The sequence below is a fragment of the Filicampus tigris genome, chromosome 5 (genome assembly GCF_054856515.1).
Source record: "Filicampus tigris isolate MCC_2025a chromosome 5, RoL_Ftig_1.0, whole genome shotgun sequence".
Taxonomy (NCBI): Eukaryota; Metazoa; Chordata; class Actinopteri; order Syngnathiformes; family Syngnathidae; genus Filicampus; species Filicampus tigris.
The window spans coordinates 4,777,975-4,899,870 of NC_141221.1; the positions used below are offsets into that span (position 1 = coordinate 4,777,975).

At 40.9% G+C, this 121,896-nt stretch overlaps 5 protein-coding genes and 2 long non-coding RNA genes across 12 annotated transcripts in view; 3 read left to right on the forward strand and 4 right to left on the reverse strand.

Moving 5' to 3' along the window:
- LOC147147019 (melanopsin-A-like) overlaps positions 1 to 9,984 on the reverse strand; it is a 14,755-nt gene extending 4,771 nt beyond the window's left edge. Inside the window, exons 1-6 of the mRNA XM_086030542.1 lie at positions 9,602 to 9,984; positions 3,951 to 4,084; positions 3,665 to 3,868; positions 2,250 to 2,421; positions 1,739 to 1,900; positions 375 to 482 (exon numbers count right to left, since the gene is read on the reverse strand). Of these exons, the coding sequence (XP_085886668.1) occupies positions 375 to 482; positions 1,739 to 1,900; positions 2,250 to 2,421; positions 3,665 to 3,868; positions 3,951 to 4,084; positions 9,602 to 9,771 (950 nt within the window). The 5' untranslated portion in view covers positions 9,772 to 9,984. The remainder of the gene's footprint in view (positions 1 to 374; positions 483 to 1,738; positions 1,901 to 2,249; positions 2,422 to 3,664; positions 3,869 to 3,950; positions 4,085 to 9,601) is intronic.
- Positions 1,287 to 10,010, forward strand: LOC147147020 (uncharacterized). Its single transcript, XR_015086802.1, has 3 exons — positions 1,287 to 1,369; positions 1,730 to 1,919; positions 3,646 to 10,010. It is a non-coding gene; the product is annotated as an uncharacterized LOC147147020 (long non-coding RNA).
- A 7,355-nt stretch (positions 10,011 to 17,365) lies between these two features.
- LOC147147021 (uncharacterized) lies at positions 17,366 to 34,690 on the forward strand. 3 transcript variants are annotated; one of them, XR_015086861.1, is made up of 6 exons: positions 17,366 to 17,501; positions 22,424 to 22,561; positions 24,738 to 24,886; positions 26,407 to 26,576; positions 29,071 to 29,144; positions 33,975 to 34,690. It is a non-coding gene; the product is annotated as an uncharacterized LOC147147021 (long non-coding RNA). The 3 variants fall into 3 exon arrangements; XR_015086862.1 differs by lacking the exon at positions 33,975 to 34,690 and adding an exon at positions 29,691 to 30,482; XR_015086860.1 differs by lacking the exons at positions 29,071 to 29,144; positions 33,975 to 34,690 and adding an exon at positions 26,795 to 29,064.
- egflam (EGF-like, fibronectin type III and laminin G domains) lies at positions 19,244 to 46,587 on the reverse strand. Its single transcript, XM_086031161.1, has 25 exons — positions 46,264 to 46,587; positions 42,516 to 42,625; positions 38,777 to 38,863; positions 38,494 to 38,520; positions 38,133 to 38,250; positions 37,907 to 38,042; positions 35,623 to 35,789; positions 32,139 to 32,251; positions 31,810 to 32,051; positions 31,106 to 31,296; positions 29,854 to 29,954; positions 29,668 to 29,768; positions 28,298 to 28,442; positions 27,055 to 27,244; positions 26,832 to 26,957; positions 26,351 to 26,594; positions 24,802 to 24,913; positions 24,563 to 24,679; positions 23,447 to 23,627; positions 22,648 to 22,671; positions 22,397 to 22,475; positions 22,119 to 22,262; positions 21,950 to 22,033; positions 21,345 to 21,448; positions 19,244 to 21,256 (listed from the first exon to the last, which is right to left on the reverse strand). The coding sequence occupies exons 1-25, from the start codon at positions 46,382 to 46,384 to the stop codon at positions 21,105 to 21,107; spliced, it is 3,216 nt and encodes a 1,071-aa protein (XP_085887287.1). The 5' UTR covers positions 46,385 to 46,587; the 3' UTR covers positions 19,244 to 21,104.
- A 3,759-nt stretch (positions 46,588 to 50,346) lies between these two features.
- On the forward strand, positions 50,347 to 52,166 carry LOC147147023 (glial cell line-derived neurotrophic factor-like). Its single transcript, XM_086031483.1, has 2 exons — positions 50,347 to 50,530; positions 51,649 to 52,166. The coding sequence occupies exons 1-2, from the start codon at positions 50,347 to 50,349 to the stop codon at positions 52,164 to 52,166; spliced, it is 702 nt and encodes a 233-aa protein (XP_085887609.1).
- Positions 52,167 to 66,119: 13,953 nt separating this feature from the next.
- Positions 66,120 to 75,906, reverse strand: ndc80 (NDC80 kinetochore complex component). Of its 2 annotated transcripts, none has more exons than XM_086030799.1 (17): positions 75,886 to 75,906; positions 74,627 to 74,722; positions 73,790 to 73,873; positions 72,807 to 72,933; positions 72,054 to 72,220; positions 71,551 to 71,653; positions 71,364 to 71,453; positions 69,717 to 69,810; positions 69,455 to 69,555; positions 69,166 to 69,310; positions 68,381 to 68,586; positions 68,079 to 68,225; positions 67,909 to 67,998; positions 67,708 to 67,800; positions 67,501 to 67,631; positions 66,365 to 66,467; positions 66,120 to 66,274 (listed from the first exon to the last, which is right to left on the reverse strand). In XM_086030799.1, exons 2-17 carry the CDS (start codon positions 74,713 to 74,715, stop codon positions 66,137 to 66,139), a joined length of 1,908 nt encoding a protein of 635 aa, XP_085886925.1. In that variant the 5' UTR covers positions 74,716 to 74,722; positions 75,886 to 75,906; the 3' UTR covers positions 66,120 to 66,136. The 2 variants fall into 2 exon arrangements, with proteins under 2 accessions (XP_085886925.1, XP_085886924.1); XM_086030798.1 differs by lacking the exon at positions 75,886 to 75,906 and adding an exon at positions 75,689 to 75,796.
- Positions 75,907 to 77,042: 1,136 nt separating this feature from the next.
- Positions 77,043 to 120,340, reverse strand: nipbla (NIPBL cohesin loading factor a). Of its 3 annotated transcripts, XM_086030595.1 has the most exons (48): positions 119,956 to 120,340; positions 111,014 to 111,087; positions 110,256 to 110,407; positions 109,993 to 110,158; positions 109,019 to 109,119; positions 108,817 to 108,928; positions 106,264 to 106,427; positions 104,699 to 104,847; positions 103,395 to 103,485; positions 103,065 to 103,286; positions 102,763 to 102,993; positions 101,922 to 102,652; positions 100,659 to 100,872; positions 100,398 to 100,568; positions 98,609 to 98,782; positions 98,355 to 98,516; positions 98,166 to 98,269; positions 97,992 to 98,078; positions 97,225 to 97,456; positions 96,945 to 97,096; positions 95,629 to 95,709; positions 95,443 to 95,543; positions 95,234 to 95,363; positions 95,079 to 95,161; positions 93,442 to 93,574; positions 92,566 to 92,709; positions 92,413 to 92,499; positions 91,501 to 91,721; positions 91,306 to 91,408; positions 90,557 to 90,655; positions 90,315 to 90,461; positions 89,208 to 89,342; positions 88,969 to 89,121; positions 88,777 to 88,885; positions 88,137 to 88,267; positions 87,911 to 88,051; positions 86,437 to 86,530; positions 86,195 to 86,349; positions 85,091 to 85,181; positions 84,204 to 84,377; positions 83,929 to 84,119; positions 83,731 to 83,838; positions 82,998 to 83,198; positions 82,769 to 82,915; positions 81,889 to 82,247; positions 81,629 to 81,803; positions 80,912 to 81,109; positions 77,043 to 78,358 (listed from the first exon to the last, which is right to left on the reverse strand). In XM_086030595.1, the coding sequence occupies exons 3-48, from the start codon at positions 110,317 to 110,319 to the stop codon at positions 77,996 to 77,998; spliced, it is 7,581 nt and encodes a 2,526-aa protein (XP_085886721.1). In that variant the 5' UTR covers positions 110,320 to 110,407; positions 111,014 to 111,087; positions 119,956 to 120,340; the 3' UTR covers positions 77,043 to 77,995. The 3 variants fall into 3 exon arrangements, with proteins under 3 accessions (XP_085886721.1, XP_085886722.1, XP_085886720.1); XM_086030596.1 differs by having other exon boundaries at positions 92,413 to 92,709; positions 102,477 to 102,652; XM_086030594.1 differs by having other exon boundaries at positions 92,413 to 92,709.
- Between the last annotated feature and the right edge of the window lie 1,556 nt (positions 120,341 to 121,896).

The window sequence follows — 121,896 nt, forward strand, 5'->3', positions numbered from 1 at the left end:
TTATTATTTACATAACTCAACGGTGTGTACTGAACAAACAGTGTATTATTCTAGTTTATCATGTTGTTGAATGCCTTGGTGCACGATAAAAATCGGAACATCTGAGACGGTAAGGATTTGATAAACAGCCTGAATTATTTTATGGTATGTTTGGTTAAGTTAGTTATTTGTTTATTTTCTGAGAGGCACTTGCTGCCAACGCGTATCTATTCTGTCATGTGTTTGATCATTCATTCAAGTCCTCACGGGTTGTTTTGTATAAGGAATAAAGCCCTTGTTTTACAGCACCCGGTGATGAATTGAGGAACATTTCTGTTAGAGAGGAGGCTGCTGTTTGAGGATTTACGGTAGCAAGCTGTGGTTGCACTGATTACCTGTATTTATTATGAATGATGGCATAGATGAAAGGGTTGTAGATAGTGGAGGCTTTTGCTATGATAGCAGGAACAGCCTTGGAGTATGGCGACAAGATGTTGGCATGCCTGGATAAAACAGAGTGATAAAATCAGATGAACTCATATACAGTATTTTCCATTGTAAATAATGCAAACGGTTACATTTATTCATACCGGCTAAATGTATTTTTATTAGGAGAGCGTGAAAAAAAATGAGCCCAACGGCTCAAAGTTACACTGATCTCTAGATGTTTTGTTACATAATCAAGGGGTCATGCGCGTTGAGGGATTATCTGAAAATGTGGTTTAAGTCAATCTGTCCGTGTTGGTGACTTCGCATTTGAATGAGAACCTAGAAAACAGATATAAAGTAATACATTCATCTATTGCTCACAATTTCACCTTCTGTGCTTATATGAGCAAAGGTTGTTTGAGCAGATAGAAACACTTGGAACAATTTCGCCATCTGCTCTGTTCGTAAATCGTCCTGGGAATGCTTGGCCCCGGTATTGCATAACATTTTCTGCGTCATTTTGCAGATTCCCGAAAAATTAAATTCCTCTGAGTTAAATTGCTGCAAAAACATGGTACCATGAAACCACATTTTGTAACTTTGATCCAAAACTGAACTGTCAGTCCTCATAGAGTAGTTATGATAACGATTAAAAAGTATGTACAGTGGATATAAAAAGTCTAAACACCCCCAGTTCAATACCAGGTTTTGGTGGTGAAAGTGAGACCAAGAGAAATCATTCCAAAACTTCTCAACCATTAACCAGACCTTTAACCTGTATGACTCAATTGAAAAGTGTCCAGTTTTATGTAATGTCACTCTTTTCCCCATATTTCCTCTATTTAATATTGGCTGTCTTCACTGTGTTCCATGGTGTATTTAATGACTTGGAGATATCCTTCCCTGATACCTTTGAGCAATGAGATGGCCCTGATGCTGCGCAAACTCTCTTTGGACCAAGGTTTGTTCAATAAGATTCAACTAAAAATGTTAGAAAAAGCATACACAAACATCTGAACTTGATTTGGGATTAATTTGGGGCCCTTTCAATGTTGACAGGTGTGTGATGACTCCCGTGTAACATGAGTTTGAATGTGACTGGTTATTGTGAACGGAGCCACATCCACAGTTACACGAGAGTGTGCTCACTTGTGCAACTCAGTTATTTTTACTTCCTCTTTTGAAAGGGTTTTTTTTGCTCACACTTTTCATGGGGCACTATTGAGTCCGTTTTGGGACTGTTTTAGGACCTCTAACACACCTGTGATTTAATGTGTGAACAAAGTAGTTTATTACCAATTTGTCTTGATGTATTTTAAAGCAGTCTTACCCAGCCCACGAAATGAGCGTGACGCAGGCGTACGGTGACCAGGAGAGGACATAAACCACAATGACCACAAAGGCGATCTTGGCCAGCTTCCATTCGCTCCTGATGGATTTCTGATGGATTAATGTGGATTTCCTCACCTGGGTGCCCAGTTTCTCTACCTCCCTGAAGACAAGAACATTAGGTCATTGTCTAATATTTTAAATTGAACTGGTTGCATGACCGTGCTCGTAACTCAAATTACTCAAATCCCAAATCAACTTTCCTCAAAGAAATGAATGGAAATTCTTTTAATCCGTTCCAGATGCCACAAAAACACAAACGTACTTTTAAAAACAAGTATTTTTTAAATTAAAATTAATTAATTATTAAATAATATTATAATTAAATAAAATCATATTAAAAAGTAATTTTAATATTATAAATAAAATAATAAGCAAAATATCAACTTCATTTACCACTCACAAGTCAAGGTACCGGTATACCCCCAAATTTTGGAGGGGTTCTTGCTCACCTGCTGGTCTTCCTGACAGCCAGAAACATGAAGAGGTAGCAGTAGAAGATGATGAGCAGCGGAATGAAGAAGACAAAGCAGCACAGCATCATGGTGTAGCTCCTATTGGCTGCCGTGTACGTGACGTAATCCCAAGTGCATGATGTCATCAGGCCCTCGGGGATGTAAGAGCCTTCACAAAGTAAAATTCAAATTAAGGATGTATCTGTGAGGACTAAGAAAACACCTCACAAAGCCTTTCGAAACTACTGTGTATCAATGGATACACTCCTGCTTGCCAAATGGTGAATCCAAAGTGCTTGCCAAATAGTGAGCAAAAGGTTTATCGTTAAATAATAGTCGTATTGGCCATTATGAACCGTGATCTGTGCTTGCCAAATAGTGACATCTCTGCTAAAGTTCCACTCTTTCCCAACACACCAGCAGCTTATGCTTGTCAAATAGAAAGCAAACAGCAAATCTTACATAATATCCAGCCATCCATTATCCGAACCGCTTATTCTCACAAGGGTCGCGGGCGTGTTGGAGCCTATCCCAGTTGTCTTCGGGCAGTAGGCGGGGCACACCCTGAACTGGTTGCCAGCCAATCGCAGGGCACACAGAGGGAAACAAACATTCACACTCACAGTCACACCTAGGGACAATTTTAGGGTGTTATCATGCATGTTTTTGAAATGTGGGAGGAAACCGGAGTACCCGAAGAAAACCCACACAGGCACGGGGAGAACATGCAAACTCCACACTGGAAGGCCGGGGCCGGACTTACATAATATTGCTTATTATATTTACTAGTGTGCTGGCCAAATAGTAAGCCTCCAGCTAATGTTACATCATTTTGCTTGTTCTAATTAGTAGTGTGTGCTTGCCAAATAGTGAGGACCAAAGCGACTGGTACAGCCTTGTGGCTTGTGCTGCTGGTAAACAATAGCTTGTGCCTGCCAAACAGTGCACCCACAACTGAAGTTACATTATTTTGCTTGTTATAAATAGTGGGTTGCGCTCGCCAAATAGTGAGCTCACAGCTTGTGTTTTGTTCTTTTGCCGGTTAAACGATAGCTCTTGCTGGCCAAATAGTCTGCCCACAGCTAAAGTTACATCATTTTCCCGGCTATAAATAGTAGCATCTGCTTGCCAAATAGTGAGCTCAAACAATGTATGGAAACCAATGATGATACCGGCAAGAGATAAATGTGCTTTATCTTTGCCAAAGCATGAGCTCATAGACGTTGAAACATCCATTCGAAAAAAAGCGTAGCTTGTGGTTGCCAAATACTGCACCCACTCCTAGTGCAACATCCTTTTGTACGCTGTAAACTATAGGCTGCGTTTTCCAAATAGTGAGCCAAAGCAAAATTGTATTTATCTACTTTATATTGATATCTGGTGTTTGTGCCAGGCGGCGATAGGGGACTCACTCCATCCAACGAGAGGAGCCAGACTCCAGGCCAGTGAGTAGAGCCAGACGGAGATGATGGCCAGCGTGGTTCTTCTCTTGGAGCTCCAGTGGATGGTCTGCAGCGGTTTGGTGATCACCAAGTAGCGGTCGATGGAGATGGCCAGCAGGTTTATCATGGAGGCGATGCCGAACAAGGCGCCGCAGAACGCATACATCTTACAACCTGTGTGGCCGATGCAGACGTTTAATACTTTGCACGTTGGATTGGAAGTATGTATTATGTAGGATGAAATATAAGGAATTACCCATCTCTCCAAACACCCATTCCTTGTAGAGGCAGTTGATGAAGAAGATTGGTGACTGCGTGAAGGCCATGAGAAAGTCGCTGACTGCCAAGTTCATGATGAAGTAGTTGGGCAGGCTGCGAAGCCTTTTGTTGCTACACACAAACACATACAAGATGTTCTGAAAGTACAATTCATTCGAAATGAACGTGACCAAAAACCCATCAGGGCGAGTTTTTTTTGTAATCGGCAGTAGGCACTCTGACGAGAACAAGGCAGTCAATGGTGAAAATGTGTATATTGGTTACATCCAAAGCAACACAAAACCTGAAAAAGCCACAGAAGCAGCGACCCGAGTTCTGCTAACCGCCAGTTAAGTGACATTTAAGCCCCGGTTTATATTGAGGGAAAGAACCTAACGTTAGCTGTGGGCTCACTATTTTGTAAGTACAAGCTATTGTTCATAATGAGACATAGCTATTTGCTCTTAGCTGAAAATTTGTCAAACAAGGGGTACTTTTTAAAAGGGTAAAAGGACAACAACACCACTTGCACTCTTCTCATTGAAAGGCTTTCCCTGCTAGAGGGACATGTCCGTCAGCTAGAGCATATATCCTTTATAATCGGCAAAAGGATGTAACATTAGTTGTGGGCTCACTGTTTTGGAAGGCACAAGCTACTCTTCATAATAGACAAAAAAAAAACATTACCTTAGCTGGGAGCTCACTACTGTATTTGAAAAACACTGGCCACTATTTAAAACAGCAAAACGATAGAACATTTTTGTGGGTTCACTATTTGGCTTGCACTGGCTACTGTTTAAAACAGGCAAAATGAGGTAATATTCTTGGTGGGCTCACTGCAACTGCAGGCCCACTTTGTTGAAAACACAATACATTGCTTCTTGATGAACATTGCTGCTAGTAGAGCTGGCGCGTGAAATGCACACTAATCTAATGTCAGTCCAGCGGAAGCCAAGACAAACAGCATACACCGTCATGTAAACACAAGAGATGCATTCACCTGATGGTCACGGGTCAGTTTCGGCAATCACACTGTAGCCACATGCACCGTAAACTTCAGTGCTTGTAAAATAGTGAGCTAATGCTCAGTCATTTCTACCTATTATAAACATTATTAGACCGCACAACTAATGTTAATACCACCTATCTCCATTGCGAACAGTAGCCTGTGCTTGCCAAAAACCGAGCCCACAGCTAATGCACTATTACGTTATTTTGATCACTGTAAACAGTAGATTGTGCTCTCCAAGAGTGAGCCCACACCAATGGTCTACATCTGGCTTGTCCAAACTTTTTCCACCGAGGGCTGCATAGAGAAAAAAAGAAGGATGTAAGGACCGAACTGGACTGCTTATCCTCACGAGGTTCGTGGGCGTGCTGTAGCCTATCCCAGCTGTCTTTGGGCAGTAGACGGCGTACGCCCTGAACTGGTTGCTAGTCATTTGCAGGGCACACATACTGTAGACAAACAACTATTTATAATCACACCTAGGGACAATTAACCTTACCATGTAATTCTTCATCTTCAAAAATGGTAAAAATTATCTTCTGAGTCAGGGGTCCACAACCAAAGGGCAGCGAACAGGTACCAGGCCTCAGGCCACGTTGAACCAGGCCGCGGCGGGCCGCACAAATGAAATAAAAAAAAAAAAAAAATACTTCCGGTTTATCTATTATCCGAGGCTGAAAAACATTTTATTTTTATTATTTTAAAAGTGACCGGTTTCTCTCTGCTACATCCATCTATGACTGACTCTTAACGCATGTCAAGCTGTCTCCGTCGCATAACGCTAATATTAATCGCGCAAGCTAGCTAATGAGTAAAATTAACAGACGTATTTGGAAAGTTTCAGGGCTTTGTTACAGCTCTAGCTGTTATGAAATGCGCTATATAAATAAAATTGTGTTGTATTGTATTCTATAAATAGTAGCAAGTGGTTGCGGTGAGCCCACAGTTCCTTATTAAAGAAATATAACTCCTCATGCCTGTTATAAATAGTCACTTGTGCTTGCCAAATGGTGATGTTACAACTCAATATTAACTAATGATATTTCCTATTCTCCATTATAAACAGTAACATGACTTTCCAAATAGTGACAGCCAGCGATCATTAAACGTGTCCTATTTCCTATTACTGTATAAACCAGGCAAGCCTAAAGTCCGAAATAAAAAAAAACACTGTGTCTGCCTAATTGGCCAATAGACTGTGGCTCTTTTTAAGGAATTCAATTTCAAGTGGACCTGCAAAATACGACAAGGTCACTGGGCTTGAAAACCGTGAAAAACTATGGTCGGCCGACACATTTTCACCTCATCGAATTTGGCCCTCTTTGCAAACAGTTTGGACACACTTAGAACAAACAGTAAGTAATGCCAGATAAAGAATGCACCCACAACTGAAACTGTATATAATCCAAATCACATGCTTGTGCTTGCCAAATAGTGATCCGACAACTCATGTTTACCTCCTTCTGTTCATTTTAAAAAGTAACTTGTGTTTGACAAATTGTGAGCTCACAGCAAATGGTTGGTCATTTTGTACATTGTAAACATTAGCTTGTGCATGTCAAATAGTGAGCACACAGCTGATGTTAGGTCCTTTTATGCGTTATAAACAATAGCTTGTGCTCACCAAATAATGAGCCACCCCAAATGTTGCATCCTTTTGTGTATTTGGTAGTGTGTGTTAGTACTGTTTTGTCAATACTAATTTCACAAGACATTTTCCGTAATTTTAACTTGAGCTCAAAGATAGCAACATGTTTTTGCGCTTTGAAGACAGGAGGGAAAAAGCGAGTGTTAAGATCAAAATTGGATTAGCGTTATTCCGGGTTAGGTGTTGCTTGTTCTGATGGCCAGCGGTACAATTTGGATTATAATCTGAAGATCGAGTGAGCCAGAGCTGGGTGGTACCACTTTTGAGTGATGGTGACCCAAATGTCAGATTTAGTCAGATCTGTCCGCAAAAGTGCTTGCCAAATAGTGAGAGCACCACTGATGTTAAATCGTATTGCGCATCTCATGTATGTTTGCTAAATAATGAGGTCATAGCTAATGTTTTAATTGCCCATTATACAGTAGTTTGTTCTTGCCAAATGGAGACGGCACTGCAAATGTTAACTAAGGTAACAAACGCCTGCTGTAATATGCCTCAAAAGTAAAAAATCTCAAATCTTATCTCGCAATTCAAAGCAAAAAAAATACAAATAAAAAATCGGTCAAGCTACAGCTCCTACCTCGAAAAACGTGTACAGTACATTAGGTCATTCTTAAATTGAGGTACCACTGCATTTATTTTCATTCGAAGGCACGTAACTTATGTGTACACTTGTGTAAGAGTTAAGGTGCTAAAATGTTACTTCAAATATATGTCTATCTAAGTGAAGTAATGGAAATTGAACCACAATCATGTCAAAGCCAAAAATCAAGCATAGCTGCGCCTGGAATATTGTTGGAGGCACAGTGATGCTTCGGATAACGGACTCATCAACACATTATACAAAGTTACCAGCATAGACGCGACAGCTTAGGTAAGAGAGAGCGTATTATTTAGGTCACGTAAATCAATGCAATCGTCTAAAGAGAGCACATTTTTCACACCGTGGCCGTGGTCATGCATTTTTCAATGTGTGTGTGCATGTGTGCATTGCATTATTCAATTCATCCAAACAGCGCACAGGACCATGTTGCACTTCAACCAAAGACAATACATTGGCCAGTTGGGAAACTGTCAAATGTATGTGCATATTGTATGTGTGTGTGTGTGTGTCTGATTAGGTTTTAACGCAAATGATCAACAAGACACAACGGCAACGCCTTTTAATCTATCCGTTGTGATGGGGAGATGAAGTATGAAAGCCCCTGACGAGACCATCCCCTTTAACACGTACACACACATACATAGACACAAACACACGTACACGCACGCGTGCGAGAGTGCGTGCGCGCACACCCATTCCCCTTCTGACCCATTTCCTCTTCCAGGAACCTGTTCACATCAGTAGGAACAGGAAATAAGAGGACATTATGCAACCCAATTTTTTTTTTTTTTTTTTTTTTTGTGGAAACATTAAGTGATTCTGTAATGAACGGGAAAATATGAAAGCATATTTTATTCCCCCGCTGAATTAGCATTTCACGACTTTATTTGTTCATATATGGAAAAAAGTAGAATTCTCTTCGATATTGAATGGGGGCGGGGATACTTTTAGAGATATGTGATTTTTATTTGACAGTGACACTTTGTACAGTCAGATCCAAATATGATACATTAGGATACAGGTGGTATTTTTTGCGGATATAGTCTATATTACATGTCTAGTCATTCATTCAAAAACATATTGATAGTAGCAAATGATACAAGGTCTAGCATTAAGCCTTTGAGAGTAGCAGCCCTGTAAGGCCAAAATGAGCCACGTTGTGGTGGTCCGCTCAAAAATGGTATCATTAATATATATTATTATTAACGGTATTCTAAGTTTCAGTGTTATTTCAAATGTAGTGTCTTCATACTGTTTTATTCAACACTTATAGATGGAAATAGGTACATTACGTCTGTGTAGTTGCATGTAACAAAGCAATCATGTGTTGATTTTGTCATATTATTTATTACATTTCTACATCCGGTTGGGTCAGTGTCAGTGTAAGGTACGTGGTGGCCTGAGAGAGTGCCAAACTGGAGCAGGGCCATCAGGACACCAATAATGTCGGACCCCGTGATGCGATTTGCTACCTTACGATATGGTATGCCATGATATGATACGATAGGAAACGATACAACACAATACGGTTACAATAGGATATGATACAGTAAGATAATATACGGAATAATTCAAGACAACAAAATACGATTGAGATAAGAACCGATAAAATGAGACTAGATGGGCTGTAGTACGATACGCTGCGATGCAATACGCTGTGACGCGAAGAGATGCGAAGCGTTACAATAAGCGTCTAATAATAAAATAAGCTTTGATAAAATGGGGCTATGAGTGGTATATGATGTGATGCAATGTGATAGGACAAGCTCCATCACAATTCGACATAGAAATAGAAAACTTTTGTGAAATTAGATTTGATGGAGTAAAATGAGATGAGGAGTGATCCGAATGCGACTAAACTGGACGACTGCAAACATATTACAGACAGCGAATCCCACCCGCGCAGCTGGCGACTGACCCTTGCACACATAACCAAATCTCAACAATGGAAAAACTGTCAGCCCCAAAGGAAAAAGTGGCTTGCCCTTACTGCTGTAGCTAGATTATAGTAACACAAAGAGAGGAAAATGGATGGGCGGGGGAAAAAAATGAAGAAAGTGGGCATGTCTGAGAGGCTTTTGGCAATGATCGTTCCATTCATTGACGGCACTTGTGCATTTTGCCAACAGAGAACATCTTTAGCGTTTTGGCTCCAGGTACATTTGAAATGACAAATACTCAAAAACATATCGACTGGTCTGATATATTGCACAGTTTTGAACCCCATACATGTAAAAGGCCAGTATTGCCATATCTGATCAAACCGTATATCATATTACATGCATCACTATTGCATGGAAACCCAAAGATATATGTTGCGTTCTCATGGCTGTTGCTGCCTCATCACTATCGGAAACCAGCTTCAATTATGTCCGTCACCTTGCTCACCTGTAGAACGCAAACATGACCAGCGCGTTGCCCGCGACGCCCAGCGTGCCGATCACCAGGACGAACGCGGCCACCACGTAGTGCGCGTGGTCGGGCACGTCCGCCTTGTTGAAGAAGTTGCTCTGGCTGTGGGCTCTCTCGGGCTCCATGCTCTCAGTGGACCGCGTCATGGTCAGCAAGGGGAATACCCACTTCCCGCGCTCTGGCCTCCATGATCGGATGCTCCTCTCTCGCCGCTGCTTGAGAGGAAAGTTGCAAGTCCACAAGTGGCCCAAAGAGGAGAAAATGTCCTCAGTTTGGAAACGTCTTCACATGAGAACTGTTGATGACCTCCTCCGGCGTGCCTTCACACCAGCTGTGCGCCGCTCTCTGTCATCCTCTCTCCTCCCATCACCACTCGCTCTCTCTCTCTCTCTCTCTCTCTCTCTCTCTCTCTCTCTCTCTCTCTCTCTGTCCTGCCGTCATGTCACCAGGCCCGGCCCTGAGCCTTACCACCACCCCTACTCCTCTTTCCCTGGCAGATGCTTACGTAACAGGCATCATGATTACTATCAACAAGACGCTGAGCATCAAGTCATCATCGCGGGCCGAGTGCCTTGCGGCCGGAAACCGACACGCGTGCAAAGAGCACCCGTGGAGTCAGGCGACTAATTGGTCGCGCCCCAATTATTCATCTCGACTTCTGCGCAAGGCGCGCACACTCTCTGGCTTTAGCTTGTCGTGCACTTGCGAGTAGGCTGCGCTTGGCCTTTTCACCCTCCGTGCAGCTGTTACGACTCATTGGAGTGATGCTTCTGTAAACTTTGCTGCGGAGACTACAGTGCAGCGGGGTAGCACAAAATGTGTCGACTAAGCGGCGGTTTTCTTCGGCGGGAAACGACAGCTGCATTGTAGGTGTGGAAAAAAAAAAAAAAAAAAAAGGATCTTCAAGTCAAATCAAATTTATTTGCGTAGCCCTCATAAAAGAATGTCAAACGCACAGTTGACAATAGTAACGACATGCCAACCAGTCATGCATAGATATATATTTTTTTTCCTTTTATTCGGCAAATATAATGGCGTATCAATTATTCATGAGGGTCCACTGTAATTGATATCAAGGAGGTGTGTTGAAGTGATACATTTGGACTTTTTCAGAACAGATGTAGATTCTGGTGGCACATAGTTCAGCACGTAGTAGCCAAAGTTTAGCTTGGGTTGTGTGCAGAAGTTACGGATAGTTTTGGCCATGTGTATGTTTTTGCTCTGCTAAATGGCTGTTAAAAAGTGACTCACAGCATATCACAGCAATGCCGAAAAACAATCACATTTCGGCTGACATTGCAGTAATCTGATTGGACGCTCATTAAACGTTTTGCTGGTAATTCCGGAACATCGATGTTGCGATGCTTGAAAAATGTCCCATCATTATCTTATTTTTTTTATCGCTTTTTGCATAAAAACGAAGAATGGGTATTGCGTATATTGCCCCCCTCTGTTCTAAAAGGTACTTTGGAGGCTATCAGAGGGGGACATGCAGTTGTTTGAAGAATTGCCACATTGGCAGCTCATTGCTTTTTATGGTGCTGGGAACACCGATAAAGAGAGATGAAGTGGGGGGGGGGGTGCGGGGGAGGGAGGTGAAAAAATGCGGAGCTTAAACATAAAGTCAACCAGTGTGGGCAGGGATAGCCTTAATCTGAACATTGTGCATGCATGTGGTCCCACTGCAATAAAAACATGACATCACTCCCTACACGGCTATGTCATGTGTATGTGCACACATGCTAACGTGAACGCGTACTTCATCAGTCAACACATGGCAGATGTGACCATGGATTATTTCTCCGTTGACCACTACTATTTACCTTTACATCGCAAATATGTCATGTACAATACGCTTTATCAAAAGATTAGTGTTCAGAGAATATGTGCCAAAAGTTGCGAGATAATAACATTTATATCAGCAGACTTTTGATGGGCCAATAAACCATATTTGGTAAGCGGACAATAAATCACTGAAAACAACACTCCAGCAAATGTGCAAAGAAAAATATCATAATGCATGTGACAATTAAGATGAATGTATCATGGCATTGTAGTCTTTATGATCATACCTTAAATCAAATATTAAAGATGACAAGAAATCGTGAAATAACAAAATGAGAAGGTAGCTGATAACAATTCAAGATAACATTTTAAAAGCTCACAAGCATTAAAAAACAAATTCAAAAGGTGGCACTCTTAAAACAACGAAAGTCAGATGAGAGTTCATATAAAAAGTCATCATCTTATTCGAACAAACCCGTTCCTGTAATAACAAAGCTTTATTTTGTGAGAGTAAAGAAGTTATACCCTACAAGAATACGTTTTTATTCTTTAGAGGAAAAACAGCTGTTACCTTGTGAGAAGAGTCAAACATTTTCAACAAAGCAATTATGATGCACCGACTTTTTGTATTAATGTGGTCAAAATTGAGTGAGTAGACTTGAAGATAGCAACATTGAAAGACGTATTCAAGTGTCTCCACGTAGAAAAAAGCAATTCCTCACATGACTGTTGCCGAATACGACCCGTGACCCTGTCCTGGATCCATCTTGCGTGGCCACGCTCATGTGGTTGCCAATGACATTTTGTCAACGGAAAAAAAAAAAAGTGGCCAGTGGTGTCAACTTGACGGTGTGGACAATGGACGTCGGCGTTTCACACGTCACTGAGTCAATTACCACGCGCGAGCAGCTGATCTCGGCTGGTGTGAATGTCCAGTTCAGGCATTACAATACGCAGCGCTGGCCTTTTGTGCCACAGTGTCAGGAGACTAATTACTATCGAGCGCCGGGAGCGGGACAACCAGCCTGCAGTTAATCGATACAGTGACCTGTCAGACAAGTGAGACACTGTATCGCTAAAGTCAAATGGCGTAAAGCTACAATGAACTATTCTGGGGCTTTGTTGGAATTTCTTTATGCGTCTTACACTGTACAATCGTTCCCTAGCCTGTTATGCGAATCGCCTAGTCGGCACGACCGATGCACGGTGTGGTTTTTCCACCGGCTTATGTGGCGCTTTTAATTGATCCCTGCGAAGTGGCCACCCAAACACACAAATAACAAGCTTGTCACCATTATTCAAGTTCATGTGGACTTCAGTTCTGGGTTCGATACCATCATCCCGGAACTGATTTCCTCCAAGCTTCTCCGGCTCAGTGTGTCTAGCGCCACCTGCCAATGGATCCACAGCTTCCTAACAAGAAGCTTGTCGACAACAGGTGTTCCTCAAGGGTGCGTCCTCTCTCCGCTGCTCTTCTCCCTCTACACCAGGGGTGCCCACACTTTTTCAGCCTGAGAGCTACTTATGACATGACCGATTCAAAATGATCTACCACCTACTAAAAATGCACATTATTTATAAATATATTGAGAATTATTTTTATATGTACCGTATATGCTGGTGTACCTTGCATGACTGCATTACAGCCAGGGACCTATTTTAATCGTTTCGATCCTAAATATACCTCAATCTATAGCAGTGTTTTTCAAACTGTGTGCCGCGGCACACTGGTGTGAGATATTGTCAGGTGTGCCGTGGGAAATGATCGAATTTGTGTGCCCGTCCGGTCTAGCACCTGGCAGCGTAATCATGTCTTTACTACATTGCAGCACTCGTCCATACCAGCAGGTGGCAGCAGCAGCAGGTACCGAATTGTCTTTGTTTAGAGACAAGCGAATTAGTGACGCATGTTTATCCAAAGAGGGCCATGTTTCACGCTGAGTAAGTATCAATATGAAACATTATAAAATACTTTTTTCTTTGTGCTTATTGAATTCCTATTCAAGACGTTATAATATAACGTCATTCTTCAATGTTAAAAAATGCTTATATAAACAATGTAACACTTATATTGTTAAAATTTTTTCAATGAAATAAATGTGCCTTGACTCAAAAAAGTTTGAAAAACACTGATCCCCAAACACTTAAGAGGAAGTCAACGCAAACATTTTTTTTCAAGAATATGTTCTATGCAAGCCCACTAGTTGAAACAGGGCATTCTGATGAATATTGCGTTTGTGGAATAAGTGTTAATCCACTCGTTTTTAGTCATCTCCGGGGGCGGCCATTTTGTCTAATGTCGACTGAAAATGACATCACAACTGTTCACAACGACCAATCACGGCTCAGATTCGGAAAACAGGTCAGCCGTGATTGGTTGTTGTACCAATTTTCTATACCACTTATCCTTATCTGGGCTACAGGGTTCACATAAAATGGTATGTTTAATTTCTATAATCAGAATGCATTCTTCTTATGATTCCGCCCACCCCCCCTCCCCCAAAGGATTACAACCATTCATTTAAAAAGACATTTTATTTTTAAGGGAAGAAGTACAACTATATTAAAAGAAGATTCATAAGACTGCGTATTTGTTTTTCTTATAAAAATGTGCTTATTTCCTTTACTTACATCTTAGAATATGCCAAATCGCGAGTCCATAGCCTTTAAGAAATGAATACGTGATTATTGATTAATACATACAGTGTAAAGCAGGAATTGTATTCATATTAGCATCTGCTTCCCGTTCAATAGTTCTATGGTGCACCACAGAAAAGCAGGAAAACCAATAGGAAAGCGAAACATTTTTCATTCCTTTCAAGAACTCTCACGATACATCCTGACATGTGGTCAAGTCAAAGAGGAAATGCTGTAATATAGAGTATGGAGCTTTAGGGCTCAACGGGCAATGTAAAGAGTCGTAAGCCTCTTTCAGACTGTGTGTGTGCGCGTGTGTGGGTGTGGGTGTGGGTGTGCGCATGTGTGTGCGCATGTATTATCCAAGCCAGGGGGAATGTAGGTTATAGATGAAACGTTTTGTAAAATGCAGGTCAAAGCAAACGCTTCCATAAATGGAATGAATTTCAGTCAATTTCAGACCCATCTTTCATGACCCCTTCCCATCACTCACAGTGTTTCCCAAGCATTAGTGTGATAAGGCTCCCCCATTTTAAATTACAAATATCTTCCTGCACAACACCAAACAAATGTATGAATAATAAAATAACGATGATACTGAATAACTGAAAACAAGCTGAATGGAAAAAAGGTGGTTGGATACACAGGTTTATTGGATCCTCTGACCTCTAATGGAAGAGGATTTAATTCTTCTGCCTCTCACTATCGTCCGCATAGATATTATAAAAATATTTTTGGATCAAGGAAGTGAAATTTTCTCAGGGAATTTTTGACTATTTATCACGGGACATTAGAGTTATATTGACGGGATTACCATGACATGTTTTGTTTTTGTTTTTTTTTAAACGAGATTTAAAGTGGAAAGATATTTTTTTCAAGAATATGTTCCCAGCAGGCCCATTAGTTGAAACACAGCATTCTGATTAATATTGAGTTTGTGGAATATGAGTCAAGCGGCAAACTCCACCCCTTTTTAGCCATCTCAGGGGGCGGCCATTTTGTCATTTCTGTTGACTGAAAATGACATCACAACTACCCAGGGCTCAGGTAATGACCAATCACAGCTCACCTGTTTTCTAAAGCTGAGCCGTGATTGGTCCTACCTGAGCCCTGGGTAGTTGTGATGTCATTTTCAGTCGACAGAAGTGAGAAAATGGCCGCCCCAGAGGGGCTAAAAACAGGTGGATTAACTCATATTCCACAAACGCAATATTTATCTGAATGCTTTGTTTCAACTAGTGGGCTTGCATAGAACATATTCTTGAAAAAAATATGTTTGGGTTGACTTCCTCTTTTAAGGGCACTGGTCACAACATTAGGCACAACTGCACCTTCAAAATCAGCCAGTTCAAAATTTCTCACATTTTCATTTAGGTGATTTTGGTTGTTGTATTTGGCTGACCTGTTTTCTGAATCTAAGCCGGGATTGGTCGTTGTGAGCGGTTGTGATGTCATTTTCAGAAGACAGAAGACAAAATGGTCACCCCCAGAGATGGCTAAAAACGAGTGTATTAACACTTTTTGCACAAACGCAATATTTATCAGAATGTCCTCTTTCAACTAGTGGGCTTGTATAGCACACATTCTTGAAAAAAATATGTTTGCGTTGACTTCCCTTGTAAAGAGAAGATATGTGCAGTATGCAGTATCTGACAAGAGTTAGTACACCCCTCACATTTTTTAAACTTTATTATATCGTTTCATCAGACTACAATGACAAAAAAAAACAACATTTTTCTAGAATGTTAATTGGTTGGAAAACAGCTTGTGGAACTTAATTTACTGCCCCGTCACACTAACTCAACACATAAATAAAGTTGCTTAGCCTTGCCTTACCATAAAATATATTTAAAAAGTAGAATCATTGCAAAAAAAAAAAAAAAAAAAAGAGAGAGCTTGATCGCAGAAGTTTCCTTCCTGCCAGTAGGAATAACAAAGATCCTCAGTGAAGCCCAAACCCAACTAAATATATCACACACTGATGGCACAGCCCTCTGTTTGATTTTTTTTCTGATCCCAAATGCTTTGCACTGGTTATTTGGTTCTTGGTTGAAAAAAAAAAAATTGAGGGAGTACATCAATGAAAAAAGGTGGAGGACCACTGGGTTAGGGGCTACGTTTGGACATTGTCTTAGGGTTAGACGAGTCATTCATTGGCTTTTCATTTTTACATAGTACCTCATCTAAGAATGATTTGGCCCGTATGTCCATATTGCCCGTGGGGGCACCGTCAGGGTTGCCCCGAACTGACAACAAGAAGAAGAAGAGCAGGCAAAACAGACATCCATGTCCATCAGAGAAAAACAAACACAAAATGAGTTTGCCTTTACTTCTAATGCTCTGCTGAGTCACAGCAGCGGAACATTTGCATTCGTTCCAAAGTGAATTTTGATGGTCACATGATATTGTTTAAGACTTTTTAGAAAATAAAGAAGTTGCCCCCCCAGCTAATTAATCGTGTGGTTTGTCATACCTTTTATGCTCTGATAACAGTTGCGCTCTAAAAAGCTTCTTAGAGGATCTCATGATGTGAGGGGGACTAAAATGTCATGTATTAATTTATGTCAAATGATCTGAATATTTTATTTATTCAAAGAAAATGATTTATATATATTGATGATGCAAAAAGTATTTCTTTGTATATATGTGTTAATGTATGATTTTTTGGGTGAAATTTTGTGGACTAGAAAATATTACAATTTTACTGTATTTCTCTGAATGTACACCACTCTCAGATTTTTTGTAATTTGTGTTCATTGCAGTGATTTGACATTTTAAAAAATATACAGTACAGTAAAACTCTTGAAGTAACACAGCACTTACTGCAAAATAGCATTCCCTCAGAAAGGTTACGCTAATCACAATCCTTACACTGTGTCCCAAATCTCTTCTGCAAATGAGGAACTGTTTCTTGGAAGTTCACTGTGACCTCTAATCTTTTGTGCAAAGGATTAGTCTCAGCCTTTTTTTTTTCTTTTTTTTTTTTTTATGTTTGCACATTGTGTTGTTGTGTGTCCTAAAATAAACAAATCTATTGTGTGTATTAGGTTAGCCAATGAGACAAACGGCAAGTATATTGGAGGATGTTAACGTACTGAGCCACTGCAGAATATTGTGGGAATAACACAATTTTGTATTTAATCCCCCAAAATAAACGGTTTATATTTTCAATGCATATGTAGTTGTTTGTAAAAAATATTAGTTATGTTGAAATAATACACTTTTTAAAAATTATTATCATTGTGATCATTTTAATAATACGCAGGTGACTCTATATCACTCTCTCCATATAGAGTGCATTTATATACGTGTAGCACTTGGACACTGGACCGATGTTCTGAAATTCCTTCCTACCCGTCGAGCCGTCCTGCCAATGCCCAGTGCGCTTGAGCAAACATGCTCACAATGCCGATAAGTGTTTTCGCAGGAATTTCATTACGTTTGGTTAAAAGCGGTGAGTACTTACTATTTTTGTTTATATTCAGTCTTATTTGACTTTTTCATCGCCTCAAAATACTTTTGTGTTTTCCGTCTTAGCTTTTAAGCATTGTGGGTTTTATTGTAGTAGCCTTTGAGCATAGTGATGGTCTGTCGACCACATTCATCATGTACACCACACTCAATTTTTTCATTCAATTGTCAGGATGTCCTACCTGCTTGCGCCTCCTTTTCAGTATTTTCTTCAGGGATTGTTAAAGTTCTACCTGTATACATTTATATTATTCGCCCGGTTCAACATTTTCGCAGGACACTGGAGCTAGTTACCTTAGCTTAGCTACGGCTAGCTGGTCCAACAGAACACAGATGGATTTAAAACTTTACCAAAACCGGTAAACAGCCGGTGTATGCCGATAGATCCTGGAGGTTAAAATAAGTTATATAAAGTTATTGAAAAGAAAAACCATTCTGTAGGTTTACGCAGTTGCGCGTCGGCCACATATGCACACGCCGATATGTTTTTAAAAAATGTGAATTTGAGGCTTGGTAAAGTGTTTTAGACAATGCGGTGTAGCTATAGCGCTATTTAACTGCACTCCATTTACCTTTATGATCAAAACAGACTTGAGAGAGGGCAAGACATGATATGTGTGTGCAACATGGAGGTTTTGGATTGACCTATTTATAAATGCTGAGTGTGCGCGCGCGCAAGTGTGATGTAATATAATCAAACAAAACTCAATAGAATATTCCACTGGGCGGCACAGAGCGTTTGCAAGGTCAAGCGAGGCGTAAAGCGGGGATGCCAGGGCATGGGAGCCCATTGTTCGGATGCTAATGAGCTGCTAATTAGCTGCTAACGTCACAAGGAGCTCTAAATTAGACATACTTTTACATTAGCACACTCTGAAAGGGACAGACAATGTCTTGAATTCATTTGAAAATCACCACTAAGGCAGAATGCTAAAGGCTTCAATTGAAAATGAAAAATACAAAAAGTGACCGCAGTTCAGATAGCCTCAGTTGGATTTTCTATCAAAGTTAAGCTGGACTGTTTTATTGTTTTTGTATTTTACAGCGCTTGACTTGATCTTCGTCTTCTTTAACTGATTATGTCCATCAATGGGTGTTACATCTTCACCACTGGATATTGAAGCCACTTCACTCTGACATCACCGATATCGAAAAGAAATAGAAAAGGCGCAATAAAGGGAGGCCTGTGCAGACCTTTAAGTGTTTCTGTAAATTCCTCCCTTTAAATAGCCTCCAACAAAACATCTGTGAAGGACCAATTGCTGTTTTCCCGACCACCTCAATAACAAAAGGGGCCCTATTTTTGACCCGGCACGGCACACAATCTGGTCGGAGGTGAGTTAGACTGGGTGTTGTTAATTTCACAGAACTGCGCAAGTAGGCGTCGGAGGTGAGTTAGACTGGGTGTTGTTAATTTCACAGAACTGCGCGAGTAGGCTTTTTTTTTTTTTTTTTAAATGGGCAGTTTGCGCCGCTACGGGCGTGAACACGGTCGACTCCATTCACCGACAAACAAAGCAGCTCTTCTCATTCCCTTGAAATGTGGCGTACTCACATCTCACGTGGCGACATCAAATTTCTGAACAGAAATGGACTCAGCGATCCATTCGTGACCAGAGAAATGTCTTTGCCCTTGTTGAGGTGCCTATCGCCGTGAGCAGTGTGATGAACCTTCATGGCTGATTACGCTCAAACCTACAAGCCAACGTTAGCCAATACTGCTAGTTTACTTTATCAGTTTGAAGTTTTATTTCATTGGAATGTACAATCAGTTGAAAATCAATATGTGGTGATAAACGTACCCGTTGAACAGAATTGTTGCAAATTTTTAAAACCTCGAGAGGGCACGTGTTTTTCACGGATCATTTTACTCGTGCGCTACTGTCAGGTCATTCTGGCACTTGTACCCAATGTGACAAAAAGCGATTTCTTTTTAAAATTGTAAATTCCCCTTTAATTAAAAATTTTAAATGACAATTACAATTCAATGAAATTAAAAAACAAACAAACTGTGAGCTGCTACCACTTTTGGAAAAAAAAAAGACTTTAAAATGAACACGTTGTGAAAAGCGAAAATGACATGTAAAAAAAATACTAGGATTGTACTCCACATATCTGCTGACATGTTTTTTGTCATTACAAAATAATAGAAAACAACAAAATTGGCTCGTTTTGTCAGCATATCGACTGTACTAGCATCATTTTATCAATCTTGATTTGAAATTCAAGTAGAAATACGAATAAGATTATTCATATGTCTCATTTCAGTCTCTCTGTTTCGACGTGACATACTTATTAAAATAAAATAAAATGGCCAACGGTGATTGCTGACATTTGCTTTATTTTGCTGAAAACCGAAGCTGCTGCGTGTTTATTCGCTGTTGACTCACGACTGTCAATCTGTCGAGCTTCACCTCGCGTGACCCAACTAGCACATTTGGTGCCACTGGAAAAGGGCCTGGGATGCTAACACAAACGCAACAGACCCAAAGATCAGAGAAAGATCCAGTCCGTTCCTGTTCCTGCTGACCATCGGTTCCAGGGGCAGGGATTTTGTCATTCCAGCAGCTTTGTGGCCGTGCCAGATAAATGACATTTTTTAAATTGGCCCGTGGGACAGTTAGGATTGAACCCTAATACGATTCGACCAGCAAATGACTGAGAACAGGAACGGGAACTTGACTTATTCTGTGGATTTACGGTACAAAATCTGATCACTGGATTCAATTTGCTTTCCGTTCCTGATTGTGTTGCTATTCCAGACTTACTGTTCCTGTTCCTGCCTACTCGGTCCAGGGGCACAGCCTGGCCCTGACAAATTCATGCTAATTTTCTCTCGATGGCCGATTCCGGGTTCCGATTTGTGCCCTTTCAACAAGAAGCTACCGTGAGCAGGAGCAAGAACTTGAGCCATTCTGTTGATCTCTGACATATCCTGCGCTAGATTGATACAATTTGATTTCTGTTTTATAGGGATTGCGTGTCTGGTCTGACTTCGTTCCTGTCAATTTTCTGTCCAGCGGAGCACCAGTCCTTTTTTTTTTTTTTTTTTTTTAATTATTGGGCTTTGGGGCAGAGTTACAACCACGCCCTATGAATCCTTCTTAGCAACAACAAGCATTCAAGAGCAGGAAGAGGAACCGGAGAGCATATCTACATAGGAAAACAGCACTAAAAACACATAAATTCCACTACGCGCTCCACTTTGGCCGACTATTGCTTTGTCTACACGAGCACGAGGAGAAGACAAAATAATGGCTTGAAAAGTGAGAGAAGGTCCCTAAAGGCCCGACCAAATCCCCTACAAAGAACTTGATCACCGCTAGCAGCTCTAGGTCAGGCCGCCGAAAAAACAGACACATAATGCTTGATCCCGCGGATCAGTCGCTCATTCCAGCAATCAAACAAGGATTTGCATTAGAAAAAATAGAAATGTGCTTGGAACCACCCCAAGGAAAAAAAAAAAGTCCTTGCAAAGACCCAAATTAGCTGTAAGCATTTTTGCTCTTCTTTTTCCGCCGCTAACCACAATGGTTTCGGGTTTTTGGAGACGGAAAGAGTTCGGAAACAGTTGCCGGAGCGAGTCCTAGTTGGAGCACGTGTTGATGTTCTTGCCGTCAGCGGCGTCTTCCACCAGCGCCACGTGGTAGTCGGTGGACAGCGTGAAATGCGACACGCAGCCGAGCAGGCCGCCCACGTACTGCCGGTTGGTGTGCAAGGCGATCTCCTTCATGCCTCCTAACACACACACGCACGCACGCATGCGCAGAGCAACAACGTCATTCCGATCGTTCATATCAGGATGGCGATATGAGAAGTAACTTACCGACATATAAGGGCCCGTTGATGTTGAGCTGTCTCATCTTGCCCGGCGACCGACCCGTTTTGGCACCGTAGTCGTCCACGGTCAGCTTCCCGGACTGACCGTCCCTAAACGCGCAGAACAGCTGGTCAATTAGGTTATCATTTTAGGAAGATTCAATAGTACTAATGAATTTATAAAAAAAATAAAGATAATAAATAAAAACATTTTTCCAAGAATATGAAGTCATAATTAAAACAACAATAAAGTCATAATCTAATGAAAATAAAGTTCAAATTTTACAAGAATGTTGCATCCAAATTTGTACTAAAATAAAAGTCAAAATTTTATGGGAATAAAGTCATTATTGACCACGATATAGGTGTAATTTATGATAATAAATCATTATTATTGTTGAAAGAGAAATTCCAAAATCAAAACTTTACAAGAATATGAAGTATGAGGATAAAAACGTAATTTGATAAGCATATACTTGTAATTTTATGAGAAGTACAAAGGAAACAGAATACTCAGTCAAAATTAAAGTCAAGCAAGTCATAATATCAGGTTCCTAATAATAATAATAATAATAAGGTCTTCAAATGTCTTTGTTTGCGTTGCTATTTCACCTGACAGCTTTGACTCTGTGCCACTTTCCATCAGTGAAGGTTCCGTTGACGACAATGTTGGCCGCACCGCTGCCCAGGTTATAACTACAGCAGAACAATGACGGCACGTTGACATTCGCGTCGAGTAGGAAAGGGGTCAAACTAAATGGGTTGGCCCTGTTCCCGCGACCTGAAGATCAGCGCGCCGTCCCGCAGGCCCACCGACAGGAAGTCGCTGTTGGCTCTCATGGGCGTGTCTCCCCGCCACAGCAGCAGGCCGTCCCCGGCGCTGCTCTTGAAGCGCATGAACACGTTGTTCCTCGAACCTGACACCCTTTGACGCAAACAACACGCTTTCTTTACTTTTGCTCATTTGGGCAAAAACGTTAGGTCAGGATATTGGGAAACGACAACAATCAAAGCAATCATAACGTTTTTCATAACATTTTGTGTCCTCTTCATCCCGACCTTTTGAGAATGTCCCTGTTGTCGTAGGTGAGGTAACTGCGACCCATGAACTGTGGGATCTCGATGGCTTCCGTCACGGCTGCGACAGGACAAGGAGGGAAAACGGGCTTACTTGCCACGACCAAGCGTGCGCGGCGGCGGCGGCAACATGTGACGCGTCACAAGGTACATTATTGCCATGTGTGTTGATGGAAATAATGCAGGATGTGCTCATTCAAGAAGCAGAGCATTACAAGTGCAGAATGACTTACTGTTCAAGCAGTAGTTTCCACACTCTGCATGAAAAAAAAAAAAAAAAAAAAAACGGAAGTCATAGACAGGTTTAAAGAATTCATATGTGTACTACGTGATGTCATATTGAGTTTCACAATAAGAGCGGGAAAAAAAATTTAATCCAGGACAGGAGGACGAAAGATCATATGGTTCAAGGCCTATGAAACCAGTGATGCATTCATGGCCGTGCAAAACGGATGGGCAAAGGGCGTAATCTCCCCGCCCAGACCCCCACCCTGCATAAAGCCCATCATTCAGCAGATATTCAGAGAGAGATAGAGAGAGATAGAGAGAGATAGAGAGAGAGAGAGAGAGAGAGAGAGAGAGAGAGAGAGAGAGAATATACAAAAATACAAAGAAAGAAATTATATAATTTCCAATGAAAAATTAAATAAAAAAGACAAAATAATTGAAAAATAATCCCATTCTGAATGTTTGCCGTTAACGTTATACATTAATGGCTACACTCAATTAAATATGAATTGAATAAAAAAACAAAACAAAGGGATATTATAAAATGAAATAAAATGTGGAAAAATACAGAAAATTTTAAATGGAAGAAATTTAAAGAATACATATATATATATATATGAATTGTAACATATGTATAAATGTAATCCCTGTCACGTGGTTGAAATCAGTACAGGAAGTGCGGCATTCAAGTAAATTAGCATGACCATTCGATTCAAGCATTCCACTTGAAAAAGGACAAGAACGAAGCAAATCTGATTGGTCATATAATGAAGGGAACAAAAAGAAAGCGTGCAGCCAACGGACCTTTCTGGCAGTGTCTGCCATCGTACCCGAGGGGGCAGTCACACTCGTAGGCGTCCCACTTGGGCCTGCAGCTGCCGCCGTTGGCGCAAGGGCTTTGCACGCACGGGTGCTCCGAGTTGGCCACGTTGACGCCGCCCGCCGAGCCGCTGGCGATGGCGATGGTGCGATCGTTCAGGACCAGCTAGGTGGGCACAATGGGTTTTTTCTAGTCGGCAATTTTTTTCCGCAGTCAATTTCTTGAACTGATTCTTAGGGTTAACAACTACTTTTATTTGCTTTGTGGCATTGTTAAGAATGTTTCAAATCGTATGCATTGCAAACTTTCTTCGCCGTTTAAGCTCTGAGAGTGTTTTGTTGCTTTTGCGCTCTAACAATAACGGTGTGCTTTTAGTTTTTTTTTTTTTGTTTTTTTACACTTTTTGGCATTATTGAAAATGTTAAAATGAGAAACAAGAGAGCCTGCTTTTGCCATTAAACTGGAAGCTGAGTTATACTACTTTAAATTATTCAGTGTTTAATTTACTTACTTCATTTAAGTTATATCACTTAACTTCATTTTACTCTTATTGCATTATTAACTATTTTATAAATGAAAAGTAATGCGACTTTCAGTTAAGACGGAGTGTTTCATTATTTTCTATTTCCTGATATTCGGAGGTTAACTTGTTTTCACACTAATCCGGATTTATTAAGATTAAAAATTAGATGCACTAAAAATCCTTTTGTTTGAATATTAACAGTGTTTTTGAAAGTAGTTAATTCCTTTTTAAACTTTTATGACATCATTAAATAAAAAAAATAAAAAAACAGTCAATGCGAACTGCCTTTACCATTTAAGTCAAGATGGCATATTTGATTGTTTTTAAGGGCTAAAATCTCTGCTTTTTGATTTGTTAAATTATTTAGATTTGTTTTTTGCACATTTATAACGTTATAAAAATATTAAAAAGGAGCTACAACAGGACCTGCCTTTGCCATTAAAGTTGCAACAGAGTGTTTCATTGTTTTGAACTTATTTGTGGCGGTTAACCTAGCTAAGAATGAGTGTTTCATTAGTTTTTCGAGAAGCACACAGCGTGTATGTGGAGATTGCACATTGGAAATTCAGTATGATACCTTTTGAATCGTTCCTGTGAAGGGCCTCCTGACGCCCGCCGTTCTCTTGGTTTTGTCATACTGTGCTACACCGCCGATGTAAAGTGCTGAGCTGCAGTTGATTTGCGTGAAAGCTCCCTGCGTACACATCCAAAGCATACGTATAATGTATGTTTGTTGTTTTTTTTCTACTCAGCAATAAATTGACGGAATCATACAGAGGAGTTTGTCTGCCCCCTTGTGGTCAAACTTGCAAGTACCTCAGCAAATCCTTCCACTGCCTTCTGGCTGTCCACTTGCAGGATTCCACTTTTCGCCGTGCGGGACACCCTCAACTCGTGCCAGGTGTCCATATCAATCTGCTCTTCACTCCTGAAGCATCATTTTATTATTATTATCATTGGAATGTCAGTGCCTTACAAAAAAAAAAAGCATCAGTCAGTGGATGTTGGGAAGTCAACCCAAACATATTTTTTTTCAAGAATATGTTCTTTGCACGGCAAGTAGTTGAAACAAAAGCATTCTAATAAATATTGTGTTTGTGGAATAAGAGTTAATCCACCTGTTTTTAGACATCTCTGGTAGTGGCCATTGTCACTATGTCGACTGAAAATGACATCATACTTGCTCACGGCTCAGGTAACGACCAATCACAGCTCACCTGTTTTCTGAAGCTGAGCCATGATTGGTCATTATCCCTGAGCAACTTCGATTTCATCGTCAGTCGACAGAAGTGACAAAATGGCCGCCCCTGAGATGGCTAAAAACGGGTGGGTTTTGCTGCTTAATTCATATTTCACAAATGCAATATTAATCAGAATGCTGTGTTTCAACTAGTAGGCCTGCATAGAATATATTCTTGAAAAAAACATGCTTAGGTTGACGTCCTTCTTTAATAAGGTGTCTTTCCATAAACTGCCACCGTGGCCAAGCCTTTTATGACGCATGTTCATTAAAATGCACAGCTATTCAAAGGTTATTTTCATCTACATTCATGAGTCTTGATGGCAAAGATGCGCATCAGTCAGGACAGTGGACGCTATTGTGTGTAGCGAGCACAACGTGTAACCGCTTTGACCACTAGATGGCAGTGTATGGTATGACAACCGAGCGGCCGCTGTAGTGACTGATGCCCAAGTATGACATCACATCAAGACTCAATTCATACAATACAATACAATACAATTTTATTTATATAGCGCATTTCATGTAGAATAAAACATCAATTGAAGCAACCGATATCACAATTGATATCAATACAAGCACATGTGAAGAAACTACTTTTGAGTAGATTTCCACTGTTCTGACCATTGCGCATGAAGGGGTTTTCCCACTAGGTGGCAGTGTATGGATGACAAAGTGGCTTTCACTGATGCTACTGAAGTTAACCCAAACATATTTTTTTCAAGAATATGTTCCCAGCAGGCCCACTAGTTGAAACACAGCATTATGATTAATTTTGCGTTTGTGGAATATAAGTTAAGCAGCTAAATGCACTTGTTTTTAGCCATCTCTGGGGGCGGCCATTTTGTCTTCTGTCGACTAAAAATGACATCACAACTGCTCACAACGACCAATCACGGCTGACCTGTTTTCTGAAAGGGAGCCGTGATTGATCGTTGGGAGCAGTTGTGATGTCATTTTCAGAAGACAAAATGGCCGCCCAGAGATGGCGAAAAACGAGTGCATAAACACTTTTTCCACAAACGCATTATTTAGCAGAATGCCCTGTTTCAACTAGTGGGCTTGCATAGAACACAATTCTTGAAAAAAAAAAAAAGTTTGCGTTGACTTCCTCTCTAAGGATACCTTAAAACAGCCCCTCCAGAGCCACAGTCGAATCTGAACTCCACGTATCCGTCCAGCAGGTTAATGGCCAGGAAGTCGCCGCTGCCGTCGTCGTCGCTGTACAGCAGCGTGCCATCGGGCGCCGAAGGCCGGAAGGTCATCTCGAACTCCATGAAGGACAAATAGCTCTGGGAGGGCTGAGGCCACGGCACCACGGCGTAAGACAACATTGTCTCGTTGAAGAGCGGTGAGGACAGAGAGAAGCCTGGGGGGGGGAGCGTTGTGGAGGGCCTTTATGTTGAAATCCGTTTTTTTACGCCATTATGATCAGCAAAAAAAGCAGATTGATCAACTAAGTTCATCAACCTTTTGAGGCTTCAAACATAAAGATCTCAAATTTGAATTCCGTGAGAAGATTTAACACCAAGTGGGACAGAATCGTGACCGGTTCTGTGTGTGTGACAGAATGAATGGAGAGAGAAAGAAAGAAGACCGGTCTCACTGTCTTGGCACAGTGCTCCCCTGAAGCCGAGCGGACAGAGGCAGATGAAGCCGTCGGCTCGGTTGGCAAAGCACACGCCGCCGTTAGCGCATCCCGCCACGTCGCACACGCTGTCGCTGCACTCACCTGCAAGCACACGCACAAAGCAGCGGCAATGTCGGACGACCTGGGATGCTGCGGCGCTTACGTCCACCGTGTAATATACGCCACGCAGTCCGCCCACCTACGTCGGCGCCGCTCAGAGCTCTGCCCAGCGGCCACGGTCTGACGTCGGTGGCCTTGCCGTTGAGACTCAAGCTTTGGATGCAGCCCACGAAGCCTCCGCCGGCGCCCGTCGCCCTCGCCAGCCCGTAGGTGCTCGGAGCTCCACCGACGTACAGCGGCGAGCGGAACGTGATCTTGGTGTACTGGCCCTGAACGGCAAAACGAACTTTGCACTCGTTTCTTTTCCACAGGACATACCGTATTTTCCGGATTATGCCGCGACTTTTTTCCTAGGTTTTGAGTCATGCGGTTTATAGTCCTATTCTGTGGACTTTTCTTCCACCGCTTGGGGCGCTCTAACCGGAATGACAGTACAATTCAATATAATACATTTCCCATTAACTGGAAGTGAGTGCAGGTGGAGGAGTTCAACAGGCGAGGGCGCTATGCGCTCGGTTATTGCATTAGGTGCTGTAATTCTTTGATTTTATGTTTTCCGAGAGGTCCCTGAAGTGCACACGAATGTGATTGGCTCATGTCACTTCAGTTGTTTCGATGTCAAATGCTATTGTTGATTTAGTAGTTGGCAGCACATCGTGTTTTAGATTGACTGACTTTATTAACATAAAACAAGACAGGTGCATATGTAGAATGTATTAGAACAGTGGATGGTGGAGTCTGGTGGACATTAGCTGACAAACTGGAGCGGCAGCCGGCAGCGAAATCACGATAAGTATTGTTTATTTTCTCTTGGTTCTGTTCCGTTTTAATCAGCAACGTTGCTGCAGTCTTAAAAGGCACTCTTAGAAAAAAATCTGCTCAGGTACATACATGTACGTTTACAGTTCATAATCGTTCTGTAAATACAATAAATATAAAGGTTTTCAACATAGATAGGTGCAGCTTATATAAGTTTTTTTCCCAAATTTTCTAAAAAAAAAATAGAGTGGGTGCGGCTTATATATCTTATAGCCCGGAAAATACGGTAATATATTTGCACAAAGTTCCGTTTTTTTAGGTTTAGCGATCAATGCTTTAAAGCCACTTAATTACAGTTTTTTAATGTCATGGTAAATGGAGGCGTCTATTTGATAGCGTTTATTTGTGTGACGTGGATAACACGCTCGGAGACTAATTGGGACACGGCACTAATTCCATTGATAACGAGAGCCACTATTTTGTGTAAAATTGCTATGCAGTCTTCGGCTGCTTCGTTAGAAACGCCTGCAGCCTTTGAACACGATCGGACTCGGCTTTGTTACCGGGGATCGACCAGATATGGGCGTGTCATTGTCCAGTCGTAACCAGCCGCTCGTGCCGTCCCTGAAGACGGCGACCGTGTGCCACTGTCCAACTACCACGCGGCTCTCGCTGACAATCTGTGCGGCGCCTGTTCCGCAGTTAAACCTGCAATTACAAAATTGTTGCTTTTGATTAGCAAAACAACAAATTGATATATTAAACAATTAATAGTAATAATAATGCATCAACAACAAGTGACTTATTAGTCTGTGATAAGAATGTGATAAGGTTGTAATAAAAGACCTAGCCAGTTTTCACACCGGATGCCCTTCCTGATGCAACCTATTTATTTATATACGGGATTGCTGGGTATTGGTGAACTGATTGGGACTCCAACAAGTGCCATCTGTGTGAAAGGCATCAGCATACACCACGATACTAATAGTGCCAAAGTGTAATGATAGATATAGCCTCTAAATTCATAAAGAACAAAGTAAACCAGTAGCGCTAAAGATTTTAATCAAAACAATGAATGATGCCTCGTAATGTGTAATAACAGTATAATAACAGTGTAATTGCGATACAAGATGTAGACTTTAAAATTCCCTCAGTTGTAAAAGTGATAGTCGAAGTAGTAGTAGTAGTTGTTCTTCTTGTAGCGGTAATAGTAGTACAGGGATTCCTTGAGGTTATGATTGCCCAGATGAATGAGTTTTTCGAGATAGGAGCCATAATTTGATCAATATCTTCCGCTGCGTTGTGAGCTAAAGTTTTACTTATGAATCCGTTTCAGCCATTCGGACACTAGATGGCACCAGTGGACTTCACAACATCTGGCCGCCGCCAGTTGACAAAGTCAAAGTACAGGTAACTTTGCACACTTTCCATTTTTTGTGCAGGTATTTTGCCAAATTTCTTTATTCTAACTTCCAACTTCTCCCATGGAGAGAGTTTAAAACCGGATGTGCTCCGTACGCAGGGGCGGAGCTATGGGTGACTGACGGACTGCCCACCCAGTGAGATTCATGAAAAAAAAAAAAGAAATAATTTTTTAAATTTGCACTTTGTTGTGTTTTTATTTTATTGAATATTTAGAATGGCATAATTGTGGTTGTCTACGGAAGATCTGAACGTCATATTCAGTTTGTCATTTTACACCCTGATTTTTCCAGGCCCACCCATTAGCCACGTTCTGGCTCCGCCCCTGCTCGTACCTGTTTGTTTTTTGTTAGAACTCCGGCTGCAGCATTTTGAAGACGTTTGTTACGAACGCACACAACGAAACTCTAAAAAGTAACCGTGGCCACTGATGGCAGAACTCGAGAAGCGTCCCGGCTGGTCCAGCCACGTCGATTATTGACCACGTCGATGTGTTGGTGTGCGTCATCACCTGTAATGTAGCTTGCCTTCCAGCAGGGCCAAAGAGGTGAAGTCTCCGCGGCCGTGTTCGTTCTCACCGCAGTACAACAGCAAGCCATCCTCGGCGTCCGCCTGTGCCGCTCGCAAACGCAATTACTATAATCACGGTTGTCATGGGGATAAGCAGAAATGGCTTCCATAAAGCGTTCAGCCTCACCTTGAACTCCACTGATATGTGAAAGGTCTGGTAGGAGTTCTTCAGAGGTTCAAAGGTCATGTGCGAGTAGCCATAGAACCTGGGAAACTTGACGGACACCTCTGAAAAGGAACAACAAAGATAACTCAACGCTATTATGTTGTCCATTGAGTTTTATTGGACAGCATTAGATTGTGCAGGTGTGCCCAATGAAATGGCCAAATGCATTGAATGAATTGTTTGTATTGGCAAAAGAAATGCATGCCGGAACCATGTGCAAAAATTCTCTTACGCCAAGCGGCATCAATGTTGCAGTCGTAGCAACACTAACCGTGAGGACTTTTCAGTTTTAATACATTTTTGATGATTTTTCAACATTTTAATTATTTAAAAAAAAAAAAATCATGTTTCTATTTGTATTAATTTTTTAAAATGGCTTTACCCAAACTCTTTGCATTCTATTCACTTTAATAGATTTTTAGATATAATTTTTTTTGCCATTTTAAAACGTTTTAATTCATCTTAATATCTTGTTTTTATTTTATTTTATTTTACTTTATTAATACATTGGTGTCTTTAAATACAAGTTGTATTTCCGTGACCATGCTTGTAAACACTTGCATCTCAAATAATCTTTCCCCGTTGAAATGAATGCAAAAGCCATTCATTCAAAAAAAAACACCAACAAACATTTCTGTCATTTGTTTTTAATTAAAAAAAATAGCACTCTACAGTCAACCCTCAGACATATTTATTTGTCTTTTCACAGTCCAGACATTACATTTTTTCATATTTTGTTCACATTTTTTCAAACGTTAGGGTAAAAGAGGGTCTGAAAATGTCTGGTACTGAACGAGTTGAAACATAGTCACAAGTAAGCTGCAATAATGTCAGTTTTTTTTTTTCAGAGGATAAAGAATATATGCGTGTCGGTATTTTTACATGCGCATGTTGCATGTGATGCTATCGCTTGTGTTAAAGTAGACGTTTTAAGGTTTACAATTATTGCATATCAATGCTAATTCATTAGCATTCATTAACTATGACGTCTATCATTGTGTGCTAGCATTGAGCTAACAGACTTTCTCAAGACAATCTTACGTGTGTTTTTTTTAAACACTATGTGGAATTTGCTTCATTTTATTGCATTTTATGTATGGTAAGTATTTTACTTTTTCATGTTTTTCAACGGTCATTTTTCAGTTCATTTGTTCCATTAGAAATGTCTTCAGGAAAAAAGTTGACTTTATTTATCATTCGTGACTAATTTTACCTTGAGAACAAGTGTCGCCGGCACGTCCGAGGTTACAGTGGCATCTCGATCCTCCTCTCTCCAAGTCTGCGAGGCAAAAGCTGTCGGGGGGGCACACGGTGTCGTCGCAGGTCAGTTGGTACACCCGAGGGACGTCGCCCTTCCACGGTGACATGGTGGTGGCGGCGGCCGTGGGCGCAGGCGTAGCCGTGCTGGAGAGGATCAGTGAGGGACACTTTGACATTTGGATCATTGAAGTTGTTAAAGGGGATGTCAACGCAAACATTTTTTTTTTCAAGAATATGTTCTATGCAAGGCCACTTGTTGAAACAAGGCATTCTGATAAATATTGCGTTTGTGGAATAAATGTTAATCCACTGGTTTTAGCCATCTCCGGGGGCGGCCATTTTGTCTTCTGTCGAATGAAAATGACACCACAGCCGCTCACTACGACCAATCACGGCTCAGATTCAGAAAACAGGTCAGCCGTGATTGGTCGTTGTGAGCAGTTGTGATGTCATTTTCAGTCGACAGAAGACAAAATGGCCGCCCCCTGAGATGGCTAAAAACGGGTGGATTTTGCTGCTTAATTTATATTCCACAAACACAAAATTAATCAGAATGCCGTGTTTCAACTAGTAGGCCTGCTGGGAACATATTCTTGAAAAAAAAAAACATATGTTTGGGTTGACTTGCGCTTTAAACAAAACTTTTGAAGCAGGTACCTGGTCGTGGTGGTTGTGACCTGCCGCTCTGAGCTGGTGGGGAAAATCAGATCTGAGAAGTCTGGGAAAAAGCCTGACGTAGTGGTGGCGGTGGAGGTGGAGAAAGAGGCCGACGGTAATGAAGTGGCGTTGGGCGGCGCCATGGTGTTCATGCGGTAAACAACATTCGGACTCGATGGCCCAGAGCGAGAGCGAAGCTGCGACTTGCTGCTGTCTTGACCGATACCGGGGAACGGCTTCATCTGAGAACCATGTGAAAGTTAAAAAAAAAAAAAAAAAAAATCAACACAAAATAATCTTTCTAATTTGATGAAATATGGGTGACTTACTTCCTCAATAAAAATATCATAGTCGGAGTCATCCATGTCAAAACCGTCATCATCCTTGATCTGCGTATCTGTGAAGTAACGCCCGTAATCGGCGCTGCCCACGTCCGAGGCTCCTGTTGGCAGAGTCGGTCGGGGTTGATGCACTGCTGATAAATTACTTTGGCACAAACCAATCAATGATTATGCACACATCACATATTAATACCAGTGACACACAGATGAAGCACCACCTAACAATGTTGCAGATCAACCAGTGGTGCGCCACTGGTGTATAATTCATGTAGCTAGCAAAGATGTATCAAGAATGTAACAGTGATCTGCCAACGATGTAGCAAAACCGGTCGTGTAGAAATAATAATTATGTACCGGTAGCGTACCAAAGATGGTCCGGTTTAGATAGCAGAGGTGTAACCATGATCGGCGGATCCTGAGCCAGAGATTTAGCCGTACATGTGATCACATACTGCGTGAATGTCTTTCAACTTGGTGAAACAGCATGTGGCTCAGTCTTATGCACTCTGTAGCGTGTCCGCGATACTGAAGCAGCTTATGTTGAGTATAAGGGGGTTAAGGTATCGTAGGGATGGAACGATAATGGCAATATCGCGATATCAAAATTGCCACGATATCTTCAGCGTCAATCGTCATGTTAGAATATTAAAAGCTCCGTCAAAAAACATTACGGTTCGCTAGCTTCCGCTGAACTCAACATTGTGAACTACGTAGACAAGATACTTTGTGCCGCTCAGCCAATACGGAAACATGACAATAAAGGGACTGGCCAAGCCTATTTCTTTGTGACTGCTATTATTATTATTACAAAACACAACGCTGTGCTTTTTTTCCAATATCATGAAAATTGTTTTTTTTTTTTTTTTTTTACAATATTATGATTTTTTATACAGTATTGTTTTTTTTATATCGCCAACCTCCCCAAAATACAGTGATAATTATCGTATTGTATGGTTCACATCGTGATAATATCATATTGTGACGTTTGGATCGTTATATTATCGTGTATTGCATTCCTCTCGTCTACTCAATGCAATTTCTTCTCTTTAAAGCGGAAGTCAACCCAAACATATTTTTTTCAAGAATATGTTCCCAATAGGCCCACTAGTTGAAACACGGCATTCTGATAAATATTACATTTGTGGAATAAGTGTTAATCTACTCGTTTTTAGCCATCTCCGGGGACGGCCATTTTGTCTTCTGTCGACTGAAAATGACATCACAATTACTCACAACGACCAATCACGGCTGACCTGTTTTCTGAATCTGAGCCGTGATTGGTCGTTGTGAGCAGTTGTGATGTCGTTTTCAGTCGACAGAAGACAAAATGGCAGAGATGGCTAAAAGATACTTTATCATTAATTGTGAGTACATTCAGCATAAGCAAGTGGCAATGAGTTAAGCACATAAACAAAAAAAATCACTGGCATTCTGAGTATGCCGATGTAGATATTGTCGAGAGAATGAGCTTCTAAAGTGCTTCCTGAAAACAAAACATTTGCAGGGAAATGCTTTCAACGATAAGAAAATGTGCTACAAGTGTTCGGAATCCGCACGGACTGTTCCTTCAAAATGCTAATTAGCACAGCCCAGTAACATTAAATCCTGCATACTGAGCACTGGAACAGGGGGGAGGGGGTCCCCCGGAAAACTAATCTGCTGTTGTGTAACCAACCAAACACACGCACACACAGCCACACCAACGCACGCACGGGGTTGTGTGAAGGGGAGCCTCGAGAAAAGTATGTCAGTGCGTCAGGCCCACCCTTGTCGCCCATTCAAGAAGCAACACATTGTGTGTGTGTGTGTGTGTGTGTGTGACAGGCAGAGAAGAGGGTCTGGCATGGCGTCCTTAATCCCATCTGATGAGACTTGATCGTAACCCGCTTTGGTCCCCCGCTGAGAGACCACGCTCGGCCACTGCACAGCTTCTGGACGTTTGTCTGGTCGCCCATCCCTAACTGCTGTTTTTTTTTGTTGTTTTTCAGGAACTTTTTTTTGTTACTGATGTCATTCTATTACGGTGGTACCTTGAATTTGGAGTGCCCAAATTTGCTAATTTTTGACAGACAGTTGAAGAAGAGAGGCGTGGATGAACCCCGCACTCCACCCCCCCCCCCCCCCCAGTGGATGTCAGGACCTCCCAACCCCGTCGGCCCCACCCTTTGCCCCCCCCCCCTGTTTGGAATGCCGGTCTTGATGGTGGTGCTTGGAGAGAAAAGTCTCTTTTCAAGTGATACTTGGTGTAAAAAGTTTGAGAAGCAGCTGCGTCACACTCAAGAGGTTCAAATTTAAATCGGCGCATTGTGCTCGCGTGGGATATCCGGGTACCCTCGCTTGGACTTGTTAGGTTCACTTGAAGACCCTAAATTGTCCAGAGGTTGTGAATGTGAGTGTGAACGCTTTTTTGTCATGATCTGCCAAAAATGGGCGTCTAAAAAGACCAGCGGGCATCGCCTAACCGCCACCGAGTTCCTGTCTACATATTTATTCGTTTAATCGACCCAAGTGGTCCCGGCCCATCCGACGTCGTTGGGTTAAAAATAATACAATTTTGGGTCAAAAAACAGCCCAGTTTTTTGTACAAAACAATGCAAGAAAGTGGGTCAATTTGGGTCAAAATGACCCACTTTCTTGCATTGTTTTTGCTGTTGCTTTTTGCAGAAAACAACCCAGAAAGTTGGGTCAAATTGACCCAAGTAGTGGATCGGTCCTTTTTTGACCCAAAATTGTATTTTTAACCCAACTGTTTTTAGAGCGCAGTCCAAACAGAGTAAAATGTACACTTTGAAGAGAATAATATTCAGAGTAAATTTGACACAGAAAAACATTTGGAGAGTTATTAACCATTCAAGTTTTTTCACTCAGAAATTTGTTTCGTAAATTTTACAAGGAGACCTTTTGAGCTTTTGAGTAGTTCATTTTTTTAAAAAGTCACACAAGGGTTGAGGAATATACCAACAAACTTCAGGTTGGAGAGACGGCCACCCTCCCACCTGAGCCAACGCGCTCCTAATGTGACTTTTATGAATCACTGAATACTTGTACCTCCAAAAGGAGACAGGATTTGTGTTGGGGGGGTGGGAGGGGGTCTCCTCTTGGAGACACCAATATTTTTGTAACTCACAGTAGGTGCGACATGGCTCATGTGATAGAGTGGCCATTTCCTAACGTGGTTTCTATGTACACCATGTGTGAGTCTCACATCCGTGTTTTAATATCAATCAGTCCCGCCTAACCACCCCCCCCAGCCCACTCCCGCCCCTTCTTCTGTTCACACACACGTGCACAAAAGACACACACGTTAATAAACTAAATGACATTTTTTCATCTGTTCAGGTAACGCAGTGACCTACTAACACACTTCTTGCTGCTCGTATGGTGGTGACGGGCGAATGCTAGCTACAATCATTGCCATCGTGTTGTCGGGTAATTAATTAGTGGGTGAAAGTTGGGGGGAAAGGCATCTTACCCAGGGTGCGCACGGGGTTGTTGACGTGGCTTGGCGGGCTTGCCCCGTGCACGTTGACGGCTCGGATGACAAACTGGTATTCGGTCTCGGGTATGAGGCCCTTCAGCACCATGGAGTTGCTCTCGACGGGCTCGCGGATATACGTCCACTCCGTGTCCATTTCCGGCCTGCACAGGACAAGAGTCAAACAAATAAGCTTCAAAATGTCAACGAAAAGCCCTCCCAAGCCATGTTTTTCATAGTGATTGTTATTTTTCTTGGCATTTTTTTTTTTTTGTCTACTTCTACAAGAGTAAGCGAATTAGGGTCCACTTTTACACAGTTGACACTTGGCGGCCGATCTCATAAGATTCCATATAAAAATTGTTCAGGGAAAGGGGACCGGTATGAGAGGTCGTTAGGGACCATTTTTATTTTTATTTTTTTTTTGCTCATAAACACTCCTAAAATGCCGTCATACACAACACCGCACCACACTCACACGCACGACTGAAATGCTTGTGGGCATAGAACAACTGCAACTGTCAAATCAAAGCAGCGCTTTGTTTTGAACATAAGAAAACAAACGGAACGCCACACGCGCAAGCGCTTGCCAACAGAGACAACACCAGAGACGGAGCAGAGGGACATAGCTTAGATAGAGGGAGAAAACCAGTCACTATCTATTCGCTGCAGATGGGGGCGGACAAACTGGGCTTGACAATGTCCAGATATTTGGAGCGGAATACCGTCATTTTGACGTACAAAGGCATATGTCCTCCAATTTTATTTCTGTGTGCCTGTCAGGTGCAAGCCTCCGCGTGGCGTTGATGCGACCTGATGTCGTCAGCTTGCGGTCATGTGCGTGCGTGCGTGCGTGCGTGCGTCTCGTTTGCGACGAAACAACATGGATCCCGATCAGTTGTCTGTCTTTGTCAAGTAAAGGGCAACAGCCGCCTTTTATGCTTTTTATATCCGTTGCCACATCTTGGTGCGGTGGAGTCACAGCGGGGTGGTAAGGGAAGTATGTTTCAAACACGAGCTGCCTTCTTGTCATCATCGTCTCCGAGCGAACCGTCAAGGGACTTTGGCGGAAAATGATGTCTGATTGTAACTTGTCGCGTCTAGACATAAAAAGCGGCTTTGTCTCAAACTCGAGAAAGCTTCTATTCTATTGTGTTCACACAATGAACGAGCTTTGTCCCGTTGCCGCGCAAAAAGACATCCACGGCTCCAAATGCAGAGTATAGCACCGCGTAAAAAGTCTTACTATACTATATACGCTACTGTAGGAAAAACGCAGACATTTCTACTTTGGGGAGAAATTGCACAGAGCCGATGCACGGAATGCAGTAGACGGTCTTCCAACTAACACAAATGACTGTCACCGCTTTGAAAAGTTATGTATGGTGCCGTTTTATCAGCATTAATAGCGTTTGAATATTTTATATTCACCTCCATGCTTTGCACACATTCTGTCCTGGGTTTTAACTTATTATTAATTCTAAGAAGAAAAAAAAAAAAAATCACAACACACTTGAAGGTCATAAAAAAATGATGATAAAATTGTCACATATTTAAATTCAAAGTACACTTAGAAATAAATGTAACATTTAAAAACTGTTAACATTAATATCATTTCAAAATCGATATCGGCACAGTTATTTTCATCATAAGTAGGGATGTAACGGTTCACTCAAGCCATGATTCGATTCTATTTTGGATTGGAGTGAATTTTTTTTTTTTAAAATGTCACAAAATGAATGACCCATTTTAAAACCAAATTATGTTTTTATTTTAACATCTGCATTTTGTACTTGATACAAACAGTACATTTTTGTGATAATTTTGCCCGTATAACTACCGGTATATTTTTTCATCAGTGTTTTGTTAGCGCCACAACTAAACATGAAAATAAATAAACGTACAATAGATTTGACTGTTATAATTACTACTCCTTTTGTGATCAAAATTTCAATATCGATTATTTGATTTTTTTATATCAATGCATATTTTAAGCAGTTTAAATCAATGTTCGATTCGAATCGATACATCCCTAATCATAAGCAATAAGAAATACATAAATTGCCAATTAAAAAGGTTGTTTATGATTCAAAAATATACATACAAACAATAATAATAATAATAAAAGGTAGTATGTAAACAAAAAGTAACCAGAGGGATACAACAAGAGAATCAAATGAATCACAATAGAATTTAAATACATGATATAAATACGTATGAATGAAATTGTATTTAAACCAACACGTATAACGATGTATGTAAATGATCAACGATGGCTCACCTGATGTAAGCAACCAGAAAGTGGAGGACAGGCGCGCTGCCCTCACTCTCCCCTTGCTGCCACGACAACGCCAATTCTGTGTCGGATATCGCCACGACGATGGGCTCGGTCGGGGGTGTGGGCGGCATGCACGTATCTGATGGCAGACGACCAATACAATAAACCGTTATAGCATCACAAACAAACGGTGTCGTCTTGTTTTTTTTGTTTTTTTTCCCCCCCTCACCATGCGAGGCTGTGCCGACGTCCCGGGGCATACTGGGTCGACCCTCGCCTGCCCAACCGTAGGCACCGACGCTCACTCGGTACTTGGTGTTGACCTTTAGGTTACCTATATCCACATCCTTCATGGTGGACAAAGCAAGTCTCAAACAAGATGAGCGATTGACAACAACAGTGGGCTAACTCCATTTTTGTCACTTTTAACCAAGATATTAAATACCCCAATTTTGATTGCAGCCATAAAACTTTACATGACTCTGCTATGAAATGACAAAAATGGAATTAGCCCCACCCACTGGAGTTCCTGGTGGCTCAAATACACTGAAAAATGTGTCACACGCACACTAAAGGAAAAGTATACTTACAAAGTTTGCCTGTCCATCAAATTGGCCCTTTGGGTAAAAAAAAAACAACACAAGATATCAATGAGTGCTTTTTGTCAACAGTCCAATTCAAATCCGCTGTTTTGTGGGGTTGGGCTGGATTGTGCCCCTTCTACAACGGGGTATCACATCGTGCTTCTTTTCGTGCTTAGAGTGTTTGTTCATGTGCAGTTATCACATCAGTGGTGGCCAAATAGGTGAAGAACACTGGCATCAAGCGCCATGTCGCCAACAACACTGTAGCTCTGTTTACTATTGGACTCACCGTAGTCAGCATATCCAAACTAAGAGGGACTTCCATTACGGAGGCCGTACCCTGGGGGCGGCCATTTTTCATCTCCGTGTAGAAAACCTGAAATGCACATTTTGAAGGACACTGTCTAAAAACCAGATCCGAGGCTTAAATCAATGTGGGAACAGTCTTAAAGAGATAAAACCGGGTTTTGTTTGCGTAATCGGCAATAAGATCGTACATAAGCATGAACGGAGACTATGATCTGATTTTAAAGAGATAGAAATCTCTAATCACATTAAATTGGATTTCCCAGATTGCTGTCAAATGTGCCATCAGGATCAGATCCAGGTTCAACTCCACAGTTTTTTTTTCTCACAGATGCTGAAATTGATTATTAACAGTATTGTGAATGATATGACACAATTAATACACGGACGCTTAGAAAGCCTATTAAACATATACATCATTGTAATCATCCGCTCTACATAAGTAAAGCGACCATACAAACTCACACCAGTCAAATCATAACTTCCTTGGCAGAGGTAGCACAGACGCTAAGTTCATCTGTGAGTTGTTTGGAAGCTAAGTGCAGCTCGCTGACTAATCCTCTTAGAGCGAACATATGGCCAGAGCACACACTGACTGATTCACACTTTGTTAATGGGTGACGGCAATTAGGAAGGACGCAGGGAAGGTCAACAGGGTGAGCCGCAATTAGTGTACACAAACAAATACTCTGTATTACAGGCACAATAAGTAATTAATTGACCGTTAAGAATTGTGCCGATTGTGCGGAACTGATTGTGGATTAATCGTATCTTAAGTATTGTTCTGCTCTTGACAAAAATCAGTCAACAGTATTTTGCTGAATGCGCACCGTGCCTTTCCATTATTTCAAAGCAAATTCGCTAAAAAGAGTGCAAAGAGTTTTGTACAAAACCCGAATCAATTTTGAGGGAATCTGTGTCAAGCGTATGAGATGAAAAAGTGATCTTAGAAAAATGTTAGTGATAAAAAGTTCTATATTTCTGAGGGGAAAAAAAGCTATTTTTGAGAGAAAAAAAATGCTATTTTTGAGAAAAAAAAATCCTCATTACCTGATAAGATTTCTTTGATAAGAAAAATGTTCATATTTTTCAGACTTTTTTTCAGGGAGAAGTAATTTATTCTTTAGTCAAAATGATAATCGTGCGAGGGAAAACTTTTTCTTATTTCAGAGAAACAAAAAAAGTTCCATGTTTGAGAAAAAGAAGTATTATTTTTGAGAAAGTAATTGTCTTGTGAGACAAAGTAAACTTTGTCAGCAATAAACAAGTTTTACATTTCTGAGAATAATTTTGAGTTGTGCGAGAAATATATTTCGAAAAAAGTCATGCGTTTTCAAAAAAATAAAAGGAAAAAGTCATTTTATATTTCTAATAAAAAGTTCATCATATCTGGAGGAAGTTGAACATTTTACACAAAATGTTATGCTTTGATTTTAAAAAAAAATGGGAAAAAAAAGTCACATTCTCATGTGGATGGTGACTTTTAACATCTTCACCAATTCTTAAAATGCCAGTGATTCAAATTTTCATTTGACTTTACTTTTCTTATAGTTTGTGGCGTACTCGAGATGCGCATCGCAGGCTCAGCACACTGCACACGTGACGCTCCTCTAACAATCACGAGTCTCCTTGTTGGCCTGTCCATTTCCCAAGCAGATTGGGGAGTAAAAATCAGTCTTAACACCCGCTCGCCCATACCACAGGATAATCAATCAGGATATTTTTTGGGGGACATGCGAAAAGTGGGCTACCTTTAATTGCAAGGAGGGAAATGCTCAGATTCGGCCCCATTCTTGATATGCGCGTGCGTCGCGCTTAAGCCGCTGTACTCGCATTACTTCTCAATGTACATTATACAATGCAACACAATACAATTTTATTTATATAGCGCATTTCGGCTGTTTCTTTCTTTTTCAGGACGTTCCAAATTGCTCTATTGGCTATGTCCTACATTTGTGCAATAGCTCTGACGGATTTTCCCTCTTCCCTCAGCTCCATAACGGTTTGCTTTTCGCCCATCGACACGTCCCGAGTCTTGATGATTGCTGAACAGCAAATGTAGTTTTCTCAGATGAAACTCAAAGCCCAAAAAAAAAAACAGGCACTCTCTAATGTTTACACAATCAATCTAAAAGGCAACACCTGAGCAACTAGAAACACCCATCAGACACATCTTCCAAAACTTTTGCTCACTTGAAAGGTTGATGGGTTCAAACAAAAGGTGCTCTGCCCTGCGTTGTTGAGCACATCTAAATGTAAATACCATGAAAGACAAGCTGGAATTTTTTGCTGCAACTTTTGTCTCATATTCATCTTTTGATCTGAAACCCAAATGTCTTCAGTGTACGACAAAAATAAAGGAATTGACCTGGCTGGTCCAATACTTTCAGAGGGTACATTTGCACAGCAGCAACAACATATTGGCTAGAGCGTGTGAAATCTTAAAGGCACGCGTGAATGGCCTGTGGAGAGAAAATGGACATCGGCGCAGGAAAGTGTCCATTTGATTTGTGGCTTTTTCCATTACTTTCCGCTCCTGACATCTTTCTAGTAGAGCAGCGGCCAAAGAAAACAGAGAGAGCAAGTGAGTGATTGATAAATAGAGTGGCGACCACACATAATTTTACGCCACTCTTTCATCAAGCGTGTGGCAACTAGTGTGAGAGGCGGCAGTCTATGTCTCGGCACTCCATCTTGTCAACAGCACAAACGCACGGGCTCAAATTCCAGTCAGAGAAAGGAAAAGCTTACTAGCGGCGGCTTGCTAGCATCAGAAGCTAACGTAGCAGTCTACGTCTCCATCCAGAGCTTTTTGTCGGACGTTGCTAGCGGACGCCACGCCAATGCTAACACGCAGAGTTAATCGTTTGACGCCGACTGAAACGAGGTCCCGTGAGGCACCAATTTACTGCGTTACGCAGGCGTTACGCCTCCCGGCATGAAGAGCTCAGCCATCAGCGGGCTATTTTATGCGATTTTATAAAAGCGTGGCGCTCAAAGGGGGGTTCCATCCAATTTGCGAACATAGTTGAACGCCTCCAGGCCACAGTGCCGCTGTGGAGTCCATTTGACAGGCACTTTAAAAGCCACGGCTGGCTCGCATTGACAGACCACACATTAGAAAGGAATGGAAACTGTCCGTCATCTCTTGAAATGAATGCAAGGAATGCTTTTTTCGTTGTTATTCTCTTGATTTTTAAAGGGAATCTCATCAATGTATATCAACTTGTTTTTGGTGCGCAAAAATTAAACAGAAAGGCAGTTGAAATGAATTATCTACATTGTGAAGTATGATACTTAAACGGAAGTTTGTGGAATGTGAATCCCGCAGAAAAATCCACCCATTTTTATCCATATTAGGGGGCGGCCATTTTGCCACTTGATGTCGACCGAAAATGACATCACAGATACTCGGGGCTCAGATAACCACCAATCGTGGCTCGGCTTACAAATGTCACATGACCAAACTCAGAAAACAGGTGAGTCGTCATCAGCGCGTTGAACATATTATTGTAAACAAGAGTTTTGACTTGACTTCTCCTTTAAAAATATATGTCGAATCTATTCAATAATAACGTATTTATATATTTCATGTACTTTTGAATGATTAAATGGTATTTGTATTTACTAGAATTTGGTAACGTCACCATGGAAGGGCACAAGTGGTGTTGACCATCGAACGGGAACTAGTATAAGAAAAACAAATAGAAAGGAGTGACGACCTTGTATCCGGTGATGGTGCTGACATGTCGCCGCGGCATCTTCCATCGCACGCTGATGGCGCTGCAGTTGACACTGTCCAACTGGATGTCCAACGGAGGACTCAGACGATCTGGAATGGACCAAACAGGCAAGGGCGTCAGAATGGGAACCGAATCAGGAAGTGGAAACCCAACCGAAATAGAACCGTACAAAAGTTGACTCCCAGACAAACAACATCAGTGGAGGGGAACGACGGTCTCCTCTATTGACTTTGGTAAGGAGGCACAATTTATCCAAGATGATTTGCCTTTTTTTTTCTATGTATCCTCAAATTTAACAACAATTATTCAGTTCAAAGTTGTTTACGCTCACTTTCATCCATTTATGCTTGGCGGCCATGTTGAGCAGGTGCTATTTCCGGTTCCTGATACTACCTGTTTTTGCCCGGACCAAATAGGTACTCAGACAATTTTGCTTTCGGTGTTATTTCTGTCTGACTTCCTGTTCCCGCCTTTTCGCTCTGTCCTATGTCTGGAATTTTGGGGCAGTGCTTCAAGTTGCCAGGAAAGCAGCGTTGTGAGTGTGACACTTTTTTATTGGACAAATAATTGTGTCCCCTTGAATATTACTTCAAGCAGTCCTGTTTTTTTTGGGGGGTGGCATATACGAAAAACACACCAAACAGTATGTACGGTATGTTGGGCGAACTCCATCCAACAATTCACTCGTTCATTCACCATCCCGCAGTTATCTTTGCTTCCTAACTATCATTCATCCAGCCATCATCAAATAATTCACCCAATCCATTCAACAATTACCACCTCGCTATCCTCCATCCTTCCATCAATTCATCCATTCTACATGAATCCATGATTCATTTAACACTCCAGCAATTTATTCATCGACCATCATCCGTCCATCCATGGTCCATCCTCCATCCATCCATTCATCCATCCATCATGAAGCCAGCATCAATTCATTCATCCATCCATCCATTCACGCATCCATTCATTGATCATCAATTCATCCAGCCATCTATCATCCATCCATCCATCCATTCATTCATTCATTCATCCAAGCAGTCATCTTCCTTCCATCCGTCCATGCGTTCACTGGTTGGTAGGTAGCACATGCCACAGAGTGACTCATGCCGCTCGCTCGGCTGTTAGTGAGGAGATCAGTGGTGGGCTGGTGAGGCCTTAAAAGCACCGGGATGCCATTTTAACGAGCGTGCGTGGTGTGGCGCAGCCTTGATATCTCAAAGAGGCAAATGTCAGCATCGGGACAAAGACTCGAGTCGGGAATCAATAAAAAGGTTGAAAATGGTTCCAGCCCAAATACTGCAAAAAATATTGTCTTTTGTTCAAAGCGACAATGTCACCTGCCACTAGGGCGGTGTATTTGCCTGCTTTCAAGGGACTGCGATCAAATGTGGGATGTACAAAATTTGACAATTGACATTTGACTGTGGTTGACGCCTTCTTATACTTGAAAGACAGAAAAAAAAAAAAAAAAAAAAAAAAAAGAAAGGTGTACCAGCGCTCAGGAGCGGATTGTGGTACACCTTAGAGGAACTTACAGTGCTTCATTTCTTTTGACACTTTTATGACAACAAAATCAGAGGGCGACCACAACGGAAATCACAATGGATTATGTCCAACCTCAGACATTCCAATGTTGTGCCCGAAGGCCGGTGCTATTGCTAATGCTAACATTTACGTGATTGATGTGGACTGACACATCACTCCCCCCCCCCCACCCCCATGTCAAAGACCACCACACAAGTCCAAATGTCAGCAGGCGTGGACTGCGTGGCGACAAACAGACGCGACAGTGTGTCGTGTGTGTGTGTGCGTGCGCGCGTGTGTGTGTGTTGCCCGAGGGATCGAACGAATGAGATGTGATGCGAGGGGAACGCGGCGAGGATGGAGTGGGCGGCCCTACGACACGAGGAAGACGTCTCGGTGATAAGAAAACAAAGAAAGCGGGTGATGTTTGTCTCCGGGGACACGTTGTTGATAAGGATTTAGTACACATGATTTTGGCGCCGGTAGGACAAAACATTAGGTACATCGGATGGGAGCTCAATATAAGAGCTGTAACACAAAAATGTTTGTTTGTGTCTCGGATGCAGATGGCGTAGGCATCTACTGGGAGGGCAAACATTTTGTGAGTACAAAACAATGTTAGCGGAAACTAGCAATGAACCACTTTTCGGTAACAAGGGAAAGTGTCATTCAAAACTCAATCGGCTGTTATTACGGACCACATGTAAGATGTAAGACCATCTTTAATCGTGCGCAGGGCACTCGCGTACAACATGTGGTAAGAGAGACGCTTTACGGGCTGCTGTTTTGGTTAGCAAGCTGCAACAGAGTTCAAATGGCCTCAGTTAGGGTTAGAGGGCCGTTATGACTGTGAAATCGTGTACGGTATGATCGCCTTATATCATCTCATCTACACAACATTTATGGATCACTTGTTTGGAAATCAAAAGCCAGTAAATATGTTTGTTCAACTATTTTTCAATTCATTTTAAAGGGGAAGTGGAGGTGATGAAAATACTTGCAATTAAATGCAATCTCAGTGTTGTTAACAATGAAGAAAATTTGCAAGAAACATTGATTTGCCTTCGCGGGCCATATAAAATGCAATTGTGGGCCGGATCCGGCCCCCGCGCCTTGAATTTGGCACCTCTGTCCTACGCGGTAAACAACTTTCACGCCCACTAACTACAACCTGACACAATTACATTTACGGGTTTTTTTTTTTTCTTGATGGCATTTATTTGTGGATGATGCAGGTTTCTAGTTCGTCCTTTGATTTCAAATGGACAAAATTCCAACATGTAGCGGGAGTGACCTATAAGTGCCATGCCTAGAGGAGGTGTGTGGTCTCTACTGAATGTCATTCATGTCAGGAGATCTCATTGGCTCGTTCAGGTGTACCTTTGACCGGGTGAGGGTGGTACATTTTGGTTTCAAAGGGATGTGGGCAAAATCATCAGATAGATAGCTAGACAATCAATCGACCAATCAATCAACATAGATTTTTGCAACACATAGAGATAAATAGATGAAGACAGACAGAAAGATACCATGCAACATTTGCACACGCATGGACAAAAACATGTTTTGCGCACACACACAAACACATACGCAAGCAAAAGGATGCATTTGCACACACTCAAATACTTTGCACACACACGCGCGCACAAATATTTTAAATGAAAGAATTTCACGCAAAAGCCCTATTTCACACTTAACATTTCTAGATGAAATTTTTGCGCTGATTACTAGACTGCCTTCGTTTTTTTTTTCGGTAGCACATTGGGTTTTCATAATAACAACAATAATATGTAATATACATAGTAATACATTTGGGAATATTTGGGAATTAAGGGTTAGGGTTACAATTTTTCCCTGAAACGTCGTAGCTATGAATTACAATATCAAATCTGTATGGCAGAAGCTTCTATAGTTCAAACAAAAAATGAAAATATCTCAAAAACGTGATGTACCAAAGAAAATGTAAAGCCATTTTCAATCAGCATTATTAGGAACACGTCGCTGATTAAAACGTGTTGTTCACTAGTGTAATGAACACAAGACATCACTTAATAAAATGAATAAAACATGACGACACAGGACCCATTTTAGGCCCGGGACCCCCAGTTTGTTTGAAGTCTTGATTGGGCGTCCAATTAAATGAAAGAGGAGGTTTTAGCTAGTACGACCATAGCGTCCTATCCGTACGCATTTGACTGACCAGCTCTCCTGGCACTGGACCTCCTGGCGGCGGTGCTGCGGGTGGCCAAGCAGCAGATCGCAAAGAGGACAAAGTGCAGTAAGAACGAGGTCCGTGTCCGTGTGCAGCTGCGGCTCGCCATCGCTCCACTCGCTCTCAAATGCTCATCGCACAAGCGGCCCAAAGCGCCACCGCTCCACACGGGACAAAATACTACGAAGAAATCGACAAAAGTTACGCAGGCGCTAGTGGAGATGATGCGGCGTCCCAATGGACGACGAGGAGAGCTGATGAGATTAGGGTCCGAAAGATCAGATCGGGTTAGGCACGTCACTGCGCGCGCGCAAAGGGACAGACGGTGTTTCGGTGACGGGTGGGGGGTGGGGGGTCGATGGGGGGGACACACCTCCGTGCGTAATGCGCGCGATCGACGGGAGATGGGTGGGAATGCCGGACGCGCGCGCGCGCGCACGTGTTGTGTCTTTCTTTCTTTCTTTCTTTCTTTCTTTCTTTCTTTCTCCCTTTATTTGTGTGTGTTGGGTGGTTCCTGCGTGTGCGTCCCCGACAGCACCTGACAACCCAGGAGCGCTTGCAGCAACGTGGAGCCATTTAGGAGCTAAGAGGATAATGAGCGTCTAATCCGCACACCGCAAACCACGCACGCACGCACGCAGATGGAAGCCACACGCGTCTTGGCCCACACAAGCACTACACTACACTCTAAAAACAGTTGGGTTAAAAATAACACAATTTAGGGTAAAAAAAAAATCGACCGATACACAAATTGGGTCAATTTGACCCACTTTCTTGCATTGTTTTGTACAGAACTACCAATTTTTGGCCCAAGTTGTGGATTGGTCCATTTTTGACCCAAAATTGTGTTATTTTTAAACGGACTGTTTCAGAGTGCACCCTGTAGCCTACAGTCAATACTCACTAGCCCCCAAAATACTCATTAAAATAACCAAAGAAAAAATTCGTAGGTTCGTACTGCGCACTTTGGACTGACACTATAAGTCAATCACTTTTCAAGCCAAATAAACAAGTATATAAATTAAATTAATCACCAAGTCGACCAATACAAAAACAAACAACATAAATTAGTCTTATTATGAAATTATTTCAATAAATATTTTTATACTACAGAAGGAAAAATATTGATAAAATAATTCACAAAACATGCCATTTTAAATGTTTTGATTCAAATTATCAACATACTTGAATACATTCATAATACAGAAGTAGGTAAATATAACAACAACTATTTAATATAGATATTAAATACAAAATAATACGACGGTTTGTTTTTTTTACAGCCAGTGCAATTCTTTACTTTCAAATATAAGGTGGGCGAGACATAAGAACAGTAAACAGCGCCCACTGGTGGCATTATTTGCTTCTGCAATGAGTTTAATTCCGGTCATTTCGTTTTAAATTAAAATCCTGAAATCTACTCTATTTTATGAATCGTTTATTTCAAATTGCAGCACAGTATATGATATTTTATTATTATATACATCACTATTTTTCTACTTTGACAAAAATCCGCTTTACAGCAAGTAATGATATCAAACAGCAACAATTTTTTTTAAATTTTTTTTATTGGGCTATGTGAAACATTTGTATACCCTATTTGTTCTCATTCAAATGACAAATGACAAAAACTCTACTTGTCTGTTATTAATTGAGGATGTGGCATCACATCGTTGTGGAAAATGAGCCCGTGATTACTCCTTAAGAGGCCCACCTGTTGGCTGCACAAAGGGGAAAATGTAGTCATTCACCTGATGAGCCTCCATGGAGTCTTCTCACAAAAAAACGCGGACGGCACAAACGCGATTCATCAAGACGTGCTACATTTAGCATCAGATGGCTTTCATAAATCACACTAAAATGATGCTGAAGATTTGCATTACGCTTGACTTTGGAGAAACAATATATGAATGATCACGGGGGGAAATAAAACCAAAAATCTTGTACGTTCTGGACTTAATATGTCACTTCTATTACTATATGTCTGTCTATACCACAGCCAACAGCTGCATGCAGTTAGACTTGATTTAAGCTAAATAAACAACTTTTAATCAGCCCTGCAGGAAGGAAACAAGCTTTTTCCAATAGAAAATAATCCCAAGTGTAGTCCTTTGTTTTAGACCATGCTAAAACACTTACGTGATAGATTAAAGCAAGAAAAAAAAAAAAAAGAAAGAAAAGGATCACTGTCAAATAAAAGTCAGATAAAGACAAGGTATCCTCCCGGAGACGCGTTTTGTCCATTGATCGACATATGCTGATTACGTACTTTTCTACGGAAATCGTCCGATCACGATCGGTGGCCGATCGATTGGAACGCCGCTATCACCCGTCCCATTTAAATAAAAAAAGACATCTTTTTAAGAGTGGACGTAACGATAATTGACTGGTTGCGCAAGTGTGCACACCCTGTTATAAATGGATGCGGCTTTGTTCGGAATGAACCAAACACATTCAAACACATGACATTTAAAGTGCTTCTGGTTAAGATCAAATAAAGTTCAAATGTTCTAGTAGGCTTTTGCTGACTTTTCTTTTTAGCGGAAGCCTGAAGGTTTTGTGCTAACAACTGACTGGCATTTCTGGAAAACGCCACAGGAAATTAAAGTCTAGAATCATGCTACCAAGCTGTATTTGCACCGCCGCAATTAATGACTACAAGCCCCTTACCACTAAAGTACTATACAATATAATGAACAAAAATGTGTGCAATATTGTCTGATAAAAAAAATTAAAAAATCTGTGCAATACCTGAATGTAAATATTTGATCTACTACCATATCATAATATCTCCTAAATGTGAATAATAAGGCATTCTGTAAATACAGTAAGTGTGTCTTTTTAATAATCGTGTACTAACATTTTTTTAACTCAATGATGCAAATTGTGAGATGCAGAACTCATTTTCATGCACCAGTTCTAGCTGAAAAAAAAACTAGGGTGAGCAAGATGCTGCCACCACAGTGCTTGACTGCTATAAAGAAGTGCTCTTTATAGGTAATGACCACAGATTGTGCCAAACATACCTTTACCAAATTTCGGCCAAAAAGTTCAACTTTGGTTTCATTGGACTATAACACTTTTTTTTTTCCTCACATGGGTTTGGGAGATTTCAAGTATGTTTTTGTAAAATGTATCCGGGCTTGGATGTTTTTTTTTTAGAAAGAGATGGCTTCCTTGTTGCCTACAGTCCGGACGGGAGGAAGATGGTAGATTGTTGTCCCATTGAGTAAAGCAGCCAGCACTTGCCTGAAATTCCTGCAGCTCCTTTCATGTTGCCTCTTTGGAGCCTCCCTGACCACCACTCATCCGTTTATCAGTTTTGGATGGACATCCCCTTCTTGATATTATCGCTTTTGTTCCATATTTTCTCTACTGCATACAATACACACAAACACAAACGCACAGACAACAGTTCGAAGTAGGCCCGCGGTAGGTGAGCACTTTAAGGATGAACACCACAAGTGTTGTTGTGTTTGTCTTTTTTTTTTTTTTTTTTTCTTTCAATACCACTACAGAAAAATGCGTATAAAAAGTCCCGTATATGCTCACATGTAAGCTCACTCCTTTGTTGCAAAATGAACTACGGGCTGGCAAGTACTGATCGCTTAATGTGGATGACAAAATACTGAGTCTAAACATGTTGTATCGGATATCATATTGATGTGAAGCTGCATATTTCTGATGAGGACGTATCAAATGTCATACAAAAAAAAAAAAAAAAAAAAGAAAAGCAGCGTGAAGCAGCAGCGCATGTTATGTCCCACTGATTGGAAGCACATTTTTTTACTGACCTGTGGAGTCTCCACCCACCGGGAATGGATCACCACACGTCACCAACACACCCCGTCCCTCCTCCTCCTCCTCTCCTCCTCCTTCAGTGTGGACTTGAGCTCAGTGGGACCGCACGCCTGACGGACTTCTGCAAAACAGGGATTTTTAAATTTTTTTAATTTTTTTTTTTTTTTTTTAAATTGGAGGAATTTTCTTTTAGGAAAGCGCCTCTCTCTGCCGGATGAGAGCAGCTGGTTCCGAGTCGCGCCATGTCCCGCTGCCGGACCCGAGCGGACCATGACGCTATGGCGTAGCCTGACCACTTGTTTGATTGTGCTGGGATCCGTGCACGGCGGCCCGGGGCCCCCGGCGGTGCTGCTTGTAGCAGAGGAGAGGCCCCTGGAGGGCCCGCCGCTCCGGATTCGCCTGTCAGTCACCTCGCAGGGCAACAGCTGGAGCCAGGAAGACCAGGGAGATGCTTGTGAGGATTGGGCTTGGGGGGGCAATCATTTACTTGGGGAATACTAAGAGAGAGTCATGCTGATGCCAAAGAAATGTGTCAATGCTGAGAGAAAGGCTTTGAACTCAGTTGTGCGACCAGCACGACCAAAGTATTTCAGCCAGAATTGCTGAGAGACAAGCATTCACATCATACTTTGCATGTGGAAAATATTTGCAGTGGGAATGCTGCTGAGAGTCCAACATTTGTGCTCCTATGGTAAAAATGCGGTTGGCGCTGTTGAGATTGAGCATTTGTGATACTGTTGTAGAAAAAAAAAGTCAAATGTGAATACTGAGAGGCAAACATTCACACTGCTGAGGTTTTTCAGTCAGAAAGCGTTCACGAAAATACAAAAACACGGTAACCGAAAGTACCGTGTTCATGCTAATGTTGCGGGTCAAAAGCGGAAGCTGAGAGAAGACATTCATATAAGAAATTTGGCTTGTTATGAGGATTTCCATGGGAATACCGAGACATTCACACTCTAAAAACAGTTGGGTTAAAAATAACACAATTTTGGGTCAAAAATGGACTGATGCATAACTTGGGTTAATTTGATTCAACTTTCTTGGTTGTTTTTGCAGATAACAACCCCCAAAATGGGTAGTTTTGTACAAAACAATGGAAGAAAGTGGGTCAAATTGACCCAAGTTATGCATCAGTCCATTTTTGACCCAAAATTGTGTTATTTTTAATCCACCTGTTTTTAGAGTGTACTAAAAAAAGTGGGAATTGAGCAGCATTCACACTGCTTTTGTTGTTCAAATCAGAATGCAGCGAGAAAGGCATTAAAACAAGTTTTAGTATGGTTCAAAAACATTTCCCAAAAGTACTTCAATAAGAATGCTAAAAGACGCATTCACGCTCCCATGACCATGCCATGTTACATGCCCAAAGAATTTCCGCGGGAATTTTGAAAGACAAGAGTTTACACTCATTTGATTTGACGCCAAAAATGTTGATGACGGGAATGCTGAGAGTCAAGCATTCGCACACATCTAACTATGGTAAATAAAAGCTGAGAGGCAAGCACTCATGGATGGATGTCCTTGTTCTCTCCGAGACATGATTACTGCAATGATCCGTTCTTCTTTTAGACATCATGGAGGAGCGCACGCCGTCCGATTTCGACAACGTGCTGGATTTGGTCATGGTGAGCAAAATACGAGGCTTGCCCGCCGGGTCCCGCCGGACTCCGAGGACCCCCGGGCCCGAGCAGAAGCGGAGCATCAGGTCGCGGCCCAGGCGGGAGAGGACCACCGGGTCGAGCCGGAAAAGGATCCCGGGCGCGAAGGGACGGAAGGCGGGCGGCGGGCGAGCGCCGGGCTGCTCGCTCCAGCAGGTCCACCTCAACGTGACCGACCTGGGCCTGGGCTACCGTTCGGGCGAGGAGATGATCTTCAGGTACTGCGCGGGAGCCTGCAGGAAGTCGGAGAGGAACTACGACAAGATCCTGCGCCACCTGGCCCGCCGCGGGAGGTTTCCCGCCGAGGACGCGCCGCCGCAGGCCTGCTGCCGCCCGGTGGCGTTTGACGACAACTTGTCCTTTCTGGACGATAACCTGGTCTACCACACGCTCAGGAAGCACTCAGCCAGAAAGTGTGCTTGTGTCTGACCAACTCTTTCATACGTCATCAAGCTTGTGTTTGATTGACAGTCCACACCTTCTCCTCCTTCATGCGAGGACACGAAGGAGGTTTGGACACTCGCGTGTACGGCGCCGTCCAATGAAAAAGTATCTCCAAATTTCATGTGTAGTTTCTTTGTGAGACAGAACATCTAAGATGGAATGGATGGAACCCATGCATAGTGTGTCCAGATTTTGTGGAGGGATGGGGGTGGTTCAGTTCAGTTCAGGGAAAAACTTTTTTTTTATTTTTTAAATATAGCATTTCTATTGGATGAAAACAATGTATCTCTATTTTTGGGATTTTTTTTTTTATTTACAGATGGATTTTTTTTTTGGGGGGGGGGCATCTCCAGATTTCATGTGTAGTCCAGAAAATGCAGAAAAACCAAGAAAATATAATTACTTGGTACTCATGTATAGTCAAGTTTGATTCATTTGTATTAATACAGGAACAGAAAAAATACTAATTCATTTATTACTCTAAGCTTTTCCACCAATTTTCATCCCAGATTTTTTTTTCTTTTTGTAGTCAGGTGATAAGATAAATTTTGGAGATACACATTTTTTTTTTATTGGACAGCAAGCATACAGTATGTATTTATGGAAAAAATGGATGTATTAACTTATTCATATTTATTTTTGTTTTTATAAAATGAAACCAAGTTAATCCGTATTGTTGCATCTTTCTTTGTGGCAAGGGTCTTCTTCCTGACAAAACATCATTGCAATAAAAGGCAGGCAGAGAGAACCAAAATTCAACATACTAACACAAAACATCTTAGATGTGCTATGCTTTTTGGAGAAAAGCATTGTGTTTCCCCTATACTTGATTCAATGCTTCAGAACTGAGCTACTAAGAAAACAAAATCCCCTCCTGCACTGGCCTTTATTCGTGTTCATCGCTGGTAAAAAAAAAATGCATCTTGTTTTCCATAAACAACAACTTTACAATAAACACTCCCACCTGTTGGGAATCTTTTTTTTTTTTTATAAAGAAAAGCTGTGGCTTCTTTTCCCTTTAACATCAATTCAATATTAAACTGCTGCTGGGTTAAAAAAAAAAAAAAAAAAGGGGGAAAAAATCTTTTGGAAGGGCGTACATCCGCCAATTGTTTATGATATGTATTCTGCGGAGGTCGTAACTTCAACAAAATTGAAGGTAAATAGCGTCAAGGTTACAAACACGAAAAATTCGAACGAAATCAGAATTAAAGTGTGACTTCTATTCTGTGGATAAAAATATTGAATGTAATAAATTCATTAAGATGTAATTAGAAGGGATGACGATGAGGAGGGAACGCAAGAAGGTGATAACTGTTGAAACGAATGAGTGTGCTTTATATTTGATACGTCATGAGCTCGGCCACCTGAGCTCAGTTTTCCTGCGACTAGCTTTGAAATGTGATCAACTACTGAGCTCATATAGCGTGACAAATACGACAAGTAACCGTCCGGCGAAGCAAACTTCTTTGTAGCTGCTGACCATCATGTCAAAAAAAAAAAAAAAAAAAAAAAAGAGTCAACAAAGAATCCTTGCAACACTGGCGAGTCGTAGTTTTTGGATAAAAACGTGTGATCAATTTTTTTTTTTGCAAGAAAAGGTCTTTTTTTTTTTTTTTTTAAGTCTGACTTTTCAAAGGAAAAATTGTAGCATTTTTTTTACAGAATGGCTTATTATTATTATTCTTTGAAAAAAAAAAAAAAGGTTATGTTGTATTTATATATGGACCAGCCGAGTCATGACGATTGATGATCATTATGTGATATTAAATTGCTGAACATGTCAATGTTCACAAACGTTAATTGTGCTTATATGTTATGACAAAAAAGGGCAATTTCTCCATGAGAAAGAACAAAATTGATTTGTTTGTATTGTTTCGTAAAAATTTAGGAAGTGTTTGTTGGGGAAAAGACTTGCAGGTAAAAATAGGTGTTTCCAGTCGGAGGAAAAAAAACAAAGATCAAAACTTGTTTTGTATATTATATTATATTATATTATATTATATTATATTATATTATATTATATTATATTGATCTGACATTGCCATTGGCGTTTTCTATAAATGAAAGGGGGAAAAAAATTTATCTGATTCTTGTGAAAAATAATCTGAGATTTATTTTAAAGCCATATGGCCCAACCCCACGTCATCACCTTGTGTGAAGACTGTACTACAAGAAGCAGCTGTATCACTAGTCGTCAGTGTGTAAAAGGAGGAGGTAATTAGAGAGAAGATGCTGTCATTAGCACCATGACTCTCTTGCTCTTTTGTTCAGGGTGTCAAACGAGCTCGTAATGAACGATCGCATTTCGGTTAGTGGATCGCCTGGCCAACAGGTGCTGAATACAGATTTTTTTTTTTCTGCATATACTAAACATTAGCACAAGTTTGTATTCAAATAAGTGCACTTTTTTTCTTTACATTTTGCACAGTGTCCCCGAGTGCCCGAAAAGCCACCGACAAAGAAAATGAGTCTGAGTACATCATGATCTTGCAACCAAGCTGCGGGTTGAGGACAAAAAGAGGAACTTCCTGTATCGTGTTCACAGGTGTTGTCGTGAGTCACAGCTGTGGTAACAAAATGCAACCGTATCACCTGTGAGGCGTTAGACCGCACCATTAAATATTGAGACCAAACCTAAGAATGGCTTGCGCTGGGTGTCGGCCCGTACATCATCATTTGCATTTTATTTTAAACATACTTAACTATCGTACAAGTGTAAACTATACTAAAACTACTCTAACTACATTCCTGAAAACCAGAGACGGGCACTTTAGCCTATTTTGCCAGTCCGTCCTCCGTCCGGGACCTCGGCACCCTTTCGTCATCGCCCCTTCATCCTTTTAAAACGCTGCTGTCCTTACATTCCGTTAGTCTGTCCGCCCTGCCGCACCCCAAAAAATAAATAAAGTAAAAAAAAAAAAGAAGAAAACAAAAAGCATCCGTGCACTCATAAACATTATGAAAAAAAGCGGCTGGGAGTATCGTGAGTGGATTGAGTTGTTTAACTACTGTTTAACCAAGATAGCATTTAGCTGCCAACACAACCGCCGTCGGTCACCAGACTACGGGACACCACGAGAATATTTAAGATAGCAATACTATTGCGTCTTATTACAAAACTTTTGCGTTATAACGCGTTTTCAGTTGTTATTGCTTTAGTTCACTATAGAATAACTATTGCAAAATAACGCAATGTTATTTTAGGAGGAGAACGAAAGACTTCCACTTCTGGGTCAAAAGCTTTTAGTGTACGGTATTACATGTGTTGAACCACTAGAGGGCAGACTATGCCCATGAGTATAATGTTACTGCAGGGAATGCACATTGGAGAGTTGTGGGAGGCAGTTAATAAAGGCGGCGCTGTGGTATCGCAGAAGAGAACCGTGGTCTTGCTTTTTAAAACAAGCCAACACAACACGTCAGTCGGTACTTGACCCGGTTAGGGAGAATTAAAGGGACGGACGAAAAAGCACCTCCATCCTTGCTTAGTCCTTCCTTTTTAAATAACTTCTCATCCTCTTTCCTCCGTCAGCGAAGTGGTCCTGGACGGACGGATTGTTCCGTCCCTGGGATGGAATGCCTATCTATGCTGAAAACTAGTCTGAAAAAAGTTACTTATCATTATTATTTATTTATTTTCATTATTATTATTATTTTTGGAGAATAATGTTTACATTTTTTTTTTTTTTTTTTTTCAGAAATGACAATTCTTGGATTTTTCCAAAAGAAAAAATCAGATTTTTCTGAGGCGAATACAAAATAGAATGTTTAATCTTCAGTGAAAAAAAAAAGAGAATAAATCATATTTCTTCAAGAGATAATTGAATTCATTAAGGGAAAAAGTATAATATTAAAAAAAAGTTGTTATTTTTCAAGAAATGAGTTTAGGGGGAAAAAGTCATCTTATAACAATAAAGCCAAGGTTTTTTTTTAAAAAATCATTATGATACAGTAATTGCCTTGTTTGGATTATGATCAGCTGGACTCTTTCCTGTTCGGTTTTGTTTCTGGTTCTATGGTTATTATGATACATTTACTTTTTACGTATGCCATGGCTGGTACAGTAGATCTGACTTTGAGGAATTCCCTACTTCTCCAGAACATTCCATACTGAACTCCAATTTGAAGCACTTTAGGGGCCCTTTAAACCCAATCAAGTGTACCACGGCGCCAAGGCTCACTTATTCATGTGTGTCACCAAGGCAGCCGTGTGGGAAAACACGAGTTGGGACTTCGGAGGATTCGGCGGGCCGATAAAGGTGAGCAATGTCATGCACGCGGCACACGCTGTCAGCGCATCGATGCTGCCGCCGCCGTCGTGCGTTCCTCTCATGGTTTCCACATGTGGAAACTGCCCTGTTGGTGTGTGTGTGTGTGTGTGTGTGTGTGTGTGCGCCCCAAGAGGCAAAGCAGACCTCCAACTCCCTATTCATGCCCCCTCTCTGGAGGAAAAAATCTGATCTTTAGAGGTGCTCATCACCCACAATCCAAACGTTCAAGGTCAATTTTGATCGAAACTTCATGATTGATCATGAAATTCTTTTGGTCAAATGAGAGGGTCTTCTTTAGTGTCTAACATTAAATTAGACTTTATCATAATGCATGTCGTGGTGTGAAAAAGTATTAGCCTTCTTCTCAAATTATTTTTTTTGCAGTTTTTGTCACTTTCAGCTGTAAATATCAGACAAATAAAACGCAGGTAAAGATGAAATGCTGTTTTGAAATGGTGATTTCATTTGTTAAAGCGGAAGTCAACCCAAACATATTTTTTTCAAGAATATGTTCCCAGCAGGCCCACTTGTTCAAACTACGGCATTCTGATTCATTTTGCGTTTGTGGAATAAAAGTTAAGCAGCAAAATGCACTCGTTTTTAGCCATCTCTGGGGGTGGCCATTTTGTCTTCTGTCGACTGAAAATGACATCACAACTGCTCACAACGACCAATCACGGCTGAACTGTTTTCTGAATCTGAGCCGTGATTTTCGGTCAACAGAAGACAAAATGGCCGCCCCCAGAGATGCATTTTGCTGCTTAATTTCAATTCTACAAATGCCAAATTAAACCAAATGCCCTGCTTCAACTAGTGGGCTTGCATAGAACATATTCTTGAAAAAAAAAAAATGTTTGCGTTGACTTTAAGGAAAAATTAACTTATACAAAGTTACCTGGCCTTTTGAAGGTCATGCCTGCACAGTTTAATAGGTTTTCTCCTCTTGATAAATAAAATCACCATTTCAAAACTGCATTTTATGTTTACTTGGTTTATCTTTGTCCGATATTTACATTTTTTTTTCATGATCATAAACATTAAAGTGGGAATGTTCACCTTCCCGCCTTCCCAAAACACACAAACACTCATACACGTACATACAGAGGACATTCACAGCACGTAATGTAACAGAGAGCAGCCAAATGGCCGTAGGAGTGCAAGATTATGCCAAAAGAGCACATACCGCTGATCCACGTGTTCATAAATCTACTGATGGTCTGCGAACGCCGGAGGCAACGAGTCCTCAGGCGTCGCCCAATTGTTGTCTCATCTTCATCTGTGGGAAAAGCGCACAGCGGGAAATCAAATGGAGAAGGATGGTCTCAAGTGGGCGGCCAACACACAACGCTTTAATGCAATGGGAAGTGGACCTACCCATCATAAACTAGATTCATACAGTACATCAAAAGCTACACAGGAAATTACAAACATGCAACCGCCCTTATACTGTATACGTAACTACACTGTCCAGCAAATGTTAACTTTGCCAAATATTCATGCAGTAATAGTCAATTAGTAATTTCACACAATAGGTGACCTTAATCGTGATGTTGAAAAAGCTTGTCGATGATGATGGTGTCGCTGTGTTGTTTACGGTGTTGAGCTGGGCTGCAACTAACGACTGTTTTAATAATCGATTCATCTTTCGATTATTTTGTTAAAAAAATATTTTTTGAATTTCCGTCAATTTTTGGTTCAAAAACAGGCCGTTGTTTCAAACTGACTGTGCAGAAAATGCACAAGCGGGTCTGCAACAAGTCACAAAATAGGCAAAAAAAAAAAAAAAAATGTTGATCATTGTTTTCCAAAGTGAAAGCAGATGTTTATAAATCTGTTATTTCGAAGAAAAAAAAACAAAAAAACATCACATAGATAAAGAGGCAGCTTTCACTGAAGGCAACAGAAATCTGAGAATGTTTACTGTTGAGAGTCTGAAAGACCAGGACAACAGTCAATTTGGACTCAAACAAGGTCTCAAAATGATTCATTAATTATCAAAAATAATTAGACAACACGATTTTTTTAAAACCAGAGATGCAAGTAAACTCTTCAAGATTAATTTATAGTGCAGATGCCTCATGTTTTCTGGCAAATCAGGTTTTTATAATAATAATAATAATACCGTAATAATAATAATAGTTTTTTTTTAAGATGCAGCTGTTATGAAAGCACTACAGGAATAAAGTTGAGTCGAGAGTAATATTTATAAATTAAGAGTAACAGGTGGAATTTTCTTTGAAGACGTCAAAGCTGTAAATGACCACCCACTGTAAAATCAGTGTTGTGCAAGCTTTCATAGGTCGAACTTTAAAGCAGCACTGGGCAAGAATTTGACCTTAACAAAAAATGTTCACAACTCTTTTGATGAAACATTGACTTACAAATAGCTGAATGGGACTTTCGTCATGCCCTGGGGGGGTCTGTATCGTTTTTACTGGCATTAAGCAACTTTGAGGAGGATGGGATCAACCCTGGCACACAAAAAAAAATACAAATGTCCTGAATTGCTTTACGGCATACTCACTTCCCTCCTTTCGCTAAAAGGACGGAAGTCGATTCGAAATGTCTACGCGCTATTAAAACCATTTAAATATCTCAACCTGATGCGCTAGAAAAGTCATATTTTTGCTAGAGTCAGTAACTTGTTTGTACACTTGTTAATGAGTTACGAATGTTAACAAGATGTTGTTGTTTTTTTTATGTTAATGATTGTTGTTGATTCTGTTGATGCATTTTGTCTTCCCTATTTACTGACACAGCAACCGGCTTGGCGACCAGTCCAGGGTGTACCCCGCCTCTCGCAAGTCAGCCGGGATGAGCTGCAGCACGCCTGTGACCCTAATGAGGACGAGTGTTTTTGAAAATAGATGGCTAGGTGAATGCATTTAATTACAACTTAAACAAGTTCATTAAAAACATGTCCCAGTATGAAACCGGGAAAATTACAAGCACAATAGTAAACATAAACTTTTGCGAAATGAATATCTCGGACAGTGTCGATCAAAAAATGAGCATTCTAATGTACGAGGGTATTGCATCTCATTAGATTGTGCAGGTGAACAAAAGAGGAAATTGGGTAAGATTGTAAAAGTCTCTCCTCGGGTATTTAGGGGCTGGCAGTTCCCTGTCAGACATCTGTTTCACCTCCTGGAGGGTGAAGCCAGGCTGAAATGGATTCCACGACCAAGACATTGAATGACTCACGCGGCAAAAACGGGGAGCAAACAGTTCAAACATCGCAGGCTCGCGACCTTTCCTCGTCGACAACCACCTTTTGATGACCCCTCGCAGGACCCTCGTGACCCCCCGGCCAGGCGGCGACGGCACGGACCGAAACATGATATATTGCCAGGATGGTTGGTCCTTTGTGTTGAGCGCAGACACACACATACACTAGTAGGATTTGACAACGGTATTGGTGGAGGAGCGAGAGGAGAAGTGGTACAAAAGCAGCACTTTTTTGTTTTTGTAGTAGTAGTTATTGTTATATTCGTATACTCATGAGGGTTTTAACCCAGAGCACACTGAAAAAAAATGCCGTGCATCATTTACTCAATTTGATTTCTTCAAGTGGTTTCACAAAATATAATCATCTGAATCCGGAGACATTTTTTCAATTAAACTATACATCATCTTAAAAAATGTATCTGGTCCCAGATGATTTTATTTTGTGCGACCACCTGACGAAATACAATTGAGTAAATTCAACCATCATTTTTTTTTCAGTGTAGTTGAAGTATCGTAGTTGTTATATTAGTAGTAGGAAATGGCGTATGTCGTTGTGGTATTATAAGTAGGTGTAGTCATTGTTGTTCTCATTGTAAAAAAAAAAATAGTTGGGTGACCTCAAATTTCAAGGCAACAAACTTTGATACAATTTTAATGTTGGGAAATTGAACGAAAATGTTTGTAAGTTTAGCTCATGTGAAAATTGGCTTTCCCGCATTCTCAACAAAGAAATAGGAGTTTACAGCACTTTGAAGCACTTGCTTGCTTTGTTGTCAATAATTCCTATTTTAAGTGTTCCAATTTAAATGACTGTTTAGCCCAAACGAAATGAAAAAAATGTGTTTTTTTTTTTTTTTTACAGTGTAGTAGTAGTAGTAGTTATGCAACTAGTATTAGTGGTGGTATAAGTAGATCGTGTATAGACACACGTACGATGCCTCGTGTGCGTCGGGATGCGGCGGGCGCGCCACAATAACAGGACATGTTTGCTCGGCCTTGCATTCATTCACATAAGTGATGCCATATGCCGGATTGTGAACACTTTCTCACACAGATTAGCACATCATTGACCTTCATCCCACACCTCAACCTTTTTCCAACTTCACAAAGGACACACAAACACAATTTCTGAATATAAACATATAGTTATTAATACTTTGTATAATCCAGGATCAAACTGGGACTTTCATGAGCCATTCCTAAATTGTACAGGCATTGACTCGTAAAAGGAAATATTTGTGGGCATTGGAAGGATGCGCCTGTCAATATGAGACCCTGGTGAACTATTTGTTTTATTGCGTTATTTTCAGACTATTTGTACATCGATTGTGTTTCACTATAGTTTTATTGTGTTCTATGTGTGCAGCTGTGCAATGAAACATTTTACTCGGGGGAGATAGTAAAGAAAGTTGGACCATTTCATGAAAAAAAAAAGCTGCCACATGCTGAAGCTACATCTCATCTGTAACATATTGAGACACACACACACACACACACACGCACGATTCTTTTTTTTTTCTTTTGTTTTTTTTTAACATCTGGCTGGATCTCCCACACTGAGAAAACACAAAAGAATAAATAAATATAGAATAATGGATAATCATCTCTACGCTGTCCAAAAAAAAAAAAAGCAAGCAGCACAACACAGGAAGCTGCTGTGACATCATCAAGGCAACACTTGGCCTCTCTCTTTCTCTCTCTCTCTCTCGCGCTCTCGCTCTCTCTCTCTCTATATATATGTATATATATATACATATACATATATACGTATACGTATATATGTATACGTATATATATATATACGTATATATATATATATATACGTATATATATATATATACGTATATATATATACACATACATATATACACACATACATATAAATACATATACACACACACAGATAGATGTAGATGTAGTAGAAGACTACTGGCCCATTCTGCTCGCCACCACACGCATCTCAGCAGTCCTGCCGCTTCTGACGCTCGCGTGGTTCCCGGAGAGTCCACGCTTCCTGCTCATCGACAGAGGAGATTATGAGGCATGCAGAAAAGGTGAACTAAAACACTTCACATGAAGTGAGGTTGAAAACATGAAATACAAAGTGCCTAAAAATCCCCCGCAGCGGAAAGGTGTATCTTCATCAGCAGGGTATCATGTGACATGATTACATTTGATTCAGCGAACCTTGATTAAAAAAAGGTAAGAATGGGAACAACAACCCCCACGTGCTGCGCGTCATCTGCTTGCATGCAGCCCTCAGGCAGCTGCACGGTGCATCTGATTGCGATGGTGAAATGGAGGACATGGAGAAGGAGAAGAACAACCCGGACCAGGAAGGATTCAAGGCCAAGAAGCCATGGGAGCTGCTTGCAGACCGCAGCATACGCTGGCAGCTTCTCACCATCATACTTCTCAATTCAGCTCAGCAGCTGAACCGAATCGATGCCGTATGTAATGTACTGCCTCTTTAATTAACAACGCTGGGCCTTTTGTGTAGTGCTCCAAATACCCACGTCGTCCCTAAATTGATATTGATTTGAGATTTCAATTAGTTATTCTCTTCTATTTTTGCCGCAGATTTACTTCTATGCAGATTATGTGTTTGCGCATAATCCCAGTGAGAAGGAATTCCCAGTGAGAGGATACCATATGCAACAGTTGGCACTGGTGCCTGTGAATGCATCACTGCTTTAACCTGTGTATAGGTAGGTAGGTAGGTAGGTTGGTAGGTAGGTAGGTAGGTAGGTAGGTAGATAATTTAGTTTTGACAAAACCGTCTAGAAAATGTAACTCAGCCTCAGTAGCTTGTATTAAATCATGCAGTAGTAGTACAAACTTGTATTCTTATTTTTGTATAGTTTTCATGAGTTTTATTTGTATTCCATTTCAATTTCAGGATTTCTTACACCTGACCCTACGCAATTTATTTAATTACAATTGTGAAAATATTTTGGATTGTGTTATGTTTAATACATTTATAATATTGTGAAAACATTTGTCAATTGTTTCATTGTCAGGAGCCAATGTCCTTTAAGCGTCGCCATTTATTTTATTATTACTGTACAAGTAAATTATCATATTTTTTTGTGAAAACTGTGAGGTTTTTTTTTGGTACGTATTGTACTGAATTACTAATGCAGTTGTTCGAACATGACAGAATTGTGCTTACACTACCCCTATTTTTATATTATTTAAATGTTTATTTAATTTTCAAGACCTCAATTATTTTAACACATTGTCATATTTAACTTTGTTTTATTCGGGTCAATTACAATTTTTTTTTAAAGATTTCATTATATTATTGTAAAAAACTATTGATTATGTGTCTACATTATTTAATATTGAACGGATATTCAAAACGATTTGAAAATTGGTGTTAGTCTTCCCTAGTCCTTATGAATCGCTAACGGATGTTGTTTCACAAAACAACAAGCAAGACTCCTGCTGCTGTTCTTCATTGCCACAAATACTTGCTGAATGCGAACCTCAGAGGTTGGGAATAGTCATTCTTTCTTGTGCTTGTGTTTTTAATGAGTGCACCACTGTGTGTGTGTGTTTTGGGTTTGCATGCAGTGAAAAGGCATCTATCTGCATCTGATTAGCAGCTGCATCACAACGACGACGTAGCGACTCGCAGTGGCTCAAACGCAAATGGAAGTGCCATTGCAAAAGGACTGGTAAACCACTTTAGTTTTTTGTCACATTGTACAAAGTGATTTAATTGAGAATATAACTTGTTTTTTATTGTTAAGACTTGCTGCCTTCAGTTTAGTCGTCCCCCCCCCAAAACATACTCGATTGGGTTGAGATCGGGTGACGTTTATTGCAGGGTTCCTCTTTTTTCAGTATCTGCATTTTCAGGGGCTCAAAAGTATTGGGACAAAGTGGCATAATTATAAATAGAACTTAGCCTTCACTTCACTTTGTTTGTTGGACTTGCTGCCTTACACTTCACATTCTTTTACTCCCCCCCAAAAAAACATGATGTAGAGGGGCATCATCAAAAGTCTTCAATGGCAGATTATAAAATCAATTCAATTTTTCTACGGCCAAACTAGTAGACAATGCAAGACTTTTTAAACACAATTCACGGAATATTCTTCAATGGCAGAGTTACAAAGTACAACAAAACTTGTTGAACGAAATTGAATGGTCTTCAATGGCCCAGTCAGTGGCCTAAAGTTGACCCAACAGAAAAAAAAAAAGACAAAAGTAAACACATGCAGAGCTACAAACTGCAAATGATGGACAATTATGTCCACTATGTTTAAGCCCTTAGAAAATGGAGTTCATCAACATAAAATGTCTGTCATTCCTAAATGATAAATGCAAACATTTGGAATACATCATGAAGTAAATCTGGAAGTCTAGTAGAAATGTTGATTTTACTGTGTGAGACACAGATACAGTCAGTGCAGGCTCTTGGCTTGCCACTGTGTCAGAGAAGGAGCACGCGGTGTATTAAGAATTGATGGCGCACGTCTTGGAATGCAATGGTGCGTGATGAGAGAATCAGTGCGCACGCGCATACACCCCCCCTCCCCCCACACAGGGGGCTTACATGGATGACACCTGTCTGTCTGTAAACATATAAAGGTCGGCATAGCCATTAAAACACACACATGCACGCATACACGTCAGCCTTTCTCCTTTCTGCCACTTCCTGTGTGCCCCCACCTAGCCCACGCACCCACGCATACACATTTACATTTCTAAAGAGCACAGGGTGGAAGCTATCCATCACTTTTTTTCGTATGCCTTTCCCCGAGGAGGCCCTCACCATCACCTCATTACATCTGTCTAAAACATTTCTCGCACTTTTTGAATGCACCCCCCGCCCCCACCCACTTTCACACACTTCCTGTGTCGATGCAAGGTCAAGTTTGAGGGTCAAACCACCTCCCGATTTCCCCCGAGAAAAACGGGCGCTACAAAACGGACGGTATGATAGACGACAAAAGTATTTTAACTTTAAATTACATTAATTAATGAACAGCAACTCTAGACAGTTTAGCATTATGGCCTTTATCTTAATTTCTTTTGAAGATCAATTTTGGATTATTTTTAGGAGACAGTTTTTTACGGTAAGGTTTACTGAGGGGGGAAAAAGAAACCTAACAATTATCTACACAGCTTAACCTGACAATTCTTCACAAATCAACCATGCTGCTTGTTTGTCTGAAAGTATGAAATACTGTAGGTTCAAATCGTACCTTCAACTGACAACTTGTCAATCACGTGTGCTAGACTGGCTTGTAATTATCATATGACTTTCACATTCGCATCTATTAACGATTTAATCGTCAATGAACATAACATGCATTTTGGGAGGAAGATGGCACACCCTAAGAAAATCCACAAAAGCACAGAAAGAACATATGCTAATGCGACACAGGAAGGCCCGTGCTGAGCTTCCAACCCAGAACCTCAGAACTGTTAAGCCAGACGTGCTACCCAGACTTTAAGTCACATCTTCAGAACTGTGATGACGCAAAATTCTCTGACTGGCTTTGAAAAATGCTTTCATGTGTGCTAACAAAACTTTGCCCGTGTGGTGGCAAACATGTGACACATGTCAAACATTTGCCTTTATCGTCACTTTTATTAGAAACCAATGTGGCATTTTAAACGGGACAATTATGTTTTAATAGTAGTTGTGTCATTATTTCCCATTTGAATAAGATTGGAAAAAAACTCGTGATTTGCCACGCACAAAAAAAAAACATGAGGCCCATCATCCAATAAATGAAAATAAAAGGAGCATTTTCAGTGGTGTGCTGCCCTCTAAGGGCAGTTGGAGGAAGTGCAAGGATGCCGAGAAAAAAGCCTGCTTGGCAAACCTATCACAATAATAATACACTATAAAAATAATTATGTATTATCCCTCTATCTTAAGATGCATGTTTGACAGTGCTGTATAAAAACTATTAAAAACCATGAACAAATTTTTTTTTTTAATATATTGTAACCCACAAAATATATGGTTGCTAAAGCTGCTTGTGTGAAGTAGAGGTATTCTCACATTGGGCCACAAGATGGCAGACGACGATGAGTTAGAGACTGAAGATTAAGGTTTGGTAAACGTTCATTATACGAGTACTGCACCCGGAAAAGCCTGGCTACGAGTGAATAATCGTTGCGCTCTCTCAATTCAAGTTAACACTTTCATTGCATTGTAAAGAGCTCCATTCAAGTTTTGTTTTCTTATAGCCCAGTTGTTTTTGAGTCTTGCTGCTCAACTTCTCGTGACTCTCTTCTTTGCAAGTCACCCTTATTAATGAGAGTACTCAGCTCTCCGCACCTGATCTAAGTGCCATTAGCTTTGGGTTTGCGCAACACCGGGGGCAACAATAACCTTTTATTTAAAATGTGCTTTATTAATCACAACATGTTAAGAGAACACAACACAACAAAACTATTATTTGAAACAAACAACTCGAAAAATGGTGTTTAATCTTCATATGATTTTTGCACCTTCAATTTAAAGTCCTCCACCATCTTCTTAAGCCCCTGCACGGCCTTCTCATCGTCCTCCAGCGCCTTGGAGTAGCAGTGCTGCCCATGGCTGAGCAGGTCCTTCAGACAATTCTGTGGCACGGCAGCAACATGAAACAGCGCTTAAAACTCTCACGCCCACTTCCAAAGGATCAAATGTGGACAGGAATGCGAGAGAGTTACCTCTGTGGCGGACAGGTGGTCTGCTGCTGTGGTGAACACGCTCGTGAGGTTGTTGCAGACTGTTCGTCTCTCTTCGTTGGTCTCCAGCAGCACCAGGTGGTACCTCAAAGACACAAGTGTTAAGTTAAAGGGGGCACTTCTTCTTCTCTAATTTTTTGTAAATAAATACAGAAGTTGGCTCCCTGGAATGTCTCCCCGCACATTATTTCTAAAATTAAACAACCAAATTGAAATTGCGTTTCAGAGTGAATCTTTCCTCTTATTGACATGATGAGCTCCTTCGTGCTGGGTGATGAGAAGAGACGGCCAGATTATACTGTTGAAACATGATATGCGGGGACCCTATTGCGCAAAAACACAAACATCCCCCAAAAGGTGCGACGCCACTGAGCTCATCCATTGTCACTTCTGTCGACTGAAAATAATATCTCGGTTGCTCGGGGCTTAGGTAACGACCATTCAAGGCTCATCTGTTTTCTGAAGCTGAGCCGTGATTGGTCGTTACCTGAGCACCGAGCAGTTGTGATGTCATTTTCAGTCAACAGCAAGTGGCAAAATGGCCGGCCTTAGAGATGGCTAAAAACGGGTGGATTTTACTGTAACTCATATTCCACAAAAGCAATATTAATCAGAATGCTATGTTTTGACTAGTGGGCCTGCATAGAACACATTCTTGTAAAAAAAAAACTTTTGGGTTGACTTCGTCTTTTTATCCGCCGATAGGATTATGAGAAGGGGTTCTTGGAAATTGTATCCCAGTGAGGGGTTCGTGGACCCAAAATTTCTTGAGAACCCCTGAATAGAACAATTGCTGTTGGTCATATAAAAAAAATGGTAGTAACCAAAAGGACAAAACATTTGGTGCACCTGCACAATCCAACAAGACCCAATAAAAGAGCTAAATTGAAAATCCCGCCTTCACAAAGATTACTATCGGTATTTTTCTTCTGTTGGTACTTTTTAACATGTACAAATGAGCATAGGATTGATTGAAACTGTCAGGGAGGTATGTTTCTAATACTGCTGAATGAATACCTCTCTGATAGTGTTCAAAAATTAGGAGACTAATTGACATAGCTCTTGTATTGGAGCTCACTAGTGTACCTAACGTAACATCCACCGCACGAGCCACTCACTGTTGCTTCAGCGCCTTATTGTCCTGTATGGCTTCCTCGTAACCGCAGTTGATCTTCTCCTCGAGAAGATTGAGATTGCTCTCCACCATCTCCACCTCCTTCGCCCACTCTTTGTCCTCTCGCTCCACCTCCTAACACACGCCAAGAGCACCGCATCGATGAGGAGTGCTCATTACGTCCGCTCCAGGTGGCAGGTGTAATTCATACCTTCCGGCTGGCGTCCCAGCGATCATCCACCTTGCGGATCTGCTCTCTCAGCTGCTTCAGGTCGTTTTCCTTGTCGAAGATGTCGGAGATCACCTGAGGCAGGAACAAAGTAGGGCGTTATCAACTCAATTTGCGCCCTCAACACTGCTGCATCGTGCGCACGCGCGCGCGTGTGTGTGTACCCGAAACAGTTTTCGTCACCTGTTCACAAGACTCCTCCAGGCTGAACTTGCCATTGGAGAGTCGACTGCGATCCTCCTCCACGTCATTGATCAGCTTCCTCAAAAGTGTCTGCAATGTGACATGCAAAGCGGTTAAGAGCAAAAGCAAAATAGAAGAAAGCACCACATGGGAGCAAATTCGTTGAGTACCTGGGTCTGTGAGTTGAGATGGACGTTCCCCGGTCCGCATTCGAAAGGCCGGAGTTCAAAGTCATGGCCGCAGGCGTTCTCCGCAGACGTCGGTATCAGCTTCAGCTTGCGAGCCAGTTTGTGGTACTCATTGAGCTTCAACTCAGCCTGGAATGTTTACGGGAAAAGACAGTCACAATAAGAGGCAACGTCTTTGAGGTCATACCTCTGCCGGTGAAGCATCCTACCTACCTACCTACCTAGTGTCTTTGTTAGGAAACTCAAGACCTAATGTCTGCCATCACTGAAGGGGAATACCGTACCTTCTCTTTGACTTTGGCCAGCGCGATCTCTTCGCTCCACTTGTACTGCTGGGCATGTTCCAGAGACTGGCCGTGACTAGCGATGGCTTGCTGAAGCTCCCGCTTCTCCTGGTTGATCCTTTCGACGTCGACCGGCGTGTATTTTTGGTTCTGCAGGACCTTTTGCAGCTCGCCCTGCTCCAGTTTCAGAGACTCTAGGGTGCTGACTGCACAGGAGAAGAGAAAAATGAAAAGTTCCATTACGTAATCCTCCTAACCGGAGCTCATAAATGGGTGTACATAATCCCAATTCTGGCACCCACTACATTTTAGAGTTCATTTTAAGATACTTCAATTTGTTTGCAAATCTTCGAATGAGCGCCTCCACCCCTACGCACCTGCCCAGTGCCTTAGGTCTGACGACGATTTATCAGAGCCTCAGAGGGTATCGAGCCTTTTCTGTTGCTGGTCCTTCCCTCTGGAATGACCTTCTTTTAAATGTTAGGCAAGCCCGTCTCACTGTCCGCTTTGAAAAACTCGTTTGAAGACGCATTTGGATTCTTTGGCTTTCGACACAACTTGAGACTGACATTGTTTAATTGGGTGTCTACTGCATATGTATTAGTATCAGTAATTTGTGTTTTAATTGACTGTTTTCACAGTGATGGTTGTTGTATTACTATTATTTGTTGTATTATTATATTTGACCGTTGCTTTAGGTTATATGTAAAGTGCTTTGTTACAGCTGCAGCTGTTGTTTAACGAATGAAACATTTATGTCCACCACCCGGGCCACCTCTGTTTACCAGCGCGGTTCAGCTCATCATCCAGCTCCGAGTACTTTTTCTCTTGATTTGCTTGGAAGGCCTCCACTTGGGCATGATAGTCACGCAGCTTCTGGAGGTCTGACTGCAGCCTCATCTGCTCCGTCCTCTTGACCTGGAGACGGTCCTATCAGTGAAGAGGGATGTGTTTACTGGTCATAAAATCAACGGCAAATGAGTTTACCGTCACTATTGTCCACTTGAAGACACATGGTGCACATGAAATTGAATCTTAACATTTTATTTTTTTGAATTTAATATCTCATTTCACCTTTTGGTTTTCCCTCTCCAGTCGTTCAACCTCTTCCATCAGCATCCTGTGCTTCTGCTCCATGGCAACCAGCAGCTCTTCATCATAACTCCACATCTTCTCTGCAAAGGCACGCGCGCGCGCGCACACACAAACAAATGCGCATCCACGTGAACAAAGACAACATCCCAACACACAAAAGTAGACACACAGGCAATAAAATATGAACGTGATTACAAATCCTGTCTAAAATAAAATCGAACTAATTCGAATTAGAGCTTACTCAATTCAGAGATAAAGGCCTCGTCATCCTCCTCGTAGGTGTCCTCGCCCTGCAGGAATTTGGTGTATGTGGTTGCTGTGTAGTCCAGGAAAAGCTGCAGACGGAGGAACATTTTGGATGAAATAAACACACTTGCACACTGGAGATGTAAGCAGGCAGTTAAGTAGTTCACCTCCTGGGATCTAAATCACTTCACGGCGTTGTAAACATACAGCTCTTGTATTTGATCGAAACAGATTAAAGCATGAATGAATTGTCCAGGGGGCAGCATGGCGGTCAATTGGTTAGCGTTAGCACATCTGCCTCACAGCTCTGAGGTTCAAGGTTGTAATCTCGGCCCCGGCCTTCCTGTGTGGACTCCCCTGTGCTTGTGTGTTTTTTTATAGGTACTCTGGTTTGGCTTCCTCCCACATTCCAAAAACATAAACGTTAGAGATTAAATCAGGGGTGGGTAAAGTATGGTCAGCTCCTTTCATTAATCCGACCCACCAAGTCCCGTACACTCCTTTCCAAATGATTCTGTGATTTTCTGAAATAGTCGATGCAAATGACAGTCAGCATAATCTTCAAGTCATCAACCATTAGACTAGAGTATCAATTGAATGTTTTGGAACAAATCTTCCAATGAAAATACTTAACTAAAAAAAAACTTAAATTGTTCTGGTTATGCCCAAAGGTGACATCTTTCTGGAAGAATGTTTATAGTGTTATGAAGGGGATTTTTGGGCTACAATGTCATGTTTTCATGGGAGATATTGTATCGAGGCTTTTATCAGGTGACCATGTTAAGGGAACATACCGTAGGTACCTGCTTAAGACGGCAGAATCTAAAAAGGCCATCACAAAGAAATAGCTCAATCTGGGACCTCCGACACTAGATGAATGGCTCAAAATCATGGGCACGATATATGATATGGAGCTATTAATGCACAGAATAAGGACGGAAGATTTATGCCCTGAAAAAGAGATGAAATGGACAATGCTCACAGAGAAGGACTATTGGACTGAATTATGGAAGTAACTGATTTGGTTGAATACGCGCGACAATTACAGTGCTCCTGCTGCTGTTTTTTTTAAATTACTTTTTTTGTGTACTGCTTCTTGTTTTCTAACTTTGTCATGTTACAAAATTGAAGGAAAAAAAAAAAAGGAAAAAAAAAAAAACAACAACAAAATCTTAAAATGCAATGTTCCAAATTTTTATGCACAACACAATTCCAAAACATTTTCTAGGTTATAAAGTTCTGAAGATAGTAACTTGTTGAATTTGAAGCATTATGGAGCTCATATTTACAGAAATCCAAACCACTTTTAATCACAAACATCTAAATAGGTCATTTTAACATAGGTCCTCTTACTTGATAGCATGCCATTAGCAGGTTTACAATTCTTGCATCCATTGAGCTTTTGAGTTTTTGAAGAGCTTCTGCTTGAATTTCCTTGCAGGATATCAGAATAGCCTCCATCCATTTTGAAAATCAAATGTGGCAGTTGAGCACCGTTTGGCCACCCCTGCTCTAAACTACAGTACCCATAGGTGTGGATGTGAATGGTTGTTAGTCTGTTTGTGCCCAGGGCTATTGAAAATGCCTGACTGGATGAATTGTCCAGTCAATAATAAAAAATTTTTTTTTTAAATCACAGTACCTTATTGTAATCTGCGCTGTCGTCAATGTCGTCGCTGCCTTCGCAGAAGTCACTGAAAAGCAGATCCTGCTGGTTCAGGCTTGTCTGGATCTGACAACACGACAGAGCAGAAATGTCATATCTAATTTTAATTACTCAAGCAACATTTTTTTTTTTTTTTTTTAATGTAACTGGGGCTGCCGTTCACCTTGACATTGTCAATTAACCACATAAGCGCACCCAGTGCCTGAGGCCACGTGTGGGGAGCTCCCACGGAATACATGGAGGACTTGGACAGAACAAACGGATATCTGCAACGCAAACAGAGAGGAGAGCGAGAGAGAAGGACAGATATTTAGCAAAGTCTGGTATCACTGAACTTGATGATTTTCCAAAACGTAAAACATTTCCCAGATGTCAAATTGTCAAAATACTCAAAGAATTAAGAAAGGCAACACACTTAACATCCACTTTTAACACTTATTACAGTATGAGGTCCATTTAAAAGAGCCGCCCCACCTCCTCTACTGCAGGGCCAATGCAATGTCTGTCTTAGGTTTTACCATGATGACTGGGAGCGAAGCTAGGGCATGGCTACTTGCTGATCCCGGAGTCAAAAAAAAAAAAACCTGGGCCATATACTACCATGCAATTCATTCAACAAAATCTCAGAGAGGAACTGTTTTAAAGCCAAATAAAATATTCTGTAACCTGAGTGACTTGAGGAGAGCTGGAACCTCCTCCTCCACTTTGGAGGTTGGCATTTCAAAAGCAGGGTCCAGCTGACGATAGAGGAACTCAAAGATCTTGACAAACTCCTTGGTGGACGGTGACTGGAGGGTCTTGGGTGCCACGTTGTAGCCATGCTCTGTCAGGAACTAAATCAAAAAAGAAAGCCAAATAATAAACCAAACATTCTGTGCCACACTTTTCTTTTTTTTAAATGAATAATCTTTTATTTGAGGTTTTCAAGATAGTTTGGGTTGGAAATGCCCAGGATGCTCTTTTTCAAGCTACTCCAGTTGGTCAAAAATGCCTGGCATATGAGATGGATGGATTTGTCATTAATATTTGACATGTAAATATGTTTTTGCTGTGATTGGATCACTGTTCTCCTTAAATTGATAATGAAAAACAGCTTTCCTCTGATTGGTAGTTAGCTATATTTACGGGTTTTGTGGCGGTGAAGCAATTATTATATATTTTCATTCATGGAAGGTAGCACTTTGTCACCAAGCTGACTAGTTATACTTGTAAATTAATGTCCTGGATCCGTTCATGTGGTGCATGCAGCAGACAGTTTGAAAAAACAAAACACACACATATATTGAGGATTTGGCCATTTTAAAGGGTATACAATTAGGAAATTGATTAAAATGCTGAAGAAGATAAGCACAACAATATTTAGGAGCAGAACCATGTATGTGGCACATACAGTGGACACATTGCCACAGCCAAACCTACCTCATGCAGCTGTCTGATGCACTGCTGAACATATGCTTTGTCATGCAGAGGCCGTGTATCTTTGAGTTTCTCGGGTCCTCCAAAGCCATAAATGGAGCTGTTGCGTGGTATACTGGCTCCACTTGCACTGCGCTCAACAACAACAAAAACAACAACGTATACAATACTGTATGTACTGTATACAGGGTGTGCCAAAAGTCAGTATATACAAGGGCTAATAATATTGTCATGTGCTAAAAATACAGCACAACTTGCTCGTGACGCACAAACCAGCACACATTTCTAATAGTTCTCCAGATTCATTCAGAGTTTTCTTCCACACAGAATTCTTCAAGTGCTTCCTCATTCAATTCATGATTCAGCCCTGTTGCACTGACGTCAGGTTGTTCAAAGACTTCAAGTAGAAGATTTCCATGCTTATCAACCTGAAGTCAAAATAAGTTTTACCACTCTCTAAAGCATGTGCTGAATAGAGTCTTTGTGGATGTTGCGTTCCAGTGTAGCCGTCTGGGATAACACAAATGCCTGCTCTAGAAGTTCAGATTTTTCATCTTCAGTCGTAGTAGGAGGCTTTCTGCTTTGTCAAGAACAGATAGCGTATTGAGTGACTTCCCACGGACAGCGTAATTTGTACTGTGTTGAAGCAAATTTACGGTGACAGCCGTAAAGTTTCTAAAATGGGCTCTGAAATGCAGTCAGGGACACAAAAACCTCTTTTTGCAAAGTTCCACCAATGTCAATTGGCGAGCAGAGAGGACAAAAAAAAAGGAAAAAAAAGCCTAGGCTGTCAAATGTTGATCAATCCAAAGGATGCATGACATTTTTTTTTTTTTTTTAAAAGGAAGTGTTCAGTAACTTTTGGATCACCCTGGCCTGTATGTATTATAAAGGGTAGCACAGTTCATTTCTATAGAAATCGTAGAAGCTCTGCTTGTTCTTCTGGTAAATGCTGATTGTTTACAGCATTTCCATTGTTCACATACCGTCGACCAGAGAAGCTTGTCTTCCGCTCAGATGTCTGTGACAGTGGTTTGGATATGCTGAGTTTTCCCATTGAAGGCTTTTCACTGTCAATAAAAACAAAGCTATTGAATTGCGATTTACATTTTTTTTTTTTAAAGAAAGCTCAAATCAACTTGCAACACAACATTATGAGCAAAAGCACAATATATTCATGGTAGCCGAGACGAACAAATTAAATGACAAAACAGAAAACTAGGGTAATAGTCAAATGGTAAACTGTGATAAAACCATGTTAAATAGTGGACTAAAGGCTTTCCACATGTTCCAACAACAGAAAAAGATGAATACATCAAACATAGTAAGACAATGAAAGTGTCAGACGGCTCATTTTATGATGGTAAATTGTTAAAAGATTATATAATTGTTCATTTATTATGGATCATTTTATATTCATGTTTTAAAGAAAGCACACTTTTTCACATTATTTGCAATTATTTTTTGTGGAAGTTGAAGCAAGTTAATGCTGGGGAAAATACTGTTTCAAACCTTGTTTGGTAAATGTAGTAATAAAAAAACTCCTACAAGGTAACCCCCATCCCCCCCGCCCCGCCTCCCAAGACTCGTTTTGAATCATGGCAATGTAATTCGGCTTTTTCTATTAGCAAAAGAGATTAAAAAATAAAAAATAAAAATCGAATTTAATTTATTATCGTTTCCTTATACATTGTGCAATAACTATAAAGATTCTAATTTAATCTAATTGTATTTTTTTGTGGAAGAAATCACAAAGGAGATTTTATTCTAAGGCCCTATTGCCCCTCCAAAAACTATGCATCTTTTTCAACGAAAGAGCCAACCTGCGGGGAGTTGTGTACGCAGTGCTCATCCTGTTGGAGTCGTGCACTCGCATGGGCAGCTCTGACAGCCTGCTTGTGACTCTGCTCATTCTTCCACTGGCCCCAAAAGTCACAAATACAAACATGACAGAACATGATGAGTATGTTAAAGGTATACATAGGATAAATACACAAAATGTTCACAGTACAGCATGTTCCACGATTGTTTTTCTTCTCAGAAGCATACAAGTTAATAAATTAGTGAAACTATTTGTGCAGAAATGTTTGCAGTGGCTATTTTGCCGTAAATCCAGCAAGAACACAGGCTACAACATTGATTTATGTTCAAAAGTCTAGTCTTGATCAACATCCATGTTATACCTGTTCTAATTTCATTTTGATTAACCTCCACGAATCTCAAATTCAGCACCGTGTGAACTGCGGCCAGTAAGAGAAGCCTATTTTATTTTGGCCCTTTGCCCTAGAACGACGTTCAGAGTCAACTCAAACTTGCCTCTTTGCTCTTTAGTTAGTTTGTAACTTTTTTTTGGTGTATACTATATATTCATACAAGTATCGTTCTGACGTTAATTGTGCTCTGCCTTCTTGGCCAGATCACCCTTGAAATAAACTTCGGTCTCATTGAGTTTTTATTTCCTGGTAAAATATAAGTTTTGCTTTATTGATGAAAACGTGTACTTGTGTAACTGACAGTATTTCATTTCTTTTGTACTTGTAACGTACACATAGGACTCCGAGTCTGAGCTCTTTTACTTCACCCCAAGTACCGAAGTTGAATCAGTACTTCTACTTTTATCAGACTTTTGGTACACAAGTGAGTCTACTTGATACTCTTAGAGAGTTACAGTATTTTTGTCACCGCCGCCTAACAGTTAACACTATCTTACATCAACGAGAGCTATAACGTACAAGTGAAGCCATGACTTCTCTTGGATTGGCAATAACGAAAAGACATGATCAGTAAAAAAAAAAAAAGAAAATATAAAAAAACCCATTATCCGTCTTCCGAATGGGTAGCAGAATGCATTCTAATAGGTATTGAACGTTAAACCCGATACATACCGCTCCATTTTTTTCTTCTTCACCAAAGGGGCGAAATAAACTCATAAATAAAATCGCAAAAACCGCCAACACATTTAAAATGGCCGAGCCGTGACATCATAGCACTACGGCAAGTCGCCACGAACAAAAAGCCCCGGTACATTATAACTTCTCCGTTGTGTGCATATATATGAACACGATGTTGGTGAAGTACTTACGATAAGTTAAATGCAACTGAGTTCAGCAAGTTCTTAATATTTAAGTATTTCCTTAATCTTGCTTGGGTGTTTTTAAACCCTTTCCAAATTACTCGCAAAGCACCCTAAAGTTGCGCTCTCTGATAGTGACACACACACCCACACACACTTAACACGCCCACTCCTCCACAATCACGCTACCTTCATTCAATCGATACATATGCGTGTGCGTGTGAATGTTCCTGTTGTGTTTTGTGTGTGGGAGCGTTTCATTAAATTTGTATTTCAGTGGTGCGCGTGTATGAATTTTTTGGGGGGGGGTAGTGTAAGTAAATGTTTTAATTTTGTGTGTGGAGAAAAAAACCCTCGAAGGTATTTTTAGTATTTGGAGTAGTAGAGGGCGCTACTGAACATAGTTTTAATATCATTTTAAGGGGGTGGGTTTGTATAATTTTTAAACCTTAGTAACGGGGCAAGGGAGCCTGCAGCCAACGGGGTGGATTACTGGACACTCTTCTCCTCTGGTAGTGGGGCCGACCCAAGGGTGCGTGTTTTTATCTGCCTGTCTCTGCGGCTATTTTATAGTATTTTATTGCTCAGGTCCAGCTCCCCTTGATTTCGTTTCTTTTACAGACGCACCTACGGTTCAATAAACAGTGTCCATCAAATCAACCCCATAACTCCCGTGTCCATCGTACTGTGTCTCAAGGGTGCTAAGTGGCTATTTCTACACACACACACGCACGACTGAAACCCTCTCATACGCAACTAAAATCACTAACACACACACTTACTTACACATCATACGAAAATACTCTCATACATTATATTCCTACTACTACACGTGCCACAGTAGTGCGTAAGCATTGTTGCGTGAGAGGCAATACTGAATTATGTCCCTGACAGGCAGCCCCACAAAACGCACTCGTCAGTTTTTCATTTGTTTTCATATTATTGCTTATTTTTCAAGCAAATAGCTTCCGTGATACTGACTTACAGTACGTTATGTTCAAATTCGTTGGCGTAGAAATTGTGACCATCAAAATCCGTGGCCCCCCCTGTAATACTTAATTGGTGTCCACAGATACAACGTAATCCAATTAATTACAGCTGCACTTTCTATGAATATACTAGTTTGAAAACATGAATAGTTCATGGTGACACGGTGAGGAGACAAATGACAAAGAGAAGTAGAAAATTTATTGCAGTATTTGTTCCACCCCCCAAAAAAGGTTATGAATCCTCTTTTCGTCTTATTACTAAGGTGACCTAAGACAACAAAAATCTACATTTACAAAATATCCTTCTGCAATAGGCCACATATATACTGCATGCGTAGTTCAAAATTGAATAAATTATATTCAGAGGACTCTGCCATTGTACAGCATGGACAAATAAAAGTGAACAAAAATAAAAATTATTTTCTCTCCTATTTTTGTTTCTTTTTCTTTCAAATATCTAAAAGCTTGAAGGGGAAAAAACATTAGGTGCTAGTAGTATAATAAACTCCAAAAAACACTTCAATAAGAACATCAAAAAGACTAATTTCCAACATTCACTTAAGGTTTTATTCTTTTTTTTTTGTGTGTTTTGTTTTATTTTATTTTTTTTATTTTACAGTTTTGTCTTCAGAGATATAAACATTGTTTAGTTTTTCTGTTTGTGTTAAACTATGATACAGTGGGAGTAGAAACGAGCGACTAGAATTGGCTGCACAACAGCGAAGGAGCTCCCACGACAATGTTGACCAAACATTTCCCCCCTCCAGGTCTCTAATGGTAAAAGCCTTCCAACAGAGGGTATAAACTGGAGCCTATGATTTCCTTTCAATATGCCTTCTGGATCCTATATCCTCTCTGTGCGTGTACACATACACTCAAACATGAGCAGTCCCTCTCAAATAATAATAATAATAATAATAATAATAATAATAATGTCTTTTTGAAAGAATAACTCATGTTAAAGTATGTAGTGTCTTGTGTTTTTCTTACAAAAATGAGGAAGAGAAAGAGAAAGGATGAGAATCCAGTGAAGTTTGGCCGCGTTGAAGGAGGCGGAAGGGGAGTGGGCAAGGAGGAGGAATTCAAGAAACAAAAAAAAAAACAAAAACAAAAAAAACGCACAGGAGCCATTAGCTCGCTCCTCCTTCCCGTGCTGCGTACAGCGAGCGTAAAGTCTGCACTACTTTGTTACTAAGTTTGTGGTTGCTGGTCAAGGAAATCTTTTTGTAAATGACGTCCGACTCCTTGATAGTGTCCACCCAAGGCACCAGTTTGCGACCGTCGCGCTTTTTGGCCTCGGCCCACGGGCCCGAGTAGGAGCCGGCCATCCAATGGATGGCGTAGCCGCTGGGAGTCTTGTGGACCACACGGGCGATCTGTGGCCGGTCCTTGTACTTGGGGCAGCACAGGGCTATCACGTCCATCACGTCCACCGTCTCGCTCATTCGGCCCGGGTCCGATGGGTCGCCCATTCGTCTCGACCTCCGAGAAGACTATAAGGGGCGAGAGGACAATGATGGCACAATTAAGCACACTGTATGATTGCGGGAGAGATGAAGGGGATGTCCTGTAATAGTTTGCATTTTCTGTTTTTCCCTCTAGAATAGGGTATTTAAAAAAGCACATTTACTTGCATACCAATACATTTTACTACTGAAACACTCACTCTCTCATTCGTACACACTCAATTTGAGCAATTATTCACTCACAGACAGACTACTGAGACTCTTCACAAACTACCGAAAATAATTATTTGACCACAAACACTACTGAAGAGCTCTCTCACATCAAGTGAACAATTCACTCACTGAAACGCTGTCAGAGGAACTAATGTGCTCATACCAAAGCCATGTCTGATATTAAAATATATATTTGGTGCCATCTGGTGGCATCTTGGTATAAAACACATACCCATAAATAGAGTATTGGGACATCGAGACATAATTCTCATCTGTTTGGCTCTAAACACCACACCACAAAGGATTTGAAATTAAACAAAACATTTGCTTAAACTGCAGACTTTCAGCTTTAATTTGAGGGTATTTACATCCAATTTAGGCGAACGGTGTAGGAATTACAACACTTTTAAAAGGAGCAAAAACAATGGGACAACTAGCTGCTAAGCTCTTCCATGGCCAGGTGTGTCATTCCCTCATTATCCCCATTTCCAAGCAGAAGATAAAAAAGGTCTTGAGTTAATTTCAAGTGTGCTATTTGCATTTGATATCTGTCACTGTCAACTCTCAATATGAGATCAAAACAACTAACTTAGTGAAGCAAGCAAGCCATCGTTAGGCTGAAAAAATCAAAACAAACCCCCATCAGAGAGATGGGCTAATGCTTTAGGTTTGGCAAAATCAACCGTTTGGAACGTTCTTCCAAAGAAATAACACACCAGTTCGCTCAGCAAAGACAAAAGACCTCAGTCCACAGAAATGGCGGATGAACAAAGAATTCTGTCCACGGTGAAGAAAAAACCCTTCACAATAGTTGGCCAGACAAAGAACACAATTAAAAACAGTAATATGTCATTTTAAGATAACTTGACGTAATTCCAGCAGACATTCCTGTCATTGTTTTGGCCTGTCATGATAATTACTATAATGATTTATCATTCGATGAGAGCAAATGGACACAATAGTTTTGTCAGACTTGATAAATGGTCATTTGCATGCATGTCCGTTTACATGCGTCATCAACATTCACTCGCACTGCTTCTTCGGGTAACTTCAAATAAACACAATGGAATGCCGTTTCATTCGATTTTATTTTAAAACCAACTCAGCTTTACTAATTCCAAAATGTAAAAAAAAAAAAAACATTGATGTCAGATCAACAGAACAAGCTGGTTTTCTTTTTATACACTAATTTACCTTATCAGAATAAGCTGGTTCTTCTTATGCATTAAAACGTCAATAAAAACAAACCCTTTTGATAAAGTGCTTCATATATTTGAACAATATTCAACATTCTCTTTTTGTGGAACAAAACAATATAGCATTAAACTTGTATATTTTCACATTAAATTAACCCGCTGCTGTGACTGTTCTGCTTAAAGAACAACTATGTACAGCAAACAATTTTGCCAGCGGCTAGCATTTTCCTTTTCAAAAAATATCAGCTGGTCGACAGGGTCTGGCAGCAAGGCACTTCTCTGCGTGCGCCACAATAATGAGTAAGTCTTTGAGCAGGAGGATGTTTATGATTCAGTTTGAGAATAAATAAGGGAGCAACACCTTTTTGGTCTGTCGCACAACCCTGTAGGGAAGACACGGCCGATTCATTCATTCATGTTGTGATGCCATGGCGAAGGCCAAGACGTGTCGAGAAATGGGCGTGTTCCTGTTATATTTGACTCGGCATTTGCAAAGGCTATATATGGCAACAGTCTTGTCATGACGATCTTTCTTATAAAATCCCAAGTGTTTCGACAGAAACGAACGCATTGCTTCGTCTTAAAAATCTCCTTTCTCACTGCCATGATCAATGTTGATCTATCATAGCCTATGTTGCGTACATGGCGTAAATATCTGGCGTCAACAGGCGATGGCATGCACGAGCAAAAAATAACATTAAATATTATCAAAAATAAAATTCAAACCTGAATAAAAAAATAAAAGTGCATAGGGACTTTTGAGTATAAAAGAAATGGACAGTATGTGAGTTAAATATGAAGGTCGCTGCAAAGGGTCTGAATAATTATGACCATATGATATCAGTTTTTCTTTTTTCATAAATTTGCAAAAATGGCTACACTTCTGGTTTCTGAATACTTTCCAACTACAATATTGTGGCCTTAGCATTTTTAGCTGTAAATGCTTTGCTCTATGCGAAAGAAAACTAAACACTTGTTTTTATTATACTTTATGTAACCTTTATTTATCCTAAAGGTTTTGCTTTGATTCACTAGCATGTATAATTTAAACATTTTTTAATTTTGTAAGTCAAGACATATGCAGTTTTTTTCCGATTTCTTGAAAAGTAGCAATTTTGGACAAGCAAGGAATCCACCGCACAGTGATCAAGTGTTTCTCCATAAGTCTCACCCCCGGAGTCCGCTCGTCACTGTCACTGTAGTCATCATCCGTCTCTGGTCCTGCCTGATTGCGTGGACTGGGTCCCAACAAGGGTCCCGAGCTTCCCAGCAGGGCATTTATGGCTTTGTTTCGGATGTTGGCGCTTGCTGACGCTTCTCCCTCCTCGTCCTCCTCGTCTGGGTCCAGATGTTCCATCAGCACCTTGAACTACATCCAGGACAAACGTAAAAAGCTTTTTCGAGTCACCGCGGTAACAATTATCTTATTTTAGTGAAAATTGGTACGCATTCTAGTTTCAATATAAAGGTCACATTTTCTTCTTTGGGCAAGGCAAGCAACTTTATTTAAATAGCACATTTCACACACATGGTAACTCATTCTGCTTCACGTAAAAGCACAACATTTGGTGGATGGTGGATTTCAAAGCATTTACAAACAAGAGTCAGACATTTAAAAGAAAAATAAAGAGGGGAATTAGCTTACTAAAATTACTAAAAGAACGTACAGTGTAAGAACATGAGGACAAGTGGCTCAGATAATGGATGGATGGATGATTTTAAAAATGCTTTGACAGATCTTAATCATAGGCAGGGTTTTTCCTGCGTTCAAAATTGCAAGGCAGCCGCCTCCAGCTAATTTTATGCCCGCCTGAACCGAGAGCGATTGGTATTGCTCAACACAACGCGAAGTGGTCCTTTAATATAAATTACTTCCCTCATCACTTACATCGAGGTATTGTTTGACAATACGCCTCTTGACTTCTTCTGTCAGTGTGGCGCGTGCCATGTTGTTGGAGATGAAGTCGAGAGTTTGTCGCGGGTGGAAGTAAACGTTGACTTTTCGGTTCACCGCCTTGTCATACACCTTAGCTGACTCTGTTGGCGAGTACTTTTGAATTTTGCTGATGGAAGAGCAAAAACGCAGGAAGAGTTACAAACAGCACATTTTGGTAATATCAGAACACACAGATGTCTCACAGTGCATACCCGTCTGAGAATCCATACTGGTTCTTCAGATGCTGTTTGAGCACCAGCAGCAACAGGATGCCTTGAACAGAGTTGGTAAAGTCTAAGAGGCTAGCGGGATTGTCCGGGAGGCGCCTCATGACCCTGTCCGTATCATCCACGTTCAAATCGTCAAGGTCCGACTCTGACTCAGAGTTCTCCAAGTCAGCTACTGGTTTTCTGGGCTTTTTGGGCCGCCGTACCACGTCGTCGTCATCACTGTTGTGCCCCTCGTCGCTCCTAGGGGAGTTGCAGTTCATTGTTTCCTCGTCATCCTCCCCATCTGATGTGCTCTTCCACTCCTTCACCTTTTCTTTCCGCCTTGGCTCTTTTAACAGAAGCTGAATAGAGGAAACAACAAATGACCTCAATGTGACTATTCCATCACAAGTAGTCTTCATCCAGTGGAAGCTTCAAAGTTAATAAATTCATTCTGTGATATGGTTTGACTTCAAAGTTGTATTAATTTCAAAACAATGGTTCCCATAGGCTATTGGATAGGATACTGTATTACAGCCGGAGTGTTTCCACCTTATACATTTATCTGTGGCGAGCCATCACAACGGAATTTTGGACGCCACTAATAGATTTTGGAGCTACCTGTCAATATGTAACCAATCTTATGATATCTTTTGTTGCTAGGAGATTGTGCCGTTCTGCTCCTTGGTTAAAAATTTCCAAGGAGACCCAAAATGGACATTGACTGTAAAAATAGTTTGCGTGTCACCTACGGTATTTAAACAAATGTATATTGTAGTTCCTATTGTACTGAGCTGGATGGAATAAATATAGCCCCACTTTTAGAGGTTTCATTGTTTGTTTTTAATAGACGTCTCCACCATATATGGCCTAGCTTGCTTACCTCTGTAAAGGTCTGAAGAAGATTGCTCCCAGAAACTGACAGGCAGATGTCTATGTGGTGCATGATGAAAAGAGGCTCCTCCTGGCTCTGGTATGGGAAGTAGGCTAGGTTATCCGCAATGAACAGCAACATATTCACCTCTGTCCTCTGTGCAATGAAAAGGAAATAAGCTGATGTTAAAAAAAAAACACATTACTTGAGTTTAAGCTTACAGGTTGCCAAGACTCACTGCACTGTCGTCGAAGAGGTTCAGCAGCGAGATGAGGAAGGCCCTTCGGTGTTGCCGGTTGGTGCGGATCATGGTGAAAAGATGGGAGCAGAGCGCCGAGTGGGTCTCGTCCTGCCTGAAGCCTCGTATGATGGTCTTCCGAGACATCTCGATTGACTGCTGCAGGTTGAATGACATCTTCATCCCAGCCACAGCCTTCATCTATACACGGTACAGTCAGGAGAAATGAAGGGTACTGTAATCAATTAATTGGAGAGATACAAAGAACACGGCCAGCGTAACTGTCAGCTTTGCAGACGCAACATTTGTTGTGCAGGTGGTTGGGTGTCAATGTCGGTGAGTGTGACAACAAATCTCATGGAATATGAGGAGGAAAATAAGATACAGAAAAAGAGCCAAAACCATGGCCCATACTAATAGTTCAAACCTAAATACATCTCAAACTCATATTACAACAATGTTAAAAATAAATTTCTTAGGGACTATTTCATTGCAAAATAATGTACTGTAAGTGCGTGTATATATATATATATATATATATATATATATATATATATATATATATATATACGCACATGTACAAAAGACTCTCTGAGCCTTTCATTAAAAATATTATATTTACCTGAATATTTGTGAAACCTGATTGTACTTCCTTCAACCACTTACTGTGATACTTTCCCATTTTAACAGGGCTTGCAGCGAATATGTATTAATGACCGTAACGCCTACTCACATGGATGAATCCTGTGTACTTCTTGTCGATCTCCACCAGTTGCTGATCGGCTTTGTTCCTCATGCTGGGCTCTGGGTCGGTTCCCATGGCAATCAGGTACGGCACGCACTGATGCACAAATTGGATTAAAAGTGTTCTTCACTACAGTCTTTGAAAAAATAGTGTGAGAATGGGGACAAATCGTAGAAAGTGGCTGACCTGCACTGGATGGATGAGGCCCTGGTTTAGTGTGAGTGCGATGACGTTGAGCGCAAAGTGCCGTACGGTGGACTGCGTGTGGAAGAAGGCCTCCAAAACCTGCTTCAGGTAAAGCTGCATAATGGAGCTGCTCATCCCTGAAGAGATGTCCCCCATCTCCTTCAGATCCTCCTGTTTAGAAAGCTTTTTCCCTGCAAAGACAACATTTTTACTCGCATGAGACAATCAAGCACCGATGTAGTGCATGAAGCGTTTCATTGGGTTGTGGAACATACATTCTCGGTCAGCTTCCTGCATCCTTGTGTCCTCCTCCTGCAGGTACGTTTGGAGGTTTTTGAGGATATGGAGTTTGAGACTAATGGACGAGCTACTGTCAGCCAGGATGCCGTTGTACAAGGACTTCACTTCGGGCACAAACATTTGGCTGGGATGCATGATCACGAGGAATCCTGAACAATGCGAGCAACCACATTTTGACATGACAGATTCAAAACTCCTTGAACTTGAATATCGCAAGAAAGCTAATTTATTTCAGCTGTTCAATTACAAAAGTGAATATCATACTATACAGATTGATTAAACATGAATGAGAATACTTGCCAAAAGGTAAATTCCTACCCAATGAAGACAATTATTTGGATTGTTTTTTTTTCATATATTTTTATTTCTTGAGATGGTGAATTTTTTATTTTTGTAAACACTAAGTTAAAAATGCTAAAATTATAAAAACATAAAATCACAGAATACTTCACATCGTGTGTAATGAACCTGTATGACTTTCACTTTTACAATTTAACCACTGAAAGGAATCAAGTTTTCCATGATATTCTAAGTTTATTGAGATGCACCTGTATAAACAGGGGACCCTTGGTTTACAACGGAGTTACGTTCCTACGGTGGCGACTTCACCCAAAAGTCGGGAATGTGGCGCAGTCTATCACTAACCTCCACTAATACAGTATTAAAGTCATAATTGCAACAAATATTTGGATGAAAAAGACTTGTAAGCCATAAATGCAAAACAATCAAATGAAAAACAGGAAGCACTGTGGTAATTGACTATGCCTGCTTGCTGTTTGTAACCTCACAAGCTGGTATGGTAGGACTATTGAAAACCAAGGAACCCAAGAACAAGTTAATATTTACTGGTATTTACACTTACCTAATCCAATGATAGCTTTGGTCTTGACTTCCTCATCCTCATGCTTAGTGAAGTATAGAAGAAGCTCCAGAACCTTCTCCTTGATAATGATCTGTACCGGAAAAAAGGTACATATTTATGATGTTGCGTGCATCAACATGGTGAAACAATTCATCCATCCATTCTCAACCGCTTATCCAAGGTCGGATAGCGGGGGCAGCAGCTTTAGCAGGGAAGCCCAGACTTCCCCCTCCCCAACCACAATTTCCAGCTCTTCCCGGAGGATTCCAAAGCATTCCCAGGCCAACCGGAAGACATACGTTTCTCCAGCGTGTCCTGGGTCGTCCTCGGGGCCTCCTACCAGTGGGACATGCCCCGAAAACCTACCTAACCAGGAGAGTCGTCCAGAAGGCATCCTAGCCAGATGCCTGAGCCACCTCATCTGGCACCTCTCAGCATAGAGGAGCAGCTGCTCGAATCTGAGTCTGTCTCGAATGACGGAGCTTCTGACCCTAGTTCTAAGGGAGAGCCCGTGCATTCTTGGTTTATGTGTATTTTCAAATAGAAAAGGACGCGACTAATAACTTTTCACGAGATCACAAAGATGTAAGAACGGAAAAGAATGCAAATTGAGAAACGGCTATTGCTCTCTTTATACATGAAAGACTGTCTGAATTTGTGAATAAGATATCAGACAGAAATGACCCTAGCAGTAGAATGCAGAGAGAGTCCCTCCCTATTATTGCAGCGTTTGTGCATGTAGTTCCATGCTGAGCTTCATGTATTTTGTAAGGCAGCTTGTTGGCCAGCTAAGGGGTTTTCGGAAAGCAATTATTATTTTCATTTTTAGTACCGCTTTCATTTACACAATAATTATTGTATGATGATGATGACTATATTAATAATTATTTTCTGCTACATAAATGCAAAAAATGTTTAGTTAGCGTTTCACAAATGGAAGACAACAGGCCACATAGCGTCACACATGTCCATGGTGAAATTGGCTCCACCATGGTGCGTGATCAGGCTCTTCCTACACTTCTTGATCTTTGGGGTATTTTGACAAACCCCTATTACAGACAAATTATGAAGATAGCTGGAAACTGTTAAAAACCGATATGCTACCTTGGATGGGCCCTTGAACTCCTCCAGGTCAAAATCAAAGTGTCGACCCAGGGCACCCACAGTGAACAGCGATCGTAGTATTACAGGTTTGTTTGCTGCCAATGTCATGCTGTTCGGATCCTCTTGATGCTGGATTTTCAGCCTAGTAAGTGCACCTGCAGGTAAATGAAAAAAAGCAGCAATGGTGAGCTAAGAAGTGAGGTGAAGTGAAAATATTACATATGGAGAAATGTGTATCTCACAATAGAATTTGTTGAAGCAGGCCCAGACAAACTTGTAGTTGTGTGTCACTTTGTTGACAACTGCACCCAGACAGCTGACACAGTGCTGGACCACCTACAGAAAAGTGGAACATAGTTCTAGTCCACATTTCATAGAGTACCAGAGAACAGTGATTCCCAATCACTGTGCCACAATTATCCAATTTAACTTAACTCAATACAAAAGACGTATACATATACGCCTTAAAAAAATGTAGTCCCCACCTACTCAAAACGTATAAATAAGTATTTTACATTTTTTCACGCAAGAGTGTACAGGAGGGTCTGACACAACTTCTGGCTGAAAGATCAGGTTGGACTGCAATGTTAATATCTTAAGGCAGTAGATGGCAGCGGGTGTAACAACAGCCTGGATCATGATTCTTTTCGAGCCCTTTTCGAAAATTAGCTTAGCTGGGCGACGGACGCAGCGCGCCGTCAACCCCATCATTGTGTATGTGGTGAGGAGCACGGAATGGTGCGGTAAAAGTTCCTTGATATCGTCCTGGTCTTGTTTTGCTGCAAAATTATGAGCCGTTCATAAAATGGAATTTTACTCGCCAGTGTGGCATTTCAGCACCTCACTTCCGGGTTTGTGTTACGCGACCAATCGGGTGCCTGTATTCGCTCGCAATGAATGCTTTAATGTGATAATTGTCATTCTTGTTGGAAATTTTAACTTAAAGTATGTCTTAAAGTCTAAAAGAAAGCGAGTCAGTTGAATTGACATTTAATTTCCATGGTTGCGGCGGCATCATGACGTGCGTCATATCCTTCCAGCGATGTGACAGCCAATCGTATTGCAGCGCAGCCTCGGAATCTGCTTTTTTTCTGTTCCGTTTGGATTCGCTCGCTTGGGCATCGGAAGCCATAACGTCTTCATATATGCACCACATGATCTTGGGTTAATAAAACAGACGTTGGAATTACAACTGGCTGGAAATCATTTTGTTCATGCCTGAGGTGTTTGATTGCTTTTATCTGAATTTAACCAGTCAGACACCAACTTCAATGTGCATTGCAATTCAATAGTTGAACATTGTTGGGAAAATATGTAAATTTTCCCGAATGGCCAGGGTATTTACGGGCCATTCCTGGCCATCAGTGCTGCAAGGAACCCCCCACATGTGACGGCTGCACCCTGTCGCGACTACATTTCGGTGCATATTAGCCCGCCGATGACAACTTTTCATCGCATGACGGCCGCACGGGGTCGACGCAAGACAGTTGCACATCCCAAACATAATTCTTTGAAAGCATAATCATGAAAATGACAAGAAATAAAATATTTCACTTTGTGTTATGAATGTATATAAAGTAACAGTTTCACTTTCTAAAATGAGAAAAAATATTAAACTTTTCACGAGATTCAAATATTTTATAGGATTACCCCTAAACTATGTTGTTGGGCTCAAAGGTTTCAGAAACACTGAGCATTAATGTCTCCATAACGTACCGTCATGCCATATTTGATGATGAGCTTCATGAGGTCCTCTTCTATCGTGGCGAGGAACGTCTCGCTGGGGTGCTCCATTAGAGGCACAACCAGCTCCAACATCTTCGCCACGTTGCAAATGACCATGAAGTCATTGGCAGTCTGCGACAAACACAAGAGCAATTAATTATAACGACAAAGCAAGATAATACGCAGAGAGCCAAATTGAGCCAAATGGGACACTTACGTGACACTTGGTGGTTAGGTAAGGCTGCATGGTCATGGCGTGTTTCACCATGAGTTGGGCCCTGATCTTACTGAACAGGTACAAGGTAGTGATGCAGGCCACTAAGCGGGTGGAGTTCACACCCTTGCTCTCTGCACGAGAAAGACGAAATATTGACATCCAATCAGTGCGAGCAGACCGGTATCCCTGAGTTTGAATGCCCTCAAGCTAGCAAAAGTTGAAATTTGACCAACATTTCCGGTGAGAATTAAATCAGTGTTATTTTTGCCAGCCGTTTTAGCCTTTGTCTTTTTGACAGAAATGCTTTATATCTATACTTTAATCATCTCTATATGCGTTAGTCTCAGTCAACGAAAACCCAAAAAGTTTTAGGGTCATTGGTCACCAACCTTTTTGAAACTGAGAGCTACCTGTACTTGTTGGGTAATGATTAATGCTATGGGCTACTAGTTTTTAGGTTTTAAATTGTGAAAAATATATGCATACATTGTTTAAAACGTGGTCTGTACAGTTATTAAAGCTTTGATGATGAATTTGTCTTGAAAGTCACCCTTCCAAGTGTTCGCAATTAGCTTACCTGAATGAATAAATATTGAATAAATAAATATAATGAATCAAAGTACAGCCATAAACATCTTACCAGCGAGAGACTCTTCGTATTTTAAGATGTGCTCCACCAGATTGTCCACCAGCTGAACGCAGGCCTTTTTGGCAGGTTTATACGCCGCGTCTTCCTCCGATTTGAGAAGCTAACCCCAAAGGGAAAGGATAGCGTCGTGTTTAATATAAACAATGGTTTTGCAGTGCGCCAGGCTCTTGCCACAACACTTACATTGGAAAGAAGCTGCTCAAACCAGTCATAGCCGGTGTCTCGACAGGCCGCTACTACATCAGTGATGTTGAGAATCTTTCTGGTCATGGTCTCCTTGTCGTGGGCTGGCGTTGGTGTGAACCATAACTTCTGGAATGTCTCATTCACTAATTTCTTTGAGAAAAAATACATCAAGTGTGAATTGCATATATTTATTTTCAAAAGAATGTCCACAACCCAAAACAATGCAGTGAGCTTACCTTGATTCCCTCCTCATCATTGACCCTGCGAATCATTCTGACGCACATCTCCGTGATTTTACTGAAGGTTGGCTGCTCCAAACAAATGTCTCTCAGGATCTTAATCACTCGCTTCCTTACACTGATACCAGTGTCCTGCGGGGCACACATTGGTTTATGAAACACCCCCTGAAGCATTTTGTAAACAGGAGGGGAATTCAGATGCTGTTAAAAGACAGTGGTGTGTTGCAGCATGTTTTTAACACTAGGTGGCAGTGTAGGACTGCAGTGGATGGTGAACTCCACATGAACCCGATTGATTTCCATGACAACAGGCATAACAATATCAATGTAACACTTCCAGATCTCGAAGGAGATTGGGAGGGAGGGAGTTTTAAACAAAGCAAATCCATTCTGCTACAATGATTGTGTTAGTTTTTTTTTCTGTGTGAACCACAAACTAATACATTTCTATAAAAGGTGTGGTGGTAAGAACATTGCACCAGACACATGCTACTGAAGTAAAGGGGTACCGTACTTGCTCTATGACGGTCATGACACAGTTATGAATGGTACATGTCTTATTATGTTGTCAGGTGGCACAAGAAGTGTAGCTTAGTTATTAATGCAGTACTCACAGGTTTTTCCTTGTTTTACATTTATGGCCTAAACCAGGGGGCCCAGGCCACCAGCCCAAATACAAAACAAATCAAGATATAACATAACTTTTTTTTGTCGTTGCAGAGAATATGTCACATTTGTACATTATCACTCAGGCGGGAATGTTGGTCAGTGGGCAGTGCCCTTAATTAGTGACTGAACGTTATTTCGGGACGACATTGTGTTGCTGACATAGGTAGCAACAGTTGTACAATTTGCAATACAATTTACATTTTATTTCATTAAATTGGTTATTTATTAATAAAAAACAGAACAAAAATGAATTACTTTATTGAATGAATGAAAATAATTGTATATTTTACATGTATGTCCATCCACTTTTTATAGCTTATTTTAACTAAGTTTTTTAAAAAAAATTAAACCTCATCTATGAAGGAAAATCAAATGTGGCTCATAAAAACAAATGTTTGCACACCCCTTGTATACATGGAATTAGCCATCACTTACCAGGATCCTCTCTATGAGCATGTCGTAGTATTGCTCGGTGAGCTGCGGTCTGCTAAGCACAAACTTGCCCAGCAGCTCCACGGCTGCCTCTCTCACACTTGTAGAATTGTCCATCAAGCGGCCGTGGACTCCGCGCTGCATGTCCGACTGCACAAGCAGAGAAAGTTATCTCACTTTAAAATATTACAAGGGAAGGAAAGTAAAATGGACAGGTAGTCTTCAACAGGAACGTTGACAAGTACCCTCGCCAGGATGCTAGGGTCCACGGCTACCACCTCCGACAGACACTTCATGGCTTTAGTCCTTACAGCTATGGCACTTTCTCCAAGGACTCGCAATATCTGAATTAAAAAACAAACAAAAAACAATACAAATCAACAATACAGTGATGTTAATTCGATGGCCATAATGCATTTCACTTAATGTGATCCATTAATATTGTACAATAGAACCTCCAAAGTGGGGGTTATGTGTGAGCAAATCTCATGACACTTCAGCTCAGTAAGCATCCTTTTGTGAAGTGTAGCAGAAAAGAGGAAACCTGATGACAACCAGAGTCGGAAATTACTATTTACAGCAATGCCTACCTATTAAAACATCACTATGTGACAGACTTGCTCTGCAAACGTCTTATTCCCTTTCCATGTGTCATTCACAAGGTGAGTACTGTTATTTAATTTTAACCTATTCAATGTTTTTTTTGTGTGAATGCAATTTTAGAATGTAAAAATGTTACTTGAAATATTGCCTGATATTCAATGTTTTTTTTTTGGGAGCGATTATTAAGATCCACTCAATTGATACTGTACAGTACATGAACCATACATACTCTTCTAAACACAAAATTGATGATGAATCTAAGGCAGAGCCCAGGTTTCCTCAAACAATTATAGTCAAATTTGCTCAAGATGGACTGTTTCCACTAGCTATGAAGTGGATATAAAATATAAACATGGTGGAAATGGACAGGGTTGGAGTTTTCAATGATTACCTGTGTTAAATAAATATCAAAGCTTTGTGCAAACGGCCTCATGGAGGCCAAATAACGCACAATCAGACAGGAGTCCTCATAGTCCACAGTGTCGGAGTTCATCCTTGGAGAGAGGAGCAGAAGAAGTAACAAAACTAACATCCAGCAAAAAAGAGACAATCACGTCACACTAAGTCTGGTGAGCTGCGCACTTACTTGAGCATGGCAAAATGAGCCGGCGTGGTCTTGATGATGTTGCGCAGGAACTTCTTGCGCTTCTCAGCACGCTGCATAATCTCACCCGTGGTTTCAATGTCCTTAGCGTGCTGCGGCCCGTCCGAGGAGTCGTCCTCCTTCGGGTTCTGATTCCGCATGGATTTCTCCGCCTCCGTTGTGGCGTCGCGGAACCACTGGGCAATGTAGAACTTTCTTGCGAACTGGAAAGCAAAATCTGCCTCAATTTCTCATCCTTTTTCGATACTGCCGTGCATCCGGAAAGTATTCACAGCGCTTCATTTCATCAACGTTATGTTACAGCCTCTTCCCAAAATGGAATATATTCATTCAGCAGAAATATTTCTGTACCCTTCCCCATATTTGTGCCTCGAGACAATCCTGTCTCCTAGGTCCATGGACAACTCCTTTGACTTCATGTGTGCTTTGTGCTCTGACATGCACTGTCACCAGTGAGACCTTATATACACAGGCATGTGCTTTTCCAAATCATGTCCAATCAACTGAATTTACCACATGTGGACTCCAAATAAACTCTAGTAACCTGTCAAGGATAATCAGTAGAAACGATATGTGCCTGAGCTCAATTTTGAGCTTCCTGCCAAAGGCTGTGAACACGTATGTGCGTGTGATTTCTTAGTTTTTAAATATTGATACATTCTCAAAAATATTTTAAAAACTTTTGCTGTTTTCATTATAGGCTGTTGTGTGTAGAACCCTAAGGAAGAAATAAATGTATGCATCCCTACAAATTATTTAAATGATACCACAGTGGTATACTCTCTATGAAGTGTAAAATTCATACATACAACTTATTTTTAATGTAGGGAAAAGGGAGGCTTAATCTAACCACAAAACTGTTTGAGGCCATCTTTGGTACAAATTAGAACTCACCACTAGGGAGGCATCTGTATCGGCATTCTCTTCCAAGTAGTCGAGTAGAGCCTTTTGCAGCTGCTGAGTTTCATCGCCACCCTGAGACTGCAGAAATATCACAGGGATAAATATGGATCTTTCAGCACAATAACAGATAAAGATTTGTTGAACCTGCTGTAGAATACGATCAATCGACCGCTGGTCCATCTTGCTGGTGACTGCGTCCTTCCTTAGGCGGGCGGCCACGGTGCCGAGGTAGTCAAGAGACGCCACTCTGAGTGCCATCTCCGTCTGCTTGTTGCTGAACTGGTGCACCTGGTGAAGATCAAATGCAAAAAATAGTCTATATCAATTCTTAAAAAAATAAATAAAACAGTACCCACGTGTCGGTGACATTAGTCAAAACACCACAAGCATGAAGAATTTAAGCACACGCCTCTTTTTTTAAGTCTCGCTGATATTGGGAGTGGGTGGGTTGTGTGGTTATTGGGAGGTGAGACAATGCTCACTCTGTCCCTTTCTATTGTGGGAACAGCTACTAGTTGAGTCCCAATCCTAAAAAGCGATAGCGAACGATGAAGCATACATGACACCCCATGAATAAAAAAAAAAAAAAAAACACTTGGCTCATATATTCACTTATGGTGAAAGCAATTCACCACCAAGCTGCCAATTACACTTGCCAGTTAGTGGAGTGTATCTGTATCTGGTACACACAGTGGAGACATCATCAAACCCAAATAATCCCCTACCCCTACACTTTCAAAGAGCAATGAGTATATTAGTGGTTATCAAGTAAGGCTTTTGTTACCATGACGAACAGGAGTGAAGCTCGCGGGTTGCGACAAAGTTAAGAAAGTATAACGTAAGCAAGCAGCTCCCACATGCGGGAGCCCAGAGTGCAAAGACAAATGGTCCGTGAGACAACTTCAGCACATCTGACATGTAATTCTGCAATAATAACAACAATAGTAATAGAACCTCTGAGGATCTGCTACAAAAAGGCCAAAAGATATTTAACCGACAAATGAGATAGATGACACTAACCAGGAGTCTGCCGAGCAGACTGAGTAGCAGCTCGGCGGCAGGCCACTCTGGTTTGTTAACCGTTGAGAGCAGGTCCTGGACAAAGTTCTCAAACAGCGGCCGGTAATCTTCCTCTCCTTGCTTACTGCCACATCTGAGGGAGAATACGGGGGAAAACGGTGAGACAACAATAAGAAGGTGAAAGAAAGTCTAATCAAAAATTAAAAAATGGAGCCTCCAAAGTTAAATGCTCCAGTAGTGGTACAATTCAACCATCCAACTATTTTCTATAGATAGTGGGAGGTTGTGAGGCATACATCCGAACCACAAGGTATGCCCAACCTTTTTTTGACCCAGGATCTTCTTTTTACCTAGCCAACATCCACGATTGACCAGTTCAGTGTCAACATTGGAAATCCACACACATTTTCCAGCCTGCAGTAACTCAGCTCACATGACTTTTTCTTGTTATCATACAATAACTAGACATCACACCGCTGGCTCTGATCCTCTCTCATAAGTGCAAACAGCGTGCATACAGCCCCCCGCACAAAAATAAATAGCCATAACTAACCCTAATATGGATGAAATACAAAAATAAACCGGATATAAAACAGCTTTCCGAGTTTGAAAAAAGGAAATCACTGCCTGCCTAAGTGGGAGACCTGACACTGGCGGAAGCAGGGACGCACTTTGGTAGTGCGTAAAAGCCATCTTTGCAAGGAATATTTTTATAGTAGCTCCCTTGTACCATCCTTCCCTTTCTTTGCTAATCATAATAGCATCGTTGCATTTGAAATCAAACAAACAAAATTTGAATGAGAATTAAAAAATATATAACTAAATTGGTTCCGTGACCCCGTTTGTAACTCGAACCGTTTGTAAATCGAAGCAAATTTTCCTATTGAGAAGGACAACAGCTCCTCCATTGAAAAAGAGATTTCTACCAAAATCTAATTTTTTGGACACAAAAAAAAAAAACAATCCAGAAAAATGGATATGTGGGGTTTTGGTGCGTTTACAGCCAACTGTAACCTTTAAATCATTAGGAGGTCTAATTAAGATAAAAAAACGTAAAGCACATCTGTTGCAATGTGTTCTGCACAGAGCCAATGATGGTTAAATAGCACAAGAAGCACAGCACAGATCTGTCCACTCATCCATGATGAAACGGTTCACAGGACAAAACGAAAACATAAAACTAGAGGCATATTTTTTTTTATTAAAAAATTGTACGTTAACTTGAAAAGTTCATAAAAAGAGTTACTCGTAACTCGAGGTTCCACTGTATCTTAATAGGTTTGATTGATAGCTGCGAGCTACTGCTGACCGCTGTTTACTTCCTGTCATACAGGTCACGCACGAAGTAGGTTAAAGCAGACCCACTTTTTAGGTTTTTTTTTTCTTTTCTTTTTTTGTATACGTGAGACTGATAGGGTGTGCAAGCTGTAGTGTACACTAAACACAACTATTAGGGATGTCCCCATCTCACATGATTTGAATTCGGGCCCGATCACGTTGTTGGAATGTTTTCAATAATTGTTTTCAAATTCAACAAGCATCACAGAACGGATTGGGTTCTACTTTGGAGGCTCCACTATTATTTTGAATAGAAATACCCGTATTCAAACCAAAAATGTGGAAAAGGAGTTGTTTACTTTTTGAGGAATACTGAGAGGAAGTTCTGCGCTGTTCGCATTGCCGTTTCATATGAGTTGGTAATCAGCACATCTTGGTCCACCTGAAAATACATACAATGAACATGCGATGTACTACATTTAGAGCCCGTAGGAGTGTGTGTAATTTCTCCTACCTTGCTGTCATGCTCCTCTAAAGTGTCTTTGTCGTTGGGTAGGTGGACTACGCACTGGATGAGCTGCAACACCAAGGCGGTCACCATTTGGATGTACATGGGTTCTCCATCCTGGTCAGAGCTATTCAACCTTAAAAGAGTATGGCGTAGGATCAGTATCGAAGATTCACGTAACTGGCAGGACTTACTCTCATTGCATCTTAACATACCGGAAGTTCCTGAGGGAGCGTTTGCTAGTAGGCAGCCTGGCCAGTGAAGTGAAGATCTCCTCCAGAATGAGCTGCCGGTGCTTCTCGTAACGTGAAAACACCTGGAAAGAGGAAATGTTCAAGTGTGCCGTTTTAACACTTTTGCAATTGTGAGTGTTGTTTTTGGGTAAATGTCAGAACACTTACCGCAGTAACCAGTTTAATAGCGCACAGCTGCAGCTCACTGACATTTTCCACAAAGAATGGAGTGATTCCCATTGAAGAAACCTGAGGGAGGGGGGTGGGGGGGACAAAAATGAAGTAAAAAGAACAGAAAAATGTACTATTAATACAGTGGAGAAACAAGCAGGAACTGAAGACATTTGCAGAAGAGGACTGGCAGAGCATCAACAGGCATGAACTCCAACATCTGGGGATGTCTTGTCTTCCAGACTTCAGGCTGTTAATAGACTGCAACGGATTCGCAGCCAAGCAGTTAAAGCGCACCGTGGTCATTTCATTGCGGTGATGTTGAGAGCCAAAAAGATGAGACATGTGTCAATGCCCTAATATTTATAAGCCTGAATGTATACACAGAGTAAATTTTTAAAAAAGCAGGCGCTGAAGAGGATCTCGATTAGCTGGTCTGTGAACTTCAGATTTGTAAACCAATGTAATGACTAGCAGATTGTACCTGTTGATGCAGCGCTGCATCACTTTGTATTTGAGATCAGCAAAGCTTTTGAGTTGAAGATAAACATTAAGGACTGAATCTCAGCTTGTCATGTCCATTATTTGTTGTTTTAAAGTTTGATGTGTCACAGAAGCAAAAAATATTAACTTCAAAGTCACCAGGCTGCTTGATGTTTCTTTTCACCAAAAGCTTGATTCCGACGCTTTCTGTTCTGTGTTCAGCAAGCTTTCTGATGAAACAAACCTTTTGAAAATAGGATAAAGATTGGGAAAGTTCTGGACGTTGAGGGGCCAATGTCTTGTAACAGTGTTTTATTTTAACCTCTGCGCATTGGCTGAGATGCGTCAAACGGATACCCTTATGGGGGGGGGGGAATGGGTGTGGGTTATGAAAATTAGACTGTCGCAGGAACAAATTCTGAATCCTCAACATATGTGTCGTGAATTGCATATTGTGCGCACAGTATGAATGAACAATCCTACGCATTTATTAGCAAATGTGGCCCCATGTAACAGAACACGATATTCTGTAGGGTCTTGAAAGATCCGTCAAAATGCTCGAAAACAGCTGTCGATATGGGGAATTCTGCTTTGAAAATGGCTGGCAGTGAGTGAGTTAATAATGCTCACAGGTTACTTTCGTTATCTGTACAGTACAAAAAGGTTTTATGATGGTGGCAGTTTTGAACTTCAGAACAAATAACTCTAAATACAATTGATCTCAATGGGAAATTTTGTTTTGAGTGTCACTTGAATGCTTTGCATTTAACTCTTGAGGTACCATCGTATGTACCTGGACAAGAAAGTACAATTTATTCCCATCTTTTTACCTGGAGGATGGTGGTGTCGGTGAGCAGTTGGATCTCGAGGAGCTCAGAGATGTTGCTTACGACGTCGCACACTTTGTTGTACAGCATGATGATGACACGCTGCTTGTGTGTGGAGCATTTGGCACGCTTCGCCTTGGAGCTTAACAAGACACCTAGATGAACGATTATATGAAATCGATACATTAGTTGGATAAATTAGATAAATTAGACAGACAGACAAGACATGACAATTGCTCTCCCCAGACGGCAACATTAAATGGCATCATTATTCAATCCTCACCGCCGTGCGGGTCCACCCTGTAGACGGGGTCGTACTGCGGGTAGAGCGTGTTCTGCAGATGGAACTTGGTGTATTGCAGCACCCGCTCGATGACGTCCTCGATGTAGACGGCCTTTGGCATGTGCGCTGACGTCATGATGTTCAAGGCCGTGAGGCAGGCGTCGGCCGACTTGGTCACGCGTTCCATGATGAGGTCCCTCCACAGCCTCTCCTCATCCTCGGCGTCATGGTCCTGACATTACGAAGGGAGAGCAATTCTTTTTTCCTTTTTATACCTTGAAAGCTAAGTCAAATGTATAAACTGTACGTCCTGAGCAGCAGAGAGCACCAAGTGTCTATTTGAAGGGTATGTCTAATTGAAAGGAAGTCTTCCTAACTAATATATCAGCAATTTAGTGTAGTTGGAAGCGGAGCTGCTTAGGGCTTAGACAGACAAGCCAGGTCACGTCTATTCAAGTTTGGACTCTGTGCATTTTAGCATTAGCATTTTGTGTCCACAACCGGCTGCAAGGTTGCTGTCATCTTCTTGATTAGTTGACAGTTGACAACAGTTTGAATTTGGGGATTTGTCCGCTACATGCACCACATACAGTTCAACGAATCCACACACAGAAGCGGAATTGGCCTAGCAGTAGAGGGGTCGGGATGAGCAGTTGCTCATTGCAATTAATTTAGCCATTGGTCCTGGGGTAAAAGCGATTTTTTTAATTATACATCATTATTTGAAAGTGACAATCCGTTTGTTTTAAAGTTTTAAAGTCACTCACATGGTTTATCATGGTGGAGAGCTTGGCTCCATCCTGGATATTCTTTTCTAGTATGTTGAGGAGCTTCACCAGCTTGTCTGATGGGATCTAAATGAAGAAAAAAACCACACAAAAAAATAGAATAATGCGATTCATCAAGAAAGGTAGATATAAATCAACTAAAGATATGACTACCCTGCCGGTGATGCCCATGGCTTTGATTTTGGCGGATTCGCTGCCCAGCTCGTTTAATTGGTGTTTCCCAAGTAGTAATTCCTGAGGTATCTCATCATCGTCTGCTGCTGGACACAACCCATTTAGTGAGTGCAAATTAAAGAGGAAGTTCGACGCTGTATTGACATAGACAGCTCTCTGATACTTTACCCATGGTGGTGAAATCAACATCCTCCAGGTTCTCCAGGATGTTGTCTATGCTGGTTAAAAACCTCTTGAACGTAGACGAGTCCATCAGCTCCTCTTGCGTGAGTTTAGGTTCGTACGCTTTCCGCTTCTTCTGCTTCTCCTTCATCTTCAATTTCCTGGCAACTGAGCAAGGAGAATTGTTATTTGGTGTCATTAGCAAAGACAAAACAAGACAAGCCAAAAGAGGGGAAAATGTGACACATTGGAAAACAGACCATCGCTCATGCTGGGAGGCGGTGAATCGTCTTCGGAGGAGTCCCGGTAACGGCTGCCCGAGCCTCGCCGGCCTTCTTTGAAGCCAGTTCTCCGATGCTCGCCTGACACCCGTCGTTCTCTTTCCTCAAAGTCCCATGCCCTGTCTTTCTCCCGACGCTGGCGTTTCCTTGCGGCTATGGACATTCAAAAACATGTACCTTAGACTAGGAATGTCCCGATCCAATCACAGGATCGGATATCTGGGCCGATCAGACGCTTTTTAGCTGATAGGGGATCTGGGCGAAAACATTGGTTTTCTTCATATTCTGAAATGTTATACTCTAGGTCACAAAGTCACCAAATAATCCAAAGCAAAAATATCTTTGTAGTAATATCTTAATATTATATTACAATGTTGCATTTTGTTTTATGGGGCGGGCAGCAGTCAGATTGGCAGTAAGAGACACACAAACACACGCACATAGTCTCTGTACACAGCTAGTGGTCTCCATCCGCACTGCAGCGCATTAAATTGTGTTTGGAGCAACACGGAGACACAAACGACGATGAGTGTTTACAACTCAAGTAAGCCAAAGATACTTCATAGGGATGGGCGATGTACATCTTCATCGATGTTATCGTCAACGTTCCGTTCACGATGTGCAGTCTTACATTATTGAGTATTTAAACTGTATCGAAAAGAAAACACGACTGCTGTAGTAAACATCTTTTTCCTCATCCTGAGTTGGCAGTGATAGACCAGTACTTACTGCAGCTCAAAATGTGACGAGGAATAATCATTGAGGAATAATAGGAGACATTCAATTCACATAAATCAATAAAAACACCATATATAGTCGAGACATAATTTGAAATTTGTCATTGTTAATTTAACACATAATTTAGTTGCCTATTGATACTTTCATTTTTTGTATATTAATTTGGGTATTGCATATAATTTTGTATTTGTATTGTAAGACGCCAGAAGAAATACCGGTACATAAACTCAAACTGCAGAGGTATCGGATCGGGACTCTGTATCAGATTATTAGCAGACACTTAAAAACAAAGGCCTACCTTACCTCAGACACATGGGTAGGTTTAATTACAGAACTGAAGATGGTTGGAGGCATGTATGATGGGAGGCTTTTGTAAAAATGCAACGCATTTACTAGAAATCTAATCTCCACAAAACGTAATCTTACTTTAATGAGACTGGTTCCATCTGCACTGGTAGGTGCTGCTGTTTTGGTTAGCAAAGGTGCTCAACTTGTATCAACAGTTAAACTTAGAGCCGTGTGTACACAACAGGTAACGGTTATTTTTTAATGTCATCTTTTTTTTTTAATTTGTAAAAGAGAGGCGTCTTTTTTATGGTGTTTATTTTATTCAGCTGCCTTGTTCCACCCCCTAGCTTCGTCCTCAGTCCTCAAGGCAAAAAGAGCCCCCTCAACTTTGGTCCTGCAGTACAAGGGGGCAGGGTGAGCAGTGGCTCCTTTGCATGAGACAAAACTGTCTGCTCCAGAATGTAGTGATTTCAACCAAAGTGTAACAAGTGGATGTTAAGTGTGTAGTCATTCTTTATCTTTTTCTTATTTATATTGAAGACACCTAACGACCGTTTTGAATTTTGGCAAAAAATGCACAATTTCCTCATTAAAGGGGATGGCGAACCTGCAGACTAATTAGGGCAGAGCGTCCGAAAGAGGTGCAATCACGATTTGAGGAAGTAGAGTAATTCTCTAAATAGGCTTTGACATACAGCTACGATGCTTTCTATGAATTCAAGAATCCAAATGGTTGACTCACATTCTCCGTTTGCATCGTCATCCGAGCTGACCTCCGCGTATTTGGGCTTCTCGTTGATCGTACTCCGCTTCCTCTTGTTCATCTTGACTCGTTCGCAGAGGGGCATGGTCGACTCAATCTCTGCAAGCAACTCTGGGGGCAGTTCCTTCAAAACGGCCGGGTCCATGCCGCCTGGACAGAAGACAAGATCTCATTAGATGGAATAGAGGAGGATGACATAAGACCAACTGACATATTAGTAGTCGTTGACACTTTTCTTACTTTTGCCAGATTTTCCTGAGGAAAACTGGTTCCTTCCGGACTTGCTGTGACGAATGATTCTTTGGATCTGGTCCACCGAGAGCTTTTTCAAAACCACCACCGGCTTGGGCCTCTTCTCAAAGTCCTGCACCAGACCCAGCCGCTCCAGTTTCACCTTTGGCTGGCCCCACACGGGACTTTCGGTGGGAACAGCACAATACTTGTCGCGATTGATCTGAAAGAAGGGAAAGAGTTAGGGATGCTCTATCAATTGATCTTAAAAACAAATGTTCAGTTTGTTTTTTGGAATACAAAAATATGAAATGGTGCAGTGTCAATTAGAGCTGTGCAATATAATGATATAGATTGTTAACACGAAATAAAACATCTTTTGTACCTAATAATCATCTGTCATTTAAATTGTTAGATTTACCTTGTCGCTACTGAGGGGATCCTGTCATTTCTTTTCCTCTGCCAAGCAATACTTCGTAATATACTTGAATGCTACTTGAAGGACTATGAAGAATTTATTAGAGTTTTATCACTTGACTGCATTCCTTGAAAAGTGGTTATACTACCAGACATTTTAAATTGTATTTATTTGGTCATTGTATAGTTGCTTATTCATTCTATTTTTATTCATGTTATATTCATTTGTATGTGATTTTATAAATAGAGAAAATATCACAGATAATGCCATAAAGTGTATGTAATTTTAAGCAAAAATATGTGTATCTCCTCTATAATCTATATTGTTATCGGGATGTAAGATTACCGATATCAGGATATAATATTTTGTCCATAATGCACAGCTCTAGTGTCAATGGTACACACTGATGAACTAATCAATTCTGATGTTAGTTATCTGTATAGTTCTAGTGACAAATACTTAAAGGAATACTCCAGTCCAATGTTAGTGCTATGACAAAAAGCAGAGATTTGAAATCAAGTCAAGTGTGGGTAGGTGGGTTCTCCACTCGTACTTTGATCACATCTGAGAAGCTGTAGTGGAGTATTTTTTTAAGATTTGTGCCTTGTCGCGCATAACTATACTCAATTGAGTATGCAGCTGTGTGCTCAATTGAATAAACAAAAACATCTACTTTAAGAATGGTTAAGGCGGATTAATGTGTTTAAAAAATAACCCCCCAATACAAACCAAACGAGTAAAAATGGGAAGACTAATGTGAAAACAAGGGAGAGCGGTGGCATGATTTAGTGAGATTGCAGGCAGTGACAACTGAATGATTGGTAGCTGTTGCTGTTTGGGTCGATCCAGATCACCTTAGGGATCTGGAAGTTCTTCAATGCGCCACTTTGTCCTCCCAGGAGGTGAGCGGGGAAAGAATCTGGAAACTTAGCGCCGGAGGGAGTGAAAGCCAGCTTCAGACCGTCTTGCCTATGGCTGCTACGACCAGGCTCTCCGACGGAAGACGCACGAAAGCCGGACCTATCTCGGTCACTTCTCGAAAGGGTGTTGCCGGTTTCGCTCCGATGCCTCCTATCTTTGTCAGATTCCCTGTCCCTGTCCCGTCCATGTTCCCCTCGGCCGGAGGACTTGGGCACCTCCGCCCGCCTGTCTGAAGACTTTTCATCGTGTCTGTGTTTGGACGACTCCCGACTGTCTCCTCTGCTGTCATGTTTATCAACCCTGTTCTTGATGACCTCTGGTCGTCCGTCCGGTTTCAAACGCGAGGCGGTGTCAGAACCTTCTACGGCGGCGTGCCCGCTAGCTGGTTCTTCGGGCCAGCGTTGGGCTTCTAGGGCTGGGACAGGGGCAGCCAGACAGGGGTCAAGCTGGCCGTCAGCTCTCCCTGCCTGCTGGAGGTCGATGCTCACCATGAGGGGAGGACGACTGGCACCGTTCCCTGCTGCCGTGGCCTCTTGCGGGGTCAGTTTGCCAGCATTTCCCCCTCCTGCAGGTCCGCTTCCTGGGGCCCCTGTGGGACCACCGGGTCCTCCGGCACCTGGCTCCAAGGGAAAGGAGTCTTGTCTCCTTTTCTTCAGTGGCTTGTCTGTTTCAAAACAAAAATGAACAAATCCAACCAACATTATAGATTACATGTTTCTATTTAAAAAAAAACAAACAAAAAAAAAAAAACAATCTTCATGATCCCCTCTGTACCTTTATCTTGGACTTCCTTAGAACACTTCTCGCTTGCCGCCTCTCGCTCTATCCGCTCGATTTCAGCCAGGGCGTCAAGCTCCACCTCGTCATAAGGCGAACTAGGAGGCTGGAGACCTGCGGCCTGTTGGTGGCGGGCTCCCAGGTTCTGCTGGAGAACAGGCACCTGGTGAAAGCCCATTTCCGCCTCCATATTGTCAGAGTTGTGGTCCATGCCTGGTACGGTGTCACCTGAGAGATCAGGTATCAATTAGTCTGCTTATTTAAGAAATATTGTCCAGACTTAGTGAGTGTTTGCCCACCCGGTGGATCAGACTCATTCGACTTGACACGAGACAACTTGAGCGTGAGTTTGGTGGAGTCCTTGTTTGGCGAGCTCACAATGTCATACATGTCTTTCTCTTCTTTCACGGCAGGAATCTTCTTGCGTTGCTGGAGCTGCTGTTTCTGGTCAAGCCCCCCCTCCCTCGGCGACGGTGCATAGGGTGGTGGCGACTGCAGAATCAGTGGGGGACGGGAACCCGCTGTGAGGAGGTAGGACCAAATAAAAAAGGTGAACCCCGCGCCAACTGAATAAACATGTGACTTCCACCTGAGAGCAATGCTTGTCTTAAAGAAAAACAATTCATTACATTTGGGTGTCCCTTCACCCGTTGCTGGGGAGCAGACAGACTGCGGTGACCTCAGAGGGAACGACTGATTTCTCAAGGCAGAGTCACCCTCCTGAATAAAACACACACAAGGCCGATTAATAGGGTTTGTATACAAACAGTTGTGTGTCTGGATTGAGTTCCCACCCACTAAGTGTGAGATTAAACCAAGTCAATCTACCTATTTCTGACAATGTCTGTGAGCAACCACTATTGCATAACGGTGGGGCAAGTTCACATTAACCACTAGCGGTGGGGGGAAAATTCAGATTTTTATATGCATCACGATTCAGATATGGACGAATCTGAATCGATTCACTAAGGTCCACATTACGATTATTTAAATATGTTAATTAAAGTAATACAAAATGTTGTAAATAATGCGGAACTAAGAAGCGTGCTAATTGTCATTTCCGGGAAACTTTCGGATACGCAACGCCAACACATGCACAGAGGAAAAGAAACATGGATGAACGCCACCCACCTCGCCGTGAGATCCGAAATGCTCCGTCTAATTTAAAAGCTGATATATGGAAGCACTTTGGCTTCTACAACGTCAACAGTGGAAGAGAACTGGACAACAGCCACGTTATATGTAAGCTGCGTCGCACTAAAATAAAATACTTTGGCAACACAACAAACACGAGAAGTCATGTGAGTCGATTCCACCCTACGGCGGAGTCTGGGAGACGGCTGGCCGTTGTTGCTGCGGCTACAAGTGGCGCTACCGATCAGAGAACACTCGAGGAAGCAATTCGGAAACTGCCAGCCTCATCAGAGAAAGCAAGCGAATTACGAAGGAATTTCTGGGAAAACTTCAGGTTTTCAAGGGTAATTCCAAAGACGACATTAGGTTTCGGGGCGCTGTTGAGCCAGGCGCTTTAGGCTTTAATGGGTTAAACAACCTCACACCGCGATGCATACAGACTTCTGCATTTCTCTCTTCAGGCAGTTCGCTCCGCCCTCACGCGTGTGTACTCCAACCGCAAATGGTAGATGGATCTTCAGGATGAGGGCAAACTCAGAGGACAGTTTCATTGGTCTACTGTGACATGTTCAGTAACGTCATCGCTCAGATGTGAGAACACTTTGGGTAAATCTATTGAAGGCTTGAAGCTCGTCACTAAAAATTCATGAACAAACCGTGTCATATTAAAAGCTACTTGGTTCAAAGAGTGGGGGAAAAAGTAAAGGCTCATAGTCTGGAAAACAGTGTACTTTTTCTTGCTGGTTCATTCAGAAACATCTATTGTGACTGAAAAGTTAATTTTAGCAGTTTGTTGTACCTCACTGCCCAGCCGGTGCACAATGTTCAAGTAGTCTTCAGTGCCGTGTCTGTCTGAGTGGTGGTTGGCAGCGTTGGCCATTTGCCCTGATACCTTGCCTTCGTGGATGTTTCGTATACTTCCCGGAACCATCGGACTGGCCACAGACACTTTGAGAAAGCAAAGACATATTATTGAGTTGTGAAATGCTTAAGTATGAACCCTGTGAAATCACCAGATGCGAGTTTATGCTTCAGCATTAAAGACTTCTTGTGGTTTCATTGGCTACGTTTACATGGACACATTTATTCCAAATAAAAGCCTGATAATAAGCCATTCTGATTATTCTGACCCAATCAAACCCATTCTGATCAAGATTTTATTATGAACAAGAGTTCATGTCGATTGATAATCCAATCCACCGCACATGAAAACACTTATTCAGAGATTTCGGGAAAAAACGTCTTTACCACGCATGTCTGTGACGTCAGTATACGCGTTTCTGTTAGTCGCAGGGTTAAGTTAACTCGACGTAACTGCGCAAATGGGGAAAAATATGCAAAATAACGTTAACGTTTAATGTAGAAATGGACGTAGCGATGTTTTGATGACGCGGAAGTCGTTACGTCTTTTTTTTCCATTTCCGGTATATTTTGTCAATCTGCAAATGTCAAAATAATTTGTTTCCAATCGAAAGTGTGATGCATGAACATGCAAGTCCTACTCGGATCAATATTTTTAGTGTCCATGAAAACATCGAATCCGACCATAATTTTAATCGGAACTCTGATCGGATTAAAGAAATTTTGTCCATGCAAACGTAGCTAATAACTTCCCCTATGTGAGTTGATTTTATTTGAACTCAGTGTGACGGTAGCGAGTGCCGTTTAGCTTTTGAGGTAGGTAGCCTGTGGTCATTCTGTCTCTCTCAATTTCCCTTTGCCTGTGTGATGAAGCAATAGGTAACATGAAAGGAAACTACTTATTCCTTGGTGATTTTTTTACTTTACAGCAATGAAAAGTTTGTATTTTTTTTACCATGAAAATATGGTGAATTTCCATGCATATTTAGTTACTTTAAAAACTATTCTCAAAAATGTACTATGCGCTGCCATACCTGTCATGTGACCGGACAACCCAAATAAGAGACATCGATGTGTGTGACTCAAGCACAATTAGTATTGAGCATACTTTTGCAAAATGCCTCTGGCGTTGATGCTGAAGTGATTAAGCCGCATCGTTTGGGCACCAATATGACCAAATAGGTCCACAGAGAAATATCCTCCTTCAGAATAGGAAGATGCAGTGCTGCATCATGTTTTCAGGCACAAAATAAGAAAAGCCAGGAACTATTATATGATTTTTCATAATATGCATTACAGTAACACGCCGCTAGCGCACTGAATGCCAACATAAAAATAAAAGCCTTACTAATAATGACATGGACAATGCCTTGTTAGGCTTTTATTGGGGTGTTCGCAGTGCGCTGGCATGTTAATATGCCTTCATTTATATAAGTGGTTGACTGCTGCTAATGAAATCATATCAAATCACAAAGAATTGGAGCAAAGTGATGTCAGACTCACCTTGCTGTATCTGTTGATGTTGGTTGTAGCTGGGTGGTTGTTGGTGTGGGTACTGCTGGATGTAACCAGGGGCAGGGCTCTGGGGCGTGTAGGGACTGGGAACTGGACTGCTTTGCTGGCCCAAGTATCGACTACTAGAGCCCGTCTGGGGGGGAACAAAACGACTAAAAGGGGGAAAAGAACACAGAGGGTAAATGTGAGGGAGAGAATTCAATGGGAAAGAATACTACAGAAAATATATATTTTTTTCAGCTTCAGATTTTTATCACCATGGGACAATTATTGACTTGTATACAAATAGAGTGCCTGCCTAACCAGACACTGTAAAATTAAACAACCACTTAAATCTTTTATCGGTCGATTTTTGAAAGTTTGCCTTCGAGTGAGCCCTTTCAATCTGCATTGAGTTTTGTTCAAAACACAGATTAGCATTAACTAACATTGGTGAGGATGTTGAAGCGCTGGTAATGTGCGCATATTTGTTCTTGGTGTGTATGTATGATGTGAATGTGCTACATACGAGGGGTGTCAAACGATTAAAAATTGTAATCGAGTTAATCTCATCTTAAAAAACGAATTGATCGTAATTAATCGCAATTCGAACTTTCAGCAAAATATGCCATACTTTTCTGTAAATTATTGCTGGAATGGAAAGATAAAAGACCCAAGACGGATACATACATTAAACATACTGTTCATATGTAATGTATTTCTTTATTACAACAACAAATCCTCATGAGATGAAAATTAACATTTTTAAATTTAAATTATTAGCATTCTTTTTATAGTAGACAGTATTTTTATTCACTACAAAAACGCAAAAGGGCCTCAGAACAGTGACAGAAATATTTCAAATGTGTGCAAATAAAGTGTGTGTGTGTAATGTACACATTTATATGTGGACCTTGTAATGTTCTTAAGAGTTTATGTTTTCCGAATGGTCAGTGAAGTGCACACAAATGTGATTGGCTCATAATGCTGTGCTATGCTGTCATTGGTATCAGCACGTTGTGTGTTCCACCTTTAAATTGACTTTATCACAAAACAAGACAGCCCTCTTCTCTACTCATCCTCAGTCGCTGAGGCAAACCAATTTATTCACATTGCTGAGATTTAAAGCTGCCCTCTTCTTTCAAAATGCTTCTTTATACTCCCGCGGGTGACACGCGTCCGCTCTGCTGCTCACTGTGCACTTCTGAGTGGGATTATGCATCGACGGTCATTCTGCGCATGCGTCAAATATTGTGACGCAATCAATTAAAAAATGTAATTACCGCCCATTAACGCGGTAAATTTGACAGCACTACTACATACACATGAAGTAGTGTATGAAGAGCTGCATACCCAACCAACCAATCACAGCACTCACAGTGCACCGTACTTGACACTCCCCGCATCCCTGTTTGTTTGTATAGCGGGAAGCTATAGCGGAAAGTCACCAAGAAGCAGAGTTGGTCCCGAAAAGAAACCCCACATCCACAATGTCGATTTGGTTTGGCTTTCCCTCGCAGGAGAAAGCGCAAACCAGTTATTTGCAAAGTTTGCAGAGACTCAGTTCGGGTGTCAGATGGCAACACGACATACCTGTTTAATCACTTGCGGAGACAGCACCCAAAAAACTATGCCAACAGCCAAAACAAACTGAGATCAGACACATGGTAGCCAGAGGCAGCCGCTAGCTCCAAGCTAACACTACCCACGGTAACACAGTCATTTAACAAGGGCACTCCATATGAAATAACAAGCATGCAGTGTAAAGAAGTAACTGAGGCACTGACTTATTACCTTGCTGAAGACATGTTTCCCATTAAAACAGTGGAAAATTAGGGGGTTTAAAAGACTCTTCAAAGTATTAGACCCGCGTTATGAGCTGTGTTTTTATGTTTACGTTATGTTACCTTTTATGTTTACATTCACTGCATGTTTTGATAAAATTTGGCACTATTCAAATTAAAACCTGTTCAGAAAACTTGAAAACAGAAAATGTCTTTTTTTTCTTTGGGTGGTTATATATACACATTTTAAATATGTATATATTAATGTTTAACGTGAGGAGCATGGTCAAAAATGTGCAAATTAGTCTAAAAAAAAAAATGATGTAAAAAGAAGAATCATGATAAAATCATTATCTTGCGGGCAAAGGTTATTTTTAAAAAATCGTCATATGTTATTTTTGCCATATCGCCAACCACTACAAGGCAGCAAAAGCTTGACTCGCCATTGGACCAGTAGTATATGTGGTGGGCTATAGTCGGTGACTTGCAATTTCAGCCGCTGATTTCAGCAGTACAAAAAACAGGGTGTGTAAAGAAACTATGATTTTTTTTTTATCCTTTGGGCATTTTGATGAGAGCATGTCACAGACATGTTGAAAGACTTTTTGAACTGAAAATAAAAATGCAACGATTCTGAATATAATCAATCTTGATGGGTTTTTTTTTCCCAGTTCAACAAGTCAATTTGTTAGAATTTTAAATTTACTGTGTTTCACTTTGATAATTTGTATTCTGTTTCAATTGGTTGATGAAGAGATTAATTTGTGTTCTGACCTACCTTGAAGGATTGGGAGAAATTGCTGCGGGCTGAAAGTTTGCCGACTGGGCCGGACTATGCATGGAATTTTGGGTGATCTTGTATTGTTGTACCATCGGCTGCTGCATAACATCTGGAAGGAAGGAAGGAGGGGGAATCATTGAGATGATGAACCTTGTGTTTACAATTCAGCTGAAAAGTGATATGGTTTTGAGGGGAGTACTTTTTTCCCTGAAGATGCCAGGGTTTCTGGCCAGCATGGTCTGCAGCAGCAGTGGCGCGTCTCCCTCGGGCTCATCGCTTCCCAGGTTGTCCTTTAGCTCTCTGCAATAATACACAAACCAAAAGGTTCGGCAACTTTCAAAGTGTAGTGGACAAACAGCGCAAGGACATTAGGGGTGCAACAGTACGCTAAAATCACGGTTCGGTTTCTTGAAACTTCAGTTCGGTATATTTTCGGTACAAAAAAACAGAATTTTTGTTTTAAAAATATGTTCATTTTGAAAAGATGTAAATGTAAATGGTACATTTTTTAGAAAAATAAATAAATAAAAACGAGCCATTCGGGTGATATTCACAGAAATTACACCAGAATAAAATATACACTAACAATAAAGATCTCTTAATTTTATAAACGTAAAAACTAAACAACAAATCTATCTGTGCCCCAAAGCTTTCAGACTGTATTGGATGCATTTAAATGATCAATAGTGCTTAAAAGTGTTACATGTATCAAGTTAAACTGTTTTTAAGAAGTGTTTAAAAGTGTTTAAAATGTTCAAAATACATATTTTCATTTTATCCAAAGTATTGTAATTAGTATCCATCCATCCATTCTCTGAACCACTTAGTCACTAGTGTCGCGTACATGCTAGAGTCTATCCCAGCTCTCATAGACAAACAACCAGTCACACTCACATTCACACCTACGGACAATTTCTTCAGTCTTCAACCTACTATGCATGTTTTTGGAATGTGGAAGGAAAGCGGAGCACCTGGAAAAAAACTACGCACGGACGGGGAGAACATGGACACACAGGAAGGCTGTAGACATCTGCACTGTGTTGCGCTAACCAGTCGCCGGCCGCATAAAATGATTTGGCGGGCCAGATCTGGCCCCTGGGCCTTGAGTTTGATACCTGTGATTTAGAGGGCGGTCTATATAATGCACAAACACTCTCTGGTGTGGCCACTTACATGTGCTCTGTGGAGACCTGGTTGAGGCCATGGGCGAGCTGGGAGGCTAGGTTCTCGTCCCGACAGCCCAATAGGCAGGTGACCTCCTCTGCGATCCTCCCATTGTACAGGAGGCTCTTAGTGGTGGTAGCCGGGAGGGGGGAGGGAAGGGGGAGCTGGTTCAACACTGGAATGAGAGACGAAGAAATAAGATGTCTATTACTCATCAAAAGGATGGTTCATGAAATGTGTGCTGAGGAAGGAAAACAGAGAGCATTACTCACAGTCTGTCAGGCTAGCGATCCCAGCAAGAGTGGTGATGGGAACATGAGGCATATCCCCATTCATGCTTGAGGTGAGGGTGGGGGGAGTGTGTTGATACACAGGTAGATCGGGGGGGCCGATGGACAACACCCGTCCTCACATCTCCTGACACCTGAGGTAGGAAATTAAATAGGACTAAGGATCCGATTTACAGAGAATCACCTAGTGCAAGTACGAACAGCGGAACCTCTACAGTTGTATGACTAATTAAATGTTCAAAACTGCACTTTTTCTTTGGCTTTTGGCAACTCTTAAGAGCTAAGCAGAAGCAAACTTGAGCAAAGTGTGCCAAGAAAAGAATGTGACATAAGAATATACAAAAGTTATGTGAAGTAAATGGACGCCATTTTGGGCTTTTTTTTTTTTTGCAACGTTAACTTTTCACACTTGCGTGGCTATTGTTTAAAGCAATTTTTCTCACTCTTTATTGAGCCAAGACACATATTTCACATAAAAAAATCTCACGGCACACCAATTAACAAAACGATTGGCTATAGCAATTAGCAATTAGCATGATAGCAATTAGCAAAAAGTGGCTTTATGGGGTCATTATGTAACTTCTGTCATCTAGTGGATGGACATTTTATTGTTCATTCATGCGGCACATGAAAAACATACTGAGTATATAACCTTCTCAGAAGCATAACACAAAATGACACTGTTTCCATCATGAATAATCACAACAAGGATGAATTAGATTTGGCGACTATCACCGTACCTTGTCGAAGAATGCTGTGCTGTCGCAGGTGGACACAGTGACATTTCAGATGAAAACTAATCTTCCTATATGATCTGTTAAAAAAACACAGAAAAAAAGATTGCACTTTAACCAGACATTGTTAACCGTACATATTACATTAATTACATAAAATTAAAATTGGTGAAAAACAGTGGGGTTCCGATCGATCCGCCACTAATCGCGATCGGCCGATTTCCGCGGAAAATTATGTGAGAACGGTCCATTATTGGCATGTCGATCAATGACTTTCATGGCCAATCACAAAAACAGATCCGCAGCTCCTACTTTGCAGCCCGCAGCCAACTAGAGACCAGCCCGTGTCCATCCACCTTTACATACATTATATAAAAAGTCACATGCAAGCATAAATTCAACAGAGACTGGATGGTGGATAGGATTTTTTTCTTCACTGTCTGCCATGAAATAAGATAATTTTCCAGTTCTAGGTCAATAGGGATTACAAAAATGATGCCCATTTGCTAAATGCCAAAATAACATGAGATGGATTTTGTTTTAGACGATTTTTCATTACTTTCTTGAAAGCCAGAGGTTTACACACATTTATTTAGTATTTGGTACCATTGTCTTTAAATTGTATAACTTTGGTCGGTTTGATTAGATTTCGATACACTCACATCTTATCTTACAGCACATATCTTTTAAATCAAAACTGATTTTCTAATTCAAAATGTTTTTTTGTTTCACACCCAGTATCACTGTTTGAATGGATGAACATGGCACCTGCAGGCATCTGGAAATTGCACCCAAGGATGAACCAGACTTGAGGAAGTTCACAATCCTCTTCCTGATACAGTATCTTGGCTGATTTATTTGGAAATTTCCCATGATGTTAGAGAAAGAAGTAGAGTGTTTCAGGTGAGTCTCTATATCATCAGAAGCTTCCACAGACATGACAACAATTTGGTTTTTTTTCATAGTTTTAAGTCATAGTATCTTACTTTATGTAAACTACTGCCTTTGAAATAATGACATTTTTTCCCCCCAAAATAATTCTCTCATTATACAGGCATTTAGCAAATAGAAATAATTTGGGTTATACTAGGGGTAGGCGATATGACGATATTAGATCGTTAAGCGGTTTAACGTGTTCACGATCTCATAAAGCAGAAAGATCGTTTGATCGTCTACATGGCATATTCTAAACAGTTTAGCTCTATGGCGGAGAAAAGCCGCTGACGCGTATACCCGACCAACCAATCACTGCACGCACAGAGCACCGTACGTGACACTCCCCGCCTCCCTGTTTGTTTATGTAGTGGGGAGCTTTAGCGGAAAGTCACCACAAAGCAGAGTTGGTCCCGAAAAGAAACTCCACACTAGGGCTGCTCGATTATGAAAAAAATATTAATCACCATTATTTTGGTAATAATTGAAATCACAATTATTCAAACGATTATTTATTTTTTGCTAGAAAACAAGAACAGGTTTAAACATGTAAAAAATATTAAGACAAAATTCTTTGAAACGCTATAATAATTTAAGTTCGTTTTGGACCCAACAACATTTATTAAATGAATAATTTCAAAAAAATGTAAAGTGCAAATGTATAAACTAAAGTATGGCCCACCACCACTCGCTGCCCCTCCGCACCTCGTTTAAAAACGTGAAGCGCTGTCATATGGAACTTTTTTGCTTACATGGCCAACAGCCTTGTTTTTTTTTTTTTTTTATTAACTACTGAAGCTCGAGGTGGGATCAAGTCCAATCTGGCCAAGCACCTCACTGACCAGCATCCAGTTATACCACCAGATTTAAGAGCTACAGGTTGTGATGCATTTCTAACACTTCACTCAAAAATAATCAGAGTGTGAATTATTTTGTTCACAATTTGTATAATTTGATGAGACATTCACACACGCATGCTCATACAGACTCACTGCAGCATAACGTTGAGTCATTACCAATTAAATGAACATATTTGCGGGCGGCACGGTGCTCGACTGGTTAGCACGTCCGCCTCACAGTTCAGAGGTCGTGGGTTCGATCCCGGCCCCGGCCTCCCTGTGTGGAGTTTGCATGTTCTTCCCGTGCCTGCGGGGGTTTTCTCCGGGTACTCCGGTTTCCTCCCACATTCCAAAAACATGCATGGTAAGTTGATTGGACTCTCTAAATTGCCCCTAGGTGTGATTGTGAGTGCGGATGTTTGTTTGTCTCTGTGTGCCCTGCGATTGGCTGGCAACCAATTCAGGGTGTCCCCCGCCTACTGCCCGAAGACAGCTGGGATAGGCTACAGCACGCCCCGCGACCCTTGTGAGGATAAGCGGTATCGATAATGGACGGATGGATGAACATATTTGCTTGACCATAACGGCGTAAATGTATTGTCAATATCAATAATGGATGACATAAAATGCTGGAATATAGGTCAAGGATACGGCATGTATTACAGCTTATTACGAATAAACATATATGACATGACATTGACATGTATAGATTATGTTTATAAAAACATAAATGCAGGCATTGATCTCATTTTAAAAAAGGTTGTTCTTAAAATTTGAATTGGCCAATTCTGTGTCCAAAAAGCATTGAGGCTCTACAGCTGATTATAACCTACTGAATACTGCATTACAGTAGATGTCACACTAATTGGCTCTATAAATCTCCGTGCACATTTTCTACTAGTGATGTTTGAATAAATAAATCAATAAATGGGAACTAGTTTTCTTAAAGTTTAATTTACATTAGTCTATAAATATAAGTGTAGAAAGAAACAGTGTAATACAGTATATTTATCTCACTCCCCCACGTGTGCAAATATTCACAAGTGTTTAACACTGATTAAAATGTTAATTTCTTATCAAGAAGGTCCTACTATTTTGAATTAATTTTTCAAAATGTGAAGTTTCTTTGTCAGTTTTAATGTTGCCGCTTTTAGATTTTTGTCGAGGTACCGTTTCAGTACCAGTATTGAGGTATTTTATGCAAGTGTAGTATGGAAGTGCAAATTTTGGTATCGGGACAACACTAGCAGGGCCAGTGAATTTAACCAAGCGGATTTTGATTGCAATGAAACTTGGTGTACTTGATAGTGATGGAACAACAGAAAATCTAAACATTTAGGTCAATCATGTGAGAGATTACATTATATGAACAATTTTGTGTGATCCACAAGACTATTTCATGGTTAAATTATAGGCCAAAGGGTAAAGTTACTAAAATGTGCACCAATCTTCTAAATGCGGATTTGGAATCCTTGTTGATTTCCCGTTCCAACAATACCGATTTTGTGAAGATTGCCCCAGTAGTTCATGAGATTGGGGGTATTCAAAGGAAGCCGGCCACGCCCCTTACTGGCAGAAAGGTCAACATTTGGCGGGCCGTAGCTCTCAAACCCCTGCTCCAATTGACCTAAAATTTGAGATTCAGCGTTGTGCCATCAGTATCAACAAGTAATCCAAGTTTCATTAAATTCGAAATCTGTTTTGGTTAATACTTTTTTGCTGTGATTTCGAACTACCCTCCAGAAGACCTCCAACATGCTAAAATCGGACGGAAGAGAGCTTGTTACATAGACAAAATTTGTTTTCAGCCGAGGATGCTGAACATTGTCAAAGCAAGATGGTAAGTTCAACAAAATTACTAAATGTCATCCCAAGATGCTCACAGTGAAAAATGTGAGTGCCAATAAACAGCTCGAAGCAAGCACACGTGGACTCTTTTCTACTGACCGTCACACTGCACACTCACAGAGGGAAGACTATATGTCAGGCTGGTAAAATGGTATCAGGTCATAGCATCAGACCATTTTATGACTAAGTGTAGCGGGGTACAGTATTGGCACAAATTCTGAAATTGGTGGACCCCTAGTTTTCAGACCAAGATGCAAAGATAGACAAAAAAAATAATAATCTTAATGTTTGTGGCTCAGGTAAGACACATTTTCAGTTCAAGATGTTTTCAGCCAAGAGTTACGACGGATAGAATCTTCAAACATTTTCAAACCCTGATGCTGAGACAGACAATTCCCAAATGTGGCCAGCCCAGATATCTAGGGGCGCATTAAAAACTGGAGTGCCGATGTGCACTAGGCGCTCCAGGTTTCTTGGAAACTTCGGTTCTGTATATTTTTGGTACAAAAAAAAAAAAAAAAAGATTTTTCTTTTAATACGTTTATTTTGAAAAGATGACAAGTAAACGGTATATTCTTTAGAAAAAAAATAAAAGTGAACTATTTGGGTGATATTCTAAGAAATTACACCAGAATAAAAATACACTAACAATAAAGATCTCTTAATTTTGTAAATGATTAAGACACTGAAATCTTTAAACACTCAGCAGCAACAGCCAATGACTATGACACATCTAAGTATTCAAGTTAAAGATAAGTTGTCATTACAGTACATATATACACTTTTTGTGATGAAAAAAAATACATACAAATGACAGTTAAAATGATTGCTAACTATATTAAAACTCTTTATAATGAAATATAGTAACTTTAAAGTCTTTATGAAATTATTTACACTTTTTAGGCATTAAAATCTTCGAATGTGCGACAGCATATTGTAACAAATTGGTTTATCTGTGTTGTGGTCGGATTTATGTTTTGCTGAGTTGTGATGTTTCCGAGGTTCATGAATGCATCGTACGGCTAGTGAGAGGAGCAGCGGAGAACGAAGAACAGAGCTGTTGTGCTTTGTTTTTGGCAAAAAAATACTGCTTGCTTCCTCCTCTAAGAAACATTCAAAGTCGGATGATGTTGTTTTAAGTGTTATGTTATATTAGGCCTGCACGATGTGTCGTTTGAACATCGCGATTGCGATGTACGTATGCGCGATAGTCACATTGTAGGACGTGCGATGTTTTAACTTTTTTTTTTTCTTAGAACACGCAAACTTTTGTTTTGTTTCATAAAAGCAGAAGGCTACTCCGTGCTCTTACACAGCCTGTCTTGCTCACCCATACCCTCCTGCCAATCAGTCACCGGCCCCTCCCCCTCCACTCTCACAAGCCACTGCTGTCTGCTCTGAAAACACTACTAACAGGCGACATGGAGGAGGAGACGACGGCAGAAGCAGCAGCGGATTTAGTCCCCAAAAGAAAGTCAACATCCAAAATATGAAAGTATTTCAGCTATAAAAAGGAAGATTCAAAACAACAAAACATCCTTTGCCAACAGTGCCTCACCGTTGTTGCTGCAATCGCCGTCACAAGCCCCTGTATGAGCAGTTCAAACTAAGAAGTGGGACCCGAGGTGAAACTTCATCGACTCAAAAAACAATTACAGACGCCTTCGCCAGCATAACTCCTTATAAGAAATCCAACAGCACCGACAAATCACGGATGCAATATGTTTTACAGACCGTTTTAGTTATTGGTATATTTTTGTGAACAACTCAGGGGACTAATGCACCTGCTCTTTAATTTTTTTGTTCTAATTTGTTTACAACTTTGCTGCAGTTTCACAAAGGTTTTTTTTTTTATCTTAATGTTATTAAGATAATTTTTGTAAAACAACTCAGGCGCTAGTACCGTGTGCGTCTGAGTGAAGACATAACCTGCCTTGGTCGTTAGAATATATTAATTTATAGTGCTAAAAAATTATGTTCCACATTTCGAATGTGTACATCAAATTATGCATATACATGAAGTAGTTTTCCTTTTTTTTGTATTTTTTTTGGCACAGTGATGATTTCACTCGCTTCTACTACATTAACCCATTAGGGACGGAGCGCATAACCGCGTTTCTACCGCTACAGCGTCTTTCTACCTTTAAAGCCGGGAGAGCGGACTACTGTTTGTGATTAGTCGACTACCAAAATAATCGTTTGTGGCAGCTCTGCAGGAGGGTCCTCAACAGCGGGCCCCGCTTGCAGTTCCACGTTTTACTGCTGCTAAGTATGGCGCCAGTAGGGCCAACCAGACAGTCTTGTTCATGTTAATAAAAATATGTTTTATGCCTTTTTAAAGTATTTGTTAGTATTTTTATCCCCATGGAATCGAAATGGTATCGGGTATTTTCCTCGGTATCGATATCGAGTTTGAAATTTTAGTATCGTGACGACTCTACTAACTAATGTCAACATCGCAATGAAGTAGAAAGCAATTTTCAAATCGCAAAGGCTGCAAGTAAAAAAAAAACGTCACTTCGTTTAGGTTGGTCGGTGCTCAGAAGATTTTTTTTTTAAATATACAGTACAGTATATTATGGTTTGATTTATTTATTTATATACAGCCATTGAAAACATTAAGAGACCAACCTTGTTTCTTCAGTTTACTGTTCATTTTAAACAACCAAGTACATTTGTTTGGACCAATATATTACTGACAACAAAAAACAGCTCATAAAGTTGAATTTAAGAGCTGATACACATTTTCCAAAGGTTTTCTTGATAATGACCAAAATCCAATTTTTTTTACATAAATTGCTATGGCATTCAACTGCCAAACTAATTTTATTATGTTCTACACAAAATATGTATTTTATAAACAAATGGAAAAAAGACAACAGAAAATTGCCATTAATTTCATGCAATTTTAATGAACAATTCAATATTTGGATATGTAAAATCTTTAAAATTATCTGTCATTGTTTTGGGGGGAAATTGTATGTATCAAACGTACTAGTGATATCGGCTCTGTGTATCTGGACTATTCAAGGGTTGAGTACTCGTACTGGTATCGGCCTGAGGTATTGAACATCCCAGTTGAAGTGAAAGACACAGATTTGTCTGCATTATTGTTGGAATCCGATTTATGACTTACTGACTCATGTTAACACCACACTTGCATGGTAGAATTTTGTGAAGTTGTCATAGTGAACGCCTAAAAGACTGCTAGTCAAAGTGTTTTGTGAGTTAGTAACCGGAGCTAGGCATCGCCTATTTCCCGTCTGCATATTTAATCGGCCCACGTGGTCCCAGTCGGTCCGAGTCAGCCAAACGACGTCGAGAATGGACTGTACCACGTCACACGCAGGTGCCGCACTCCTCACACGCGGCAGAGAAAGAAAAAAAACAAAAAATAAAACAGTGTTGTGTTCCTTCCACAGACGCAATGACATCTGCCCCATATTGTTTTTATTTCACCGATCACCACGCTGTGCATATGGCTTTTATTTGATATTTTTTCTTTGTTTGGCGGCGTGTCTGCTCGTGCGGCGCCTGCTTGTGACGTGATGATTACGTTCTCGACACCGATTGGCTGTCGCAGATGGGGGGTGTACGGGGGACCACCTGATCAATTAAATATGCAGGACGGAATACGGTGGCGGATAGGCGATGCCCAGCTCTGTTAATAACTCTAATTTAAGTAGATAAATAAACTGCCTCTCATATTGATTCATTTTTATTAGCCTTTATTTTAGGGCAAGCCTAACATTTAACACTAGAAAATTTAGGTATAATAAATTTGATATCGTTTTGGCAGAGGACCTTGAAAAAATAAACGTATATAAATTGCTATTACAGGGGGTCACAATTATATTAGTTTTCCAAAGAATTAATCCCTGCCACTAACCTATGCTAACAGTGGTGAAGACATAATTACATTAAATATTTGTATGAAAAACACTTGTAGGCCATATGTCATTGTGGGAAAAAGTCAGATTTCAGCACCATTGTAGACTGAGGACCCCCAGTAGATTAAATCTGCCCTGAAATATTCCACCTATGCATAATTAAGGGCTGATTACTCTTACTTGAAAAACAAACAAACATTTTGCTTCACTTGTATGTCAGTTAAGAATGTTAAACAGCACCAAGCCAACTTTTTTGAATGCTATGCATAGAGGGGTGAGTCAATTTACTTTTCTTTTACTCAACAGTACCTAATTAGTTGTTTTCCCAACTGGTATGACATTTAAGAATTACGTAAAACACGCCTGTGTACCATTCTTAAGGTCTAAAGACAGTGATAGTTGCAGCGCGGAACTGATGAATGCAATTTCCTGTCAAAAAATAGATGAAATCCAAGTGTGCTTCGACCTTTGAGCTTCTGCTATACTAGTATGAGAACCACAAAGGTAATGTTTTCGCCAATGTCTGAACGACTTGCAATAAAATGCAACAAGTTTGACAAACAACAACAGCGTTGCCAATTGTTATGTGACCGAGTCAATTATCAGGAGAAGGCAAGAGCTAGAAAACCAGCAAGCAAAGAAGAATGAGGGTAGGGGAGGTGCTGTAAACATGAACTCGTAGTAGCACGTCTGTGGGGTTCTCCCACTCCGAGCAAGACGTGTGGGCTAAAGATGACAGCTGGGAGACTGACAGGCAGGCAGGGGAGGCGGCACAAAGGGGAGCAGATGCGCCGTGAATGGTGGCAATCGTCAACATCGCCAAACCACAAACGTAAAAATACTACTACGAACAATTGGATGAGATTTAATTGGCACATGTTACAATTACAACGCCAAATTAATAATTGTCGGGTTTTTATTACCATCAATTTACCACTTCCACGAAGTTGTTGACTAAAGCCAGAAGTCCCGAGCTAAGCGTGATAACTAACGCGGTGCAGAAGAACTCTCTCCGCGGGTCGGTTTTCTCCCACGACTCGGTGGCTTGTTCGGTTCGGCTAATGCTGGCTAGCCTTGAATGTTATGAAGTTAGCATAATATTAAAAGCTGCAGTGGAGGACGGGCTAAGGAAGCGAAACGACGAGGCCAAAAAGTGGAGGCGCTACACCGAGTTTCGGGAGGAAACGGCGGGGGTGTTGGCGTTCGCTGCGGGAACTGGTCCGCGGGCTTTGACGAGTGACATCCAGCTTCGAGGCCGTGCGCCTGGGCAAGAGCGAAAAAACACCTAGCTAGCTGGCGCGGCTAGCCCCACTAGCATCCGTTCCCTTCCCGGTCGGCGATTAACGACGCCGTGGGTGGCCACCCCCGAACACTACTGTGTTGCTTAATATGAGCGAAATTGATTAAAAATGGCCTGCACAGAGGTGAGTGTATTTACCTTCGGATGTGGCGCCCAAAGGGAGGGGAATGTTTAGCTGGATTTGTGTCCGTATCTCTAGCTCCCCCTTTCTTCTCCTCCAGAAGGAACTCGGATTGGCTCGCCGAGCTAGCCCCGCTCGAGCTAGGTGGCTAGCTCGCTAGCTATCAACAATAATCCGGGGTCGGGCTCGGTTCGGTCCTTCTTCCGTCACAAAACTCGCGGCCGAATTATTTCCACGTTTTTCGGCGAGGCGAACGTCCTTTCTTCGGCGTCGCGGTTGACGCGTGCGACGAACGCGAGCCACTTGTTTTTTTCCGAGCGTAAAAAGGAGAAATGTGACGATTTGTTGCGATCGGCCGAAAGAGGCTCTCCTCCTCTCGTAGAACAAAATGCCGACCGGAAGTGCCGCCGTCTGTCTTGAGCAAAGATCTCATGAGTGACTCCCTCCATCGGCGCCAAAATGAAATGCCATGCGACGCCTCGTCCTCGGTGCGCTAGAGGGCACTATAAGACATATTTTTAACTTAATTGACACAATTAACAAAGAGTGCAACAATCCCTAATTATTAATATTAAAATGTAACTATACATTTGATCATATAATATCGGTCAATCAATAATCAGGTACATGTGTAATTTCACTCTAAAGTTATCCCAACGAAAATGACAGTAAATATACAAAAATAAATTAAAAAACAAATTAAATAAAACATTTTTTAAAAAACAGTAAAACAGGTAAGCCATCTGTTTACATTATTTACAACTAATGTTTTATGAAGAAAAAACTATTCAACAGTTCCAACAATTTATTGCTTTTCTTATTGTTAAATAATTTAATCACGTTAAATAAGGATTTAAACTCCAAAAGGCACACATGTGGGAGGAGATCTGGAATTCTTTTGTTTGTGATTTTTGTTTTTAATTGCATAGGGACAAAATTAAATATTTTTTAAAAAGTCTTATCATTTGGGTTACTATAATAGCACAAAACAACGTCCTTCAGATTAAGAATATAGAGGGCGCTCCAATACAATTTAAAAAAAAAATATTTACATAATATTCAATTTAACAATTCCAATTCCAATTCAAGTACTACTTTCTCAATTGATAGAATAAATCCGATTCAGATGTCTGCAAATTCAAAATAAAACGATGTCTTGGCTTTTAGTGTCACATCTACAAGCACAGTTTTACGCCTCACAACTGTTTTATTTGGTATAACAAAGACATTCTATGTGACCACAAATCTCGGAATAAAGGTTTCAAAACAATGGTTAGAGCACTTATTTAATAATGCTTTTATGATAAACAATTCCTGTCACTCCTCGAGTCGATGATAAGGTGTTTCGGCACGTCCCCTCTAGTGTGTTTGCTTTTCACAAACGACAAGTGGCTCAATCTCCAACAGACACACCTGCAGGAAAACGTTTCTATCGAGTCATACATAATTGTAAATAACCACAGCTATAAGGACCATGTTCCAAAACGACATTCCTAGATTACCTTACGTTACATTGTAATGTGTTAGTGGATAATATATCATGGAAAAAGGTCTGACTTCTAGTGTACCTAATAGATATCTTATTACGAATAAATTTAAACACCTTTTACACATATCCATTAATTCTATCGAGTTCACATAAAAGAGAGATTTAAGAAAGATGTTGTTGTGAATTGCCATTTCTCTTTGGCTGTTCACCTATTTTAGTACTGCCCAACTGGTATTTATTTTCAGAAACTGATTTTATTCGAAATAATCTTGAAAATAATTTTGTGTTCTCTCAGAAGAATTTTGTGTGTACTATCTGGCGATAGTATTAATGAATAAATCCTGTTTACTTAGTCTTATAGTAGAATTCAAAATACCACATTCATACACTGTAAAAACCAAACCTTGTATTTTGTATTTTTTTGGTCCTAAAACAGTAATCTATTATCTGGAAAAATGTTAAATTATAA

What these genes read in the sequence shown, in the direction of transcription:
- nipbla (XM_086030594.1), bottom strand. Translation starts at nt 110,319, where the DNA reads ATGAATGGGGATATGCCTCATGTTCCCATCACCACTCTTGCTGGGATC. An exon ending in GATCGCTAGCCTGACAGACT is followed by an intron (nt 110,159 to 110,255) that starts GTGAGTAATGCT and finishes CTCTCATTCCAG; the next exon opens with TGTTGAACCAGCTCCCCCTT. An exon ending in CTATTAAACTGGTTACTGCG is followed by an intron (nt 95,544 to 95,628) that starts GTAAGTGTTCTG and finishes TCCTCTTTCCAG; the next exon opens with GTGTTTTCACGTTACGAGAA.
- LOC147147023 (XM_086031483.1), top strand. Translation starts at nt 50,347, where the DNA reads ATGACGCTATGGCGTAGCCTGACCACTTGTTTGATTGTGCTGGGATCC. An exon ending in GGAAGACCAGGGAGATGCTT is followed by an intron (nt 50,531 to 51,648) that starts GTGAGGATTGGG and finishes TTCTTCTTTTAG; the next exon opens with ACATCATGGAGGAGCGCACG.
- egflam (XM_086031161.1), bottom strand. Translation starts at nt 46,384, where the DNA reads ATGGCGAGCCGCAGCTGCACACGGACACGGACCTCGTTCTTACTGCAC. An exon ending in GTCCAGTGCCAGGAGAGCTG is followed by an intron (nt 42,626 to 46,263) that starts GTCAGTCAAATG and finishes GGTCCATTCCAG; the next exon opens with ATCGTCTGAGTCCTCCGTTG. An exon ending in TGGCAGACACTGCCAGAAAG is followed by an intron (nt 22,672 to 23,446) that starts GTCCGTTGGCTG and finishes TTTTTCATGCAG; the next exon opens with AGTGTGGAAACTACTGCTTG.
- ndc80 (XM_086030798.1), bottom strand. An exon ending in GCTGGGACGCCAGCCGGAAG is followed by an intron (nt 67,632 to 67,707) that starts GTATGAATTACA and finishes GGCGTGTGTTAG; the next exon opens with GAGGTGGAGCGAGAGGACAA. An exon ending in ACCACCTGTCCGCCACAGAG is followed by an intron (nt 66,275 to 66,364) that starts GTAACTCTCTCG and finishes GCCGTGCCACAG; the next exon opens with AATTGTCTGAAGGACCTGCT.